General features: G+C 45.3%; 1 protein-coding gene across 1 annotated transcript; it reads left to right on the top strand.

The window, feature by feature from the left end:
* The first annotated feature begins 68,360 nt into the window (after positions 1 to 68,360).
* Positions 68,361 to 135,941, top strand: LOC144766748 (chemerin-like receptor 1). Its single transcript, XM_078650497.1, has 2 exons — positions 68,361 to 68,496; positions 132,835 to 135,941. Exon 2 carries the CDS (start codon positions 132,855 to 132,857, stop codon positions 134,094 to 134,096), a length of 1,242 nt encoding a protein of 413 aa, XP_078506623.1. The 5' UTR covers positions 68,361 to 68,496; positions 132,835 to 132,854; the 3' UTR covers positions 134,097 to 135,941.
* The last annotated feature ends 8,238 nt before the right edge of the window (positions 135,942 to 144,179 follow it).

The raw sequence follows: 144,179 nt of genomic DNA, 5'->3' as shown, positions 1-144,179 counted from the left end.
TGTTTTAGTTGTTTCAACTAATATTTATTTTACACTTCCTTTATTTTTCGGGTTTCCTGGAGTGTTTTTTATTATTTTTTAACGTTTTTGGGTTTTTGATGGATTCTGGATTATCGATTTATTTGGATGTTCGATAGATTTGGCACAGTTGTATTTTTTTTTTTTTTTATCCTGTGAATTTATTACTACCTGGGTTTTTTGGACCATATGGATTTGCTCTTTACGTTGCTGTGAAAGGTAAGTGATTTTATATTAATTTTTTTGTGGGTTGGGAAATGTCCAATTGTTATATAGTTTTTGTTTAGTTAGATATTTATTTTGTCTACATATTTTTAGAAATTTAAATATATTAGAGAAAATAAATATATAATAATTTGTAAAGGAAATGTGTATGTTTATATTTTTGGGATTTTTAGGATTATTTTTAGTTTATATGGTTTGTGTTGTTAGATCAGTGTTTTGGCAATCATTTTTAGGTATTCTAGTCCTCTTGTTGTAGGATAATTTTGTACTTGTTGTTGTAAATATTGGTACATTTGGGCAGTTTGTCGTGATGGTTTAGGTTTTAATTGTAAGACTGATTGCTCCATTCTTAATTCTTGAAAACTTTGTTCTTTTTGTATTGCTATTAGGAGTTTGTGTAGTGTAGGAGTTGTTCAGCCAGTTGAAGACAGGAAGGCATTATGCCAACCCTCCACTGCGTTGTTTGTTTTGGCTTCTTGGTTTAGGGTTGGTAGATATACATTCCAACAAGGTATTTGGAATTTCGGTTGGCGTCTGTGGCCTGACATGTGTAGTCTCCCCACCCAGGTGTCCTCGAAATAATCGAGAAGTGGAGCTAGTTTTTGTTCATTTTTTGTATAGAAAGGACTTTCTATTAAAATGTTATAGTGCTCAGCCACGTCGGTGATTGGCACATATGCTAGGGCTATCAAGTGTTTTATTTGGTATGCAAATGTGATGTTGGTTGCATATTCAACACTAAGGGGTCCATTAGGATAGCGGGCGGTGGTACCACCGCGGTGGTGGCGGGGCAGAAAAACAGCTTTTTCCGCCCGCGAACAGCGGTACTCATGTCTGCCACATTAGGATGACAAAACATAGGTCAATTCCCGTCCGCCGCGAAGCGCGCGCACCGCCTTCAAAGTGCGCCCACCACCGTGGCGGCGGGAGCCAATCGAGCCTCTCCGCCGTGTCGAATGATGTCCGCCCCGCTCGACAAATTAGGATGGCCCAAACAAGCAGATGCACCGCAACGGAGAAACCGCCCAGCCTGAGCAGGCAGAAAGTCGACAGCGGAGCGCGAACACCGAGACCCGGTCATGAACGCCATGGACCCAGCCCTCCATATGCATCCGGTGATGTACCTGCTACAACACTACCGCCAGATGGGCCGCGGCAGACGACGCCGCAGGTACGCAACTACACATATGCAACACACAACACACATGCCGACACAGGGCCCAAGCACCACACAGACACCCTACCTGACAACAATGCACCCCTCTGCATCCGGAACACACATCGTCCGCCAACCAGCTGCAACGTCCCGGTCCCGGTCACGTCACCGCCGCATTCAACACATGCGCACTATGCAGAAGGCAGGGCCACTCCAAGGCATGGGCAGGGCACAAACACCATAGGGACACACCACCCCCAACCACACATCAACACACCACAACAAGTCACAGGCCTGGTGCCCATCCCGGGCACCATCCAGGCACACCAACAAGCACTGCAACAACAAGCACAATGCACACCCTCTGCACCACATAACACACAACCAGGGACACAGTCACTGCAGGAGTGGCCGACAAGGAACACACAACACCAGTGCCACACACACTGAAGGCTCACAATCCCATCCATCACATACACACACATACAAACACACACCCTGGGAGTAGCCACAAACACAACACACACACAGGGATGCCCCAACAGATGCCTGCACAAGAACAACATACAAACACTACAGTAACACATACCGAACTCCAACAGAAACAGACATACCTTGTCAGCCAAACTGGGAAAAAGCAATAGGAGCACAGACACAACAGGAGTACACAACAACATCACTCAGGAACAAAAAACACACACCATAACACTAATCACACAAGAAGTGCATCTAGACAAACACACACTGCCACACCAAACCGACCACACATGCACATGAAACCCCAATCAACAAACACCACAAGACATCAGGGGATGCACATCAGGCAATGCCAAGGCCACATACTCACAGCACTGCATGCACAACAAGCAGTGTGTGCATAACAAGCACAACAGCCACACACACACATGATTGACACAACCGCATCACACACACCACAAAACTGCACTGCACAAATACAACAGCACACTAAGGAACTCAAGCAATACCACAGCCAACATCCACACATCCAACACAACTACACATGGACCATTCTGGGATGCAAGAGCCCAGCCACCTCCACCAGAGCACTGACCAGCACACACAGCTGAAGTGCACATGACCACTACAGAATGACCAATAGCACAAGGACGGCACACATAAACCATTGGGGCAATGTCCAGAGTAGAATAACACTCATGGCCCAAGAACTGCACCACAAAGCACAAGCCCACAAATGAAGTGATGTGGAGGCCACACACATGGAAACCAAGGGGACAGCTCACATCAAAGTGACACAGCCTGCATGTCAGTAGCATACATGTAAGGGGTGTACCACACACAAATAGAGGGAGGGAAAAGCCACAATGGCCAGGCACAAGTGGCACACATAGTGGATGGTCCAAAACCACACACACCATGCCATACAGGAGTGGCAAAACCACCATGTGCCTGCAATGCATGACAATCACAATGCCAGTGTGGAGCAGCAGACCCACACAGTTTACACAAAAACACACAAAACACATTGAGGATCAACCAAACCCAACACTGATGTGCAATGCACACACTTTGCACACTTCAAACTTACAAACACAACAAGGAGTAGTCACACACAACATCATGGATACACCAACACACAGCACAGTGCACTACAAACAGCTCACACAAGTGCATACAATCCTCTACACAGGTCAAGACAAAACAAACAACAGGAATACAACTCCTGGGTGCCACATGTGTGTCCCCAAAACACAGGGGCACACATACATCCACTACAAACTGACACCCTTCACACTGCACACCTCTGCTACACCCAAGACCACACATCTCATGTAGGCCATGGTACCAGGACCAAGGGCCAACACAAGATGACCATACACATACAAGGCTAGGCACACAGAAAGGAAACCACACACATACTTCATGACATATCCCAGCCAGCTCCTAAACATTTGCACAGCATCACACCCCGTGCTGGCAGTGTCCCCCAACCAGACATGTGAACAATGTAGGCAACAGTAGCAAATCACTATCACGATGGCTGCATGGCAGCTAAAATAGCCATCACACATGACAACATTTGCAGGGTCAGAATGGACTGAAGACCTTGTCACCCGTGTCCAAACATATGATGCCTGCAAAGAGCCTGGCAATGTTGAAGTTATACATGTAGCATGGTGCACAGGCAATCAAATGCGAACAGAAACAGAACTTTAATCAGCAAGGACACTGACAAAACACACAACAAAAGTAACTGTATTTATTCACAGATTGCACAGATGTAGCGGTACAACAATTGTAGACAACAGCAAGGCTCAAAATGATGTACACATGCTAGATACCATGCACAGGTGAAACACAAACCGGCAGGCCAGTGTCCATAGCACAGGGGAGAGGCCAACACAGCAGAGCAACAGGGCCAGTGTCCATGGCAGGGGGGAGGCCAACACAGCAGAGCAACAAGGCCAGTGTCCATGACGGGTGAGAGTACAGCACAGCAGAGCAACAGGGCCAGTGTCCATGGCAGGTGAGAGGCCAACACAGCAGAGCAACAGGGCCAGTGTCCATGGCAGGTGAGAGTACAGCACAGCAGAGCAACAGGGCCAGTGTCCATGGCAGGGGAGAGGCCAACACAGCAGAGCAACAGGGCCAGTGTCCATGGCAGGTGAGAGTACAGCACAGCAGAGCAACAGGGCCAGTGTCCATGGCAGGTGAGAGTACAGTACAGCAGAGCAACAGGGTCAGTGTCCATGGCAGGTGAGAGGCCAACACAGCAGAGCAACAGGGCCAGTGTCCATGGCAGGTGAGAGTACAGCACAGCAGAGCAACAGGGCCAGTGTCCATGGCAGGGGAGAGGCCAACACTGCAGAGAAACAGGGCCAGTGTCCATGGCAGGTGAGAGTACAGCACAGCAGAGCAACAGGGCCAGTGTCCATGGCAGGTGAGAGTACAGCACAGCAGAGCAACAGGGCCAGTGTCCATGGCAGGTGAGAGTACAGCACAGCAGAGCAACAGGGCCAGTGTCCATGGCAGGTGAGAGGCCAACAAAGCAGAGCAACAGGGCCAGTGTCCAAGGCAAGTGAGAGTACAGCACATCAGAGCAACAGGGCCAGTGTCCATGGCAATGGAGAGGCCAACACAGCAGAGCAACAGGGCCAGTTGGTTGTGGGTTTGAAAGCGCCGGGACACTCTTCGGAGTAGCCGAGCGCTATATAAGACACCCATAACATAACATAACATAACATTGTCCATGGCAGGTGAGAGTACAGCACAGCAGAGCAACAGGGCCGGTGTCCATGGCAGGTGAGAGTACAGCACAGCAGAGCCACAGGGCCAGTGTCCATGGCAGGGGAGAGGCCAACACAGCAGAGCAACAGGGCCAGCAACACACCCATGTTCCAAACAATGTACAGGACTAGCACACCTGTATGATGCACAGACGTATGAGGGTGATGTCAACTCACTCCTGGCTGTCATGCGGACTTGTACCTGGCTGTGTGTCGGGGACAGCAGGCCCACTTGACTGTGGTGACAGAGCCCCAGGTGCTGTGGGGCTAACAGTGTCTTGGAAAGCTGGAGGGCTGTGTGGACCAGGTGGCATAGTGGCACATGGAGGTGGAGTCATGCAGACCTCTGACAGTGTGGGTGGGTGAGGTTGGCGGGGTTCCCTTCCACTTTTTGGGAATATGAAATGGCTTCCCTGTCTTGGGGTTGATGGGAAGTGATGATGACACAACAGGCACACCCCCCAACTGTCCCACATCAGGTGCAGACACTGGCACTACCTCTGGAGATGTGCTGAAACCCGCAGAATGCTTGGTCTGGCTACATCTCTGACCACCTTCCCCTCTTTGCCAGGTGTACCCCCTACAGTGCCCTCCTTTGCCTTCTTGCCAGGGGTGGTCTCTACACTGCCCTCCTCCACCTGCATCAATGGACGTGGAATTGGGGTAGATGTTTTTGGTGGATGTTCCCCTGTTCTCTTCCTAGGTGTACCCCTGATATGCAAGACCTCCTCAGTGGCCACAAACACTGCATGTGTAGGTTTGTGTGATGTACTACGGACAGGAGAGGCTTGTGCTGGTGATGCCTCTGCAGCATGTGAGGCTGGTGTCTGCCTCATTGCTCTTCTGGCCTTACCCTTCCCTGACTGGCTCTTGTCTGTGCATTCTAGGGTGGCCATGCTCTTCAGTGGGGATGGTTTCTGTGGGCGGGAGTGTTTGGGTGGTGTCTGTTGTGTGCTCCTGGTGCTGTACCTTTTTGTTGAGGCAGGCGAAGCGCGCACACTGTCATCTGATGTGGCCACTGACTGGGGGGTGGACAAAGGCACCTGAGCTGCAATGGGAGCATGTGCCTGTTGAAGGGCTGATGTGACTGTGGATGACAACGCCTGGCCTGTCCGGTATAGCCGACCCATGTCTGAGTGTATGCCCTCCATGTATGCAACCACCTGGTCTAATTTCTTTTCATGCTCACTGAAGGCATTGATCAGGGCGGTCTGGCCCACACAAAGCTGTCGCAGGAGCTCAACATACTCTGCACTGAGGGCAGCAGGGGTGACAGGTGCAGGGGCAGCGGTGCCAGGTGTGAATGTGACTCGTCCCCTCTTAGTGACACGGATACGGGCAGCACCAGAGGAAGTGGATGGGAGGCTGAGCACTGCGTCGCTGGGTGGTAGATGATGATGCAGACTCCACATCCCCTGTGCCTGCCATCATGGATGCATCCCCGCTGTCATCTGATGATGTGGTACTCTGTGACTCTGGCACAGATTCCTCCTACATACTTCTGTCCCCCTCAGATGCGCTGGTGGGCTCTGTGTCACTGGCCTCCGCTGCAGCTATTGTGCTACTCTCTCCACCACTGGTTTCTGGCTAATGCTCCTCCGTGGTCTCTTGCGAATCTGCATAAGAGAGAGATACAGGGTTGTGTAAGTGTCATCATCTGGTCACACGTATTACAAGCAATGCAGTGTAGGAGATGCCCAAATCGACATGGTAACCGCCACACCCTGCAATCACTGTGCAGCAACACACTTCATAGACCACAACAGTGCCTGTAACGCACAAATTATGCCATGAATTAGCCATGTTCATGCAACACAGCACTAGGCATGGGTGGATTTCACGGATCCACGATCCGTTGATTTTGCGGATTTGCGTATTGTTGATCCGCAAATTCCGCGGATCTGCGGATTTGCGGATTTTTTTTTCCCGATTGCGCTCGTGAAAGTCAAGGATGCAAAGGCCTCTATCCAGCATCACAGCTGATTTTCGACGGTAGATTTGGGAAGAAAGCACACCTGCCCAGCCTCGACAATGCTCACGATTGTTTTTGGGCATCGTGCCAGAATGAACCCTGCCCTTCATATCCTGTAACTATTTTAGGATGGCGCCGGCAAGCTGCCAGCGCCATCCTGAAATAGTTACTAAGTTAGCTTCAACAGAAAGCACTAATAGATCAAATAAAGCAGGTGCTCGAGCACCTGCTTTATTTTGTCTATTAGAGCTTCCTGTTGAAGCTAACTTAGTAACTATTTCAGGATGGCGCTGGCAGCTTGCCGGCGCCATCGTAAAATAGTTACAACAGGCCAGGCTTCAACTTATTTCCCATAAAGAATCACAGTCTGAAAAATAGTATCCATGCGCGCTGGGACCACTTTCAATATGTGTTCATTTTTAACTTTCAAGTCCACGCCAAGCGCGGATCAACCCCAGAGCCTGAAAGTATGCCGCGTGCCTCGGACCAGCGGCATTTCCTGATTGTCCAAAGGATAATGCCCTAGGAAGCTCCAATATTTTCTTTAATATGGAAAGGAATTCAGTGGTTCCGAGGTCCTGCCTCTTTAGTTAACATCCCCTTGTCTAATTAGGCCGTGATTAATGGTTTTTGTAAGATGTCATTCTTATTTCTGAATGCTCCGAACCCTCTGCCGCCATTTGTTTTGCCCCCGGATCCGCCGCTCGCAGATTTGCGAATTCTCGGTAAATTCGCGGGAGTTCGCGGATCGCGAATTTACCGAAAATTCGCAAAATCCGCGAGCGGAACGGATTTTGCGCTCACCCTTACACAGCACTATTCCCTGCCCGTAGATGGAGTGCCCCACCCCCCAACTCTCCCTGCCCTAGGGACATGATGTGGATACAACACATATTACCAATGTCAGACCTTCAGGGAACAGGAGGGGACAACACACACATCTATTAGGTCATTACAGTCCCCAATGCCAAGTAGGCCATAGCAAGCATCATGTGGTAACCTGGGGCACATTGTTGTCTGATGTGTGGGCCTCAATGATCATGGTGCCTGCAAAGTAGGCATACATGAAGTCACACTCAGAAAGTTTACACTGCAGTTCACCCCATTATGTTTTCCCCACACTATCCCAATGAAGAATGACCATGTGGAGCCTAACCCATCTGGCAATGCAAAAGTACATCAGGGATTATCAGCTCAGTAAGGCCAGGGTGGGCCAATGCCTGATAGAACGACACATCACAGCAGCCACTCACATTACACAGCACATCACAGCACCGCACACACATAACATGGGTCTCCGGTGACACAGGCCCTGTACACATGCATCCACTCCCAGCAAATGTTCACCCTCCCCAGATACTCACCACCCCTGCCTTGCTGCCGATGCTCCCTCAGACGTGCATCCAGGTCTGGATGAGCTACTGCCAAGATGCGGCCCATCAGTGGAGTCATGCTGCGGCTTGCCAAACGCCCTGTGCATGGTAGCAACCCCAAGGTCATCTCTGCCACTTGCTTTGCCAGCCAGCTGATGTCGTCCCACCTCTTGTGACAGTGGGTGTGTCGTCTGTTTGAAACCCCCAGGGGTTTTCTGCAATGGCCCTCCACAAGGCCTTACGCTGGTGTACCTTGAGCTGCAGGTATGAGAGAAAAGAAGGGTAAATGTCCAGTTACACAATGTCAGATGCCAACATCTATCAGAACAGTAGCAAGACACAGACTCATGACTAATTGTAACCTCCCTCCCTCCAAAACTGGGGTACCCCTCACAAGGGCACTATGCATGGCCCAGACATTTGTGATTGCATGCACACATTGGGGCGTATATCCTCCATGACATTCCCACAAATGCATGATGCCACAACACAATATGCATCGACAGAAGTGTGTAGGTCTGCAGTAATTCAGGGCATAGATGGGGCATATTTACTATTCAGTGTGAATGAACTGGAGCAAGGAGCATGTAAGTTTGGTGATGTATAATCATTTTGGTGGGCAGGCACTGAATGTACTCTCTGGGTCACATTGACTCAGACTACAGGTGCACACAGAAATATTCACACATGCAAATACTGTCCTGGCACCTACATGACTATCAACCGTTGGCTCTGTATGTCTGACAACGTAACACACAACACACACACATACAAGTCCAGGCATATAAAAGAGTGACATTGTGACACACACACTCCCTTGCCCTGGAGACAGCTTGTCTGTCAGTGTTTCACACAACACCACACCACCAGGCATATACTGTAGCTGCGCAACTACACGTCTGACATTCCCCTGCCCTGCAGCTACTTTCATGGTGACTTACCACTACATTGGAACCACCCAACAGCCTTGGGTACTGTGCCAGCACCTCGTCCACAAGGACCTCCAGCTCCTCACTTGTGAATTGGCTGGCACGGATCTTCTCTGTCCTTGCCCTGTGGACATGTAACACCTGTGGTGGTAGTGAGTGGTGAGGGGTCCCAGGCAGCAGGCTCTTCAGGCAGCAGCAGGAGAGGGTCCCAGGCAGCAGCAGGAGAGGGTCCCAGGCAGCAGGCTCTTCAGGCAGCAGCAGGAGAGGGTTCCAGGCAGCAGGCTCTTCAGGCAGCAGCAGGAGAGGGTCCCAGGCAGCAGGCTCTTCAGGCAGCAGCAGGAGTGGGTCCCAGGCAGCAGGCTCTGTGAGCAGTGGAAATATGAGGCTCACTCCCAGAGATTTATAGCCCCCTGGGGTAATTTGGAGGCTGCAAAGCAACAACAATTGGTTGTCCAGGTCTGCCTCTTTCAAAAGTATCCAATGACCGCCTCCGCAGTGGCGGAGCACACCTTCCGCGACTTTCAAATCTGCATCATGCCACCGCGATCATCGCTCCTATTGGCTGTAGGCAATGCTCCATGGCGGTGATGCACCACGGGTGCCCGGGGTGCGCTACCGCGATGGTGCATCTTTCAAAAGTATCCCCTTTCCGCGACTTTCAAATCTTCATCATGCCACCGCGATCATCGCTCCCATTGGCTGTAGGCAATGCTCCATGGCGGTGATGCACCGTGGGTGCCCGGGGTGCGCTACCGCGATGGTGCATCTTTCAAAAGTATCCAATGACGGCCTCCGCGGTGGCGGAGCATGCCCACCGCCATGTACACATGCCAATCCAATCCAATCCAAAAGTTCTTTATTTCGGTCATATAGACCATAAAAGATACAATACAGGAATCAATAAAAACATTACTTAAAACAAATAAAAGCACATTTCATACAATCTTACAATTAATTTCCCTCCCTATACAAGGAAAAAGGAGGTGAAAACAAGCCATGTCATGTCCACACATTAAGGAGTTTTTTTTTTCCTAATCAGCCAAACTGCCATTAGATATTTGGCTACTGCAAACACAATATGGGCGTGAGTGCTGGTTTTCATTATTCTGAATGCATGGGAATAATCACTGAACCCCAAGTTTCTGCAGAGGGGTGCTAACCAGTACTTCTGGGTTTGCTGTAGGCGGGGCAGACAAACATAATGTGGAGCTCATCTTCCTTATAAGTATTACAGCTTGGACACATCATATCACCACCATTATGCCACTTGTGAGTAAATGTTCTAGTGGGCAGTGTACCTAGCCTCCATTGTACATATAATTTCCTCGCAAGGATGGGAAAAATAAGGTCCATGAAACTTTCAAAAACATAGGAATTTTTGGATTCCAGAAACCGATCTGTGAGGGTGCCGCTATTTTGTGCATTCAGCAGGAGTGAGAGTCTTTTTTCTTTGTACATTTGGACCAGATTTTTGCGTGAAACCCTTCGACAGCCCTGTTCGGGATCCTCCCAAAGTTCGAATAGATTCATGAGGTGCAGTTCTCTTTTTACAAAAGTGAGCCAAGGGATTTTGTCACTTCGGTTCAGGTTCATGACATGAATAAGGTCCTGCCTATAATGCTGGAGTTCATTAGTGGACCATAACCTGTGCCAGAACCTCACCGGCTTTGACTCTAACTCCTCAGTAATAGAGGGGAGGCCCAAATCTAATCTCAGCGGCAAGAGCGGTGTGCCTCGCGGGAGAGCCAAGAGGCGTCTGACAAAGTTGTTTTCCACTTTTGCCAATTCTTGGCCAGCTTTGTGCCCCCATAATTCACTCCCATATATTGCAGCTGCCTTAGCTTGGGTTTGGTACAATTCAAGTGCCGGGCTGATGGTCTTATAGGTTGAAGTGTTTGCTACCTTCAATATTGCACCCGACAGTTGGGACAGTTTGAGGCGCGATCTCATTATCTGGGGGTCCCAGGATAAGTTTTCCTGCAACGTTACTCCCAGATACAAAAAGGTAGTTACCCTCTCAAGGCTGGTAGTGCCCAAGGTGGGATTGGGTCTGGCTTTTTTTGGAGGATTAAATATCATGAATTTGGTCTTTTCTGTATTGATCTCTAGACCATGTTGGCTACAGAAAAGACCAAATCCATCCAGAATCCTCTGAATCCCCATTGGGGATTTGGAGAGGAGGAGGGTGTCATCGGCAAACATAATTGCCGGAACCCTCCTTCCTGCCAGGCATGGGGCATCATTGTCCTTAACCCTTTCTAAATGAGATATAACATTGTTAATAAAGAGGCAAAACAGGGTCGGTGCCAGGACACAACCCTGCCTCACCCCTCTGTGAACAGGGAACCTAGATGACAAACTACCGTCCCTCCCGCATCTAACCTGTGCATAGTTATTATCGTGGAGCCTAGTTATAATATTTAATATCTGAGCGGGAACCCCTAACTTTTCCAAGACCTCCCAGAGTTTCTTACGTGGGACTAGGTCAAAGGCTGACTTCAGGTCCACGAACACCATGTACAGCCTTCCCCCCTCTATCCTTACCGTCTTCCAGTAAAGCAGGACGAGGCGGAAAATCTGATCCATGGTGGACGTATTTTTCCTGAAGCCAGCCTGGAGGGGACTCAGAATATCATTGGCCTCCACCCAGTCCAACAGGTGGTTCAGGATGAGACGAGCGAATAGCTTTTGGGGGACATCTATAAGGCTGATCGGCCTGTAGTTGGCTGGGAGCAGAGGAGAGCCCTTTTTATATATGGGAACAATCTCTGCCCCCAGCCAAGTACAGGGGATCGCCATACCTCCTAAGATGGCATTAAAAAGGAAAAGGAGGTACGGGCCCCAGATCTCAGGATGGTGTCCGAAGAGATCCCCCGGTAGTCTATCTAAACCAGGGGCCTTCCCCAACGCTAGTCTCTCCATTGCAGTCATGACCTCACCAAGAGTAAGTTCCAGGCCCGCTTCTGAGGGAGCCAGGTCCTCGGACACCACATCATCAGACAGTAGAATAGTGTCTTGATAGAGTGTCCCGAAATGGGCCTCCCAAGCAGAGGAGGCAATATTGGGCTCCACTGCCGATTTGAGTTCCCCTGTCCCATTGTTCACCAGAGCCCAAAATTTCCTATAGTCTTTGGCATCTAGGGCATCAGACAGATCATGCCAGCGATTCCAATCCCACTCTGCCCTAGCTGTTTTCATTGCCACTTTATAATCCCTTCTAAGTTCTGCAACTTTGCCCTTATTGGAGCCATCTTTTATAGTGGCAATTAGCTCAGACTTAATCTTCCTACAGGAAGAGTTATACCAGGTCGGAATTTGAGTCTTTTTCCTACGTGATGGTACCTCAGGATAGAAAACCTCAGCAAGACCATTCACAAGTTCCACGTGAATTTGCGCTAGTTTCTTGTTATAATCTATGGGTCTCGGTTGATCTATAAGATCATCCACTTCTTTCAACCTGGGGAGTGCTATTTCATATAGCTTATTCATGCCGCCTTCCGCATTTAGCAACTTCCCCCATTTAACGCGACGCCTATTTGCAGTGAGAACCAAGTTCCCAGGGTCATCGCTAGAAGTGGAAGATGAGGGCCCATCTACGGGTGCAGGGTGTTGGACCTCCAGCAGGAGCGCATTGTGGTCGCTTTCTATTCTGGGTAGCACCTTAAAATCCTGGACTTTGGGCCACATGCTAATGTCTATGAAAATATAGTCTAACCTGGACTCGTGCTCTTTCCTATTGAAGGTGCACACTGAGGGGGTATCGGACGGAGTACGCCCATTACAAGCCCTTATTGCAAAATTCAAAGTGAGGGACATGATCTGTACAGCCAGAGGAGACCAGATTTTGGGGTGTGGAGATGAAGATGGTGGAATTCCCCAGAAATCGTCCTCAGTAGTGAGGGCGCCCTCCTTTAAACCTGCTAGGGGTTCGAAGTGGCAGTTAAAGTCCCCACCTATCACTATCTTGTAGTCACCTGGCAGTTGGCCCAAAAAGGATGATAGATCATCTAAGGTGGATGACTCCTTTGCCACAGCAACGGGCCGCGAGTATACATTGATAATTGCCCAGGTTAGTGGACCAGGCCATCTGAGCAGCACACACTGGATGTCCTGCGAAAGCGTAGCCATACTTACCGCCTGACACCCAATGTGAGATGCTACCCAGACCGCCAAGCCACCCGAGGGCCTTCCTATACCACTCCACTTAGCTGGAATTTCGAAAATTTCATACCCCGTTCTACTCAGGGGTTCCCTCGCCCATGTCTCCTGAAAGAGGCAGACATCACTGCCATTTATCAGGAGATCCCAGTCTGTTGTATTCACCTTATTTACAATCCCCGCCACATTCCAAGAGAGGACCCTCAAAGGTGGGGTACGAGATGTTCCTGCCCCATTAGATATAGTAGGTTCAGTGGCTATGAAAGGGTCAGGGATGTCCGGAACAGTTAGAGGTACTAGAGTCAAGGGCGGGACACACACGGCTGCCGGGGTCAAAATCGTACCCGTCAATCTCTTTGAAGAATTCACTGCTTGTCCCTTAGGGCTTCCAAGTGTTATCATTCTCTTATTGGGGGAGTCCTGCACCCAGGTGTTAGTGTTGCAAACTGATCTCATCCCCCCCCTGCCTACCTCCCCGGTGAGAGTTTTTCGGGGGGCCTGTTGGATAAGGCCCTTTTGTGGTCAATCAACTTGGTCAAGGCAAGAATATCTGTTTGGGTGGGTGAAATTACCATAAGTAGGGAATGCATTGTGCCTAGGCCTATATCGTGAGCCGTCCACTGCAAAGCCAACTCTAGTCCAGCCCTCATCCCTCCTCGTGGTAGAATTGTATGCATTTGGGTAAAAATATGAAAGGGACATCACTTCAATAGAGGTATTACCAGCACTGCCAAGCCAGTTACAAATATATGGGGCAACCTGTGGACTTTTAAAACTAACAATTATACAATCCCCCTCACATTTTTTAGAAGTAGACCCAATCCATGGGACCCTTCTGACCATAAGGACATCTCCTTTTAGATTGGGTGGGAGTGGCCTATGGATATTTAGCCAATTGATTACCTTATTGCGTAGGGAATCCTGCGATTCCGTTACGCCGCCGGTAAGCTCCGCACTTGTGAAGGGGGTGGTGCTGGAGTCACACCGCCGGGGACAGGCGGTAGGTACCACGATGCATGCGGCGGAGAATGCCCACCGCCATGTTCACATACCCATATGCCAATGGCTACTGCACTTGTGAAGAGGGTGGTGCTGGCGTCACACCGCCGGGGACAGGCGGTAGGTACCGCTATTTTCATGACCATTAATGGCTATGTCAATCCTGAAGAGTGTATCAGTACACAGCAGCAACATGGTGAAGGGCACATCATTGTACACACAATGCCATACTTCCATGTCATCCACAGGTGGACGCACGTTCAGTGTGACACACTTTGGTCTGTGGTCCCTGCGATGTTAGTTATGCATTTGATGGCTGATAATGCTTGACACTCGAGCTGGTGTTAATGATGTAGTACAAATCAATTTGTTGTGGGTCAGTGATGACCTTGACAAAGCTTGGGTCACTGCATTGTGTCGTATCAGACTGGTGCATTCACAACAGCTCATGCACACAACTGAAAGTTTTCCTGATACTGTGATCATTGTGTTGATGGATGTGTGCAGAGTTCACATGATGCATTGAGGTGTGACAGGTACAGCAGATGGGTATGATACAGACATGGTAATTTCCAAAACATTTTCAGATGTTGCAGCACCTTGCCTGCACATGTGAATTGTGTTCTCCAGTATGTGCGCATTCACATTCCCCGATGTGTTTGTGGCACTTGTGTATTGTCAGTGGAGAGGTGTGCCCTTTGTGTGTATCAAAAGGCCACCCATGTAACCTGGTGTGCCATGCATCTCACAGGCAGTCTTTGTTTTCCCATGACCTCATTGATGGTATGTGCTGTGGCCATCTCATGATAGTTGTCACTGACATTTTCAATTTTACATCTCAACTAGGAGGAGGCCAAATCTCCTACGTCACCTGACAGTGCTGGAGGACATGGAGAATGAGGCAATATTAGGGAAATTCCCCCTGGATAGACCAATACTGAAGATCCTGTGTGATCTATTGGAGCCCCACCAGCAGCCTCGCCGTTACTATCCAACGGCATTCACACCCACATACAAGGTGATGGCAGCATTCCACTTTTTTGCGACAGGTTCCTTCCAGGAGACCGTGGCTAGCGCTGGAGGGATGTCGCAGCCCATGTTCAGCATGGTGCTGAGGGATGTTCTTGCAGCCATGATGCTGTATCGGAATTGCTACATCCATTTCCCTAGGGGAGGAGAATTGGCTGCCGTGAAGGGGGACTTCTATCCCCTTGGGCGCATCCCACATGTTGTTGATGCCATCGATTGCACCCATGTAGGTCTGGTGGCACCATAGGCGACGGAGCATATTTATAGGAACCGGAAGCATTATCATTCCATCAATGTACAGGTGGTGTGCCTTGCGGACATGACCATGTCTCATGTGTGTGCGAAGTATCCTGGCTCGGCGCATGATTTGTACATCATGAGGACAGCATGGTGCCACGGATGATGGAGAATCTGCATCCCGAGCGTGCTTGGATTGTGGGTGAGTATGCCTACTGATATGGCGTGCTGTGTGTTACCTGATGCACTCTGGCTGTGCAACATTGCAATGGGTGTTTGTCATTCACAGGTGACTCAGAATATCCCAGTAGGCCATGGCTGTTGAGCCCCCTCGGGAATCCCAGGACCCCGGCTGACATCCGCTACAATGAGGCCCATGGCAGGACCCGACGGGTAATCGAACTGACTTTTGGCCTGCTGAAGTCAAGATTCTGCTGCCTTGACAGGACCGGAGGTGCACTGTCATACTCGCCTGGGAAGGTGTGCAAGATCGTTGTGGCATGCTGTATGCTGCACAACCTGGCCATCCACAAGGGGGTCCCCCTGCTCTTGGACGATGGTGAGGAACCAAGGCCACCACCTGCTCAAGGACCTGAGTCCAGTGATGAGGACAGTGGAGAGGAGGAAGGAGTAGACCTGCGCCAGCAGCTCATCAACCGCTACTTCACTTGAAGGTGGCTGACGAGGTACAACGTGTACATTGTCTGGTGTGGTTGCTGTTGTTGTGAAGGGCTATGCGTGGATGTAACCGACAGGCACACGTTCAGTCACCTGTGTGTGGTAAATGTGACATTGACGTTCCATATGGGGACGTATGCTGGACCCTATTTGTTCACACCTGCAGCCCATTGTCTAGTATGCCTGTTGTGTCTTGTGTATGTTTTGTGTAGTGTTCTGCCTGTGATGCCACAATGAGACCAGTGACTGTTGTTCTGTTGTGTCTCCCTAGGTGCTTCAGAAGAATACTGCCCTACATACTGTACATCATTTGGACACATCATGGACATTGTCAACACTGTAAAAATTACACTAAAAACGATAATGCACAAAATCAGGTGCGTCAGGTATTTTATTTTGAAAGTGGACATGTGAATTGTGCGGGAATATTTACATGAAGGTGGGGAATGAGCAGTGAGTTGACAGTCCTGTTCGATGAGATGCAAGAGTAGACACCACATGGATGTGGTGACCCAGTCCAACAGACAGGTGCCATTGCCAAGGAAATGTGGGGAAAGACAGTCCAAACAGTGAATGCAGTGGGGAAGAGGGTTGTCATCATGACTGGCTCCGTGACTGGTGTGTGGCAGGTGCTTTGCCTACGGAGACTCCCAGGCTCTTCTGTGGACGCCCCCTAGATCTTTTTGGCGGTGGGGGGCCTGCTGAATGGCCAGCGTCGTCAGAGGACTCGCCCCTCTCTGTTGGCGCAGGGGAGGATGGTGCACTGTCATCCTGCGGTTCAACAGGAGGGGAGCGAGGTGGTGGTTGGGACACAGGCCTGTCCCTCTGCAACGCCACTTGCTGGCCCATGAGGTCCACCATCTGTCCAAGGCGGTTGTCGATGGACCTCACCAACAGGATGAGCTCCCTTAATAGTTCATTGGACCGGCCACTTTGTCCCTGGACTTCTTGGTATGCCTCCCCAACTCTGGTGAAGTGGTCCAGGGATGGTGTCCACTCCTCCCGAGGTCTGGTGGTGACCTGGCCCTCCCACCTGCTCTGCTGCCACGGACCTCTCGCCACTGTGGGTCCTCGCACTCTCTCCCTGCCCTCCACAGTTGTTGCTGTGGGCTGGTCATCCCCTGGGACAGGGAGGGTGCTGCTGGTGGTACTGGTGGTACTAGTGGTAGTGGTGGTGGCGGTGGTGGTGGTGGTAGCTGCTGTGGAGGCAGAGGCCATGGCAGCAGGGGTCTGCTGCACTGTTGTTGCAGCAGACGTGGTGGTGGGGAGGATGGGGGCCTGGGACCTCTGGGTCTGTGGCACACCAGATGGGCCGGGCCGGAGCTCATCGTCCAAACTGTCCTGGGAGTCCACATCTGAGAGTCCACGTGCCGGAGATGGAGACTGGCTCTGCAGGTCATTGGGGTGGTCCTCAGCAGTGAGTTCTTCATCACCTGTGGAGTAGATGGGGAATGGTCAGAGTTGGGCACTGTGCAAGTATTGTGTCATCTGCGTATCATCGACTGTCTGTACACTACACAATTATGAAGTCACCAGTAGTACAATTCATGGCAACACTGTGTGTAATATCATGGTGCAGAGGAACATCATTTACTCATCCATGTTGAATGTCAATGCAAAGCATGCAATTGTTGTTGCGTTTAGGGATGCAGGTCTACCACACACACACATCAGGAAGAGTTAAGATAGCTACCTACCTGTTAGGTGAGGGTGGAGAGTGCAATGGCTGACGCATGCTCCTGGGTGGGGGAGGCCTCCATGCTGCTGGAGTGTGGGCCAGGGGGCATGCTGGGAGTAGTGATACAGGCCTCCCACCCCCAAACAGTACTCCAATACAAGATGGCTACCTACCTGTAAGTCTGTTTGTTGAACTGTGCAATGGCTACACTTGCTGCTCCTGGGTGGGGGAGGCCTCCATGCTGCTGGAGTGTGGGCCAGGGGGCTTGCTGGGAGTAGTGATACTGTAGTGTAGCTCCTATTTTCCCAATAGGCTCTGCGCATTGGAATAGTACCTACAGCAGTAAAGGCCTAGGCCAGACGTTAACTAGGTCTACTACTGTCGATACTAGACTTAATTTTTGGGTTTGCCAGCTAAGCTCAGAGTTCGCTAGAAACTTTCTCGAATGTTCAAGGAGGAATGAACTTCCCTGATTAGACAAGAAGGGATTTAGTTTCTGACAACCATAGAACATGACAACTTTGCTCTCCCCTAATCAAGAGTCAATCTCGAGAGTCGTGTGAGCACAAGGCAATTATTTTACTCAGTCAGTACGTGCATTCTTAGTCTCATCAGAATGTAGAGAAAAGGAAGAGACGGGCGTGTTCAATAAAAAGGTGTTATTTATTGATCAGTCTCTTTTCTCATACATGAGAAATGGATCGATATTATTGCAATACTTATAGTTAAGTAAAGTGCATACATTAAAAGCAATAGTATAAAATAATACTGTAAAAACATTGATATGGTTTCTGAGCCATATGATGTTTAAAATGATTAAAATATATTTACATACACATATACATTTGACTAAACGTGCTCAACTGGTGTTTCTAAATACGCCTACCCCGTGTACCTGACCTAAGTCTAATGCGTGGGCGGGAATAGAAAGTTACAGTTTAAGTTAAGTTTGTTTTTGCCAAGTGAATAACTAAAGAATTCTCTGTGAGGGGTTATTCAGTTCTGTACCTGGAATTTAGGATGGATGAGGAATGGTATCTCTTTCTCTGCTCTCGATATTCCAGGCTGCCTGCGAGGGCTGCCCAGAAGCGCCGGTGCTGGGTCTCTCGGCTTGAGATAGCAGCGCGTCTCTCAGCGCGTCAGGAAGGCGGGGCTGCTGCCAGCGGGGTCTGCTTCTGCTCTCGGCTTCGGCAAGTATGGCTGCTCCGTCTTGTCACCACGCGTGTGTTTGCATAGGGCAAGATCGGCAATATTTATACCTTAAAGGTGCCGAGATTGACGTAAGGATGGACATAGATACGTCAATAAAGATGTCATACGACTTGCTCGTTAGCACATTCTTTACTAAAGTTCTCTGTGAAATCAAAACAATGGCCGCACGGATTATCCAGGTTGTCATAGGTTTGATTTGTTATGAGAACGTCGTATGCCTTATCAGGGGCTGGAGGAATGTCGCTTGTCTAATTAGATCTCAAGCGTTATGACCTAATCAGATAACACGTTCCTGTGCCGTAGTGTGACTGCGTTAGATAACGGTATCTGCATCATGGGGGCTGTGATTGCCTCATGGGCTGACTGTTAGTTAACTTGATAGTTAGTTTAACCAGAATAGGGTCAGGAATAGGGGGACTGATTCAGAACCTATAGAAATACACGACAATACAAGCCTCCCACCCCCAAACAGTGCTCCAATACAAGATGGCTACCTACCTGTAAGTCTGTTTGTTGAACTGTGCAATGGCTGACACTTGCTCCTGGGTGGGGGAGGCCTGTATCCTGCTCAGCTGTGGGCCAGGGGGCATGGTGGGAGTGGTAGTGCAGGGCTCCCTCCAACAGACAGACATCACAAGCAAGATAGCTACCTACCTGTTAGGTGAGGGTGAAGAGTGCAATGGCTGACACATGCTCCTGGGTGGGAGAGGTCTCCATGCTGCTGGAGTGTGGGCCAGGGGACATGCTGGGAGTAGTGATACAGGCCTCCCACCCCCAAACAGGGCTCCGATACAAGATGGATTCCTACCTGTAAGTCTGTTTGTTGAACTGTGCATTGGCTGACACTTGCTCCTGGGTGGGGGAGGCCTGTATCCTGCTCAGCTGTGGGCCAGGGGGCATGGTGGGAGTGGTAGTACAGGCCTCCCTCCCCCATACAGGCCTCCTAAGCAAGATGGCTAGCTACCTGTTGGTTGAGGGTGGAAAGTGTAATGGTGTTTAGGTATAGCAAGGAAGTACTTCTCAGTGTGTTGTTTGGCATTTGTTTGTACTTACCAGCCTCCGCTCCCCCGGCTACTCCTATGAGAAGCAGTATGGCAAGCACCTTCTCCTCCCATGGTGTGAATGTTTTCGGTGGGATGGGAGGGCCACTGCCAGTCACGTTCGCCAGTGTCCAGTTCTTTCTTATCCTCTCCTTGACAACCCTCTTGAGATCATGCCACCGCTTCATGATCTCCTTCTTGGATCTTGGGGTGGTCCCTACTGCATTCACCCTTTGGACTATCCTTTCCCACATTTGTGTCCTTGTGGCTAATGGTGTCTGTTGGACCAGGCTACCAAACAGTTGTGGCTCTACTCTCACTATCTCATTGACCAGGACTGTCAACTCATTCTCTGTGAATTTGGGCATTTTTTGTGCTGTCATGGTGTGTGGTGGTTGAGGTGTTTGTGGGTGCAGGGGTGTGGTGTTGAGGTGTGAGGTGTGTTGTGTGCTGGGGGATTGTTTGTGCTGGTGTAATGGTGGTGGTGCTGGTAGTGGTGGATGTGTGTGTGTGCTGTGCTCTTTTGCTTCTCCTGTCAGATGTGGTGTATGGCCTTCTCTTCTGGAGAGTTGCAAAGGATTGTGGTTAGTGAAGGGGGTAGCTTTATACTCAGCTGTGTGGGTGTGTCCAAGTGGAATTTGGGTGTCAGGTGTGTTGTGGGAGTTGTCCTGTGCTGTTTTATTTGTATTTGCATTTATTTTTTTAATTGGTATGTGTGTTATGTATTTGGGGGGCATGGCTACTTTTATTTGTGCAAATTTGGCATCACTGCGGTGTTTTGGCATCGTCCGCCATGTTTTTCATGTCCCGTCCGCTGCAGTGGCTATGCTGCAATTCTTCCGCTATTTCTCCCATTCACTCCTATGTATGTATGCGGCGGTCGGTAACAGCGGTTCTGACCGCGACACCCTCGGGGATATCCTAATTTTTCGTGCGGTGTGTACTCTGTCCTTGCAGCAGGTTGTTGCTTTTCCGCAGCTTTTACGACCACTGCGGTCGGTTTTTGACCATCACCGCCCGCGTCGGACGGCTTTGCTTGGCCCGCTACCGCCGCGGTCGGTCTTTAGTGGCGGTTGATCCTAATGTGGCCGACGGTGTATCCGCGGTGCAGGCGGGCGGTTGGTTTCCGCCTCCATGGCGGTCGGGGTGGTTTTCCGCCCGCTATCCTAATGACCCCCTTAGTGTGGATTTTTATAAATGTCTCCATAGACATTGGTTAAAGTGGAAGTAACATCCTTGTATGGATGTGTGAGGATATATTTTAAGGATGGAATTTATCATGGCTTGTTCAAAGTCTATTATTATTTTTAGGGGAAAGAAGTCTGTTGTTTCTTCTTTTATTTTGTTTAATATTTCTGTGTATGTTGAAGTTTGTTTGTTTGGTAACAAACAATAGATAAATGGTATGCAAGTGTTATGGTATTGCCCATGTATGGTATATAATTGATAGAATGGTTTAGGGCATATGGTAAATGTGCCATCCATCATCCATGTTTGGCTTTCTTTTAATTTTTTAATGTTGTTTATTGTAGCAAACATTATTATCCTTTTATCTTTATTGTTGTTATCGTAGAAGATAAAAGGTTCATTGTTATGAGTTATGGTAAGGTCAGGTGGAATTATTACCTCTTCAAAAGTTTTAGGTGTTGGTATTGTTGGTCTTGTGGATTTTTTTGTTCTAGCTATGGTTCTTTTTATAGAAGCTATTGTTGGTAATTGACCTCTTGCTTCTCTAGGTACTGTAGGTAGTATTTCTTTAAGTATTACACTTGTTGGTAGTTCTGAGGTGCTGCTTATTTCTTTATTATTTTCTATAGCAGATCTAACCTCTATTTCTGAGATATTAGGTGGATGGTTGTGTTCAGTTATATTATTTACACTTGTTTCTCTGGTTTTTGCACTCCCATAATATTTGTTTGAGTAATACTTAGTACATTTCCAGTTTACTTTAAGGTCTTTTCATTTTTCCTGAGTATAAATATACCCCATATAGCATAACAAAAATGTCCTTTTCTGAGATGTAATACATTTTGCATCTTCAGTCATTGTTGGTTTCTTAAATCTAGAAAGGATGGATTGAATAATATTAGAAAATGTATTTAAAATATAGGAATAATCAACAATATATGTACTATTGTTAGGTACTTACCAATTATAATTTAGTTGGTTTAATGTAGATATTGTATATTTTGGTTGATGCTGTTCTGTATTTTAGTGGTCTGTGGAAAGGAAGTTAAGTATATTTTAGTGAATGTTTACATGTGTATTTTGGTTAAACATTTTGTATTGTACTATTTTTTTTATTAAAAAGTTATATTTATTTTATAAAAATTTCATACAGCTTTTTAAAAAAATATATACTTATTTACTCAAGTTAAATATTAACATTCTTATGTTTTTTAGATAAATAATAGAACATGTGCATGTCTTATATACTTACCAAGTGTTCTTTATTTGTTGTTCAATGTTGATCTTTTCTTGATATATTGCTGCTTTTCCTTTTTAAGATGTCTGTGGACAGAAATAAAAGTATATTTAATATTACGATTTGTATTTATATGTGAAGTTGGCTTTTTTTAAAGAATCTTTTTAGATTTTCTTTATTTTAAACATGTGTTTACATTTTTTAACATTGTTGAAAGTAAAATAGGAGTTTCTTTGATGGTTATAACATTTGAGCATTTTATTTAGCTTTTCCTTAGTGTTTAAAAAATTAATTTAGTATACTTACTTTTTCAGTTGGTTGTTTTAGTTTGTAGAAAATGTTCTTATTTTTCTTAAAGTTGAATCTTTAAGTGGAGAAGTGTGGCTCTATGGTTAGAGCGGCAGACCCTGATGCAGAGGTCTAGTCCGGGACCAGGGTTCAATTCCCTGCCTCGGCGGGTCTTGGGCTAAAAAAAAATTCCACTGACCTGATAATTCTCGCCTCGGTGCCTATTCCAATCATGGAGTCCCACTCTACAACTCTGGGCAATAGCTTGCTTAATCTCCACAACGGCCCCCACAACGCTAAGGATGCCTGGCCTCCACTTTGTGGGTGCCCAGGAGTGGACGCCTCACAGGGAAAGACAGGATGGGTTCCACAACGGTATTCGTACAAGCGCCTTGAGACCCTTGTGGGTGAGTAGTGCGCTATACAAGTATCAATTTACATTACATTACATTTACAATCTGTTGTGGAAATATAAAAAGAAAGAAATATAATTTAGTTTTTAAGTTTTTACTATGAATTGTAGGTTACATTTAATTTGACATTTTATTTAGAAAGATTTGACTACTTACTTTTTGTTATCTGTAGTTCGTTTGTTATCAGATGATTCTTTAAGGTTGTCGAGAATATTGCAGAGTTTCTTCAAGCTGAATATTTTCTGATGGTGTTAGAGTATTGAGTTTAATTCTTTATATAGTGTGTCTTTAATTAGTGTTTGTATATCATTGGTCAGATACATTTAAATGTGTTTCTATTGGTTAGTTTGATTTTTTTAAGTAACTAAGTAACTTAATTATGTTAGTTGTCTGTGAAATTGTTATTTTGAGATTTTCTGTCTTTTCTTTATTTTATGAAGTGTTTTTAGAAGATGTATTGCATTTAAAAATGTATTATATTTATTTAAAAATGTGTATATTTTAAATGTGTTTGTTTAAAATGTTTTCCTTTCTGTAGTATTTTAAAATAATTATTTTGGGGAGATATATTTTTTTAGTTGTGTTTGATATGTATATTCGTTTCAAAACTTTTATTCGGTTATCACATAGCAGAACCATAAAAAGTACAAACACACAAGAAAATATTGCAATACATATTAAAATCTCAGTATTTTGATACAATGTAAAAACTATTAATCGTTTAAAAACCTTTCTAAAAATATTTCGTAAAAATGCTGTACAGGAGAACAAGAGATCAAGTTTAACGAAAGCTCAAACTTTACAGCGAATTTTTTAACATGATTTTAAAAAGCAGGCTACACACTTAGCAACATATTGTGAATCTAGAAACTGCAGGCACAAGTGAGCGGGCCGGCAGGTTCTCAGGCCCATTTTACGAAGAAGGGGAATGATCCATGCTTGCGGGGGAGCTCGTAATATCTGCAGAACAAAGTTACATGCATTGAAGACTGGGATGATATTCCATCACATGGGCATTTCATTACGTCATTCGACCAGTCATGTTGGTTAGGAAAGGTTATACAAGGAAATTGGACCAGCAAGGGACTTTATTCAAATATTATTTATCAGCGTGATAGGACTCTGTTGTAATAAATCTGAGTACCTAATTGTGATCAATCAATCGCTGTACTAAGTTAATAACTTCAGATCATAATCAATATATACAATGTTACCACACTAACAAAGTAAATAATGCAAAAACCAGGGTTTTATATTGTCTGAATATTATTATTTTCTTTTTCAAGACAAAAGGTATGATTTTTTTACAAAAGAAGAAAACAAATTCTTACAAAATAGGGTACATACACAAAATGTTCTCATCAAATATACACAGTACAAATTATATAGTCCTTTAGTATATCTGAGAAAGTCCAGACTGCTAAACACAAGATAACATTGTAACTAACACTGCTGCCTGGTCCGTTGATACGAGCAGAAGAAGAAAATTGCTGCCCTTAAATCGTTTGTTACTAATTGGCAAGTCGTATCTATTTTGTAAGAATTTGTTTTCTTCTTTTGTAAAAAAATCATACCTTTTGTCTTGAAAAAGAAAATAATAATATTCAGACAATATAAAACCCTGGTTTTTGCATTATTTACTTTGTTAGTGTGGTAACATTGTATATATTGATTATGATCTGAAGTTATTAACTTAGTACAGCGATTGATTGATCACAATTAGGTACTCAGATTTATTACAACAGAGTCCTATCACGCTGATAAATAATATTTGAATAAAGTCCCTTGCTGGTCCAATTTCCTTGTATAACAAATATTGCCCGAACCCGCAAGGGTAGATTGGGTTGCTCACCTCAATATTGTATCTGGTTAGGAAAGGTGACAAGGCGGAAAAAAGAGTTAAATCGAAACCTAGTCAAAACATATTTTTCGTAGTTGGTTAGAAAAAATGTTAGGTAAGGCTGAATACCAGGAGCTGTCTGAACCGATAGAATCTGTACATTAGATGATTTAAATACTTCTAGGGAAAGACGCAGATCTCTGAGGTGGATTAAACAAAGATTCTTCAGGTCTTTCCTAGAGATATCTGACATTGTCATGGGCTCAGAGAAGTAAATAGTACAGTTCAGATCCTTGAGGAAATTGGAGACATATAGTAGCCAGGGGATTTTGTTCCAATTTGTTAGTGCTAAGCAATCGGTAATCAGTGTACGGGTTAGATGGCATTGCGTTTTAGTCCAAATACGGTGCCACAACAGGATCGGCTGGCGTCTGATGTTATCTGTCAGGTAGTCGATACCTAGCTCGATGTGGCAGCCGTATGTTGGGGCACTCTGGGGAAGTGCCAAATATATTTTAAGAACCCGTTTTGCACCTTCTGTAGGTTGTCTACAGGGGCATAACCCCAGACCCCTGCGCCATAAGTTGCTACGCTATGGCATTCAGCGTGATAGATTTTAAGCAACTCGGCTGGGGCAGGTTTACCCAATTTTCTCGAAAAGGAAACAAGAGCAGATGTTGCTCTCTGGAAAAGTAGCTTTTTGCTTATCATGGCTTGTTTCCAGGATAAACGGTCATCCATTAAAATTCCTAAGTAGGGATATTCCCTGGTGCGTTCCAACCTAGCTTGGTCAATAAAGACTGGTTTGGGGTTCTTCGCCTTGGGGCCGGTGTGCATAACAAAGCTTTTGCTTTTATTCACTTTCAGCCCCAAAGAAAGCATGAACTGGCAGTATTTGTCTAACTATCATTGTAACTGAATTAATGTTCTTGCTAAAATAACAGAATCGTCCGCATAAAGTAGCGCGGGGATAGGGCGGTGATTGATGGATGGAAGATCCTGACTCCCTTCTAACATGGCCGCTTCCAGCCCGTTAGTATAAAGGTTAAATAAGAAGGGAGCCAGGACACAACCCTGTCTAACTCCCTTCTTTATTGGAAAGGATGGGGATAGTTCGCCGCCAATCCCATATCTCACGCAAGCAGTAGCATCCGAGTAGAGTTCGTGGAGAAATTGGATTAGAGGAGGATCTACCCCCAAGTCACTAAGAATAGACCACAGCCTTGAATGCATCACGCAATCAAATGCTGCCCTGAGATCAACATAAACTAGATATAGGTTTCCTCTTGTGGCCCCTGCGTATTTACCGATCAGAAGGGTTAGGTTCAGTGCTTGTTCAACAGTGCCAAGTCCCTCCTGGAAGCCATATTGGAGATCTGTCAGAATGTTATTCATAGACGCCCAATCCTGGAGACGTTCCAAGATCAGCCGGCCAGCGACTTTCCCCAGGGAATCCAGGAGGGAGATGGGCCTGTAGCAAGCTGGGTTATTGCGTTCGCCCTTCTTAAAGATTGGGAGCGGGATAGAGGAAGACCAAGAATCTATTAGGCCGATTTTTGTAACTGCAGCCATTACCTGGGTGACGAGTGGTGAACAGAGTTTCATGTTGTTTACAATGATCTCTAGTGGAACCCCGTCCGGGCCAGGGGCCTTTCCAGTTTTAGACGATGACAGTGCATTTATGACCTCATTGTGATCAAAGTGAGGGTCGATAGGAAAAATTTTGGTCCCCGGTACTTTCGCTAGCCACCTGAGCATTAGTTGTAGTAACTACGGAGGGGTCACCAAATATCTTTGAAAAATGAGTCACCCACTCGTCGGCTGTCACTGCCACATTTAGATGTTGGGAAGATGTGGCATCTACCAAAAAGGGTGATTTGACCGTACGCCAAACCAGAGAACTGTCTTTACGTAGGCAGCTCTCATGTAGTTGGGCCCATAGATTATTCTTTATTTCCTTTGTATTTATTTTTGTATTTATTTTGATATGTATATTAAAAGTTATATGAGTGTATTTTTAATAGTTTAAAGGTCTAGTGTGTTTAATAATATTTATTTATTATTTTAGAGATGATGATATTTTGGTTATGTCGATAATATTGATGTCTATATTTTTGTTTTCGATATTTTTGTTATGTGCTATATTTATTTATAACTGTCGATATTTTAAAATTCGATATGTGTGTGTACGATATTTGTGGGGTCGATGTTTTTGTATAACAATATTATTTAATCGATGTTTATGTTGTTTTATAGTTAAATATAGGGTGTCGATTTAATTGTCATCGATATTTATGACTCGATATTTTTGTATTTCGATTTTTGTAATTTCGATAATTTGTCAGTGATTCCTTTTGAATATATCTCTGCAGGCATAAACTCCTCACTGACAATCATTCCACTTGCAATAATTGGAAATACAGTGTTCACTGAAGCATTAACAATGGTTTTGTGAGTTAACTTCCACAATTTCATCTTATTTGATGCTGGTGACCGGAATTTATCAAGTTGCACAGGTATAGGTGTCGAATTTTTGATGCAGGCAAGTTCAGTTGTTGCATTTGTTGGCATTCGTCTGATTCTCTCACATTCTTTGACAGATAGTTCAAAATAACTGTCAAAGACAATGAGCAGTTCTTGCAAGGTGCACATTGACTATGATATATATAGAACACTCTAAATGACCTCTCTGAAGTTTTGCATGGACGCAATCATGGCCATTCGCCATTGTGACATGCAGTCCACAGCATCAGCAGCTTTCAATAAGGACACATTTCCAAATTGAAATTCTTCAGGTCAAAGCTTTTTTTTGAGCTCTTGTATGAGTTTGCGCTTCACTGGTTTGGTTGCAGCATCTCGATCAAATAATGTGTTTGTTGTAAGAAGATCATGCGACAGAATGTCCTTGATAAATTCACCACTTTCTTTTGCCATATCCATCTCTCTATGTCCTTGTGAAAGTTGTTTTTATAGCCTGTTTTGTAGTGTCTGGTTGGATGAAACTTACAATGCCAATTAAAGCGTGGAAGTTTATCTTTATTGATTATATCAAACAGATTTTTCTCTTTCAATAGAAATCTCTACTGATTCTGTTCTGTGTGTAGTTTTGATCCATGTTCCAGGACGTTTAGTACACATATCTTTATATCAATATCCACATATTGTTTGGTCATGAAGTTGTGTAGTTGCACATGCTCAATCATTTCAAAGGGGTTTCCTTGCCGCTGCATGAAATGAAGAAGGCTGTCAACATGTTTACTAAAGTTTCCCCTCTCTTTCTCACAAGTTTGTGGTGAGGAACAGTTTCATAATGGCCCATACATTTTGAATTTGTCATCTCTCTGATAACATTGCAAATAGAAAGGACTTCATGGTAAACTAACTGCCATTGAGCAACATATCAACTTTTATGTGTCTGATCAACAATTCCCTTGAAGCTTTTCTGTGATTTCTAGATTGTCTGTTTAAGTTTCGTATCAGGAGCAATAGCATTTAACCTTCCCTCTCTGTCTTTCACCACAAAATGTTTTTGGTGAATTTTCTGTAGAGGTATGTTTTTACCACCTCTTGCTTCTTTACTCTTTGCAAATACCAGGACCCATATCTCAGGTAGTTTATGCAATCAAATTCAGGAAACACAGTAATCAGTGACTCCACAGGCTTGACGTGCAGCTCACAATAACCTTCAAAATCAGCATCAAACACGTTTGTCACTAGAGCTATCATGTGTAAACTATTTCCCCAGTAGTTGCAAAGTTCTGATTTTTCTTCACGCTCTGTTAAACTCTACAAACTTGATTTTCAAGGTTTGGGATTTTGAACTGAGTTAATTAACTATTGCCTGGCTTTTCATTATATTTTTTGAATGAAGTGCACCTCGTGCTTTTTTTCACTTCTGAGATAAGCAGCAGTGGCCGGTGAAGGTAAGTGCTGTACAGTGGTGAGGTGGGGTGCTGCTGTTGGTAAGTCAATGGAATAGGAGTTATTTATTTATTTTGTCCTATTTTATCATCTCTGGATATTCACCCCACCACGCTTACCTGCTGCTGGAGTTAAGATATGCAAAACCTAATTTGTCATTCTTGTTCCAGAAAGCATTGCAAAACATAATATTTCTATCGCCTCAGTTATGATGAGCATAACTTGTAACGAAAGAAACATAATGAGTTCCACTCAATACTGACTGGACAGTTTTGCTTCCAAAGATTTCTGCCTCAGTAAGTGCATCGTCACTGCCACATGCACTGAAATAACTTCCTGCACACTGCAATGCAACTTTTGTCATGTGAAAGATGACCATCATTGGATAAAGATCATAAAATTCTATTGGATTGCTCATAAAAATATCAGCTACAATACAAAATATATCTCCATTGCAGAAAGCTGGCAGGATAGGTTGGTCTTCAAGCTGAGCACGCATATTTTGGACATTTTTGAATAGCTATGTACACTGTTGCATAGTTTGTGACTAGAGATGCAACTACTGGTAAAAACTCAACCTTATTCAGTGGGACAGTATTCTGGCAGATCAAAGCATGGATTCCTGTCCACGGAGGAACTGGCTTTTCATGATCCTTCAGGCTGCACCGAATTAGCGATATGATACATTCAGTTAAATCAGCTTTGCAGACCACAGCATCAGGTAGAAGAAGATCCATATGTATGATTCATAACAAGATGGGTCTAATAGTTTCCCCATGTTTTTAGTAGCGTCTTCCCTTGAAACATTTTTTGGCCCTTCTCCAGAGATATACATTTGGTCCCATCATGATTAATCCCGGCCACCTGATACACTTCTGTAAAAGTATATTTGTCCAGAGATTTTCATTTTTGATTTGTGTTTTTGGATCATTAGAGAAGTAATTTAGCTTGAGTAGACATTGCTAATCTGGACCAAATTTTTCTGGTCAACATTTTTTAAAATGTGTGCTGGGTGTTCCAAACAAAGAGGAGCTGTCTTCAAAATCAAAATTATCAAGAGCGGCAATTGTAAATCCTTTCCTAGAAAAGTGAAGTGGTCTGCTGTGGGATTCACAAGATTTTACTCCGTACCATGTCATTATAACTTTTTGAGACACCAATCCTATTCATTGAAGCGATTAACTCTACTTTTGCACTTGCCATAGATGGCATGGTCAGTCATCAGGTGTAGCAGAGTTCTATTTTTTGCAGTGATGTAATTCATAAAAAATGATTTTGAAACAACAGTACATTTGCACAGCATAAGCCTGTTGGTTCATGGGATTGCCTTCTACTTCTTCATTTATATCTGCAAAGCCATCATAAGTGTTGTCGGCTTCTGTTCCAAATTCATGAACTTTAGTATGTAACAGTCTTCTCTGCTTTTATTAAACAATGATGTAAAAGAATGTTAAGATAACATCAGGTATTCCTGTTGACTCCTATGATTTACGGAGCTCTGAGGCATCACAAAATGCATAATTAAGTCCGAATCTAAATCTTTTTGGACATTTCTTAAAAGGGTTCCTGCTGATTTTACTGCATCCTGTAATCTTATTTTGGCAGCAGGAACTTCAGCAGTCAAATCAGCTGAGAACACCATAAGTGGCTCATTATTTTTTTTAGACTGACATCAAAAAAATTTCATTGTACATTATCACCAGAAAATCTTAATTTTATTATTTTAGAACAATACAGTTTCCTCAATGTTGACCATTATTTATCTGATCTCACTGAGTGTTGACCCATAACCAGCACTCAAGAGTGGATTTAAAACTTAATTTGCTTTCCTCAAGAGTGCAAACCGAACTGAAGGTTGGCAGATACGTTGCTGCTGGGAGCTCATTGTACATTCATATTTTCGAATGTATGCATGCATCACTTTGGGTGGGCGTTCAAATCTGCTGCAAATACAGTCACCTTACTGTTTAGATCAGCTACTCAGCTAAAACATAATCTTTTTTCTACCTGTTTCCTAATTTAATTTTTTCCCAAATCCTCTATGATCTGTTTAAAAAACTCCTGTTATCCCTACATTATCCTATTTACTACGTTATTTTATATTTCTGTTGACTGTATTTTACCTCAACCTGTCTCTGTCTGTACTAGTCTTTCTGTAGCTTCATTTCTTTTGGTTTTTCATTCAGCTTTCCCTCTCCGCTAATATGTTATGTTATGTTATACTAATTTTATACAGCGCACAGCTACTCAAAGTATCCCGGCGCTGCTATCAAAAAAGCCCAACACAGAGCCAGCTGAAGAAACAGAGCGTCAGGAGGAGAGGAATAAAAAAGGCCTCAGAACAGCAGCGTTTTCAATTTCTTCTTAAAAACTGCCGGGTCTGAGACCATCCTGAGGGCAAGAAGGAGCTCATTCCAGGCTAAGCCAGCTTTGTGAGCGAAGGAACAGCCACCCAGCCGGTGGCGTTTGAACCGTGGGGTCTGTATAAGGAATTGGTCAGACGACCGCAATTGTCTGGAGGGCGTGTAGAAGGCAAAGCGTTTCTGAAGATAGAATGGGCCCAGCCCATACAGAGCCCGTTGGACAATGGACAACATTTTAAATTTAAAACGAGACTCCACTGGGAGCCAATGTAGGAGGCGGAGATGGGCCCGCACACTCTGCCTGGGAGAAAGTCCCAGCAGAAGTCTCGCTGCCGCATTTTGGACTACCTGCAACTTCCTGGTTAGATACCCCGGACATCCCACCAGGAGAGCATTAGAATAGTCGAGACGGGAGAGAATAAGTGACCGGACAACCGTTTTTTTTGCCCTAGCTGGCAGGAGAGGAAGAAATTTGCGCAGCGTTTTTAAGATGCCAAAGAAAGTCCCTGTGAGTTTCTTAACGTGAGTCGCAAAATTAAGGCTCTCCTCAAACCCCTACATTTTTTGCTAGACCCTTGTCGGATTGGGGGGGCAGAAAGTCAGATGGCCAGAGGGTGACTCTAAAGTACGCAGGGAACCAGCCAAACAAGAGCACCTCGGATTTCTCTTCATTGCACTTAAGCTGTGCATTAGACAGCCAACGAAACACTGAAGAGAGACAACGCTGCACAGTGCTGACTGAGTCCTCACCCCTTTTCCAGGTAAACAGTAACTGCGTGTCATCCGCGTAAGCCATCACCTTAGCCCACAATGGCTCCGCGAGGTAAACCAGGGGAGTCACGTAGATGTTAAACAAAAGGGGGCTAAGGGAGGAACCCTGCGGGACGCCGGTGGAAAGAGGAGTGGGCTCCGAGGCACACGGAGGCAGCCAGACCTGTTGTGACCTGTCCTCCAGAAAGGATCTAAGCCAACTCCAAGCAGTGCCAGCAATGCCGATGGCAGTGAGCCTCCCGAGAAGGAGAGAGTGGGGAACCGTGTCGAATGCCGCTGAGAGATCCAGCATCACCAGAGCTGCTCTCCCGCCGGCATCCAAGCAGTCACCGATAGCTTCCACCACTTTCAACAGTGCTGCCTCCGTGCTATGGGAGGCACGGAACCCGGATTGCGCCGGGTGGAGCAGACCCGCCTTCTCCACAAAGTTGGTAAGCTGCAAGGTGACTGCCTTTTCGCAGACCTTGGCCAAACTAGGCAGGAGGGAAATGGGTCGATAATTGGCCGGAAGTGACGGGTCTAGGGTAGGCTTCTTGAGCAAGGGGAGTAAAAGTGCCTGCTTCCAAGAAAGCGGGACACAAGCCTCCCGAAGCGACTGGTTAATCAAGATATTGACTTCCGGGTTGATCGTGTTGGCCAATTCGGCCAACAACCTGGCCACGCAGGGGTCCTTCGGGGAGCCAGATTTCAGTGCTCCAAGGATTCTGCGAGAGGCCAAGAGGTCTATAGGACAAAACACCAAGAAAGAATAACCCGGATCCCTCTCCGGAACATACAGTCGGGTAGTCAGGGTGGGATTCTAATTTTTCGGGAAAGAGTCTTGGATCTCACTAATTTTTGGCCTAAAATGATTGGATAAGGTGTTATACCAATTCTCCGAGGGGGGAACAACCACCTCCTGGGCACGGGGCGTGACGAAACTCTGCACAATTGCAAAGATTTCTTTAGCATTGTATGCGCCCGATCGATGCGAGTGGCAAAATGCTTGCTTTTTGCCGTAACAATGGCTAAGTAGTACATTTTCTGTTTGGCTCTGAGCGTCTGTTTGGTGGTAGGACTGTAGCTGCTAGCCCGCCAAGCTCTCTCCAGAACCCTGCAGTCATGCTTGAGAGCCTTCAGCTCCGCGGTAAACCAAGGCTTGGAGGGGGACTCTCTCCCCAGTTTACCGGAGCCCAGTGGCGAAAGGGTCGTAATTGCCTCGCTAATCCAGCTTGAGAATATAGTAACGTTGTCCTGAAGGGCGCCCAGGAGGGAAGGGCGTGAGACCGCCAGGTGATCGCCTAGGAGAGCCGCATCCAACTTCCTGGGTGTGGGGGTGCGATGGCCCTGAGCTAATATGCGCTGGTGCGGGGCTCGCCATGAAAAAAATATCGGGGTGATCAGACCATGTGATCGGGCATGGCTTGCTGACTTGCAATGGGAAGTTGGAGCAAATAGGATCCAATATATGTCCCCCCCTTATGGGTCGGGTCCGTCACCCATTGGGAGAGCATTGCAAGCTGGAGATCACCCATGAAGACAGCGGAATCAGTTGAATCCCCAGAGTCAAGATGTAAATTGAGATCCCCCAAGAGGAGATAGTTGGAGAACCTTAAGACTTTGTCCGCGATGGCATCACCACAAGCTTCCAGAAATGCGCCCGCTGAGCCCGGGGGACGGTATATTAAGGAGCCACCCAATGTAAAGTGGAAGGAGAGTTGGAGATTAAAATCCAAGGCCTTACAGCCATCCCAATATATTTTGCAGACTGCTTAATGGTAGTAGTGAAAGACTCAGAGATCCCATTGATCATGGCCACTTACTACTACTAGCACTACTACTCTGTAGTGCAGATTGCATGCGCAAGTAAGGTATTCTACGCATGTTCCCAAGTAAGGTATTCTACGCATGTGTGTTAAGATGAGAAGGCTTACTTTTACTTTCTCATGCTCCATCAGTAAAACGAGACAGTGGCCATGGTCACGTTGGACACCCCAAAGTTGTGTCTTCTTCTTATATTGGCCTAGTATTAATAGCAGCATTTGATGGTGAACTGATTACCATGCACCATGGCTGGAAGGAAGTAAGAGGAGCAGGAGGAAGACCCAATTTACATTTGCCAACCAAGAAGACCTAATGTCCGAATGTCCTCCCAAGTGTACATGGCATCTAAAATATATGTAATGTTTTTTCCAGCTGCACTGAAAACCAGTACGGGGCCAGTGGGGACAGAGGCGCCATCTAGGGGGAAAACGCAGTGGCTGTAGGAGTTGAGCCAGCGGCAGTGATGAGCACTGGTAAGTCATATTGCTTGCTTATTGACAACTTATATACTTGCTGCAAGGGTGTACACTGCACTGTTGTGACTAAGGGCCTGATTACGATGTTGGTCTGTAAGGCTCCGAACGGTATTTGGATTTTCCTAAACCGTGTTGGAACCCATGTTTCCGACGTTTCTGAAACATTTCCAACCGACCGATTATGATAGAAGATAACCGTTAGGGCTTTTCGATTAGGTTCCGACCGGCAATCAGAGACTCTGAGTTGGTCAGAGCTGAATAGTACAGCTCTATGGACCGCGTACCTGACCGACGTATTACGATGTCTGATTTGGACAGCCTTTCCGAATTGGTCTGTCTGACATAAAAAGACTGTGAGAAACTGACTTTTGGTGCCTGTAGCAGGCCCTCTTCAATAGGAGGCCTCCAGTTGGGACCGTGGAGGGTACCCATGGTACCCCATGGGACCCTCTTTACACCCATGCACAGTGTGGCAGGCACCATGGGGTGCCTGCAAAAAGGTGCAAGGTTTTCTGCAACCACCCTTTTTTAGAATGGGAACCTGTGCTGTTGGTCGAAACCCAGGATCTCATTGAACTCAATGGGAGTCCAACTGAATGCGGTTCGGAAACATGAAAATCGGTCGGTCGGACTCGCCAAACTAGAGTCAGTCGGAACTGATTCTGGCAAGGAGTCGGTGGGAATCCTTTCTGACCGACATCGTAATGAATCCCTAAGTTGTGAACAGTTGAAGACACCCCTCTTTACTTAGCATATACAGCGGCAAATGAGTAATTATCGGCCTCCTCTATATTCAACTCAGCAGAGAAAGTTTCATAAAGAGTCTGACCTTGATGGGTTGATGGAAAAGGGAAAGTAGGATGGAAGAAGGAGGACAGGTGAAATGTAATGTGATTGGTGGAGAAGGATGCATGGGTGAAAGGATGCATATAGGTGGCTGATAGTATGCATGGGTGGGTGAAGGATAGATGAAAGGTGAATGAATGGATGCCTGCCTGGGTGATTAAAAGTGTATGGGTAAAAGGAACGCTCAAGGGGTTTTCATGGGTCAAAGGAGGTTGCATGGGTGGTTAAATGACAAATGTATATTGGTGAAAGGTTTGTTGAGAATGATAGCCATGTTTGGAGGGGTGGATGGTATTCATTGGTGAAGACTGGATGAAGAGAATGTGAAACTTAATGGTGACTGAGTAGCAAAGCCAAGGGTGAAAAATAAGAATATTAGAAGAACAATGTCATGATAAATGGGAAAATCCCTAGGAAGAAGAGTAAACAAGGAAATGTTTTTCAAGGGTTTTGATTCAAAGGTTTGAGGTTGTATTTCAGACTACTCACTTGACTCACAGAAGTTTTCAAGCACAACATATATTATGTACCCACCCATCATCATCAATCCCCTCGCTCCGAGTCCCTACCCATGGCATTTCACCAGTGTCAGCCATGGGTGGCCTATTGGCTGCATGGTTAAAATAGTAGTACCTCACTTTGTGCCATATATCATTCATATTTTAGTAACCATTCATCTGCCTTGATGTAGTAAGGGTGAAATTGAGCATTTAACAAAGCATGGCCTTGATAGGAAAATAGATAAGTGTGTTGTACAGCCCGCAGACAGTAGCAAAGTAACACTATACAGGTATGTCTGTCTAGGGAGCAAGCTGAGCTGGCATGCTTACATTCCCCCATTTCCCCAGGACTGTAGTTACGCAATGGAGTTTATGAACTCCTTTCATTCCAACCCTGACAATGAAGATGTGATTTATAGACAATTACGTTTTTGGACTTTCTTTACTTTGTACATTGGTTGAGGTTAGGGAGTGAGGTGGGCCAGATGTTGTAGGTTTATTAGTTTATATTTGTTAGGGAAATGCATTGTTTCTAGTTGTACATATGATTTGAATCTTTTGGGGGGGTAACTCTTTTACTTCACACTGTTTCCTTTGCCGCAGGCCCGCAGCCAGTTTTTAAAATGTGCCAATAGTGTAACACACCAACAGATAGTCATGCGGTGCCCTCAATTGTCCTAATACCCTCTCCTTCTTGTCTCTGCAGTCTGCAACAATATTATCCCCTACAAACTCAGAGGGTGTGTGGGGGGTGTGAATTTCCATTGTATATAGATTATTGCAGCTCACTAATGAATGACCCCAGTTCTTCTCTTACCTGTGATTAGGCAAAACAATGCCTGCATGGTTTCCTAAGGTGCCGTGGTAGTAGACAGTAGCAGCATGCTAACAGACTAGTCAAATGCTAGTGAAAGCACCAGATCCAGAATCAAGGTCCCACTCCCTCCTAGCCAAACAAAAAATTTAGGATGAGGAATTTTCAGTGAAGGGAACAAATTAAATTGAAATAAAAACTGAGTTAATGCCATTTTATATGCAAGCTTTGCAAAAAGAAGGAGACAGTCAACAGAGGGAGACTAGAGTATGACTAGTAATACACAAGAAAAAAGAGAGCTAAATGAGAAAACATGATAACCAATGCTAAAGTGAAATAATACGAATGGTGAGTTAGTATAAGTTCCAGAATGAAGTTGACTTGAGCTATGTAGTGGACAAGAATAACCTTTACTGCTGGAAGGATGATGATGCCGGCAAGTGTGAATTATGTTCCTCTGAATAAAATGTAAATATTGAATACTGTGCATGGGTGGGCCATTTAATCTATATAATATTGCCAGTGTGGTCTATACTTAAAGCAGAAGAAGACCCTCACCCTGCCTTGAGTTGGTGTTCCTTTTATCACATCCGCCCTGCCAAGTGTGTGATCAATTAATGGTGTAAATTGAATTTAGTCACACCTCAATAAATCACACAGCCCGTGGTTAGAGGGTTGGGGTTTGATGAATTCATGGGAAGGGGGATTTAAGGGAAAGGTTTGACAAAGACAAGCACTTTACAAGGACAACATTCAATTTGATAGCCGACCATCATAAATCTGTTATGGGAGGAAAAGGAAATGCATGCATGATGATGAGTACAAGGAACAGGTAACCAAATCAAATTGTCCGTCTTCCCCCACAGAGACCCAAGTTACATTGGGGCCGATTCTGATTCGGGAAAAAATGCTCCGAATAGCCGTTTGGAGCGTTTTTCCCGTATGAATCGTACCCTGCAACATCCTCAGTACGTACGACGAAGTACGATTCGTACCAGGAGCCGTACTCTGTACGAGTTATACAGAGACCGTACGACTCTCCCTCGGAACCCGCTGTACGCGACATCTGTATGGTTCGCGGCTGATTTTTATGACCAAACAAGTACGATACGTGTCGGGTACGCACCGTACGACCCTTTTTCTATGGGAGCTGAAAACAGCCGTAAAAGCAGAGTTCGCGCCGAAACAGGTACGGAACAGCCCCCCCGGGGTATGGTGCGTACCCCCCATGATCGCAGGGGTACGGTGCGTACCCCTGCGATCCTGGGGTGTACGCACTGTACCCCATGTACGCTGGGTGTACGCATCGTACCCCGTGTATGATGGGTGTACGCACCGTACCCCATATACGATGGGTGTACGCACCATACCCCATGTACCATGGGTACACCCATCGTAAATGGGGTACGGTGCATACACCCATCGTACATGGGGTACGGTGCGTACACCTATCGTACATGGGGTACGGTGCGTATACCCAGCGTACATGGGTACAGTGCATACACCCAGCATACATGGGGTACGGTGCGTACACCCCATGATCGCAGGGCTACGCACCGTACCCCTGCGATCATGGGGTGTACGGACCGTACGGTGTGTATGTGTTTGTGTGCTTTTCCGTACGACTCGCCCTTACCTGACGTGGACCGTACGAATGGCGTCCTCATACCCCGGTCCGGATCGTACTCGTCGGGTCGTACTGCATTTGTACGAGTCGTACGGAATGTGTACGAGTCGTACGGTTCACGGTTTCAGCCTTGCAATACGTACGGATCGCGACTATTCGGACGGATTCACGGAATATGGATCGTACTACGCGACTCGGACGGACGGGTACGATTCGTACGGAGAGGGCTCCGGATACAAATCGTAAAGACATTTTTTTTCCAGAATCGGAATCAACCCCATTATGTTCGGTTGTGCCGAGCTGTGAAACATACTTAGCAAATAACATTAAAATATCTGTAGGAGGCAAGAAAACAAACATAAACAACACACACAGTTCTGATGAGTAAAGAGAAAAAATTAGAGTCTATTGCCAAATTGGGAGTTGCATCTGAATTCCTCTTGGAATGTCTGTCAATCTTGGGTAGCTGGTGGATGTGGTTCTGTAAGGTAAGTGTGAGTATGTTATATTGCTTTTCTAGTATGGCGCAGGGTAAAGCACCTGTAAATTGAAAAACAAAAATGATATTGAAGAATCAAGGAGAAAAGTTAAACTGAATAAGGAGTGCAATGAGAAGACTCAGAGGTAGCATGGCTAAATGTCTGTTTCCGGCAGTTACCTTCAACAACAGCCCCCCCAACCAACCACCACTTAGCTACGAATTTAAACCAGACAGCACTGCGCACACACACCCAGCAACACAGTGTTTTCCCAGTCAAGTAAAAAATCAACGCACTGCTGTTAGTCACACCATGCACCACCACCACTTGTGCAGGTCTGTTGTTTACTTTTAGGCCACCTCAAAGTCATCATTATACAAATCAGTTGGTTTCAGTGAATTTGAAAACTTAAATCTTCTTCTGGTGGCAGTTCTCGAAGTAGTTATGCTCACGCCAACGCCATGATTCATTCTATCATCTTTGATCCTCTTGAGTTTGACTCCGAGTATGGTGTCCAACTCGATACCAACTGTGCCTCAAGTCCCAACTCAAAATGTAATAGATCAGTGTTGGACTTGGCCCTTTTCCCAGGGTCATCCTTAAACTTTTTGCCTTTCTCCTAGCCTTTTTCTGACATGGTGTTGGTAGTTTTAGGACTCTGGGCACTTTAGCACTGCTGTCCAGTGTAAAGTGTGTGCGCTCTCTGTGTTACATTTGGTAAGATTGGTCTACACCTGTTTGGCATATTTAATTTACCTGCCAGTTCCTTGTAAAGTGGTATCGCATATACCCAGGGCTGGTAAATTAAATTCTACTGGTTGGGTTGCAGTACTGATTGCGCCACCCACCAAAGTAGCCTTGCCAACATATCTTAGGCCTCTGCCATCGCAGGGCCTGTGTGTGCGCAGTGTCACAGCCGCTGTGACGTGGTGCCTAAAGTGTGTGCCATGCCTGTGACCCCCCCCCCCTTTTCCTGCATGTCAATCACCCCTAAGGTAGGCTCTAGCTAGCCCTATGGGCAGGGTACATTGTGGGTAAAAGATAGGACATGTACCTTAAGTGTGTGACATATCCTGGTAGTGACAAATTGCCATTTTGGTTTCTCACTACTGTGGGGCTGCCCTCCTGTAGGAATGCATTGGGGATTCCCTGATAAGTGTTTCAGTGGGAATTCCTGATTTGAGAGGAGCAGCGTGGTCAAGGTTAGTATATTTGGGATTGTCATAATAAATGCTGTGCAATGGTGTGTGCAGATTTATTGTAATTATTTTAGAAATGGCACTTTTAGAAGTTGGCATTTCTGTGTGCTATATGTCTGTCTGCCTGATGTGAATTGCATGTCTGGCTTTTGAGTGACAGGGGCTGGGAGGTGTGTGTGGCTCCAGGAGGGGCAGGGTGAGTCAGCACTAGGCTGAATCGGACATCTGCATTGGGAGTAGTGTGAGTAGTAATTCCCTGACCCTGAATAGGTCTGTGCCTAGCCTGTGCAATGCTGTCTCCGCCCCCTGTGGTGTGTCTGATCACTGAGCCCCCACCTGACAAAGGGGAAGAGGAGCCTTGTAAACAAAGTGCTCCAATTCCCCCCTGAACCAGTTGCATCTGGTTCCCCAATGCCCTGCACAGCAGACAAAGGAGAAACTGAGTATAAGTATAGGGGCTGTGACCCCATGTGTTTTGTTCCTAGACCTTTGGGGGCTTGCTGCTGCTGGGGTCCAGGAGGAACCGCCATGGGGGCTTTCCTCCCTGCTGGGGGACCCTGTGTGCTGGTCCAGCTATGCCCCCATGGACCCTGGAAGACTCTTAACACCCTGTGAGTGCTTTTCTTTAAAATCCTCCAGGACCTTAAAGACTTTTTGCTGCATCTAGTGCCTTGTGAGTGCTATATTTTAATTAGGAGGAGAAGAGCTTGTGGGCCTAGCGGCGACGAACCTACAACTTATTTGGAGGGAATCCCAACATGGGATCCCCCCTCCCAGTAATGCCGTGGAGCAGGTGCCCACCCTGCATGCTTTGCGCACCAAGAGGAGCCTACCCCGCTTATTGAATAATTAAATTGCGGGTGCCCACCCTGCTTATGCTTTTATTTTGCTAGTGGGAGCCCACCCTACTTTTATGGTGCCCTTTGCAGGTGCCCACCCCACATTGTTTGGTTTAGCGGGAGCCCACCCTGCGTGCCACCACATGAATCATCTCTTCTCAACACACATGATGATGACATATCACAACAAGTTCACATCACAACAAACAACAATCGCTCAGCGTGCAATGCATGCCAGCATTTACCTATTCTTACAGTGTGCTCACCTGATCAATTGGTGGTACATTGCAAAATGCAGATCCTCATTTATTAATGAAACACAGAATTGCCAATGTATATTCAATTATAACAATGTCATATGCGGGGCAGTCCCTCTAGGGTGGGAAAGGATAGATAGTCACGGCCCAGGGTTGGAGGCAGGCACACATTTATTTGTAATTTCCGTCCAATGTCTTGAATTAAGTAAAAGGCTTTGGAGGGTGAGTCAGGACTTCATGACTGCGAACATGTGCAACTCTAATCTGGCAATAAATTGTGTCTAAGAGTAAGACAGTGGGAATTAATTGGTCAACCAGACCCACACAAAAAATAAAATAAATAATGTTCCCTATCTATATCTTTTTTTTAGGTGGAGGGGTTTGGCGTCAGAGAAAGAAAGAAAGCCTAGTAGTCTGGAAAGTAGAGCTCATCCTCAAACTCAGGTGGTTCGCCCAGAAGTAGGTAATTCTACACACTACTTCCATGACCTGACTCTCCCTCTTCTTCCTCCTGTGTTACCTCATGTATGTAATCCGGTGGTATAAAGTGCTAAATCATTTTGATCGTGCTTAATTTCTCCACATTTTGCGGCAAGAGACTGGTCCTTCTCACCTTAAAAACGGCACCAGCAGCACTGAATACACGCTCCCCTAAGACACTGGCTACAGGGCAAGCCAGATAGTTTATTGCCAGACTGCTGAGCACTGGCCATTGGTGCCACTTTCCATACCAATACACAAATGGGTTTTGATCAAGGTAGATCTCTGTTGCATCATCCAGATAGGCCTCGACCATTCGCTCAAATGTTCATTGATAGTGCTCCGCTTTGCTCAACCTCTTTATCCTTCACTACTGCACTGGACTTAAGCTCTGCCAGGAGAAAACACTCAGTTGCAGATTTGGGGGCTGAGACGCCCGGTCTTGTTGATTGTGTTCTTGTTGGTTTTGGCTGCAGTGAGCCAACAGCATTACCCTCAGGCTCTGAACTTGACGGCTGCTCCACACAGGACCTGTGCCGTAGAGCAGTTGATCTCTAATTCCCTGTTGTTCTTTTTCTAGCTCACTGTCATGCCCAGCTTCCATGTTCTGCATTTTCTAACATCCCTGTCTGAAAAAGGAATTAAAGTGAACAGAAATAGTTTTACTGTGGATCAAGAATTGTGGAACTGATGTAATGTATGGAGGACACAATGTCTTTGTGCACTCTTGTATCAGCAGACAAGTGAAGGATTAAGCTTTCCACCAAGTCATATGCGTCTTTGTTTCTTCTACACCTGTGTACAGTGCAGACACCTCCTTTAGCTGTTCCTGTAGCATGTGCAACAATGGGATAGCTTGGCCCATTGCACTGTCTTACTTGGTGACTTCCCACGTGAACACCTCAAAAGGAAGCAGCATCTCTGTCAGGCATTTGCCTAGGGCCCTATTTGTCCATTTCAATGATCATGCCTTTCACAGTTGCATCCCCTCTGTGCAGGACGTATTCATTGATAGGTGTGTATTGCTCAAACAGGCATTCAAGAATGTAATAAGTGGAGTTCCATCGTGTTGGCACCTCCTGTACGAGTGCTTTAACTGGCATTCTTTTATCACACTGAATGACCCTCAGTAGATTCCGGGCTTTAAATGAATGGCTGAAATGAGTGCTGAATCTTCTGCAGGTGGACAGTAAGTTGCTTACTTTGTCTTCTTTTTTTTTTTAAAGTCATGTACAATGATCTTGATGCAGTGCGCCAAACACAGAACTCTGAAATAACTACCATCTGTTATGACCTTAACTATATTACTTCCATTGTCAGTGGCAACAAATCCAATCTTAAACCCTCTTGGTCGCACCATTCAAAACCTTGCTGTTAAAGTCTTCCAAAACTCTTTGCAGCCGTATGGGATTTCTTCTTTACGAACATCGCTACTGTTGCATGCTTCTGAGCAGCATTAAAAATCTCAGCAGTGTCAACACATGCAGATATTTTTTCTCTTGCCCCCGCAAAAGAGATCTAGTATTCAGTGATGCTCATGTAATCAGTCGCTTGACAACTGGTCCACATGTCTGTTGTCAGGTTGATACTGTGAACAGCACTCTGCTGCAAACCTTGTCCAAGCAATTCAAGCACATCGTGATGTAGCACTCGAACAGCAACTCTGATAAAATAGGGCCAGCTTGGAACCTACCATTTCCGGCAGATGGCTGCCACAAATTCAAGACAACCCACCCCTTCGACAAACGAAAAAGGGAGGAGGTCCAGAGCTAACATTTCAACCAGTTTTGCGCTGTACAAACGTGCTGTCTGGCGGTTGCGTTCATACTGCCCCTCTGGCCTAAACATGCGGGAATAGTGACTTGACTTTCTTTCTTGCCTGATGCCACTGATGTAGGTAACTTCTTGAGAGCAGGTGGCGGTAGGCTCAATATGCTTTTCAGCACTGTCCTCTGTTGCCTTGGTGTCTCGACCTGAGTCTTGTGCCATTGAGATGTTGCTGATGTGGGCGATACTACTGAACGGTTGGGGAGAGGGATGCTTTGCGTAATGACGATTTCTTCCTCTTCTTCACCTTCCAGCGGGATCAGATCGAATTTGGATTCCCATATCAGCCGGCTTTCACCCACTTCACCAACAACACTTGCAGTTTTTTTGGCCACTAAGGTGCACCTCCCAACTGATTGTATGGTGCGTTCTCAAATGGGTTGTTTGGCCCCGGTAACATAGTTTGTACCAAGCTTACCCCGAGTAATGCTTGCTCAACAAAGGGAGCATATGGTAATGGTTGCCTCCTCCTGGGTAACTGAAAAGAAGCACCAAACTGGGGAGCTCAACTTTCTGATGTGGTGCCAATGCCAATGTCGGATGAACCGGCGATAGGTGGGCGTTTTGAATTTTGACTCTCTGCAGTACCTACTTCTACTGAGGTGGTTGTGGATGTAGGTCGCTGACGGGACTTTGCAAATATGGAAGCTGGTGGTGGTTGGATCTGAAGTGCCACTGCCACATTCCCCCTGGGAAATTGGGATAGGGTAACGTTGGTCTCTACTGAGGGTGGGCTAACATCCATGATGACTGGCTCGTCATAATCCTCTTCTTCTATATCTGCCTCCATAACTCTAAAACATTCTGGAATCTTCCATTTCCCTAGCCTTATCTGGGCCATCTAGTGGTGTTTCCCACACTCAGACTGAGGCGGGATCCAAGCGGTGTCTAGATCATCAGAAGGTGGGCTTGAAGACGAAGATGGTGCACCACTTAGCCACTTTTTCTAGCTGGAGATCCGGAAGAAGATGGACCTTCTGGAGCAGGTTGCTCTACTTCCTTAGGATGAAGCTCAATCTCTTGAACTGCTTCTACTTCAGGAGAAACGACTTTTAGTGGTTTTGGCTGTTGTTCTTGTCCACTTCTCTGAGTTTCCTGCAATGATTGGGTACTACTTTGCGATAGAGATAAGCATATGTCAAGATCACTGCTCGTGGGCGTTGCCGTGATTAGACTGGCTCCCTCTGTGACAGACATGGGTTTGGGCCTAGATTGGGGTGGGTCCACTGATTTGGGGGTACGGCTCCCAGCTTTCTCCCCAGTGGCTGCTGTGGCAGGCCCAGTTTTTGTTAACAAAAAACATCTGGGGCGACATACCAGTAGTGGTGGTGGTGGTAGGCTCCTTCTTCTTCTCACTGGCCACTCTCTTGTTAGCAGTTTTAGCACCTTTCTTTTTGGCCATCTAGAAGCTGTCAGTTAGCAGTGGCACTTAGCTTCACCAGTTGAATAGATGTCTGCTGTGCGGATCACTCAGGTGGCATGCTGTGCACAGGCCTTCTTTCTGGCAGTACTGTGGGTGATGCTGACTCTTGTTGTCTTGTTGTGCACCTAATGAAGCAAGAAGGACATCAGTGAAACATGGCATTGATGCTGTTCAATTAGTATTACAAACACAATATAATTTAGTGTGGTCACTGGTTGCTCCCTTTTAATTTAGCATACAGTGTATATCTATTTGTAAAACAGAAAACCACACCAATAAAAACTTTCATGGTGGCTGACTGTACACTCAGGAAGAATAAAAGAGAGCAGAAGCAACAACTTACAGATTAAACTGTTTGCTTTATGTGCATCATGGGACGTCACTCACATGTGATGTGGCACTCAGGGAGGTGCCGCTGACAAATGACAATGGAAGAAATAATCCGTAGACATTGTATGCTGTTGTGCACCTATGTAGTAGAAAATGGAATGACCCAAAAAAATAAAAAATAAATAATTTTTAAATGAATAATTATAAAATATATTTTGCCAATTAATTTAAAAAATGGAAAAATTAAAAATTAAAAATTTAAACATATGAGAAGATAGCCTCAAAGATATAATAAAAGAACTGCCGACGGGAATGGTCGCTTGCTAGCGCGACTACCGACCCATGCCCGACATTCCGCCCCACTGATCCGCCTGCAGACCGGGAACTCCTCTGTCACGGGAGAGATTCCCGTCAAGAACTGACTGTGCCCACATATCGGCGGGGCTGGCCCCGTCGGCGCTCCTTGGAGCCAGATGCAGCCCGGCGCGACGAGATCCCCCGGACCCCTCAAGATGGCGGCCATATTATAGCTTCGGCTGGCCTGCGCCTCGGGCTCGGCTGTGGGGAGCTGGACCCAGCCTGGTGTCGGACCCAGATTTGTCCCACCGTTGCCTCCCGGACCTGCTCCTCACCCTGTTGGGGCTAGGCGAGCCCCTCTGGAAGTATTGGAGGCGATCTTTGGCCTGGGCGGAGGAGAGCTGAGGGGGCCGTCTATGTGCCGGGGCGCCAATCATGCGACGCCCCGGCTTTGAGGCCTGTTACCGGCGGAGCTCCGGCTCGTCCTCCTCTTGCTGGCTTGACCCGGATCCGGGTCGTGATCTGTCCTGCCTCAACGCCGCCCGCAGGAGCTGCTTTTCCTCCTGCTGGGGGAGGGGGGGGCCCGTGTGTGACTTTCCTGGCTGTCCTGGGCCTGAGTGAGGGCGAGCTGCCGTGATCCTCTGCTCGCCGGGGCACCACTCACGCAGCGCCCCGGCTTTGGGGTCTACCAACCTCCGAGCTCCAGTGTGCTGCCCTTCTGCCCCCGGGGGACCTGCGGCCCCCCCCACTTGACGCCTACGGGTCGGACCCGACGTGAAGTCGAGGGGGGTGTGCCACGGAGGGCCCAGGTGACTACTGGTTCTCACTGGCCTCCCACTGGACCGGGTCTGAAGCACTGCCTTTGGAGTTGTGGATTCCGTCTGGGGCCGGAACCGCATGCAAGCCTATCTGGAACGGACCAGACACTTACTCCTTGTGCACCCTGTAATAGTCGTCAGCGGACTCTACGTCACCACGGTGGGTGCGCTCGGGGTGCTGTGCCCTCCGGGGCCTCGGCAGTTGGCACTTTTGTTTTGCGTCTGGGTGGCGGCCCTCCCCTTCCTGAACCTACCATCGCCTTCTGGCTCCTTGGCGGCCGGACATACACGGTGGCTCTTCAACGGAGGTGGGCCTGCCAGCTTTAGCGTTGCCTTGTGTGCCCTGTAGATCTTCCTGGGTTGTCTCACGCTCTCTGTTCGGGCTCCAGACGCTGTGGCGGCTAGTGTTTGTGGACGTCAGAGCGGTTGGCCCTGTCTGTGCCGCGGCGGGTGGTGCCGGTGTACTGTGGAGTGTGCTCCTGTCGTGGTCATCCACCGTGGAGGAGTGCTTGTCCTCACCCTTCGTCTTGGCTCCACCTCGTCCTGATCGTTTTGGGAGCCCGCTGAGTGCATAGGGATGGCGTCTGGCAAGGGGCCAAGGCCCCCTAATCAGAGACAGATAACCAAGAACTCATGGGGCACTAAGAATGATAACAGGGAAGCTGCCCCCCCAGGGGACCCGAAGCTTGCATCCCCTTCGCAGGGAGCAAAGACACTCACCCTAGAGGATGTAATGGAGGCTATCGCAGGAGTCCGCTCCTCCCTTGAGACCCGAATTGACTCCTTGAATATTGAGGTGACTCTCTTACGGGCCGACTTGCGCAAAATGGACACCAAAGTCAAGGACGTGGAGGTTAAGACTGCTGCTTTGATTGATTACACATCTACGCTTCAACAGCAGGTCGCCCAGCTTCAGAAACAACAGAGGCAGATGAGTGAACAACTGGACGACTATGAATGGAGGACGAGATGGAACAACATCCGTATCCTAGGGGTATCCTAGGGGTTCCGGAGAGAATGGAGGAGCCCTCAGCTGACCTATTTGTGGAATCCCTCATTACGACGCACCTTAAACCGAAGCTGCTCTCGAACTACTTCTCCATTGAAAGGGCACACAGGGTCCCAGGCGGTAGGCCTAAGCCGGGGGTCCCCCCGTCCCATCATCGCTAGGGTCTTCAACTTTAGAGACCGAGACGCTATATTTCAGGCTGCTAGATCAGGCCCACCTCTTCTCTTAGAGAACACTCGCATCTCCATGTTCCTGGATTTTACGGTAAAGGTGCAGGCGAGACGTCGCAGCTTTCTGGAGGTCAAAAAGGTGCTGCGGGATAAAGGCGTCAAATACTCCATGCTCTTCCCTGCGAAACTCCCTGTTGAGAGGGATGGGAAAACGTGGTTCTTTCTTTCGCCGGAGGAGGTGTGGGACTGGATGGAGGGCTGGCGCGGGGTCTGAGGATCCCCGTGAAATCGATCTGCGCCGGAGCAACTCTCAAGAGACGAATTTCTGCCAGAAAGTCAGGAACTGTTCACCGGACCTCTTGATGGAGTGGAGTGACATTCCCTAATACAGCGGAACATTTTCAAGTAGACTGGTCTTTCCTACGTGGCTCCCTTGTGGTTGCCGCGGATGTCCGGGACCGTTGGCTTTCACCTTTTGTATTGACCTTTGATCCTGGATCCTGTTTCCATCGGCCGAGGTCGGGCTGCACCAGCTGACTTACAAGTAACTTTTCTATCATGTGAATATTGCATAAGTCATATCATATGTTCTCACAAGTGTACTATATATACATTGATTCTTTAAGTCGGGCATGTGGCACTGGTGGCTCACCAGTACCCCAGTTACGAGTGGGAGGGCGACAGGCACTCTGCCTAGTTGGGGTGTGGATAGTTCTGAGTCCGCGGGCAGGGAAGCAGGGTGGGGGGGGTTGGCGATGTTTTGTTGCTATGTTGCTGTTCAATTTTGTCTTCAGCAGAGTTTCCTATGATCACATGGTCTTACTTACCTGTCCTTGCGCCTCCAGCAGAGTCGTCTTTAGCCGTACTCTTTTGTCTGTCCGGGGCCCTGTCTTACAGAGCCCGTTGCCCTGGCTGTTGCGTGGTTCCCGGGAAACACACACTTTATTCAATCCCATGCTTCGAGGGGATCCGGGGTTTGGCCGCCACCGGTGGTTCCTCCCCGGACTTCCCATTCAACTGACCCTCCACTCTCTAAGTCATGACACAGTTATTTTCTAGATCCCTTACTATCCTCTCCTGGAACGTCAATGGTTTAGGTCACAAAATTAAAAGAGGTGTGGTTCTCCAGTTCCTCAGGCGCCATTCCCCAGACATTGTTTTGTTGCAAGAAACTCACCTAGTCGGTAACACTTGCCGGGCACTCCAGAGAGGGGGATACAAGTTTTAGGTCCACGCGGGGTTTACCTCTGGGTCCTGAGGTACAGGGATCTTGGTTAGGAAAACTCTTGCACTCACTCACTCACGAAGCTGGGCCGACCCCCTGGGCAGCTTTGCATTAGTGGAGGCCACCTGGGGGGGGGGGGCGTCCCTTGAACGTCATTTCTGCGTACCTCCCGCCAACGCTAGTACGAGACTCCCTTAAGGAACTGGGTACTCAACTGTTAAACCTCTCCCCTGGTACACTCATAATTGGGGGGGATTTCAACACTACCATGTGTGATGACATGGACCGCAGACCCAAGAAAAGATCACACCGTCAGAGCTCGGAGTTGGCTGACTTTGCCCATGCCTTGGGACTGAAAGACATCTGGCGCCTTCACTTTCCGGACACACCATACTTCACACACTATTCCAACGCACACAATAGCATGTCCAGGATAGACTACTTATTTTGCCCTATTTCGGATGTTGGTTGCTTTGTCCGTCCGAGAGGTCTCCCTCGCGGTATATCAGACCACTCCCCTCTTATGGTGGACCTGACCTATAATCGTCAGGTAGTGCGGGGACCCATTGTTATTAACCCATGGCTATTACGGATCCCAGACATTAGAGAGGCGCTACAGGAGAGTACTGAACTTTATTTTGATAAAAACGTTGGCTCAGTGGACTCGGCAGTTACGCTCTGGGAGGCCTATGTGGCAGTTGTAAAGGGTGAAGCACTAGCCCTTAAGACGGGTTATCTTCTTAAAGAAGCCGAGCGGATCACGCAGGCGGAGACTGACCTCATCAGTCTTGAGGCGTCCCATAATGCAGCACCCTCTGACTCCACGTCATCGGCTCTATGAGTTTGGTGACTGTGCAGGTAAGATGCTCGCATGGTTGGAGCGTCGAGACCAAGGTTCTAGATGGGTATCCTCTATAACTAGACCGGATGGCTCTGTGGTGGTGGACCCGCAAGATATTGCAGAAGCATTTGCCGACCACCTGGAAAAGGTTTATACAGCTGGCAGTGGCTATTCGTCCGCTGAATCTAGACAACTATTGGAGGAGATGCGCCTCCCGACTATTTCAGAATCGGATCGTCTGGCCTTAGACGCTGACATTTCCGTAGATGAGCTCACTACGGCGCTTTTCGCTGTCAACTCCGCTAAGGCCATGGGCCCCGACGGAGTTCCAGTTGAATTCCTGAAAGGGATGGTCCCCGACATTATTCCCCATCTTTTAAATATGTTCACGGAGAGTCTAGAACATGGGGTTCTTCCCCTCGACCAAAGACTGGCCTCGATCGCGGTTATCCTAAAACCTGCTAAGCCTCCCACTGACTGCGGCTCCTATCGGCCGATTTCATTACTCAGCGCCGGAGCCAAGGTCCTGGCTAAATTACTAGCGACTCGCCTTCTCCTAGTCCTTCCCTCCCTAATACATGACGACCAGTCTGGTTTTCTTCCGGGCCGTAACACAGAGCTGAATCTCTGTAGAGTGAATAACGTGTTGAGCCGCCAGTCTCTTCTGCAGCAAGACGCCGCCATCTTATCTCTTGATGCAGCGATGGCATTTGACTTGATCGAATGGCCATATCTGTTCGAGGTCTTCCACCGCTTTGGCTTTGGACCCCACTTCATTAGATGGGTGCGTCTTTTGTATACGGACCTCCTGGGCCAAGTCCGGGTTAATAATTACATATCCCGGAGATTTCCTCTTCGTCGCGGCACCAGGCAGGGTTGCCCCCTCTCCCCCCTGTTGTTCGCCCTCACCCTGGAGCCTCTGGCTCATTGGGTACGTACAGATGTCTCTATCAGGGGACTACGCTGGAATGACAAGAGTGTTGATAAGATCTCCCTTTATGCTGACGACATTTTGATATATGTGTCGTCCCCACAGTCCTCCATTAACAGTCTATTTCACGTCCTTACTAATTTTGGGAAGTATTCGGGATACGCTATAAACTGGACTAAATTGGTGCTGTACATGCTACATGGTTCGCTCGCCTGCCTAGAGGGTTCTCTATCACCATAGCCACTGAAGGTTTTACATATCTTGGTATTTTTATTACACCTGACTCTAAAAAGTTCTAGGACCATAATCTGCTAGGCCCACTGCGTCGGCTTCGTAGTGATGTTGTTCATTGGCGGTCAATCCCGCGTTCCCTCCCGGGCCGGGTGGCACTATTTAAAATGCTGGCGCTTCCACGCTTCCTTTATGTCTTACAGAATTGCCCATTCCCCATCCGGATTCTTATTTTAAGACAGTGGAAAGCGAGCTCCGACTGCTACTCTGGGATGGCAGATCCGCTCGCAATGCCTTATGCAAGCTGTTCCAGGACTGGTATGATGGGGGAATCGCCCTACCTAACCTTCGTCTGTATTACTGGGCCTCTCAGCTTGCGGTGATCAATCACTGGATACACTGTTCGCCTCTGAATCCGGCCTTCCTATTAGATAGAAATCAAACCGGGCATGAGGGTTATCTGGGGGCTCTTGACAGTACACCAACCAAAACTAGATATGTTGGACCCATGGCGCATACAGTGGAAATCTGGCACAAAGCCAACAGACGATTGGGCTGGGCTGGCAGACTTACCAAAGACTCGCCTCTCTGGTCTGCACAAGACTTGGGCTTCCTGTGCTTCTTCCAGGGGTTTGATAGGTGGGACACGATTGGAATTTCTGAGGTTGGAGACCTTGTCCACAAGGGTAAACTGTTGACCTTTAGCGAACTCCAAGCTAAATACGCTCTTGCGTCCACTGAGTTCTTTAGGTACTTGCAAATTACACACGCTATCCAGGCTGCTTTTCCCGACCTCACCTCCATATCTCCTACCTCCCCTTTGGAAGACAGATTGTTATCAGAACCTCTTCCTGCGAAGGCCATCTCTCTTACCTATCGTAAGCTCTGCAATAATCTCCCAGACTCCTTCCTGTCACTACGGGCCAAATGGGAGGTGGACCTGGGTCCCTTGGATGAGGAGGACTGGCGGTTGGCACTAATGTCCTCGAGGGAAACAGCTATTTGTCACAGATTTAGATTGATCCAACTAAAAGTGCTACATAGAATGTACATGTCCGCCCTTACCCTAGCTAGGATTGGACGGCGCCCTAACACACTGTGCCTTCGTGGTTGTGGACTCCCTGGTACCTTTTATCACATCTTATGGGAATGTCCGGTGATACAGCAGTTCTGGAAGGCTACATTGAGTAAAATGAGTAGATCCTTGGGTAAACCACTTTCCGCGTCACCTGGGGAATGTGTCCTCAACATCTGGGGGCCTAATGACCTGACTGTTCCAGAGTTACAATGGGCGGCGCTAGGTTTTCTGCTAGCCAAACGCTCCATAGCAATTTGGTGGGGCTCCCCGGACAAGCCGCTGGTGGTGGGCTGGGTGGCTGCAATGGATCAGTGCATGATAGCTGAGAAGACGGTGTATAAAATAAGAGGTTGCCCCAAAGTATGGGACAAGAAATGGGGACATTGGAACGCATACCGTGGCGAATTGTGTGATTCCCCTACGATAGAACTCGCACTGCCCCGTGGAGGATCCAGGGGCGGGTGGGTACGATGAGGATGCTGGTCTTGATTCTATTGCGATTTGTGTGTGTTTTTATGAATCTTGTGATAGCCCCCTGATTTTGATCTGCATCAATAGGGGCCTGAGACGACGCGACACCAGGGGTATGTGCTGGACTCTTGAGACGTAATATATGCTATTTTGCTTTCTCTGCTGGATTTATTCATTTGAGTTTTGTTTCTGTTTCAAAACTGGTGTAATTATCCTTCCTGTGTCCAATCCGGGATTTGATTTGTTTCTATCTTTGCTCTATTCTACTGATATGCCGTCCGACCTCAGGGTTGTGGACTGAAGGGCTGTGTAATGCAATCTAACCTACTTATCGTTTTTCGTTTTTATACCTGCATATGCACAGACGTGATTGCAATATATGTTTTTTTGACAAATCACCACAATAAATAAAAAAAATAAAAAAAGATATAATAAAAAGTTATTATTAAACTGCTATTTAATTGCTCAACCATCCATGCAGCCTGTGGCAAAGGGCTGAATTTGGTTGGATGCACAAAATGGCTGCCAGCCAGTGCCACATTGCCATCAACAACAACACTTTACAGGAAGGCATTCATTGGGAACAAAAATAATAAATGTAGGCCTGTAGGGAAAGCACACTGGCTGGATGCACAAAATGGCTGCCACCCACATGGTCAAAACAAGAAGCAGGAGGCTTAGAACAAAGAGCGCATGCAGGTCTACGGCAAAGCACACTGGCTGCCTACACAAAATGGCCGTCAGCCACAGGATCACAACAACCAGCAAGACGGCATGGTCATAACAAAGAAGACATGCAGGCTTATGGCAAAAGGACACTGGCTGGCAACACAAAATGGCCAACAGCTACATACTCACAACAAGAAGCTGGAGGCCTAGAACAATTAACGCATGCAGGCCTATGGCAAAAGCACACTGGCTAGATACACAAAATGGCTGCCTCCCACATGGTCACACAGCAAGAAGCTGGAGGCCTAGAACAAGGAACACATGCAGGCCTATTGAAAAAGCACACCGGATGCCTACCCAAAATGGCCACCAGCTAAATGGTCACAGCAAAAAGCTGGAGGCCTAGAACGAAGAGCACATGCATACCTATAGCAAAAGCACATTGGCTGAATACATAAAATGGCCGATAGCCACATTTTTGTCAAACATATTTTATTCATTTTTGTACGAAGTACATCAAACAGAACTATCAAGTCACCCCTCACAGGGGGTCTCCAGATTCAATGAGAATGTAATTGGCCAATAACACTTAACATTCCACATCAATCCAACCCCGCTATCATTGGATTGCTAAAAAGAGTTACAGTTCCTTGTATTGACGGGGTGAGGGTGAGGCCTTTAACAGCTTTTTAATGATAGCCAGCGTGTCAGTATGCATCCCATCTTTCTTTTGCGATGTAAAGAACATTGAATCCCTCATCAGAGGGAGGCACTTGAACAGTTCATATTTGTGCAGGAACAATCCCCAACCAGGGGGAAAACGGGAACAAACATAAAAATAATGCCTCTCTCCCTCCCTCCCCCCTCCCCGACATTGGTGGCAGCGGCGTTCAAACAGCTAGTTTGACTATGGCAGTGTAAGGCAGATTATAGTTGAAAAAGATGAAGAGCTCTAATGGATGAAGGGCATACAGCAGACGGTTGACCTCGTAAAAGGAAGGCTACCAGGGGACCCCACTTGAATTTAAAGTTCTTAAAGTCGTCTCGAAAGACATCTGACATTTGTTCCAGACTGAGAAGTTTCCATAACCTAGAATGACACAAGGAGATCGCCGGAGCCTCCCTCCTTTTCCAGGCAGCTGCCAGGGTGATTTTCTCTGCGCCTATACATAGCCACATAATTGTTTTCTCTGCTCGAGTCTGGTGGTCTAGTGCAGGATCACAAAGACCCAGAAGGACCCCCGCCATGGTGGTTGGAATAGGGTACCTTAGCATATCCTTAATGTGCACGAGTATTTCCTCCCAGAAGTGCCAAATAGTCAGGCAATCCCACTAGATATGCTGAAAGTCTCCCAGCAACCCGCACCCTCTCCAGCATCTATCAGAAGCGGTGTAGAAGAACTGCTTGAGCCTAGAGGGGTGGAAGTACTCGTCCATCATGGTCTTTAGGTGAGCTTCCCGTAGATCAGAGGAATGATTGAAACGTGTAATGTTGGTCTACAGGTGTCCCCATTCAGTATACGAGATGGGACGTTGTAAAATGTCTTCCCACATGGGCATGTATTGTGGCCTCGGGGAAGCGGTAGTGGTGAGAAGGAATTTGTATAAGAATGAGATTGCCCCCTTCATGGTTGTGGTCTTAGTGAGGAAGGATTCGAATTGTGTGAGGGGCCGGGTAGCTGCTTTGCGAATTTTCTGTGTTAGGGCCAGTTCATCAATTGGGTATAGTGGTATCGCTCTGTGGTTCCCAGGCTATAGTCCCGCTGGCAACTGTCGAAGGTGAGAGGGTCATAATTGTGAAAAAGGTGCGTCAGAGCAAGACAGCCCCCATCCCTCCAGGCATCGAAAGGTCCCTCTAAAATACCGATTTGGAATTCTGGATTAAAGTGGAGTGGCGTAAACGGTGAAGGGAAAGAGGTCCACCTTTCGCCTCCCGCTACCGTGTCCCATACTTTCAGCGTGGTGCGCGTGGGCATAGCGATGTATGCGTTTTGGAGTTTATCTTGTTTAGGGTGCCAGATCAAGTCCCAAATGGTTCTCCCAGTTATACTACGGTCCATGTGCAGCCAATTGTTGGCGGATTCCTTTTTTGACCACTCTACCAAGACTCTCAGCTGCTCAGCCTTGTAATACAATTGGATGTCTGGGAGGCCTACTCCCCCTTCCGAGCGGGGTCGACACACCAGGGAGAAGGAGAAACAGGCACGTCCCCCTTGCCATATAAAATGTAGGATCATAGTCTTAACTTGGCAGAAGAAGTCTCTTTCTAGCTCTATGGGCAGGGCCTGGAATTAATAAAGAAGCTTAGCGAGGAGTGTCATCTTCACTGCATGTATCGGGCCCAGCCAAGACAGGAAGAGGGGCTTCCATTTTGTAAGTTCCACTGGGTTGCGGTTGAGAATGGCGGAAAATTAGCTGCATAGAGCTTTTCAATCTTCGGCGTCAGTTGAACCCCTAGGTATAGTAAGGAGGAGGAAGCCCATGTGAGGGAAGTAAGAGGTTGGAGTCTGTGGACCTCTGTTGGTGGCAGTGTGTGGTTAAGGATGTAGGATTTGCTAACATTTATTTTAAAGACCGCAACTAGTTCGTATCGTTCAAGTTCTGTCTGCAGGGCTGGGAGAGATGTGACCGGGGTTGGAAAGAGACAGGAGGACATCTTCTGCGAATAAGGAGATTTTATGTGGTTCCCCGGTGAATGGTAGACCCTGAATACTGGTATTATCTCTAATTGCCATAGCCAGGGGCTCTATGCTAAGGGCGAAGAGTAGGGGTGAAAGGGGACACACCTGTCTAGTGCCTCTACAGTGGAAGAAGGAGGCTGAACTTACCCCACTGACAACCACCCTTGAACGAACGTGCTGATAATTAGCTCGGATCATGGTGAGAAATTTAGCTGAAAATCCGAATGCCTTGAGGGTTTTCTCAGTGTCTAGACCCACTAGGACAGCAGGGATCTGAGGTCTGTTGGCTTTTTCAATGAGATGGATAATTCTACGGGTGTTGTCGTGTGTTTGGCGTAAGATCATTCAGTCGGTTGGCTATGATGGAGGAATATAATTTAGCATGTAGGTTGAGGAGCGCAATAGGGCGATATGAGGCACAGTGTCGGGGATCTTTTCCAGGTTTCGGTATCACTGAGATCATGGCTTCAGTCATAGATGTAGCAGGTTCCCCATCTTCGGCCATCTTATTGAAATGTTGCGTAAGGTAGAGGCAGATGTTTGGGGCAAAGGTCTTATAAAAAAGGCGGTATACCCATCCAGGCCTGGGGCTTTGTGGGGTTTAAGAGCTTTAATCGCTAGATTGACTTCTTCATAGGTGATGGGAGCGGAGAGTAGCTTGTTCCATTCATTGGAAACCTGAGGTAGGGTGTCAGTATCTAAGTCCTCACCGGAGTATAGAGCGTCATAAAATGAGCCAGATTTCTGCATTGTCTTCATCCCTGAGCGCAACCCCCCGTGAGGGACCCACAATGCCACCTATGTATTCTTTCTCCTGTTTATACGTGCCCAATTATGGTCAGACGCTGTTCCTACATACAATGCTGGGGAAGCTACTGGATTTTGAGGAGGGACAGATAGTCCTCATGGGAGACTTTAATTTGACCTGGCATAAGGCAATGGACAGCACACACTCACAGCGCTCTGAACTGGGCTCTTTTTCCGCTGACATTCAACAACAAATCCAAGACCTAGGTATGCTAGACTCATGGCGTACTCTCTACCCAGACACACAGGACTATACCTTTTACTCATATGTGCACCGCACATACTCCAGGCTTGATTATATTTGTATTAGTCAGTCCTTATTGGGTTGCCTCCAGGATGCCAAAATCTCCAGACCCTCCTTCAGATCGGTGATGTGGCGACGTTTGTTCTTAAAATGAAAACTTAAACCTCTATACCAAACGTGGTCCTCACGTAGTTTGGTAGTAATGCCTTTAAACAGTTGTCTCTGCGCCAGAGTTGCCGGCGCTAGGTCTTGGTAAATGGAACACGGATGATTTTGGAATGAAATGGAGCTCTTTGTCCTGGATGCCTGGTGGACCGCCTCTTTCACTTTGAAAGAATAGAACTTTGTTAGGACGTCACACATTTTTTTCTTCTCACGAAGTTGCGCAGGGCCCGCATGGTGTACCCTGTCCAGTTTGATATTAAGTGTTTGGGGGGACAGTATTTCCGCAAATAGTCCATCCGCGAAGGCCGCCAGGTCGGGCCCCTCTGCGCCCTCTTCTAGGTCTCTAATATGTATTTTCACTCTCTGTGACTGATTTTCAAGGTCCTCCGCCTTGAGTAGAGATTGGTGGAGCTCTTCCTGAAGTTGGCGGAAATCTTCCCGCAGCTCTGTAGTTAGACGCTCTTGCTCCTGGGAATGCGTCTCTAAGTCAAGGACTCTAGTGCCCACGGAGTCCACATCTTGCTGGAGGGAGGTCAAGCGGTCTGTTAGGTCTGTCCGTAGTTGATCTATTGAGGTCCTAATGTCCTGGCTTAGGTCATTACGAAGTTCTGTTCTAAAGTCTTTAAACATAGCCGCCAGGTCCGGTTTCGTGATCACCATTGCAGTGGCTCCTGTGTCACCCTGCAGTATAGGGCGTTTGTCTGAAGGGATGAAAAAATCAGAGACTTTACACGTCTGTTTGCTCGTCGTCTTCTTTGGCAGCATAGGCTGCAGACCAGGCTGGCCCCTGAGTAGCTGTCTGAGAAGATGAGGCTGCTGTGCTCCCAGTTGCAGGCATCCAAATGGGGCGATTAAGGCAGAGAGAGGGCTGTCAGGCTGAAAACTATTGACTGTTATTCTAAAATGACCCAACTAACAAAGTGGTATTCATAGGGCTGGAAGGGTTAGTTGAGTAAGCAATACATCACTAGGAGAGGTCAAAAACATGTGGGTACAGCTTTCTGGCTGTTTTTTTAATGTTATTATTAAAGGTGGCTTTTATCCAATAAATATATGTGTAGAAAATATGATACCAAATGTGTTTCAAATTTCGTTGGTGGGATAACCCACGCTTTCCTGGAGAGGGATGGAATGTTTTGCTGTGGTTGCTCAGTACAATAAAGGACTATGATGGATGCATTTTTCAAAGCTGATTTTTAGCTCACAGTCTATCAGTGAAATAGTAAGCATGAAAAAATGGGAGATCTTGTTGTTCTTTTGTTCTATTTCCCCATTTCAAACTCCACCTCCACCCTAAAACAAAAGTTTAAAGGGACTCTTTTTATTTATATTGTGCTTCTAAGTCCAAAAATATATTGATTTCGTGGGCCCAAAAAAGACAAAGGAAATTGTATGACCAAAAATGTATGCCTGTCTAGTATCCATCAAAGGATACTTAGTATTTACTACTGCATAACAACGTTGTACAATGTTGCAGTAGTAAACCCCATGCAAGGAGTGGGAGTATTAGTGGCTCAACAATGATCTGTCTTAGGAGTTCGGAAATGCCTACCAATGTGTGCATTTGTAGGCATTCTCAGACTCTTCTCTGCCCTTTCCCATCTCGAACATTTTTGAAGATCTCCTCCAGGAAAGTGCTGGAGTAAATTCACTTCCAGCGTGGTAAGGGGGAAATAACACCCACAATGTCGTGGGGTGCAGTGAAAGGAATTGCTCCACAGAGAAAAATATTATTTCCTGTGGGGAAAATACATTGCAACTCAGGGTTCCTCTAAAACAGGGACATATTTTATTAGCAGGACTATTGTTGACATGTATTTTGCAAATGCCCTGCTCTCCCACAGTCACTTTAGGAAAGGGGGGGGCGCTCGGCCCCCACGCACACATGGCTGGGCCCGCCCCCCCCTCACCCGCCCTGATTGGTCCGCGGGTCCCGCCATTGACCCTAAAGCAGTTTTTCACTTCCGGGTCAAGGATGCGGGACCTCTAGCAAGGGGGGGTTTAAGAGCCTGGGGAGCCCGGGAAGCGTCCTCTTTGTGCCCACGTTTCCCAGGCTCGATCCTCGCCCCGCTGTGGGGCTTGTAATTTTCTTTACTTTTTTGTTTCAGGTTTTGAGGTCGGAACTGCAGTTTTCGCGACTCGGAGCGGCGGTCGTTCGTGACGAGCAGGATTCGAGTTCGGCAGCCGGAGTTTCAATCAAGCGGTGCGGTGGGAGCATACGGCACAGAGAGCAGGCTTTATTGAGAGGAGGAACAGGTTAATCCTTCACAAGGTACGTTGCGGGCGCTGCGCACTGGCCTGACAGAGCGGCTGGGATCTGCCAGGCATACTCCCGAGTGATTCGGTAATACGGGCGTTGCGAAGCGGGGTCGGCCCGGGCAGCAATTGAATAGGAGCCCAGTATTGGGTTCTGGTGTTAGCAAAGATCGTATCGCTCTGTAGTTTGGCGGGTACAGACCTGGGCATTGCATAAAAACGTGTAAAGGAATTCGAAACAAGGATAGGTGTGGGAAATTGTGAGTCTGGGCAAAATCATTTAAACTCACTGGGGCAGATTTATGTTAACTGGCGCATCCCCAGGGATGCGCCAGTTAATGTGCGCCACAGTGCGCCACAGCTCCGCCACCCATGGTGCGCCGCATTTACAATGCGGCGCACCATGGGGCAAAAACGGCACAGATGCGTGACGCATCTGTGCCGTAAAGGCGGCGCATTGCTGGAGTTGCGTCGCAAGCGCGATGCAGCTCCAGCAAGGCTCGGGGGGTGCCCTGTCTGACCAATGCTGCATCAAGACCTACGCCTGCTTCAAGCAGGCGCAGGCTTTTGACGCAGCATTGGCCTGAAAGTGACTGAGTGAAATCTTATAGATTTCACTCAGACACTTTTGCGAGGCGCACCTGCCCCGGAACGCCCACCCTGCGCCGGAACGCCCACAAGCGGCGCAGGGCTTTACAACGTGACGCATCTGCCTAGATGCGTCACGTTGTAAATCGTTCGTAGGGATGCGCCATGTTTACGCCGCCTTGCGTGACGCAACAGCGGCGTAAACGTGGCGCAAGGGCCTCATAAATCTACCCCACTGTGTCTAATAAGGTTGAGGATTCTCTATCTATTGAATAAGGTCTGATTGTGGTCAAATCACTTAATCTCATTGTGCCTAACAAAATAAGGTGTCCTCAAGTAATGAATTGGTGCTAAGTGAAGCGCTTTTAGTAGCTGATTCAGGTCAAGTTGCGCTATATAGAACTTTTTGCTGGATAGCTGGTTCTTGCCACCTGCATACTGTTTAGCCCAGCTACAGCTATTCATCAAGTTTCAGTAAAAGGGTGTGTGTTGAATTCAGGCTGTGTTAATGTATTAACAATGGACGCTAATTATTTGTGAATTTTTGCACAGTTTGGAGCGTATTATAGCAGTAAGGGGACTGGGTCAAATAGGGGCAAGGTAGTAGTGGCGAGCTGTTAAGGAACACCCCCTAACCACCCCGTTTTTCATTTGCATAGCCAAGATTTCGGTTTTTAACATTTCTTTCATTTCAGGCATTACAAGTCAAGGGCCGCTGCAGACGGGGTAGCTGGGGAGCTCACGGTGGACGGCGGGATCCGAGGACACGGGCAGGCCTGCATTTCACTGCTTCTGGCGGGCCCCTGGCCTAGAGTTCGCTCGCCCAAATACTCCAGGCTAGCTGGGGTGTGCGGTCACAGTTGCGTGGTGCTTACGGCCAGCCTGTGAGCCTCCAACTTGGACAGGTACAAGGCACATTGTGCCAATAAATAACGCACTGTGCAGTGTAGGTCTAGGAGCAGTATGTCTGCCAGACGGGGTGCAGGGAGTTCGAACGTGGAATTAATGTTTCAAACAATGATGCGCAGAATGTCAGCAATGGACACGAAATTGGGGAAAGTTGACAAATTGGGTAAGACTGTCGCTGAATTGGGGGCGAGGATTGATGCCCAGGCAGGCCCGACGGGAAGGCCTAAGCGGACCAAAGTGCCGCCCAAAGCATGGGGGATTTTGAAACACCACCGAAACGTGCCAGAACTAGGAAGGTTGGTGGTCGCCCCCCCAGGTCTAGTGGGGGAGGGGGGTCCCCAAGGCCTGCACCGGACGTAGCGCCTGTTGCACCTGGGTCACCAACTCCTGCCTCCCAACCTCCAGTAAGCGTCCCAGCTCCCGCCCGCAACCTCCAGTAAGCGTGCCAATAGCGCCGGTTATGCCACCCATTAACCCGGTCCCCGTTGTTACCCCGCCGCCAGTCGCGCCAGCGAATAACCCAGTGCCGGTCATTGTCCCGCCGGTCATTCCAACAAGTCCGGGCCAAGTGCCACCAGAACTGGCGGCACAGATAGCAGCAGTGCTTCCAGGGTTGGGGATCGGGGGAATGTTACCTCCCGCAGCAGATCCCTAGCGCCTTGAGACCCTCCGGGTGAGTAGTGCGCTATATAAATGCTTTGATTGATTGATTGATTGATCCCTCAGCAGAGGCCCAGAAAATGGTTGCTCAAATCTTGGCGGCTAGGGGCGACAGTAGCACGCCGGGTGCACCGATTTCTCCCCAAACAGGTCCAGCAGGTAATGGTGCAGTCAAGACCGTGGAACCAACGCAACCAGCCGAAAGTGGTAAGGAGGTTGCCCTACCGGTACTGGGCGAAGGCGCGATTCCCTCCAGGGGGAAGAGTTTGGTGCAGCATGTGTCTCAGAGTGTGAAGGAGTTAATTTGGGAAGACAAATATATTAATATTTTCTCATTGCTGATTGACAACAGGGAGTAGGAATATGCGAAATCACAGAAGGAAATGATGTTGCCTAGTGAATGGCGATCTCAGTTGTACAAGGTTAGGGTGGAGGAGACGCTCATCAACTGGATCAGGGCTTTTTCTGTGTATAGTGCAGTCATTGGTGAACGTTTCCCCGGTATGCAAGCTGAGATGGCTTGCTATCAGAGTAGGATTACGATGTAAAATGAGAATCACGGGGGGGACTCATGGAAGAAATATGACATAGCTTTCAGGAAATCGAGGGAGTTTAACAGATCCTTAGCCTGGGACAAAGTTGACTCTATTTCCTGGCATTCCCAGTTTGAGAGGGGGCAATCTGCAGGTACTAGCACTACCTGGAACAAAGGATATTCCCCCAAGCCCCAGCAGCCCTTTCAGCAGCCCTTGCGGCCAGCGCAAGGCGGGGAAATGGCCATTAAGGCCAGAGGTAGTATGGGTGGGAAAGGAGTCTGCTGGGATTTCAATAGGCGAACTTGCAACAGGGCACCGGGCACTTGCAAATTCAGGCACGCGTGTAACATATGCGGCCACCCTTCCCACCCAGGGGCGACATGTCGGTCAAAGGGCAATGCGTCAGGTAACAGAGGGAGGAGGAAACCAGAATAGCAGAGTACACCCTCTTATTGCGCATTCACCTATTTTAGTGGCAGCTATGATCCCTTGGCTCAATAGATACCCTAACCATACTTCCGCAAGGATGCTTCAAGAGGGTTTCACCCATGGTTTCCGGATTCCAGCTGGGGGCTATACTTGGACACCACAGTGTAGGAACCAGTTGTCAGTTAAGAACAATCCCGGGGTAGTAGCGAACAAAATAGAGAAGGAACTGCGCCTAGGTAGGGTAGCGGGGCCTTTCCCTACCATTCCTGTACAGAATTTTGTCTGCTCGCCTTTAGGAGTGGTCCCAAAGAAGGAAAAGGGCGATTATAGGCTCATACACAATTTGTCTGCACCGAAGGGCTTATCCTTGAATGATGCAATTGATGAGTCAATTTGTAGTGTGAAATATGCGTCTTTTGACCAGGCAGTCGAAATGTTGAGAGTTTTGGGTCCTGGGGCACTGATGGCGAAATCAGATATTGAGTCAGCTTTTGGACTACTCCCAGTGCATCCAGCAGACCAACACTTGCTGGGTTTTTCCTTCGAAGGCAAATACTACATGGACATGTGCATGCCCATGGGTTGCTCTATTTCATGTGCTGACTTTGAAACATTCAGCTCTTTCCTTGAATGGGTTCTGAGACAATCTACGGGCCACCAGTACGTCATGCATTACTTAGACGATTTTCTTTTCCTGGGTCCGGCGGGTTCACAGGAGTGTGCGTGGGCATTGCAGGAATTTTGCGTGCTCATGCGTGCTTTTGGGGTCCCGCTTGTGCAAGGAAAAACGGTAGAGCCATTGACATGTCTGGAATTCTTGGGAATTGAATTGGATTCCGTGGAAGGCTGTTTCAGGTTACCCAAAGAAAAAATCGAGAAATTCAGGGCAACCCTTGAACTATGTTTGCAGAAGAAGAAAGTCACTTTACAGCTGTTGCAGCAGACAGTTGGCCAGCTAAACTTTGCCCTGAGAGTCATCCCCATGGCACGCCCATTTTCCCGCTCAATTGCGCAAGCCATGAAGGGCTTGCGGGAAAAGCACCATCGCACGCGACTGTCAATCGAGGTTCGCAAGGACATGCGGACATGGATTGCATTTCTGGAGGATTTCAATGGCAGAGTACTGTGGGGTGCCCCCACGCTGACCTCAGCAGAGTTAGGATTATGGACTGACGCTGCAGGCAGTGTGGGGTTTGGTGCCATACTTGGCAAGAAGTGGGTGGCACAAAGATGGCCCGGCTGGTGGGAAGAGAGCGGGTTGACTGCAAACATTGGGTTCCTGGAACTGTTCCCAATCTGGGTTGCGTTAACTGTCTGGCCCGAACAATTGGCCAATCGCTCGGTTATTTTCTGGTCAGATAACATGACCGTGGTGGAATGCATCAATCAACAGGCGGCACGTTGTCAGTTCATACTGCGCCTGTTAAAGGAGATTGTGCTGAGTTGCATGAAATTGAATGTACATTTCAGGGCCAAACATGTTCCAGGGGTCTTGAATAATGCAGCTGATGCCCTTTCTTGCTTTAAGATGCAGGTATTCAGGGAACACCTACCAGCTGCAGAGGCCTCCCCAGCTCACTTCCCATCGACTCTTTGGCAGATTGGTGCCCCCAACTACACAACCTCGTGGCAGCCAGCCTAGCTTCCAGGACCAGGACAGCTTACGAAGGGGCGTTCAGGTCTTACTGTAACTTTCTGGGACAGGATTGGGAGAGCAAGTGGGATCAGGAGGCTAGTTTTAATGGGTACATGCACCCATTACACAAGGAAGGGCGCACAGCGGCGACAGCTAGCAGACATAAGGCAGCTGTTTCCTTTTTTGCATGCGCGAGGGGAACCAGGGACCCTACGAACAGTTTCTTAATACAAAAAGCTTTGAAAGGATGGCGGCGCTTACAGGCAACCACCGCCGATGGCAGAAAGCCGATAGGTTTACAACGGTTGGCAGTAGTTTTCCTCGCCCTGCCAGACACGAGCAGTTCTTCGGGAGAGGTGGGATTATTCAAAGCTGCTTTTTCCCTGGCCTTTTACGGGGCGTTCCGGGCAGGTGAATTAGTAGCAGGCAACAAACTAGATGGCTGAGGTGGCCTTCAGCTGTGTGATATCAGTATACGGGACGACACAATGCGGGTTATCATCCGGAAATCCAAGACTGATCAGGAGGCTAAGGGACAAAGTTTGGTGCTACATCGGGCACCGAATAACCCGTGCTGCCCGGTGTCACATGTAGAAGCGTTAATCAGACAACGGACGAATGAGTCAAGTGGAGCATTGCTAATGCATACTGATGGCACCCCTTTGACTAGGTTTCAGTTCCAAAGAGTCTTAGCCATGAGTATTGCCAAAGCAGGTCTAAACCCCAAAGAATTTGGGACACATTCTTTCCGGATAGGGGCAGCCACTGAGGCCACTGCAAGGGGATTGAATGTCAATAGTGTGAAGAGGATTGGGAGATGGTCTTCCAATGCCTATAAGCGTTATGTACGGTTGCACATGTTGAAAGGGTCAGTCGCCGCCCCTCTGACGCCTGGTTTTGTCTTGTTTATTTCTAGTTTCTCGGGCCTGTGACGCAGGACGGAAACTACTACAGGATCATCAAAGCCAACCATCAACATTTTCAGCAACGGCAGGAAGACAAACGGAGGACACATGTAGTATGGGTAGTCGGTCATTCTTATGTGAAACGTGCTAAACCAATTTTCCTTGCAGGAGCGGGTAGACGGTGGGCGGTGTGCGGGGGTTTCAATGTTTCTTTCCATGGCAGAGGGGGCTTCGCCTCAGTCAGCTTAGGGGTTACATGTTAGATCTACTCGAAAGATACTCCTCACCGCCCTCAGTGGTCATCTTGCACCTGGGGGGGAATGGTTTAGTCGACTTGGGCAGAAGGGTTCCTGTTGGAGGAAATCATCTCAGTGGCAGGTTGGCTGGCGAAACTGTTACCGGATTGCACTATAGTGTGGTCACAGTTGATACCGAGGCTGCAGTGGAGGGGGGGTGAATAAGTCAGGGCGTTGAATCACTCGGTAAAGAGGGTCAACAATGAAATAGACAAGCTATTTCGAACTCCTTACCTACAGAGTATACCTCATGGTTGCATCTGGGGGGGAGCAGTTCTACGTGCGGGTTGGGGTCCATTTGACAGAATCAGGGAATGCCCTATTCATAAGGAACATCTTAGCATGGATAGAAGGTTTTGCGAGGAGGATATGACCTTTCAGTGTAGACTTTTTGGGGAGGGCCAGATAGTCGGTCAACTATGCTGGCCTGTGGCGGTAAGGTCATAATCGGTGAGCAGCAATTTAAGGTCCTTAGGGGGCGGCACCATTCATCGAATGGGGTCGCTCAGGGGGAGGGGCCATTGATCTCTCCCAGAACTTCAGGGGCAGGATATCCGTCGCTTGGAAGGGTGCGGAGGAGGGAGTCACGCTTTCCTCAGGCTGGTAGCCACCCCTCACATACACTATGACGTCATCAAATGGCGCGAGTGTAAGGGCCCTCCTGTTATGGTTAAATGGAGTTCACAGAGCGTACGAGGGCAACCGGGAGAGGGACGTACTCTCCCGGTAACCGGGCCCTTGTTGCGCATGCGCATCTCGGACGTGAGAGCGTAGCTGGGTAAAAGGATCTGACACCGGTTAGCGACCTTGCCGTAGGACCAGAAATTATTAGAATGCAAAATTGATATGAGGATGTTAGATTCGGTTAGGAAACACGCTGTATTAGACATTTGTTAAGGTTAGCCCATCATACCTGTCTAAACTTGATGTAAATCTAATGTCTGAATTTTGCATTTAATAATTATGTAAATAATGTAATTTTATTCAATTTTTAATTTTGTTTTCATATTTTAATAAATACGGCCGGGGGGTCACGAGACCCCCTGTCTTCCAAAGAATTCTGTTGTTGGTCTGATACGTTTTGATAACTGTGGTTTGCATGATAAGGGGGGGTGGCCAGCAGTCCCAGACCATGAGGAAAGGGGGGGGCGCTCGGCCCCCACGCACACATGGCTGGGCCCGGCCCCCCCCCTCACCCACCCTGATTGATCCACGGGTCCCGCCATTGACCCGGAAGGAGTTTTTCACTTCTGGGTCAAGGAGGCGGGACCTCTAGCAAGGGGGGGTTTAAGAGCCTGGGGAGCGCGGGAAGCGTCCTCATTGTGCCCGCGCTTCCCAGGCTCGCTCCTCGCCCCGCTGTGGGGCTTGTAATTTTCCCCACCCTCCATCCCCTTGTAGCAGAATTCAGGTGAGGTCATTGGTAGGTATCCTCTGTAACGCTTTGCAACGCTGTAAGAATAGATGTGTTTTCTTCCTTAGGCCTTTTTCCCTGTTTCCAGACAATGTTAATATTAATATGCTTAATTGGTTTTGTGGTTGCTGCTGCATTAACTGTTTTCTCCTTAGGCCTTTTTCCATCTTAGATTAAAAGTGTCGTATTTATTATATGGGTCAGGCGGTAAGGTCTTAATCGGTGAGCAGCAATTTAAGGTCCTTAGGGGGCGGCACCATTCATCGAATTGGGTCGCCCAGGGGGAGGGGCCATTGGTCTCTCCCAGAAATTCAGGGGCAGGATATCCGTCGCTTGGAAGGGTGCGGGGGAGGGAGTCACGCTTTCCTCAGGCTGGTAGCCACCCCTCACATACACTATGACGTCATCAAATGGCGCGAGTGTAAGGGCCCTCCTGTTATGGTTAAATGGAGTTCCAGTGGCGTGTGTGCTGATGAACATTCTGTGAGACTCGAATTTGGCCAACTGCCAATGCTTAATTTGAACTGGTTGTTTTGGGTGCTGGCCCTTTATTATCAACACCAACTCCTATGACGGTCCCAGGATGCTTGTTTCCGGTCCAGGGAAGACATGGCTTGGCAGTTCGGGCTGGACTGTTCCCATAGGGCACAGGGTCAGTCTGATTTGCATATAGCCATGGCTGAGTGAACTAAAGAATGGTGATGGATTAAACCCAGATCAGTTGACTGGGGGTGAGTGTTTGATTTGTTGAAACGCTCCGTCCATCATCCCCTTTTGTATTGCTTTGTTTGCCCAAAGTGTGGCAGGGTATGCTCAGACGCGAGTCCCTTGTTCACTTGGCCACTGGATTCAAGATAGCCTGGCTGATGAGGATTATGAATCCGAAACCGGTCCCAGGATTCTTGTTTCCGGTCCAGGGAAGACATGGCTTGGCAGTTCGGGCTGGACTGTTCCCATAAGGCACAGGGTCAGACTGATTTGCATATAGCCATGTCTGAACTGGGGTGGCTGAGTGAACTAAAGAATGGTGATGGATTAAACCCAGATCAGTTGACTGGGGGTGAGTGTTTGATTTGTTGAAACGCTCCGTCCATCATCCCCTTTTGTATCGCTTTGGCCCTTTATTATCAACACCAACTCCTATGATAGTCTGAACTATGGTGCGCTGTTTGTCTAATTAAGAGAAGAGCACAACAACAGTTATTTATTCATTCATTAAAGATTACAAATGACTAATACCTAATAATAAGCCATCATTATAGCTCAGGGCGCCTTGGATTGCATTGTTGCCTCTCTTGTAGGAGTGAGATGGTTAGTTGTTACCAGGGCTTTAAGTGGAGTGAAAAATCTGGGGGGTCTTTTGAAGGGGCGTGGTCAGTGTAATTAAGGGCGTGGTTTAAAAACACATAAGTTACAAATCTGTGCTTAGCATAGTGTGCCGCCAGACTTGTATTTTGTTTTTTCTGTCATTGCATCCGGATATATGATACAAAAAATAACATCATACCCACAACAAGCCAGGACTATTGGCTTTGTAAATGGTTTTTAGTTGCAGAAGATAAATAAGCAGCACCTATGGCGTGCATATAATATTGAAAAAGCTTCCACTTAAAGCCCTGCTGACACCACGACAATGTTGCTGCTCCTGCGTTCCAAAAAGAGAAGGGAAATCCAGAGAGAAAATGACTCTCTTTAAAGGATTTCCCTTCCCCATCAACGCTCACCTGGCATACCATCATGCTGTAACTTCTCCACTAGTGAGAAGTGAGCAGTGTGAGCACACGCACATCCATGTGCCTGCTTTCACTGCGGGCTGGAAAAAACGGACCACCTGTGCCAGGGGCACAAAACAGAGCCCGATAGAGACCTGTTGCGGGGCCCTCTTTAGAAAACTGACGGTGCTCAGCCCCGGTGAGACCGGGCCCACTTAAAACTTGTTACATTGGTTCTGTCAGAGCTGGCTCCGGCAATGGGTGGTGCAAGCTGCAGCGGGCTCCTGACGAGTGTCCTCCCATTTTTTTTTACGAACTAATTTCTGCTTACAGCTGCCTGCATCCTACCGGGAATGCTGCCCGACCGAGAGGACATCCCAAACGCATGCGCCAAGTTATCAGAGTTCCTGGATTTCATGTCCACCCTTCCTCTCTTCAGCAATCTTTTTTCACAGGATGCTCTCTGTATCCCCCCGAGATGTACAGTTGAAAACATACATTAGAGGAGGAGGAGGGGCACTCCGCAAGCCCCTGGACAACAAAGCCAGCTGCGCCAGCACAGGACTTCTTCAGCAGCGCGCGGTCGGTGTGGATGCTCGAAGCTGAGGCGCGAGCGCAAACTGCCGTCAGGTAAGAGCCGTCACGAGGCCAGTTCTGAAATGAATTCTTTGCCACGCGACTTCCTCAAGCTCGTTATCTGCCACGGCGATCCGAGTGTGCGGATAGCAGTCGTGATGTCGCGTTGGAAACTTTATTTTAGCCTTTATTTCCGAGCACGAGCCAGCAGGACTCGACACTAAGCTATTGAATCACTTTGCACGAGCAACAGTTATTTTAGACTAGGATGGTCACATTCGTTTTTTGGGCACGGGGAGATTAGATTTTTAGGTACAACCTTTGACTATTGCCTTTCCTTTTTGGAATATCTCTTTATTATTGATAGATTTTTTGTGTTCTTTATTCCATTATTTTATGCATTTAGTGTGCTATTTTTTGCCTATTCTCCTATTAATATTGTCGTGTATTGTACATTTTCCTAATTTACTTCAATAAAGCTCTTTAAACTCCAATATATGTGCTTATAGGCACACTGTTACCTTGGCGCCCAGAGCCCTCAAGGTTCTCTTCCAAAAACACGCAGTGTCAGAAAATCCTGTATTTCTATTTGAAGTCGTCTGGGCATGTCAACCTTTTAAAATGAAAGGGGTCCCATCTCTCTCCCTGTAGAGGTGACCAGTTTGGACCCTCGGACATGCAAACAACACTCAGTTTCTGCTTTTTTTTCCTCACAACCCTGGAGCTTAGCTCAGATTTAGCTGGCAGTTAAGGATTTACGATATACTTTGCTCTCCCTTCTTATTTTGATGCTGTGTTGTATTATGGCGTCGATGTTTGAAGAGTTCATGTCTCCTATTTGAATATAGTCCTACATTTAGGTATGGGGGTCCAAAATATTGTTTCAAAAGGAGCCCCTCTTCGTATGAATACTATTGTGGCTAAAAATGAGCACTTGGAAGCCAATTCACAGAGAGCATTTTTGAGTATTGGCTATAATACAACAGGAATACTCTTTTACATAATCCCACATTGCTGAATATCAATACTTCCATTTTATTTTGTAGGTGTTTTGAGGCTAAGTCACAAAATCATGTAATAGTACATAAAATAATTCCACGTTGCATACTCTGAAATGCCTTTGTGACTAAACCTCCTCCCATTCAGTGGCAAGATACTCCTCAGGGTGAACATGAGCACTTCCTTTTCTGTTATGTTTATTTTCAACCGGCTTGCAGGCAATGCATGTTTCAGTGCTCCTGATAGGATCTGCTTTGAATGGGCAAGCTCTACTTTGTGGCAGCTATGCAAAGAAGCCAAGCTGAGCTGGGTGGCGAGTGTCTCCTAGTGATCCCAGGGTTCACTGCTGTACTTACACCGCCACATCTTATTTCCAGGCTCTGGTGATTTGTCCTTCACCCCCAAGGAGCTTTATATAACCACAATGTGCCCAAATTAACGTGGAAATCTGACAACTATTATTTGCGGTGTGTTAATGTATCCGGAATGTCTGGAAGTCTTGGCACACGTTTTACAATGCAGACAAGTTACAGCAGCTTTGCTTTCTTAAAAACAAAACACATTCCTTTTCACAATATCTCCTTTCTTTCTTAACGGTGCCTGGATGGGTAAAAAGATTGCACAACGCCCTGTCACTTTGAGGTGGAAATGTCCAATTTTAAAAACTCAATACTTACAGCAGCCCCTATTCACAAAACGTAGTAGATCAGCTGCCCTTAGATTTATGCCTCCATGAAGAGGCAGATTTACTATTTTATGGGACTATCACATTCTCCCAGATGTATGCGTAGTATGTGGCACCAGACATAGGTTTTAATGTTCACTTTTGGGAATGGCATGTGATTATTCCAAGGACGCCTATTTACCTTGAGTGGAAGTGTCCATAGTGGAGATGTTTGCACAGGAGAAATGGAGCTCCATCTGCAAAAGAGCATTTTGTCTTTATTTCACCACAAGGAAAACGTTTTTCCCCTGAAGAGATAGCCACACCAGCATCCTAACCAACTATAGAGGAGACCCGTTCCATTTTCAACGCTTTACGGGGAATAACTTCATCCGTATCTCTCCAACAATTGCCAGGGTAGAAAGTGGGCAAGGAATGTTTGGAAATGGTCACACATGTAAATGTTGATGGGAGTGCCCAAACTTTTAAGGCAAACCATGCCTTGGAAAACACACTTCTCACTGCCTGAGTGGGATTTACAAGTGAAGATGTCTGTGCACTAATAGCTGAGCAATCTGCGCTCCTAAATGCATAAACGGATGCCAATAATTGATTTGCGGATTGCTGGCAGATGTAGAAAAGTTAAATTCGGTCAAAAACGTATGTTTATGGCTGTATTTGCTTCTGTGAATTGGCATCGCTGTGTTTATATTCATGGAAAACCAAGATTTAGCCTTGTTTTTGTTCGTCTAACTCCAGTATTTAATTTTAGCAATTGGTTGCTGTTTATGCAAAACAACTTAGGCAGGCACCACTCTCTCAGTATTTCCTTAATATGGCCAAAGAATTTTCCTGCTTAACAGTGGAGAAAAAAGAAGGAAGATGGTTTTATTTTGTCTCTTTCTAACCCATGCAACGCATCCCTTGATCTTTCACTGGAGCAAATACTTCTGCTTGGCACTCCTTAGCCCTGAATACTAGAAATGAGCTCACCCTGCTTGCCTACACGAAATATAAAACAAGCATTGGCATAGCCAATAGGTCTCACCTTCGGAGCGTTATAAGTATTCAGACAGAGCTATTCGCTTTGTTAACGTGCAATGTGAAATAAGGTGAAAGGAAGCATGCACCACAGCTGTGCACTGGGGTGAAAGGAGGAGCACACTACATATCTGCACTGTGCAGGTTTGTGAAAGGAAGCACGCGCCACTACTGTGCAGTGGGGTGAAAGGAAGCACTTGCCACAACTGTGTACTGTGCAATGGGGGAAAGGAAGCACACACCACAGCTGTGCATTGTGCAGAGATGTCAAAGGTACACTTACCACAACTGTGTACTGTACAATGGGGGAAAGGAAGCACACACCACAGCTGTGCATTGTGCAGAGTTGTCAAAGGTAGCACACACCAAGGGCTGCGCAGAGATGTGAAAGGAAGCAGTGATGAAGAAATGCAAATGTTAAAAGGTGCGGTCCTTTTTGAAGCTGTGTGCCGTGCAATGGGGGGAAAGGAAGCATGCACCACAGCTGTGTACTGTGCAGAGATGTCAAAGGTAGCACGCACCACAGCTGCGCAGAGGTGTGAAAATAAGCGCACACCACAGCGCTGAAAAAACGCCAATGTTAAAAGGTGCGGTACATTTTTAAGGTGTGTAATGTGCAATGGGGGGAAATGAAGCACGCACCACAGCTGTGCACTGTGCAGAGATGTGAAAGGTAGCATGCACCACAGCTGCGCAGAGGCATTATTTAGCAGCCGGTGCCAGCAAGCATGCACAAAAAGCAAGTGCTAATAATTAAGTGCCCATGTACACACCAGCAGACACCGGCTCAAATTAACCCCCAGCAAGGGCCTGCATTAGGCCCCTGGATCGATCGAGCACCAAAAGCAATGTGGGGAAAGGAAACATGCACCACAGCTGTGCACTATGCAGAGATGTCAAAGGTAGCACACACCATAGCTGCGCAGAGGTGTAAAAGGAAGCACGCACCACAGTGATGAAAAAACGCTAATGTTAAAAGGTGCGGTCAGTTTTTAAGATGGTACCGAAAAAGAGGCGACTACAGAGGCCAACTACAGAGTATAGCAACTGTCTTGACAATAACATACTAATACAAAGATAACGGTGCAGGAAGAGAGTGCTGACATAGATGAAATGTGAGTGCTGGAAAAAAAAGCACGCAGTCCTGTGGCGGTGGGGTCTGTCCCTTGGCCGGGGTGGAGGGAGCGCTCCTTGTAAGGAAAGCTGCAAGGTCTTGAAATGAAACATGATCCACAACAGATAGCACGCTGGGCGCCGCTGCTCGCTTCCACTGCTCACTCCTGACAGCTAAACGCTGTGGGACAAAACATTTTCAAAAAAGGTGGAACATGCACCCGCCTTTGGCCAATTGCGTGCTTTCATTTTTAAAACAAGGGGTGGTGATGGACAGAGTCTCTGAATTAAGCAGAGTACTCTCACCCAGTCAAGAGATCAGGGCTAGATCCAACACCGTTTTTTTAGCTCATTGCACCATCCCAGTTTCAGGACCTGGCTGTATGCAAATTAGTCTGTCCCTGGCCCAGTGCATCATGGGAACAGGGCAGACCAGACTACAAAAGCCAATTCTTACACTGGGAAGGAAACAAGCTTCCGGGGACCGGTTTCTGCCATTTCAGGCGTCTTCGGCCCGGCTTGCTTGAATCCTGATGGTGCAATGAGCAAGGGACTCACATCTGAGTATACCCTTCCACGCTTAGGGTGGACAAAATTATTTACAACAAGGGGTGGTGATGGACAGAGTCTCTGAATTAAGCAGAGTACTCTCACCCAGTCAAGAGATCAGGGCTAGATCCAACACCGTTTTTTAGCTCATTGCACCATCCCAGTTTCAGAACCTGGCTGTATGCAAATTAGTCTGTCCCTGGCCCAGTGCATCATGGGAACAGGGCAGACCAGACTACAAAAGCCAATTCTTACACTGGGAAGGAAACAAGCTTCCGGGGACCGGTTTCTGCCATTTCAGGCGTCTTCGGCCCGGCTTGCTTGAATCCTGATGGTGCAATGAGCACGGTACTCACATCTGAGTATACCCTTCCACGCTTGGGGTGGACAAAATTATTTACAACAAGGGGTGGTGATCACCACCCCCTTTTCTGAATCGTTTTTGGCCACTATAGGTGTGGCAGGGTATACTCAGACATGAGTCCCTTGCTCACTGCTCCATCAGGATTCAAGCAAGCCGGGCCGACGAGGCTGAAATGCCAGAAACCGGTCCCCGGTAGCTTGTATCCTTTCTGGTGAAGAATTGGCTTGGCAGTTTGGTCTGCCCTGTCCCCATGATGCACTGGGCCAGGGACAGACTAATTTGCATATAGCCAGGTTCTGAGCTGGGATGGGGCAGTGAGCTAAATAACGGTGATGGATCAAGCCCTGATCTTTGGACTGGGTAAGAGTGGTCTGCTTAATTCAGACACTCTGTTCATCACCACCCCCTTTTCTGATTCATTTTTAAAAGCCACACGCAAAGGGCAATAGCATGTGTGGAAAATCGAACATCACATGCACAAGTTTGCAGAAAGTCTGACGTGATTCCAAGAAGCCTTCTCCTAGAGCAGTGCATGCGCACTGAGCCAGGCTCGATCTAAAATCAGTCTGTTTCATCTCTTTCTGAACAAATTGCAATGCCTTACTGGCAAATCTGCTAATGGTTTATGATCATTTTTTGTTATACTTCACTGGTCTTTTCTGCTACTTTGCATATTTCCCAAAACATTCAGGAAAATTCTCCACTGTTTCATCTGTCTTCTTCAACTTCTCTCCACTGTTCCCATGCAACCATTTCTTAATATACATTTATTTATCCTGTGTTCTTATTTTCAATGTAAATTGTTAAGTTGTACCTAAAGGGCCCTAACAATCTTTGGTGAGCTTTGCAAACCTTAGGTAAATAAACAAATACAAATATTTAAAGTGAAGCAGGGTTCGTGAGATGGCAAATTCCAGATGAGGAAGATTTCAGCAAGGAGGAATAATGTAAGGCAAGGTAATGACGATGAAGAGTTTCACCAAACGTTTGCTGCCTCTCATACAACTGGGGGCTGTAAAAGGTATGTGATAGCACTTTCTGTGCCCTGGGGCAGTTTGGTATTACAGAAGGCACTGCAGATTCTTACTTCTTAAATACAGAGAATGATGGTGCACATGTAGTGCAAGGAAAACGAAGATGAAGGTTCCCCCTAAGTTTCATGGGGACTTAAAATAAACCACCCCCTCATGGGCTCAGCCAGCAATCAACTTCCCCTCCGGGCTGGAACTGTTGTTCTGCAGCTGGGAGTTACCTTAAGTATTACCTCAATGTGTGGAAGGCTGTGCTAGGGATGTCTGGAGAAGAGCATCCCCTTGATTTGAAGAGGTGTAATTGCACCAGAAATGTAGTTACCCATGTTATTTCTTTTTAGAGGGATTGTAAGTCACACGTGTAATGTGAAGTACCTATCTAAGGTAGAGTCATTAGAGAAGTGGGGTTATGTTACCAGATATTCCTGCTATGGTGTCTGGCTGTAAAGGATCAATCCTGTGATTTTACCGGTGATGCCTTTTGGAGGCTGTGATTGCAATGCATTACAACTGTTATCAGCTATGAAGAACACCCCATTCATAGTGATGCCCAAACATGTATTCTTGCTACTGCGTTAGGGGAGGAACAACCCAGACTCTTAGCTACTAAGATGTAGAGGTGCATACAGTATGGTCAGTATAAAATGCTCAGTCAGGGTTATGTGTCCCCAGGGCAGGATTACCTATTTGTAATGCCTGTTGAGATGTTGGCTGGGTCGCCACTGGGCCCTCGCTCCAGGTTGAGTCAACCCACTGCATTAGGGGACAAGCCGATGTGCATACATGGGAGTGGTGGTACAGCTTATGTATATTTGTAAATTAGTGCATAGTATTGACTAGTGTGTGTGTCTAATAAATGTACTCTTACTTTAATAAAGCAAATTACATATTGGACAATTATTGAGTGTTATTTCTGCATACTTGTAATGGCGATTGCTAGCCTACACCACCTCCCTTGAGTAAGCCTTAGACTGCTCTGCAACGCGGCGGCACTCAACGGACTCCGGGCAGGCTGCCTGCAATACGGGGCAACACGAGGGGTAGGCACCCTCGGAAATTGTAATATGGAGCGGGGTAGGCACCCGCTAGGCACACTATGCAGGGTGGGCACCTGCCAAAGCTTTAAACAGTACGGCAAATCTGCGGGGTGGGCACCCGTGCCGAAAATCGGCAAAGGGGGATCCCCACGCTGGGGAATCCCTCGAGAAAGGGGATTGCAGCTCCGGGCTGCAGTTGCAAACAACAGCGCTCCCCTGGAGGAGAAATCAAGCGCTGCCCGGGCGCTTTAGGAAACAAGGTCGCAAGTCCAGGCAAAGTCCAGAAAAAGTCCTTAGGAAGGCAGGGGGCAAAGGCTGGGCCCAGGGGCCAGCTCACAGGGCCCTCCAGGCAGGGAGAATGTCCTCAGTGGCGGTCCTCCGGGCGCCCAGCAGCAGCAACAGGCCCCCTTCAAATTAGGACACAGAAGAACATTTTCATGGGGTCACAGCCCCTTCTTATACACCAAATCCCTTTGTCTCAGGCTGCAGGGTGGGGGAAAACCAGACGCAGCTGGTTCTGGAGCACTCTGTTGTGCTCAGCCCCTCTCCCAATTCAGAGGACAGGCTAGGAACATCAGTCGCACCACAGGGGGGCGGAGCCAGCATTGTGTAGGGAAGGCCAAGCCCTATTCAGGTCCCAGGTGCACTCCTCCCACCCATCTGGCTGTCAATCTCTCTATTCACCACTGGGGCAGACCCATCCTGACTCCTGGAGCCAGGCACACCAGCCACCTCCAGCCAATTACAAGCCAGACAGTCAATTCACATTTATTACACAGACATGCCAACTTCTAGAAGTGGCACTTCCACACCAGACACATTAAATCCACGCACATCATCGCGCAGCATTTAATCTCACGAGTTCGCACATACCAAACTCGAGCCTGCACTCCCCACACATCAGGAACTACCATGGACACATACATTCCCCATGCATTCCTATGGGAGGGCAGGCCAATCTCACAACATGCACTCAGAGTGCGCACGCACTTTACACTGGGACACAGAGTTAATGTGCGCAGAATCCAAAAACAACCAACACCAAGTCACATATCAAAGCAAAAAAGTTTAGGGGTGAACCTACCAGAAGGGCCAAGTTCAACACATAGCACCTATGCACTACAGATGCAGACACTTTCTTTACCATAGCTCCAGCACCTGTGCACTACAGAAGCACGAAAGAGGCAGCATAGCAGATGTGAACTTTAGGCATACTCTCGGCCTGCATCCCACAATGCAACATCTGTGTACTGCATTGTTCTCAGTTGCAACATAGCACCTATGCACTAAAGATACAGGCACTTCCAATATCATAGCTCAAGCACCTGCGCACTAAAGAAGCATGAACATCTACAGAGGCACCATAGCAGTTGAGAACTGCAGGCAAATTCTCTGTTTGCACACCAAGATGCAGCATCTGTGTACTGCATTACTGTCTGTTGCAGCATAGCACCTATGCACTAAAGATGCAGGCACTTCCTATATCATAGCTCCAGCTCCAGCACCAGCGCACTACAAAAGCATGAACTTCCTTAGCAGGTTCATAGCAGATGTGAACTGCAGGCTTATTCTAGGTCTACCTCCCAGGATGCAGTATCTGTGTACATCATTGCTTTCAGTTGCAGCATAGCACCTATGCACTGCAGCTGCAGGCACTTCCTATACCATAGCTCTAGTGTCTGCACACTACAGAAGCATAAATGTCTCCAGAGGCAGCATAGCAGATGTGAACAGCAGGCATATTCTAGGTCTGCCTCCCATGATGCAGCATCTGTGTACTGCATTGTTTTCAGCTGCAGCATAGCACCTATGCACTACAGATGCAGGAACTTCCTCTACTATAGCTATAGCACCTGCTCACTACAGAAGCATGAACGTCTTCAGAGGCAGCATAGCAGATGTGAACTGCAGGTATATTCCCTCTCTGCAACCCTCTCTGCAACCCAAGATGCAGCATCTGTGTACTGCATTGCTTTCAGTTGCAGAACAGAACCTATGCACCTCAGATGCAGGCACATCCTTTACCATAGCTGCACCTCCTGTGCACCACAAGAGCATGAACTTGTTTAGGGGCAGCACAGCAGATGTGAGCTGCAAGTATATCTTCTGTCTGCCTCCCAGGATGCGGCATCTGTGCACTGCATTGTTTTCAGTTGCTGCATAGCACCTATTCACTTCTGATGCAGGTACTTCCTATACCATCGCTCTAGCGCCTGCGCACAACAGAAGTATGAACTTCTTTAGATGCAGCACAGGAGATGTGAAGTGTAGGCATATTCTCTGTCTGCATCTCAAGATGCAGCATCTATGTACTGCAATGCTTTCAGTTGCAGCATACTACCTATGCACCACAGATGCAAACACTTCCTTTATCATATCTCCATCGCCTGTGTACTACAGAAGCATGAAAGAGGCAATACAGCAGATGTGAACTGCAGGCATATTCTGTGTCTGCACCTCAAGATATAGCATATGTGTACTACACTGCTTACAGTTGCAGCACAGCACCTATGCACTACAGATGCAGGCATGTCCTTTATCAGAGCTGCAGCACCTGTACACTGCAGGCTCATGCTCTGTTTCACTCTGCTACATTATCTGTGAGCTGCAGTGACTTTCTCGACAGTGTCTTCGCTCTCAACAATAGGAGCATGTCCTAACACCGCTACAAGCCTATACCATTTCCCGCTCCACTGCAGGAAGTAGCCGTGCAGATGAAAACCCATGACTGAGCATATTTTGCACTGTTAGTGGGTTGCTCCTGAGTGGGAAGTTTAAGGAATTGCAGTAGAGCCCTGCGGGTGTGCGATGACATTGACTGCAGCTCCTATTGGTGGCCTTAAGCCTGCAAACTAAATTAGGTCCAGGACCAAGTAAAGGTTAACTGACATCCAATGGTTATTGTCAGGCACAGACCCATGTTTTCATGGGGAGTACATAGCCAGTCAAACATTATCCCACTGCATTCTGGGGATTTGAACCTCTGTTCATTGCAACATAATCTAATTCACTTTAGGGTATGCTGATTAACAGGACTTTGCGACCACCGATGTGTTTTAAATAGTGGTGAAAAGCCACACTAAAGTTACGTTTTGGCCGACCAAAGATCTGCAAACATTTTTACTTTTAGTTTGAAAATGCAATCAATATATTTTGCAGGAACCTATGGCCGTCTGTGAAGTTGTGCAATGTTCACAAATTTAGCAAGTTCGCTAAGCGCAAAGCGGAACGACTTTCAACCGACAAACCAAGGCATGAAAATGTTAATTTGCAACTGCCAGCCCCGTCAGATAATGGCATATTTAGGACGGAGTGCGATCGCGTGCCACTGCCAAACCGCTAATGATACATTATGAAATGACCTCATCTGTCAAGTGACTACCCCAGACAAGCACTCAAGCACTCTCATTATTTACTTACAGATTAATTTCAAAAAGTGTATCTAACATTTGAGCATCAGGGTCCTGCTACATTTTTGTATTGGGCAAATGAACACATCATCGGTCAAATGAGGTGTGAGTGTGATGATGTAGTAATCAGACCCCGCTTTAACTAAGGCATCAGTGGCATAAGTGTGATTTTGTGCCATTGTCAAGCTGTGCACCACTTGAATAGACTATGGTGTGAGTGTAATAAGACTACACTTAACCTACATATTCTCTGTTAGACACACCCTTGGGGTATGCCTTCATTATAATTCTGGACAGTGAACTCTTGTGTTTGGATCCTACATGGACATTTGTGTTTCCCCTTTGTATGTAGACTGGTTCCATTGATGCTCCCTGATGTGTTTTTATTACTTGACGAAACCCCTCCAATTTAGCATTTCTCCTCTGAGTGAAGACTACATTTTCTTTCATTTGGGGCTATTCCAGAAGACAAATGATCATTTCCCCAAATGACGTTTCTTTCTGATAAAATATTTTTCACACATATAAGAACTTACTTCCAAATGAAACTAACATTTTCTTGCATTTATAAATCTTACTTTATGATGCATTGTGTGTAAGCCAAAATAAATGTTTGTTTTAACTACAAGATGCTTTTTACACACTTACACTTTGAAATTTTGCAATGAAGATAACATATATTAAACTATTCCATGTAGTAGATCCAACATTAAACTTTCAACACAAATGAAAGGTTGAAACAGGTTTGTATTGTAAATCTTTTACATTAGATTTTTAATAAGGAAACATGGTGACAGTAAATGTGTTAGAGATATAGAGATATAGATAGATCATAATTATTATGGTTATTTTCTCCTAATACTTTGCCTGTGCAATGCTGGTGGAGAGAATGTTTAAGACTGTGAAATGTTTTGTGTGGCTGGGTTGGTGGTGAAGGCGGTAGTGCAGGTAGTGCAGGTAGTTTAGATGGTGCAAGTGGAGGTGGTAGAGGTGTGAGGCTGGCAGCTGCTGTATACCTCCTATGTTGCATTGTATGCATAATCCCCTGAATGCTTTAACCGTGAAGATTGACATTGGCAGTTTTTGATATTGCCACTATCCTCTTTGTGTTCATGCCAAGCTACTGTGCACTCTCTTCCCTAAAAGTACTTTGATGTTATTGGTGCATCTTTGCCATGTCTTGATAACATTTCAAAACATTATACAAAACTCAGGTTTACCTGTCAATCATGTAAGAGAGTCCTTTCAGGGAGTTGGCAATCTCACGGAGAGTAACCCCCATAGCATGAATATCCTGTCACATATTAATCTGTGGTTGGCAAAACTGAACCTCCCAGTGAGCGGCATTAGCCATGCCAACCACCCCACATGTATGACCATCTGTCATGGCCAGCAGGAAGACCCACAGGGAGAGGGAGAAGATTCACGAATAAGGGATATGTGCTCCTCGCCAGAGGTGTGCTCTCTCTCAGATGTTGTAAGAAGATCAGGTACCTTCATGGTTGAAGTGTGTTGGAGATTATACAGAGAGACTTGTAATTTGGGGACACATGGAGGTGATTTTTGCTTAGGCGGAACCAACATTCATGGCTCCTTAGCTAATAGCTGGGGACTTGAAACCATCAGAAGGTATTTAGGAGAACTGCTAATGCTCGGACATAAAATGGCCTTCTTGAATATGTTCTGAGTGGGGGCAATGGGGCCCTCTGCTTCGTCAAGGTCCTCCTTCCCCCCAACTCCTGGTCCTTTTCCTTCACTTTTTCCTCTTCTTGGCGAGCAGTGCTGGCTGTATATGTTGTAGCTTGGATGTGTATCAGATTCTCTCATCGGATTGCACACCATCTTTTGCTTGTAGATGGTTCAGTATCAATGTCAAGCTCAATGTCACCAGCACCTGGAAGAAGATTTCAACAGATACAATAAAAGTCCAGTAAGGTGTCAATTTGTCAACACAGTACTTTAATATACATTGTACTGCAAGCAAAGTATCAAGAATAAACTTAATATCATGTTCACAAAAGTCTGATTATGCTATCAAGGGTTGGTTCATTGATGAAATTATGTTTCAACAACGTGAACTCACCAGCTCCAGAGATGACATTTTGGGTGATGCCAGGTGAGATCAGCTGATGAACCTCAGTCTAGCGGGTGTTTCTATATAAGTTCATATCCAGCAGCTACAGTGAGAATATGTAGGTTAAGTGTAGATTGTCAATTTTTATAAGTTGTCATCATGATCACAATGCAGATATATTAGAGAGAAATACTGGAGATTATACACTAACACATAATACATTTTCTTACATTTGGTATACTTCCAAAAAAGAGAAAAGAGAAAATTGAGTTAGAGAAAGGAATAATGATGAGATGTAGAAGTTAACATCTTAGCTCCCAGAATTACCTGACAAATTAATTTTAGAGAGCCTAATTACTGTTGCCAGGATGCCCCTTGTTGTTTGTGGATGTTTCAGGAAGAGGTGTGGCGCCGCGGCCAGGGCGACTGACGCTGGAATCTTGGGATCACGGTTCGATCCCCGGCTCCGGCGGCAGGTTAGCCCAGCACCATGTGACTCTGGGCAATAGCTCGCTTAATCTTCCCGACGGCCCCCAGCGCCTAGAGACCCTAACGGGTGATTGTGCGCTTTACAAATGTGGATTATTTTCAAGGTTGACACCAGGGCTTGTTGTGTAACAGAAGCTGACAAAATAGAGAGAAACATACATATTCCCATTTGTATGTCTCTCTCCTGTAAGTCATTGTAAATCAAACAAGAAGGTGCCAGGTACATTGTTTCACTTCTCATTTTAGGAGGCACATACAGTTATATTTTCCAAGTTGGAACAAAGCCTAACATATCTTATAGTGCTACCTTTACATTGCCACATTCCAGGGACTTTATTATTATTACAATAATAATATGTAAACAAATAGAATGGCATATTGAGCATGGTGCCAGTAGAGATGTGTGACAAAAACATATTTAATAAGAGATGACGCATTCCAGCTCTCATTATGAGCTGGCACACTGAGCGCTGCCTAGTGCCAACGCAAGCACCCTTGAGCCATGGTCCAATGGTGCCTGCATTACAGGCAGGATTGCTTTTGCATAGGAACACTTTTCTGCTCAAAAACAATTCCAGTCATTGTCTGCTTTCTAATTGTGCTGAAGAAAGTAGCACATGTAGAAAGAGTCGAAATCAAGGAGAAATAAACACATTTCTCCACATTACGCCTCTGCTGGGATGACATTCCATTTTGATGCATACCTAGCGTTATTACTCTTAGGAAATCTGGGAATGCACCAAAACCCATGGGTGGATGCATGGGAGCGCCCACACTCCACCCATGGAACGCCTTCCCAATGCAAAGTAGCGCAAGACAGCGACTGCCTTGCCCTATTCTAGATTTACTAAGCCATCATTGCTGGCTGGTAGGGAACAGGGGTGCGGGTTGTGGAGGGTTGAAAATATTTTTAAAAACCACATACCTTTTCCGACAGCCACTTGTCTCCTCCTCTTCTCTGGAAGCGAAAGAGAGAAATGGCTGCCGGAAAAGGTAAGGGTATTTTTCTTCAATATTTTTGTCCCCCCTGTACCGCCATTCGCCGCCCCTGTTCCCTACCAGCCACCACTGCTGGCTTAGTAAATCTAGAGTAAGGCAAGCATCCGGCACAAAGGGTCCTCAGAGCCAATCACAACACTGAAATGCAAGATTGTGATTGGTCTGAGCACTGAGGATCGACGCTCTGAGCAGGACAGGAAGCCTGTGCATATTCCCCAGCAGTCTGTCCATTACAGCCTAGTGGGGACTATGCAAAGTGCGGATGACTGCTGGGCGGCTCAGAACGGCTGAGCAAGCAGAGATGTGCATTTCGTTTGCACAGTCCACTCTTCCTCCCACCCTGAGCCACCAGCCCGCCTCGCCCTAACCCAGCCCACAGCAACCAAAAATAAAACGATAATATCCTTGAATATTGTAATTTCATTTTTCCCATTTTCACTGCTCTAGGTGCAGTAGGGCAACACTCCTCCGCCTTACAGAAGGAGCTGCCACTGAAATCCTTGCAGAGCCACTTAAGGTGGCTTTGTGTTGCATAGTAAATCTGACTTAAGGGCTTGCAAAACCTTGTGTGACACAAGGGCAATGCAAGCCCTTAATAAGTCTCAGCACAAATCCTTAGGCTAAAGAATAGAGGGGAATATTACCAAGGGTGGGGATAGGCAATTATCGCCGGTTTAGCAGCTGTTTTCGGCCGCTAAGCGGCGATAATTCTATCGCTCTATTAGCAAGCTGTCGCTAACTGATGTTAGCGACAGCTTTTAGGCGATAGCGAGCGGTTTGGGGCCCGCTTTTCATGTCAGCGATATTTATCGCTAATGACATGCAAAGTGGGCGTACCCAACCTGTTAGCGACTGAAAGCAGTCGCTAACATCGCCTTCGCCTATTAGCAAGGCAGGTGTAGCGATGGAAATATTCCCGCTATCACCAAAAACTAACGCCTGCTCAGACCAGTTCTTAGCCATGTTATCCAATGGGAGGTGGATAACATGGCTAAGAGCATTTTGTTGCTAATGCGTGAATATCGCTGTATTCTCAGCGATATTCACGCATTTGGCCGCTATCGCTGGATATTTTAGCACAATGGAGAAAAACGTTGCTAATAGCATGTTTTCTCCGCTAACATATCCAGCGATAGGCAGCGATGAAAAAATCGTCGCTAAGCCTATTTAGCGATAATTATCGCTACTTGTTGGTAATATGCCCCAGAGATTTAACTTACTAGTGTGTATCATCCGTCTGGTCTGTGGTACCAGTTCAGATGTTGTTGCATTTCGAGATTCCTAGTACCAAAAGCAGATGTTGTGGCTGGTTGTGGATGGGAAAACAACGCAAAAGCCTTAAAAGGAAACAAAAAAGTGATAGTATATAATGGTGTACCAGTATAAATGACAAAGTTTGAGAACAAATAAAAACATGACAAAACAATTTATGTTTTGGATTTGAAAAAAAACAAACGCAACCAATCCACTTTAGTGTGCTATTCAGCTTGTTTCAGTAGCAACGTACCTTTCTGTGAAGATGGTTTGGGTTGCACTGCTGCAGTTGCAGTGACCTCTACCCATGCTGATTCAGCTGTTCTGCTTGAATGAGTGCCTATATAAAAAAAAGTAGCAAAATCAACATTACCACAATATGTATGATTTCTTAGAGCTTGTGTTACTGGGTTTTTATGATGGACATGTATGTGCTGTGTGACTAACAATGCAGGTATGAGTGATGGACAGATATGAATGCTAGGTTATAGGTTTGGTTTTGAAGAAATAGAGAGAGTTGCAAGGGAGTCTATGATCTTACCTGGCACCTCTTTAGTGTTGTCCTGAAGTGGCCACCATATAGCCAGTGGGGGGTGCATTGTGGAGAGGACCTCCTAGTTGAGGGGGGGCAGAAGAAGACAGGCTCCAGTTAACCCTTGAGGAAAAACTTCAGCCAGCTAAAACCTGAAGAACTTCTTCTTCACCCACCTCCTCTCATCGTGTTATTTTTTATGCCCCCCCACAGTGTGGAAAAACAGAACAGGGTGGCTGGACAGGATTATTCGTGAAACAATTCACCAGACACACAGTCAATCTGTACCGTGTGACCACTGGATTTAATTTTCCAAACAAGTTTATTTTTCTTTTTTACATTTATCAGCAATTTTTTGAAACACAAGCACAAACAAAACCACTGTCAATTCAAAAGGTTCATATATACAGTATCTACAAATGCACACATTTACAAATTTACAACAAAGAATCAAACAAAAGATTGGTTAGACACACCAAAAGACAATCACAAATGTATAATAATTCAAATAAATTGCAATTATATACAGTGCAGAGATTAATCCATAAGCGAACAAACGGGAACCAGTCCTAGAGATTGAAAAAACCAAGTGACAGGCGGGGTTGAGATCAAAAACAAGCCTGCCTGTCAACGAAAGCCTGTGGTGTAATGTTAAATAGGGTTGCAAGGCTAGGATACAGAGTGGTGGTATGATTTACATCCTAGCGGCACCCTTTGTTGTAGCCACAGGGTGGTATTGTCGACGCGTTTCGAACCTAAGTATTCAAGGTTCTCTTCAGGACAGGGACTGGGAAACAGATTCTGCACGCGGGCACAAAGGTTGCCGTGGCGTAGGTATGTCGTGTTCACACCTGCAATAGGCGCAGAGCAGGACTTAAGGCGTGGTGTCAGGCTTCAGAAGCTTGCAGGTATCAGGGCGGCTCACATTATTTTGCGCGTGTAGGTCTGGCTATGCAGACCACAGGGAGGGAAGCGGCCGGTCACTGGCCTCAGTTCAGGCCGGCAGTTAAAGTTGGCCCATTTTCTGAATGAAGTAATCAAGCCACAGAAGGTCCGTGTTGCTCACTCTCTCCCAGGAACAAGCTGTCTGTCCACTTTAGTGTGCTATTCAGCTTGTTTCAGTAGCAACGTACCTTTCTGTGAAGATGGTTTGGGTTGCACTGCTGCAGTTGCAGTGACCTCTACCCATGCTGATTCAGCTGTTCTGCTTGAATGAGTGCCTATATAAAAAAAAGTAGCAAAATCAACATTACCACAATATGTATGATTTCTTAGAGCTTGTGTTACTGGGTTTTTATGATGGACATGTATGTGCTGTGTGACTAACAATGCAGGTATGAGTGATGGACAGATATGAATGCTAGGTTATAGCTTTGGTTTTGAAGAAATAGAGAGAGTTGCAAGGGAGTCTATGATCTTACCTGGCACCTCTTTAGTGTTGTCCTGAAGTGGCCACCATATAGCCAGTGGGGGGTGCATTGTGGAGAGGACCTCCTAGTTGAGGGGTGGCAGAAGAAGACAGGCTCCAGTTAACCCTTGAGGAAAAACTTCAGCCAGCTAAAACCTGAAGAACTTCTTCTTCACCCACCTCCTTTCATCGTGTTATTTTTTATGCTCCCCCACAGTGTGAACATTCACCCCCAATGCATTCATTGAGTTTATGACTTTAGACCATACCACAGTCCTTGGAGTATTTAACAACAGATTGTACAAAAATGGCTGGCCGCTCCTTCAGTGAAATTTCTCTTCCTCTTCATAACAGGCAGCATCCTTCAGGCATAGTGGTGGCCGACGGACCAAAAGCTAAAGAGGTAAAAACAGATCCTATAGTGTGGTCATTATGTATGTGATTGTAAGAGAATATGTCTCAGGTGTGTTGAATTTCTTTCAGGTGTATATCATTTTCCTATTGGCTGCCATGCGAAAGTCCACTATTCACTGCCATGCAATGATCTCTTATTCACTGTCATGTGGAAGTCTCTGTCCCATGCGTGGGGATTCCGTCCTGTGTGCGGTAGTCTCCTATTGACCACCATGCAGAGTCTTCGCCCCGAGGTGGAGACTCAACCCCAAGTGCAGAGGTGGTATAATACAGCCACAAGTTAGATGTAGTAACTAGACGGTTGCAAATTATGATTACTCTGACTCCATCCCCTGAAACTGAGGGCATGGGACATATAAGTCTCCACTTTTGTGTAACTTCACTCTCAGATTTTGCAAATAGCCAAAATACTAAGAATATCCAAAGGTGTAAGAGGAGTGTACACATGTAAATTACACACAAATGTTAGTTACCTTTGTTATTAGCCCCAGAACCACCCTCTTACTGTACACCCAACTTAATTACAACTTAGAGTTGGAATGAGAGCTGGTACTTTCAATAGATGTTGTGGTTAATAGCAGACCTCTTAAGAGCTTGGTAGCTGTCTTTAAAAAAAAGAACTGAAAATTGCAAAACAAAAAAACGGTGATTTGGAATAGAATATGTAGAAAATTAGTTGAGGATCCGGTGGAGTAGTTCACTGATACAAGTGCTGAGTCAAAGCCTTTTAACAGAGACATGTAGCAGAGAGTAGGGGCTGGTGCGTTCTCGCCATCAGCTCTATGTTGCCCTTCCTGAACAGCAGTAGCACCAAGAAGGTGGTATAGCAAATTGTGCCTTATTGTCCATTATTAAAATAAGTACCCATCCTTGGACTTCTTCTCGGCCACCTCCTTATTCAAATACCTTAGGTATCCTCAAATGCTCATGCCTCCATTACACATGACTCTTGGAATACGCTTCACATACATATTCAAAGTATGTCTCTCATCACTTACACGTAATATGTATGTATGTATAGGCATTTATATAGCGCACTACTTACCCGTAGGGTCCCAAGGCGCTTCAACCGCTGCGAAACCCTTCCTGGCTTCCCTGAGAGATGGTCCCTTAATGGGTATCTCCAGGGTGAGACCAGGCATCCCCGGCGGTCTGGTGGGGCTGTTAGTGAAGATGAGGCAAGCTAATGCCCAGAGTTGCCGAGTGTGAACGCTGATCAGAGTGGGCACCGAGGCGAGAGAATTATCGAGTCCGCTGACCCTGGTCCAGAAACCTGCCGCGCCGGGAATCGAACCCTGGTCCCGGGCCGTCCTCTGCTCTCGGGTCTGCCGCCTCTAACCAGTGAGCCACACTACTTCACTACTACACTACCACACTACTGTCGTTCCTATAGCTTAATGTACAAGGAGGTACGCATTATATAGTTAGCAGAATGATAAACTTAAGGAAACTTGTTCCAGACCCAAGGATGAGGGCTGAGGCTATAATGATGTCCTTGCCTGTTATAAAACAGCAGAGTGTAATCAGACTCAAGCTCTGACTTTACTTTTGCAAAATATTCAGTTCCTTTTCAATTCCGTGAAATGTTTTCCCCTGTGATGTTAACTATCTACATGCAATTAAGAACATGCAACACAGGCAAGCAGCAGAATTAGTGTTTTAAGCTCACCCCCAATTGATGTTAGATTGCAGTCCCAGCCAATGCTGGGATCACCTAATAGGCTTTTTGCACCATCATGTCACTCTTTGTTCACAGGAAATTAACAATGAGATGTCTCTCCATGTGAATTTTTTGAGATTGTGTCTCATTGAGGAAAGAGGTAGGGGCAGGACTAAGCAATACATTTGATTACACATACTATACTTTGCTTGAACACAGCTGTTAGATCCATGTTCTTAAAAATACAAGCATTTATTCTGTCTTTTTGAAAGGAAAGGGGAGAAGCAATGCTCACACAATTATTATGCATGGACCCACGCCTGTGCCTTGCCTGAGAGAGCCTTAAACTCCCAAAAGGTGTTCCACCAGCCATGGACCCTTGGTTGCGCTAAAAGTACCCAGGTGGCAAAATCCTAAAACTGAGGACTTAGAAAATTTCTGGCCAAAAATTGCTTTAAGAACCAGGAGGAGACTGGGACCAACCTGTTCACCTATCCACCCGGGGTGTATCGCCGATCGGATTGACTTCGAGGATTCTCCTTGTAGGTTCGTCTCCACAGCAGCAAATCCTTTTCAGAGATCCTTTGGCAAAAGGAGTATTCAGCCTTGTGGATCTGTCTTCAGCTCCAGCCCTCTACCTCGTCACGCTGGAGATTTTCAACTTCCATTTCAGAGACTAAGTCCGAACGTAGAAATCTCCATTGCAGCTTCCACCAAAGGCTGTGCAATGATGAATCTCCCTCCTTGGACATCTCCGACAGCCTTGTCCGCTGAACCTTTCCTTTTCAGAATTTTTTTTCAGAAATTATTCTAAGTCCGAATGTAATCACTGACATGGCCCAGTTCACTTCTTGGATCTGTACTGCTCACATCACAGTTGACTATATTCTTCAACTGTGACCCATCCACGTGGAACTAGATGTCAGCGGTTGGCGCTTCGATCTTTTAGGTGATAGTTTTTGCTACAATCTTTAAAAAATCAGAACTCTGGTTCTACTGATTGAATTATTCTTGCTTTGGTGTCAAATAATTTAATAACATTTACTTAATTTTTTTAAACTGTTGTCAGATTTTTCTTGTGTTGTGTTTTCACTTTATCACTGTTTATGTGCCGCATTAAAGACTTTACACATTGTCTTTAAGTTAAGGATGACTGCTATTGGTCCCTAGCTACCCAGGGCTAAGCACGTTAATTTAGTGACTTTTGGTGGTTTACCCTGCAAGGGATTGTGGCTGTAGCTTGACCAGGGCTCACACCTTAGTCAACCAACAACCACATTTCTCACAGTTGTCAGCAGTAGAGCTGAAAGAAGAAGGTGGATTATCAAACTAAGAAGCCTGACGATTACACACTCCTAGAAAAAGAAATGTTGCAATGGTATAACGTTTTTAGAAAAGTTTGTCAAGGATAGTCTGAACTGTAGTGATTTATTTAGGAATTATAAAATTCAAGTCCAGATTCTCACTGGCAGTGGATGAACTGCCCTTTCCACCTTCTACTGGTGGGATTTTCCAGGAACTGGTAACTTATTTTGTGCAGTAACAATAGGAATTTCGTCAATATGGCTGGGTACCCCAGCAGGCATTTTAAATGGGTGGTCAAGGGCTCATGCATGGAGACAGTAGCTTCTGGATTACAAACCAAATGGGAAGTACTAAGCACAGCCCTCACCCCATGACTATCCAAATGAATTTCATTAATAATTAGGAAATCAGTGCCATTCCCTTTGCGTAATAAGGCACCAGGGCCCAATGAGATCCCTACATATTCCCCACCACAGTGGTCCACTGCTATAATTGTATCAATTTTTAACCCCATCGCAGCTGCCGACGTTCAACGGACGTTGCGTGCACTACCTCGGTAGTGCTGCGCACATCCGTTGAACGTCACGGCCCTGCCCACACAATAGAACGTTCCGCACTAGCGCGGAACGTTCAACGCAGGCAAGGGGCTAAAAAGGGGGACAAAGGAAACCCTCAATGTCATCAGCATATCGCCCTGATTGTTACAGTGGTGAAGGTTATGGGCAGGGTGGTGCTTGATAGGCTGATGGGGTGAGCAGAAAAGCACAAAATAATCTCTTATGTTCAATACGGTTTTAGGCAAGGCAGATCTAAAACTGATCAATGCCTTGACTTTCATCTGGTAATCAACAAATACATTTTTGCCATGCCCAAATCAGTCCACCTTGCCTTCATGGATTTGACATCCATGTTTGACAACTGAGGGAAATTGTGGAGTTTCCTTCTTGCTTTGGGGGTGGACCCTAATATTGTTAATTTGTTGAGTTATCTACACGCCCACAAAACAGAATCAGTTCAATACTCACAGGTATCGGTTTGCACTTGGCCCTTTGGCACTAGCAGAGGGATGTGTCCCGGTTGCATTCTTGCCCCATTTCTGTTCACGCTGTATGGTAACAGGCTGGAGCAAGCCCTATTGTCTGTGGGGGCTGATTGCCCAAAGGCTGGGTCGATATCGCCACCGGTTTTGCTGTAAGCTGAGGTCTCGGCCATCATGGCGAGGACCGCCATGGGCCTACAGTTGTGCTGGACAAGTTTATTGATTTTATGGCTAGCTCAGATCTCAAAGTTAATGTCACCAAATGTTACATAATAGTCTTGGGCCCAAGAAGCACTAGATCAAAAACATTTAAAGTGGCCGTTCACACATTGCCAACGTCCCTTTTTTCATACCTCGGGGTTTAGTTTGTATGTGGTAGAAAGTGGAAGACCTTTGTTGAAAACAAGAAAATTGAGCTTGGCAAGGCAAACAATGCTGTTTTTAGATTTGCTCAAAGATTTGGGTCCCACCAACCCAGAACCTTAATCAAGATGTATCAGGCCAAGTTTTCCTCCAAAGGTCCTATATGGCAGTGAGGTGCAGGGGTATAAGAGTGTTAAAAGCATTCCATCCGGCGAAAATCTGTTTTTAAGGTGGCTGTTGTAGGTTCCCCTAAAGTACACCAGTAATATCTGTGCATGGCAAACTAGGTGTCCAGTTCATAATTGATATGATTGCTCTTAGGCCACTAATATGTTGGATCAAGGTGTGGACGAGAAAAGAATCCCAGCTAAATAGGCTGATTCGCAAGGGCTGTTTATCCGTGAATCATGCCACTAAAATTCAATGGATTGCATATATCAGGAGTGCTTTTAGTGGCCTGGGCAGCAGTATCTATTCTGTAGTCCTCAATCCTTGTGCACCGCAGAGGTAAAATGGGTAAGGGATACATTTTTAGGTTGCAAGTCACTGCAGAGGGAGCCAACATAACTTTCAAGACCTTTGGTAAGCTGGCATATGCTGGTGAAATCCGTTTGGGCTATTGAACCATACCTGTTTAATGTGAAGACTGGTAGGGACAGATTTTTACTGACCAGATTTAGATTCAACATGATACATCATCTTCTGGCTTCCTTGAGGGGCTGGAGTTCTCTGGGTTGTTTGGGTCCATGTGAATGCTACAGTTAAGTCTCCACAGGACACCCTTCACTTCAAGATCTTCTGTACTTACTTCACCGGTCCAGGGCAAATATTTATTAAACCTTCATTGAGGTCCCTAATCTTTAGGCAAGTTCGACCTCTTCTGATGTTTCTTTAGTTTTTAACGGATGATCACATTATTTTTAAAGTGTCTTGCTTTTTAAGTGCTAAAATGAGAGTACCAGATTTGATGCTTGATTAACCATCTGCTGTCTCTCACTTTATTTACCCTTGTAATTTAACAGTGTATTGTATAGAATTTTATCTGAGACTTTTACTTATTTTTGAATTGTGAATTTTAATTGCTTTGTATGTTGTATTTATGAAATGTTTTACAGTGGATTGTATGTGCTTTTATAGTTATAGTATACAAATTAAAGATTATTTGATAATGAATAACATTGTGAAGGATCTGTGTACTCAACAGATCAAAAGCTAAAATCTGATTTGCTGCTACCACATCAACAAAGATAAGGCGGCAGCCATTTAGGACACTGCGACTTTTAGGGGGGTAACATGCAGCCCTCCTCCCAGAGATTATAAAAGGCCCCAATGAACCCCATCCCATGAGGACTATACCTATTTAAGAGAGAGTTTAGCACCTCCTCCCCTATCAATTATCACTTCCCAGAGACCCCTGGGGCCACAACACTTTAAAATTTTGTGGGTGCCCCAGGTGCCCACCATGACACCCACAGCAATAGGAGAAGAAGTAACGGCTGGGGAGCCCCGGGCCCCCCTCTGTACCTACTGGCTCCCTAGCCTTAACCCAGCAAGGTGCAGCAGGAGCTGGTTTCACTGATTTGCTAACCCATGTCCCCTGCCTGCAATAGTGTAGAAAGTGCATTTAAGTTCTCCATGTCCATGATTTTGCAGACAGGGAACTGCAGTGTCTTGAGTGATGGAGTCCCCAGGCCGCAAGATATCTCAGGGAGGGGGGCCCCACCCCACTCCTCCAAAAAGTAAAATCGGTCTAGGTGATCATGTCACCGGGGAATTGTGTGGCCCCTGGAGGGCTGAACCATGCCCTCTTCCTCAGTAACAGAAATTGGCCCTGGGGTGCCCAAAAGTGGTCAGGAGGGGGCCTCACACTTTGTGTGCAAAATTAATTACACATAAAAATAAGGTTTAGAGCCATAGACAGAAACACATTTAATGTTTAAATAATGTTAACATGCAAATACACCTTTATGTGTACATAAATTAGATTATTACCACACCAAGGCAAATCATACATTATGGTTTCTTTAGACTTTGGAGGTGGGGGTACTTGGTCAGGACTTGTGTGGCATGTCAGAGAGGGAGTGGAGTGAACATCAAGTCATAGTTCCCTGTATTGGGATTTTAAAAGCTCTGTTGCATCACATTTGAATGGAGGACTCTTAGGGAGTTAGCAGGCAGCATCAGAGTCAGGTATGGTTAAGCGTAGGTTGAAAAGGAAGAAGAGAGGGCAGAGGGAAGAGCTTAATGGTAGTGGAACAACTTCATGACTTTCCTTTAGCTACACAAGTCCTGTTCTATGAGGTGCAGAATAATATTCTCTGCTTAAATTGTGGGTCGTGCATTGCTTTAGTGTGACATTAGCAAAAACTCATGAACATAATGGAGGAGCAGTATCTTTTGATGCAATCATTTATTTGTAGGAAAAGTGATTGTTTTTATGATGGAGTTTAAAGTAGAAGATTTTGTTTACAAAAAAATATATATAGTTGGCTATTATTATTATGGCTAATATTAGTTGTATCGTTAGTTGTACATTTACTGTAACTTCCCTAAACCCGGATGATCCACCTATCTACCATCTGAATTGATGCTGAGCACCAAAACCTGGCTCGTAACAAAGAAATGGTGTAATTTTCCACCCTTATTATCATATGTCTAGTCTACTCTCTACTTAACTTGAGGTCCTTACCACCAGGCTAATCATAATGCAGGCCTCCAGTCCACTCAACTTTAATCAGTGTTGGAAAAGACCGCCTGGGAACGCAAATACCTGGACAGCCAGCCTAGCAAACCTCATCGCCCCACTCTTGTTAGATTTTAAAAACTTTACACTTCTAGGGGACCTAAATCTGCATCTTGAGGACCAAACAAATGTGGCTTGTTGTAACCTAATAGACGATCTTACTGCCCTAAACCTATCACTCCTCAATGTCGGTCCTACGCACAAGGCAGGACATTTATTAGACCCTATTATCACAAATATCCCTGACTTAAAATGGACCCAACCCAGCCCCATATGCTGGTCAGATCACCACCTCGTTAGTTTTAGCCTGGACCCAATGGACCCAAACCAGCCCTATATGCTGGTCAGATCACCACCTCGTTAGTTTTAGCCTAACAAGACCATTTTCCCCCAGAAATACCACCTGGCCTGCACAATCCATGAGAAATTGGAAATTACTAGACGTGAACATACTGAACCACGCACTTACAATTAGCACCCCCTCCCACGACAAAAATGTGGAAAATATAGCTAAAAATACCAACCAGTGGTTAGAAACAGCAGTAAACCAATGCCTTCCTTTAACGGAGGCAAAAAGAAATTTCCACCGCCCCCCTGCCCTCTGGTTTAATGAACTTCTCAAAACTGAAAAATCTAAATGTAAAGCTTTAGAAAGGAAATGGCACAAAGACTATAACCACGAAAATAAGATAATATACAACAAGGCAAGAAACGCATATCACTCCTCCTGCATGAAAGCCCGGGCCCTTCACGTGGACAACACCATCAACAATGCCACAAACAAAACAAAGACCTTATTCAATACAGTAAAGGATCTAGCAGGTGCTCAAACAACTGCTATCACTCGCCCGTTAACAAAAAAACGATGTCAAGACCTGGCGACATTCTTTAATGATAAAATAGAAAACATTATCACTAACATCACTGCTAGACCCCATGATAACTGCTCACAGCAGAATATCCTGAAACCACCGGAGAAAATGAACCCTCTTGAGAAATGGCCCCCTGTAACCTTGGACTCCCTAAAAACGTCCCTGAAGTCCATTTCATCAGGTTCCCCCTGCGATCCTCTCCCTGTTCGTTTTCTAAAACAACTTGACACCATCCCCTTGATCACGATAGCAGACACGCTAAATGCTTCCCTCCTATCCTCCACTGTCCCGTCAAGTTGGAAGCACGCCATGGTAACCCCACTACTGAAAAAACCATCAGCCGACCCCACGGTCTTATCTTACCGACCCATATCTTTACTCCCTGCATTTTCCAAACTCATGGAAAGGCACATCCATTCCACCCTCACTACCGTCACAGAGGAAAACAACCTCCTCCACCCATCGCAATCAGGCTTCCGAGCAGGATACTCAACGGAGACCGTGCTACTGGGTGTGACGGAAAAAATTTGAAAGCTTCTGGATGAGGGTCAAACAGTCGCACTCATTCTTTTAGATTTGAGTGCGGCATTTGATACCATATCACACAAAACTCTTCTGGCCACTCTAGAGAGAAACGGCATCCGCAAGGATGCCCTACAGTGGATAAAGTCCTTTCTCACCGATAGATCTTTCCAGATCAAATCCAGTACTGCATGTTCAGACACGTTTCCCGCCCCTCATGGAGTCCCACAGGGCTCCATCCTGAGCCCGCTGTTTTTTAATCTATACCTTAGACCACTGGCCGATCTAGCTGACTGCGCAGGCCTGACTTTAATGTCTTACGCTGACGATTCTCAAATCATCTTTTCCCTATCAGAGTCAAACCCCTCAGCCCCATCTCTACTCAAAACTGGTCTTCAGGAAATTTTCAACTGCATGACCACCAACCAGTTGAAATTAAATGGGGATAAAACTGAGGTCCTCCTATTAGGAAGGAATAAAGAGCTCTGGAACCCCTTACATTGGCCACCAGAGCTGGGAAATATTCCCTCCCCAGCTACACAGGTAAGAAACCTAGGAGTCATTATTGACAATACTTTGTCGATGAAACAGCAGGCAAATAAAGTCGCTGGCCTCTGCTTCACCATAATAAAATGGTTGAAGAAAATCATTTGGATGTTGCCCCAAAACACCCAAAAAACCGTAGTCAACGCATTAATAACATCGCGTATTGACTACGGAAACATTCTCTACCTGAGCTCAAACCTAGCAGTGATCAAACGACTCCAAATGGTCCAAAACGCTGCTGCACGACTCCTGTGCAGGATACCAAAGTCTGAAAGAGTATCAAAACATCTGAATGATTTACACTGGCTCAGGATAGAACATCGGATCAGCTTCAAAACCCTGAGCTACATGTTTAAAATCAAAACCAAAACTGCGCCCAGCTACCTACAAGCCTTGGCCTCCCCCTACCTGTCAACAAGAAACCTTCGCTCTCAAACTGCAGCGAATTTCGCTGTTCCGAGATTCAAATTGCAAAGAACTGGAGGGCGATCGTTTGCTGTCAGAGGGCCTATTCTATGGAATTCACTCCCCCCGCATATCCGAAAAGAGGAAAGCTACACGAAATTCCGGAAACATGTAAAAACCTGGTTGTTCCAGAAACAACTGCATTAAAATTACTACTCAGCATATCTCCTTCAATCCAACCGAATGTCACAGGCGCCGAGAAACCCTTTTTGGGTAGCTGAGCGCCATACAAATGGAAAAAATAAAATATAAAAAAAATAAAACTGATGGTGCATTATCTTTGCTGCTCCCTTTCATGACTTCCTTGATGTCACCTGAGAACACCCACTCTACCATCAGTGAGTGGTAGTAATATCAGTGTTCTACCCTGTCTTCCTTACCTAGACACCATCAAGAATGGATATACTACTTATAACACCCAATGGAATACAGAAAACGTGTTTACATTATGAATACTGCAAAGTCCTGTCCGTCCTAAAACCCAACCACTCCCACCTTCCAGTTCTTACCTGAGCAGAAATACTGTCTACCACCTACCCGAAGACTTGCTGTTGGTGCAGGGTGTTTATTTTCCAATGGGCTTACTACTAGGGGCCCTAAGAACTCCAAACAGGGAAATCATCACGGAAATAACAAGGTTCTTCTTATTCCAGCAAGGAACTAGAAGAATTCTAATTCTGCAACATGACACAAAAAGAAAGATGGGGTGGAAAATCCGGGACAAAGACCAGCATGAATCAACAGAGTTGAAAGGGGGAGATATTTACTGGAGTGTAATAAATATTTTTTCCCAAAAGGTTAGTATCTGTAGAATCATCAGGCAGAACAATTATCTGAGGGGTGTAGAGTATGGAAAAAGTGCACACTAGCTATCCTTGGCCTACCATTTTAAAAACTATTCTTTAAAATACCTCTACCTTTCTTCCTAGAAGGTAGCATTCATCCTCAAATTTAGAGAGGCTGTCTGTAAGAGGATCACCTGCCACACTGTTGATGTCCAAGAAATTCTCTAATCAAACACTGTGTTTTCTGTGGCCTTATAATTTGTGGGTATGAAATGTTCATTAATTTTAATCCTCGTAAGTCTCTCCAAGTTTTGAGAACAGAGACTGGTCCTTCCGACTGTGGTAATTTACCAAGCTGCATTGAACACACACTCCAAAGATACACTGGCTACAGGACATGCTAGAAACCTTATTTCAAAGCATCCTGAGTTGTGGTTACTGTTCCTTCTTCCCATGACAATAGGCCAATGGGACGTGAGCTAGGTAGAGCTTGCCCGGGTCATCCAAATAGGCTTGAACCAGCTTCTAAATTCTCATTGTTGTTGACATTTACTTCTGTATTGTTTTTGCCTGTGCCCTTGATTTAAGTCCTGCTATATCAATAAATCAACCTATTGCAAATGTTGGAAGTGATGCTGTTGGGGTTGTCTGTTTCATAGCAGACAATGGTGTTAAAACTTGTGAGTGGTGCTGCTGCAGTTGTGACATGCTTCTGGATTCTGCGCTCTGAGGACATTGAAGGCTGCACTTCAACTCTGCTATGGTTTCATGTTTGCAACTGTTCATCTTCTAAGTAACTAACTTTACTGACAAACCAATTCTTGTCAATTGAGACATCCACTGTTAAAAAAGAAATTAAAGTTAGCAGCTCTTTTTGTGATGTAGATCCAGTGTTGTGGCACAGATGTCATATTCGAGGACACCATCTCTCTTTTGCAGCCTTTGATTTTTGTGTTCAAATGAAGGATTAAACTGTTGACCATAACAACTGCTTCTTCATTGACACTGGTAAATGTTTGTTCCACCTTTCATAAATGTTCCCACAGCATATGCAAGAATGGGATCGCTTGGCTCATGGTACTGTTCTTCCTGTTGACTGCCTGTGTCAAAATCTCAAAATGCACTAACAAATGTAATGGGTTCTCCACTAGTTTCTTTTTGTCAACCTCCATCGTCCTGAATTGGCAGTTGCATCCCCTATCCTTCGTAATACGTAATAATAGTACTCCACTAGTTCCCTTTTGTCAATCTCCATTGTCCTGAATTAGCAGTTGCATCCCCTCTCCTCTGTAGTACGTCAGCACTGAAGGACCCGTCCTCTTAAAACATGCTCTGAAGCATGTAAAAGGCAGAGTTTCAACTGATTGGCCCCACATGTATGAAGACTTTTACAAGGACACTTTTAGCTAACTGAATGACCCTCAACTGCTTTTGGGATTTGAAAGAATGACTGAAATGAGGGAAAATCTGTCTCCTGGCGACTAGTATGTTGGTGAAAACCACTTTTTGTTTTTGAGGAAGCCTTGCACAATGAGCTAAACATGGGATAATGAAGTATCCTTCATCAACCATGATCTTGACAATATTACCCCTGTTGTCTGTGGTAACAAACCCAAAGCTGAGACCTTTGGGGTGAAAATGTCGTTTGCCTTTATAATTACATTCTTCAAAAGTGTTGGCAACTGTATGTGATTTCTCCATGGACAACCTTGCAACTGCTGCATGCCACTGAATGCCTCGAAAAACATCCTCAGTGGGGAGACCAGTGGCTGCCTTCACTTAACCCACGTACCCACATGTCTGTCATGAGGTGAATGAACTGAACAATGTTCTCCTTCATTGTTTTACCAGCCAAATTCAGCACCTAATAGTGCAGAGCTGGCTCAGAGATAGTGGAAAAATAGGTCTAGTTTGGAAAATACAGATTCCAACTTCCAAGGGTGGACAATGCAGAAGTGATTACAGAAAAAGAGACATGCTTTCCATCCACATCCAAAATGATCAGTGCCTGAACAAATCACACAGAGGAGTTTTCATCATGAGGAAGTTTACACTATATGTATAGTAGCCTCACTCTATATGGTACTTTCTCTGTATGAAACAAAAAAAAGAGATGCTTTTTGAACTCATATTTTAACCAAATCGTCCACATTGTAAAGAAAAAAAAGTCAAAACAAAATGACTTTGCAGGTTATTTTATGAATGTCTGCATTACAGAAGTGATTGGCACTTTTGGGTCCATAGCGTTGTTGCTGCACTTTGATTGTCTTGCTCCCATACTCCCACAATAGGATTTTTCCCTAAACTGTCATCCCATTTATGAGGCAGTGTAGTGGAATGATCTTTGGCCTGATTCCTAATTCTCATAATTAAAAAATTCACACATTACCACAGATTACACCGGCAAAATGAAAATTACATCCCCACCTAGGTTGTACAATAGATATAATAACTGGATGGCCATAGTTTTGTGAATTTTGTATGCAAAGTATTCATTCATTGCCACACCATTTGGCCAATTTAGCAGGTGTAGTTTTATCAACTGCCCACTATTCGTAGTGACAAATATATTCCGTACAAGAATGCGGTAGGATACACATGGAATTTAAATCAAATGTGAGAATAGCTTATTACCAGAGCCAACTGTCAGTCATTTGCTCTGGATTCAGACCCAACCAGCTGATGTTCATTCTGCTTGTGATAGTAAGGAAAGCTAACATAATTCGTACTCACACAGAAAAGTAAAATAATTAAAAGTAAGGATACAAAAATAAATACAAATAAAATACAATAATTAAAAACAAAACTAAAATATAATATTTAAAAAAGTAACATTATTACACTGGGCCAGAGGAAAGTTTTACCTCAAGATCAACAGCAAAATGAACAAAACCATAGGACACTACAGAAGACCTTACAGCAAAGCAACACGACAGACACAAGATGGTCAAAACTTAAGCACAGTGGAACAGTAGACAAGACAAGCACTCTTAGATGAGAGAATATACTCACAAACATGCTCTCGCCAGTCCCTCAGTAGGAAAGGCAGGGCATGTAACAAGAAGCACACAATCAAACAACCTTGTTACGGTTTAGAATCTCCGACAGGAATTTTAAAAATGTATTTAACCCCACCCGAAACAATCATTACTGTACTTACCTTGAACAAGGGGCACTGTTGGAAAGCTACTTTCTAGTTGCATCTACACCATCAGGTTTTCTGCTGCAGCAACTACAGGGCCCACAGAGGTTGTTTAAGAGATACTTGTTGAAGTAATCTGCGAGGGGTTCAAGTATGTCTTCTTGTCTGCGGGAACTGGGACGTCTATGCAAGGCGTCTTGTGTGCAAGAAAATTTTCAGAAATTATCATTACTAAAATGTGGAAATTATTGAAAATGTTAGAAGCCCACTGTTAGACCTAGCATTATTGTGTGGGTTTCCCCAGTAATTTTGTCTTTGCAGCCTGTATTTTTGCTGTGTGTTTGACTTCCTTTTGCTGGTCTAGATGCTTTGGGAAATTTCCCACTGCTGTTCAGTGCCGAAGTGCAAATGATCCCTTTGTAAATTGTTTTATGGATTGGTGTTTCCATGATTGATTGGCTTATTTGATTTACTAGTAAGTCCCTAGTTTAGTGCACTGTGTGTGCCCAGGGCCTGTAAGTCAAATGCTGCTAGTGGGCCTGCAGCACTGGTTGTGCCACCCATATAAGCAGCCTGTAAATGTAACTCAGATCTGCCACTGCAGGATCTATGTGCAGTTTAGTACTGCCATGTCGACTTGGCAAGTGCACCCACTTGCCAGCACTTGCCAGGCCCTAATCATCCCTTTTCTTACAAGTGAGTCACCCCTAAGGTAGGCCCAATGTACCCCTGTGGGCAGGGTGCAGTGTATGTGAAAGGTAGAACATGCCCTGATGTGTGTGGCATGTCATGATAGTGAAATACTGCCAATTTCGTTTTTTACTTTTGTAAGGCTAACTTACCCCGAAGGCGCGCCAAAGGCAAGCCCGTCTGCGCCCGTCTGCGCCAGGGCGTCGCCAGGAGCCAGGGCCCCTGGTCAATTACCCGCTAACAGGGGCCCCGCTAAGCATATTCAATACACAAGACAACAACTAATGAATTTACAGACTAATCACCTCTTTTGATGTCGGCGGTAGACCTGGCCCTATCCAGAAGGCCCGTTTGCCTGCCGGGCCGGTCGATTTCAGGCAAACCACCCCTCATTCGACGAGGACATAGTCACCCCTGTTAAACCCACACAGCAGGGATGGAAAAATCTCTTATGTAACATTAGATCTATGCCTAAACATGCCATAGAGGTATGGGACCTACTGTCTTCGTCCAACCTGATTTGGGTTTTCTAACCAAGTCCTGGCTTAAATCCCACAGCGTACCCACCATAACACTAGGAATACCGGAAGGATATAAGATGGTTAGACTAGATAGAACCACGAAAACGGGGGGAGGAATTGCTATCGTGCATAGAGATGGAATTCAGATCTCCATCTTAGATCAACGTGAGGATGTTAACATGGAGATTCCGGTCTTCAGAATTGGATCCTCCCAACAAGCTAGTTAGAAAGGGGCGCTGATCTATCGTCCCCCAGGACCCCATGCCGACTTTTCCCTGCAACTGGTCGAACTACTACCTCCATATGTGAACATGTGTAAAAACAATTTACTCTTTGGAGACTTTAACATTTGCAGTGAATGTTTTTCTAACTCAGATGCACAGACACTTCTGACTGATCTATCTTTGCTAGGCCTGTCCAAGCTCAACGAAGGTCCTACTCATAAAGCTGGACACACCTTAAACATTATCTTTTCTAACTCATCTAGGATTCGCTGTGAAGCGCCTCAATAACTTACTTGGCCTGATCATTCTGCTATTGAATTTGCTATTTCTGACTCCATCGACTTGGAAATACCCAAAACGAGCACTCGCTCCCTCCGTAGACAGAGGAAGAAAGTTACGGAGCAGAACTTCCAAACCGTCTTTCTGAGGCCAAAAATGTTGACATCAGATAACATTGAAGAAGCCCTGTCCAAATTTAACTCGGCAGTCTCCACAGCCATTGATTATATTGCCCCTATGAAAAATGTCCCTAGCCCTCCCAACCGACCACAGGCAAAAACAACTCTGCAGGAAGTTGGAGAGACTTTGGCGCTCTTCCCATAGTGATACAGACAAAGAGCAATTTCAGTCTGCTCTGTCTAGCTCTCATAAAAACATAAAAGCATCAGGGAAATCATACATAACATCTCAGTTAGCCATGGCCGGCAACTCCTCCAAAACTCTGTACCAAATTCTTCAATCTTTTGTTAATCTCAAAGCTTGTGAAAGTATAGAGGCCCCCACTCAATCACTATGCAATGATACCGCTCTCTGTCTCGCTCAAAAGACAGAGTTCATTTATGAAAAAATTATTGGAGCAGGATATTTGTCACAGACCCAAATGGCTACAGATCAGCTCAATCTCACCGATACTCAGATATTAGAGAACTTTCTTGCTATTTTATTAATGGAGGTCGAATCATTGATTAATAAAGTTAAGTCTGGTTCTCCTGCTGATTACATTCCTGCTAAAATTCTTCCTTCCCTGGCTAAAAATCTGTCTCCTTCCATGCAAACTCTCATCAATCTTTCCCTAAAAGAAAAACATGTACAGTTAGAGTGGAAAGTCGCCCAGGTTAGGCCGATTCGTCAGAATGCCAAACTCCCATGGACGGAACTTTCCAACCTCCGCCCTATCTCGCTCCTTCCGTTTACAAGCAAACTGTTGGAAAAACATGTGAATACCTACCGCTCCAATTTTGTCGAAAAAACTGGATGCTTAGATGCTTCCCAGTCCAGTTTCAGGCCCAAATACAGCACAGAATCAGCATTACTAGCGGTCACAGATAACATTAGGATGACCCTAGTTAATGGCCACTCTATGAGTCTGGTGCTGTTGGACCTAACCGCAGCGTTCAACACAGTCTCCCATAACACCCTGACCAAAAGTTTGGAAGAGATTGGACTAAGAAAAACGGCCTTACAATGGATAAGGAGCTTTTTATCTGATCGCTCTCAGATTGTCAACTTTGGTCCTCACCAATCGGCCCCCACAAAACTGTCCAAGGGAGTACCACAGGGCTCATGTTTGAGCCCTACACTATTTAACATCTATGTTGCTCCCTTGGCCAATCTCCTGAGGTCCCATGGGTTCATCCCCATATCATATGCAGATGATACCCAATTACTTTTTCCATTTAACAAGCTCACCCCAGAAGTACGGGCGGCCTTCTCCAATGGGATGAGAGCAATATCACACTGGATGAGGAACAATTTCCTCCAGTATAACGTGGGGAAAACAGAAATCATGCTCTTTGGTGAGGCACCCCTCTTATGGAGACCCGACTGGTGGCCGACAGATCTAGGTCCCCATCCTGTACCCAAGACGTCAGTCAAATATTTGGGGATCCGGCTAGGTCAGGCACTCACAATGAAGGAGCATGTTGCTCAAACTGCGGGGTCTTGCTTCCATGTAATGGGCCTACCCCGCCGAATTTTCCCTCTGCTTCCTGATCCCCCCAGAAAACCCTTGCCCAGGCACTTATATTAAGTCGCCTTGACTATTGTAACGGCCTGCTAGTCCCTGCCAATGATGCCTCATTGGCCAGATTACAGGTAGTTCAGAAGTCGGCAGCATGAATGGTCCTTAATGCCTCCCGAGAACTCCTTCCCGCCCTCTTTTGATGAAACTACATTGGCTCCCCATCCATCAAAGGGTCAAGTTTAAAATCTGCTGCACCATCCATAAGGCATTGCTTAACTCAGGCCCCTCTTACCTATCTGAGAAATTCATGCCTTATGTTCCCTCGAGATCTCTTCGCTCACGTACCAAACATATCTTGATGGTGCCACGAGTAAGAAGAGCAAGACTAGGAGGAAGGGCTCTCTTCCATCTTGGCCCTTGCTACTGGAATGAGCTGCCTCTACCTCTGAGACAGTGTTTAGACCATCCACAATTTAGGAAGCTGCTTAAAACCCCTCTTTTTTGTACCTGTTAGCTTGGTGGAGCCACTCATCAACCTCATGTTCCGCTTAAGCGCAGAGATACCCATTTGGGGGTCGATTCTAGCTCTATATAAGCAAATAAATCAATAAATAAATAGAATGGGGAGTTTGCTTATAACATCTAATAAGCATAACTACCCCCAGGAACCAGATAGGAAAATAAGTTTGATATGCCTGAACTCAGAATGTTAAGATGCATCTTTTAGCGAGGGTGACTTTTACATTCTGGGTTTGAAAATACCACTTTTAGAAAGTTGATATTTTCTTGCTTAACCATCCAGAGTGCCTCTGCTATGTTGTGTATTGACTGTCTGGCTTTGGAGTGACAGGGGCTGGGGATGTGCATTTTGGCCAGACAGTCACTGGGGGGGCGGGGGGGGGTAGGTGTTTCCTGCCTATCGAGGCTGAGCCAGGGCTTGGCTGAATAGACCTGGGCTGCATTTAGAGTAGGGGAGGAGATTTATTTCATGCCTGGGTTTGCCTTTGACAATGCAGTCCCCGTCTCCTGACAGGAAGCTGCACCAGAGAGGACAGAATTGATTTTGGCTGGGCAAAGAGCTTCTCTCCACCAGAGAACAAAGAGGTTTAGTGTATAAAATACGGGGTCCATACCCCAGACTTTTAGATCACTTTTGGACTTCAAGAGAAACCTCTGCCAAGGAGAAGAGCTGGAGAACCTGGAGGAGGAGTACTGCCCCTTTGCTGTGTGCTGTCAGGGAGTTGGCCTACAGTGGCTGTTTCTGCCAAGGAGAGGAACTGTGTGTGCATCTTTATTAAGAAAGTATCTCCAAGGGCTTGAAGTGGAGCTTTCCCCTGTTGAATAGGTCTCAGGGACGTCCTTCTTTGCATCGTCTCTGGTTCCATTGGTTCCAGTCATGGCAAAAGAAAAGAGCAGGCGGCTCCGTCACTGAGTCCATTGCAGACGCCATGTCCGGAAGGCACTGCATAGAGCATCGCCTCGCTTTGCAATGCAACACTGGTCTCACCGACTCCGACAACGAGCCGCTGCTTGAACCGCGTCCTGTGGGCACAGCTTCACTACACACTCCACAGAAGTCACCAACTCCGTCGCTGACTCACTCAACCATCAACTGGCTTCGTCATGGCCCTGAGACCTGCCAGCACTGCAACGAGGACTGTCTCACTCTACAACGCAAGCCTTGGTCTCACCAACTTCATCAACGAGCCGCTGCCTGCATTGAGCTGTGAGGACACACACGTTACAACGCTTCCTTCTAACATCGCAACCACGATGTTTGGCCCAACCGACTCACATTGGCACATTGGCCACAGCGCCTAAGGTACTCTCTCCGAGTCTGTCAACTCTTTAGCTGACCTGTACCGACGCGGTTGGCTGGAATTCTTAGACTCTGTCATGTTCAGTATCGCGGTAGCCCCAAACTGAGCTACCGAGTCAGAGGAACTGTGTTTTCACATTATTCCTGCAATTTAAATGTTATTTTAAACAGTAACAATTTTTACAGTATTGCATGTTGGGTTTTTGATGTTTTTGGTCTTGTTGGTTTAGATAAAGTTTTGTTTATTTTTCTAAACTGGCATGGTGTCCATTTGTAGTGTTTTCAGTATGCATGCACAAATGCTCCACATACTGCCTTTGAGATAAGCCTGTCTGCTCGTGCCAAACTACCAAGAGGGTGAGCAGGGGTTATTTTAGAAGTGTATGCCTCTTACCCTGACTAGGCAGAAAGGTCTCTACTTGGACAAAAGTACCTAAATCTGCCAACTACAGACCACGATTTCTAACATCCACCAACAACAGTTTAATAAAAAAAAGAGGCAAAACGTCAGAATGAACACTGGTACAGACGCCATATTTGCATTAACTTGTGATTAAATTGCAAATGCACCGTCATACACAAACAACTATGGAAATCATAGACAACAATGCCCCCTCACACGCAAACAACTATGGACATCATGACAATGATGCACTCTCATACACAAACAACTATGGACATCGTGACAGCACTCAACCCAAACAAACCAAAAATAAACTACCCAAAACAACGCAATCCAGACATGTACAATAACAGAGTTCCATAACAATTCAAGCTGATGCCTTTTGAGCACATTACAAAATCACGCACCCCAACCCAACCTTCTCCTCTGGTGCACGTGCAGCAAGACCATGCACAAATACTGTCAGTGGAATACTTAACAATAGGCCTCTGAGGTAAGCATCTCACTTCAAATCAGGACAACAGTCACTACACTTTGTAAGTACACAGCTGCACTCACAACACTTCATACCATGGGCAAAGAACTGGAGCACTTATCAAACTGAACTCAATATATCCTGGTTATTACAGTCATGCAATGAATGGAACTGGACAAGAGAAACACCCTACGAGGAGGCCATATTCACAATGCAACTGAAAAGTGACCATAAGAAATACATGATAAAAGCCAAGCATGCAAAGATACTGCATGGCAAGCATGCCCCATCTCACCTCATACACCAGGAAAACTCTAAAGAAAAAGCTGCACCAGAAATCTGTTGGACATAAAAATCACTATTGCATTGTGACAACATAGTAATCCATATCCTGGTTTGTCTGGCTTAGCCTAATAGCCAAAAAAATGTAACAGAGTAGAAATAACACATTTTTGGCCCTTGAAAAGAAGCTCCACTGTAGAAGTACTCAAAAAATGGCAAATGTACCAGCAGAAATAAAATTAAGGCGAATTCAAGTACCACCAGTATTACTAGCAGCAACAACTAATTATGATGCAGGAATCTCTCAAAATATAGTACTAAGGGACAAACATGCCAAACCTTATTATAACTGAGAAGCACATTTTCTTAGGCAATACATTCAGGTCCTATATTTCTCTAACTTTTTTGGGACAAAGCTTAGATAACTAAAAGAAAAACTTCCTAAGGACTGTTTACTGAGGAATTTGGTGGTTGACCACAAGTACTTTGAAATTTCAACCTTTCTGTATGACGCTAGCTTCATTTTCTCACCGGCTTAGCTCTATTAAAAATCTTAGACTTCGAAGCAGAGGCTGCAATCTTGGGAATCCAGGGCGGCTACAATAACATCCTCCTGCTCAGTGCTTTAAGTGGTAGAAAAAGGTGGTGGGGTCCTAAGACCAGTGTGGAGAGAGATGTGTCTCTATGAAACCATTACAACATGTGCATCCTTCGTAACTTAGAGCACTGCCTAATAAATGTGAAATAGGCTTCTGTGCGTGACAAATTAATGTATGGAGGCTTACTGGAAACGCCCAACAAAAACAGAATTTTTTTATTAACAGTCTTTTCACCAATTTTATCGTTGGCCATAAGCAATAAAAATGTTGACTACGCAAATTTTAAAATAAGTCAAAACATTCAATTTGAATGAAATAGTGCTTTGGGCACTGGGACACCAGATATAAACAGCTTTGTCCACTTTGTTGCTTGGCCCTGGTTCACAAAGGTGGCTTTATTTAACATTGTATTGCAAAACTAGCGTATGACAGGGAGTCAGGTACAGGTGCATTTTTCCTTCAGCAGGGAAATTGGGTCCCAATGGGCCCCACAGGGCACTAGCTAAAGGTAAAAGTTTTTTTGCCCAGGCCTAGCCCTGCAGCCCTGACACACTGAGGGCATTGATCTTGCACATTTCAACAAATGTTTCTCTTCAGAGTCTAGTTTTGTCTATCTCATCTTACAGATATTCACTTTTGGCTGCTTTCATTGGGTTAGAAATACAACTGCTTCTTGTTGCTTGAACATTTGACCAAGTCAATAGGCTTTTAAATGATATTAGCACACTATCTAAAGAATATCCTTAAGGTCGAGTGTGTGGTTCATGGGTCCAGATATAGCAATAGTCCTCTGTATTAAGGTATTAGCTCTTCCTTTACATCCATAGAAGGTCTTAAGGGTTTGGCTTTATGTTGCCCTAACAGTTCCTTACTTCCATAAACATCAAGGAGGAGGCTGTGCTTTTTCTGCCCTTGCTCTGGCATTGTGGAACTTCTTGACTCGAGACCATTTTCAAATTTAATCTAACATTGTCTATCTCATTGTCTATCTCAGCTTGGAATACATGTTTCTACCTCATAGGTGTACTGCCAATTTGTGGTTATAATAACGACCTGCCAAAATATTGTGGCAGATCTTTTGACTGGGGAAAAATGTTTGCATTGTCAGCATTCCGTCCATCATTTGTTTGCTGTAACACTTTTCGCCCTAAGTGGGATGGGTATGTCAAGACGTGGGTCCCTTGCTCACTGTGCCACTGGATTCAAGCTAGCCTGGGTGAAGAAGGTGACATACCCTGAAACAGGTTCCAGGATTCTTGTTTCCGGTCCAGGGAGGACCTGGTCTAGCAGCTCGGTCTGGACTGTTCCCATGGGGCACAGTGTCAAGACTGATTTGCATATGGCTGGGTCCAAACTGGGGTGGCGTAGTGGGCAAAAGAACGATGGATTTAACCCAGATCTTTTGACTGGGGGAGAATTTTTGCAGTGTCAGCATTACGTCCATCATTTGTTTGCTGTAACATGATATCGACTTCCAACATATCATCAAGGTAATTATATGTGGAGTTAAGAACAGTAAATGAAACTTTTGTTGGTGATATGTTGGTAGTTATTGTCAATGGATAGAATATTTTGGCAGTTCGATATTAAAACCACAATATTGTGAAGTACATTCATCTCATTCAGCACCAATTTGGTATGTAAGTGCTTAAACTCTAACAGTCCACAATCACTCGAAAAGAAACCTCTAGGACTAGGTTAAATAACAAAATCGTTTTTTTGTTGTTTTTTTTAAACGTAAAGCAGTCTTCTCTATGCACACGTTCAGAATTTAGCTAATAGTACAAATAGGTCTCTGCTTTTACCAATTTCGAAGTATGTAAAAAGATTTCTATTCAGGCTTTTGTCAATCATATTACAATGCTGGTCATTTCTCTCCCTATACCGAGCTGCGGTAACAGACTCTGCAGGAGGTGCAGGCGAGGAGATGACTGAAAAAATGAAATTACTCACAGGGGGGCACAGGTGGAGGTCACCAGCGGCGGCCCCTCCGCTATGGTGGAGGAGCGTCATCACCCCCCCCTGAAGCCCAAAAAAGAAAACCATTATAAACGTTTTTTTATTTTCATTTTATTTTGGCTGTCGAAGATGAGAGGCTGGGGGAGGAGTGTTTTGCACTGTAATCAGTCTGCATGCAGTTTGGCTGGCTGTCTCAGGGCGACCAAACTGTCATGCGCACTTAAGCTCCCTCCACCCCAAGCTGTGTTGTAGAGAGCAGGCACAGGCTCCCATTCTACCTGGGAGCACAAATACACGGCGCTCAGGCCAATGCTGATGCTGCTTTCTTGCAATGTCAGGATAGGCCACAGGGGATTCTGTCAGCCTGTGCCTGCAGTTCACGGAGCCAGATCGTTGCATTGGAGCGTGGATGCAGGTAAGTTATTTATTTATTTATTTTTAATTTTGTTATCCTGCTGAAGGAAAAAAGTACCTTTACCTGACTCCCTGTCACACGCTGGTTCTGCAATACAGTGTTATTGGAAGCCACCTTTGTGACACGTGGCCAAGCAACTTGGTGGATTATGCTGTTAATAGCAAGTATTGCCTTTCTGCTCCCCTGTTTAGGTCTCGTCTAATCCATCCCGTAGGGATGGTGGGCAAGATTATAGTAAGGCTTCCGAAAAGTCTCCCCAAACTGCAGATTCGATACAGTTCATGTGAGCCAGGCGCGTGCACATCGCCAGCCAAATCCCACACCATGCCTCGGCATCAGACTTCAAAGGAAGCCGCTCCCCCGCCCCCCCATCAGACTTCAAAGGAAGCCGCTCCCCCGCCCCCCTCCGCGCAATGCCAGAGCTTGTTTTTCTCGCGTTTTTTTTTTGTTCTTTGCGGCCCGGCCGCGCAGCCAATACTTCATTGCACCTCCCACTTTACACTGACTTGTTCACTTTCCTTCCATTTCTATCTCCTTCTCTCAGTCAGTTGTTTTTACTGTTTTTGTTTTCACTTTTTCTATTGACCGTTCTGGGTATACTTATTTACTTGTCTCTCTACTTCTTTCTTGGTCTGTGCTCGCAGTGTTTTCCTTTCATCTCAACGTTATGTTTCTTCTCTGCTTCCATCCTCCGCTCCTCCCTATTTCTATTTGTTTTTTCGTCCTTGAACTCTTTGTCCTCGCCCTGCCCTTTCTCTTTCCTCCGCTTTCCTTTATTGCTGCTGCTCTCACCACCCTTCTCCTCCTTCGTGTATTCCTCTTTATCAATCTCCCTGTCTCCCATTCTTCATCTTCTATGCATCTTTTATTTTCTTACATGCTTTTGTGTACTTTCTCCTTTCTTCCCCTTCCTCCATATTTTCTACCACTTTATCGCCTGTATTCTCATGTCTTCTTTATTACTGCCTTCCTTATTTGATTTCCTCTTCTTTATTCCACCTTCCTTGTTCTCGCTCCTGTTTTCTCTTTCTTACCTCATTCCTCGTTCTTTGCAACATTGCCCCATTCTCTTCAGTCGTTCTTTCTCTCTGTGCTTCTGCCTTTCTCCGTCTCTCCTTCTGCTCATTATATCTTGTGTCCCCCATGTGCAGCTTTCCGTCTTTATTCCTTTCATTCTCTTCTTTCTACCCTGTCGATCTTTCCCCTCTATTCCTTCCACCCTGCATGCCTGCCTCTACTGCTTCCTTCGTTTTCTCTTGCTTTTGCGCTTTATTTCCTTAGTCTTTATTCTGTCAATCCGCTTCTGTTCTCCTCCCTCATAACCCCCTCCTCCTTTTATCCCTCTCTTCTCTCGTCGCCCCTCCTCCTTTCTTCTCATCTTATTTTCTTCCTCCTCTCCTTTCCTCCCTCGTCTTTCTCTCTCTTTCTTGCTTCCTCGGTACCTCCGTTCCTGTCCGTGTTTAGCCCCCTCTCCCTGGCACCTCCGACCTTTCCCGCTGCCTCCCGACCGCCCTGACAGTTGGGAGCCGGTGCCTGCGGGCGCAGAGTCGGGCTCGCCGTGATTTATGCAGTAAGTATAACAACAGACACACTGCAGTCCATCACTGCGGTCCCCCGCTGATTAAAATTCAGCTCCGGCCCCGACTGCAACACTCCATAAATGGAATATTCTACATAATTTCCGAAAATGCTTGTTTTTCTTGTTTAAAAAAGTGACCTTGTGTGATGTAACTAGTGTTCATTTGAAGCGCTGCAACACCTTCTGATAGAGTTCGCGCTAAACAAAAGTGCAGAAAAAACACACAAGAAAAATCGAACGCTTTCAAGCAAGTAAGGAACACCTCGGTGGGTGAGTCACCCAGCTAGTGTCAAGAGGCCCCTATAGGCAGAGCGGATGTTTCTTCCCATCCCCAGACCCCAGCTTTGCTGATTATACAGTAGGTAACAGGCCTTACAGTGACACCTCGTCCCCCAGAAAACTCTCGGCCCCTCTCCAATCTCACACCTCACCAAAGAGCCTTTGATCGGCATTGAACAGGCCAGTGCCCCCCCTGGCCATAAAAGACCCAAAGCTTTGAAGTATAGCACTGCAAACCGCAGCCTGGAACAGGCAAGGTCTCCGCACAGACAGCGCCTCCGGGACCATAGAGTGCTACAGCTAGCACGTCACTAGCTTATCTCACCCGACGCTGCACAGGCAGAGTGAGCTGGACTGGAGGCAGCTTTATGGAGCGCGAGCTGGACCGGAAGAGCACCGGTTACATTCACATTCATTTTATGTTATTATTATTTTTATAGGCAAGGGGAGATAAAGTGATTTGCCCAGAATCACAGGATGTTGAGCTGACGCCGAGATTGGAACCTGATTCCCAGTTCCAAAGTGAACAGCTCTGGCCGTAGCACCACATCCTCTCCCATGTTAGACTAAGCCCCCACCCCCCTTCAGTATTGGCCTACACATTGTAGGCAGTTTCTGAGAATGTCCCATTCCCAGTTACGCCCCAAGGTGGGCTGTAGGTAACTGAGCACACAAGACAGCCAGCAGTTCCCAGAGTGAGAAGAGCACGCCAGGGAGGCAGCCCCCTGCCCCTACATTATTCCAGCAATATGGAAGGGAACCAGGTGCCCCCTCACCCCTCACCCCCAGCCCCCTCCCCAACATCCCACATACACTCTAAACAATACCACTCAGTGCCGCATAATTACACGCCACACAATTACACTGCACTCAATGCAACATACACTCCAAATACCTTTCATTGCCACATAATTACACTGCACTCAATGCAACATACACTCCAAATACCACTCAGTGCCACATAATTACACGCCATATAATTACAATGCACTCCATGCAACATACACTCCAAATACCACTCAGTGCCACATAGTTACACGCCACATAATTACACTGCACTCAATGCAACATACACTCCAAATACAACTCAGTGCCACATAACTACACACCACATAATTACACGCCACACAATTACACTGCACTCAATGCAACATACACTCCAAATACCACTCAGTGCCACATAATTACCCGCCACATAATTACACTCAACTGAATGCAACACACACTCCAAATACCACTCAGTGCCACATAATTACACGCCACATAATTACACTGCGCTCAATGCAACATACACTCCAAATACCACTCAGTGCCACATAATTACACACCACATAATTACACTGCACTCAACGCAACATACACTCCAAATACCACTCAGTGCCACATAATTACACGCCACATAATTACACTGCACTCAATGCAACATACCCTCCAAATACCACTCAGTGCCTTATAATTACACGCCACATAATTGCACTCTACTGAATGCAACACACACTCCACACAATACCACTCAGTGCCACATAATTCTATGCTACATAATTACACTGCACTCAATGCAACATACACTCCAAACAATACCACTCAGTGCCACATAATTACACGCCACACAATTACACTCTACTGAATACAACATGCACTCCACACAATACCACTCAGTGCCACATAATTATATGCTACATTATTACACTGCGCTCAACGCAACATACACTCCAAATACCACTCAGTGCTACATAATTACACACCATATAATTACACTCTACTGACTGCAACACACATTCCACACAATACCACTCAGTGCCACATAATTATATGCTACATAATTACAATGCAACATACACTCCAAACAATACCACTCAGTGCCACATAATCACACGCCACACAATTACACTCTACTAAATACAACATACACTCCTCATAATACCATTCAGTGCCACATAATTGCACGCCACTTAATTACACTGCACTCAATGCAACATACACTCCAAATATCACTCAGTGCCACATAATTACACGCCACATAATTACACTACTTATCTATCTATCTATATATATATCTATGTATCGCCCTCACGCTATCTATCTATCTATCTATCTATCTATCTATCTATCTATCTATCTATCTATCTATCTATCTATCTATCTTTCTATCTGTCTATCTATCTATAGCCCTCACTCTATCTATCTATCTATCTATCTATCTATCTATCTATCTATCTATCTATCTATCTATCTATCTATCTATCTATCTATCTATCTATCTATCTATCTATCTATCTATCTATCTATCTATCTATCTATCTATCTATCTATCGCCCTCACTCTATCTATCTATTGCCCCTCACTCTATCTATCTATCTATCGCCCTCACTCTATCTATCGCCCTCACTCTATCTATCTATCGCCCTCACTCTATCGCCCTCACTCTATCTATCGCCCCTCACTCTAGCTATCTATCTATGTATCTATGTATCTATGTATCTATGTATCTATCTATCTATCTATCTATCTATCTATCTATCTATCTATCTATCTATCTATCTATATATCTATCTATCTATCATCCTCACTCTATCTATCTATCGCCCTCACTCTATCTATCTATCGCCCTCACTCTATCTATCTATCACCCTCACTCTATCTATCTATCACCCTCACTCTATCTATCTATCGCCCTCACTCTATCTGTCTATCTATCTATTGCCCTCACTCTATCTGTCTATCTACCGCACTCACTCTATCTATCGCCATCACTCTATCTATCGATCACCCTCACTCTATCTGTCTATCTCTCTATCGCCGTCACTCTATCTATCCATCTATATCTATCTATCTATCTATCTATCTATCTATCTATCTATCTATCTATCTATCTATCTATCTATCTATGGCCCTCACCCTATCTATCTATCGCCCTCCCTCTATCTATCTATCACCCTCCCTCTATCTATCTATCACTCTCCCTCTATCTATCTATCGCCCTCATTCTATCTATCGCACTCACTCTATCTATCTATCGCATCACCACAGCATCACTCAGCACCACCACAGCATCACTCAGGGGCACCACAACATCACTATGCGCTACCACAGCATCACTGAATGCCACAGCATCACCCGTCGCCACCACAACATCACTCAGCGCCACCACAGGATCAATCTGTGCAACCATTCAACAACAACTGGTTCAAATATGTTCTCTCAATGTTTCAAGCTTTATTACAAATGTCACAAAAAGATGTTAATATTTCACTTCTGTTCTTGGATTTTCGTCACAATAAAATACACTGAACATACCCCCAGATTCATCATTGTCCCGTTTTGCGAGTCCTTAATAGCGATTATTAAGGAATCGCTATTAAGGACTTGCAAAACGGGATTCATGTAGAAATCACAATTTTATTTGCTATTCCTACAGCTTCCTTATTTGCGATTAGCAAATTGCTAATCGCAAATAAGGAATGACTCCCCATTCATTCCTATGGGCCTAATCGTAAATAAGGATGCGATTTCAAGGGTGCCAGGGGTGTCCAAAGGACACCCTGTAGCACCCCTGAAATGTAAATGTTGACTGATGTTGCGCACACACATGTCCAAAGGACATGTGTGTGTGTAACATACAACTTAGAAAAATGCACTAAAGTGCATTTTTCTACGTTTTCGCTATTTACCACGAAGTCAGACTTTGCGGTAAATAGCGGCCAAAAATAGCGATTTCGCAATTCAAAAATGGTTCATGCATTGCATATAAGGAATCGCAAATTGCGATTCCTTAAATGCAATCGCAATTTGAGAACTCCCAATTATTTGCGAATTCTTAAATTGCGAGAGCATGAACCATTGATGAATCCCAAATGCAATTTTTGTGGGCGCAAACGGCCGAATTTTGCGATTCGCACCGTTTGCGCTCGCAAAAATGATTGATGAATCTACCTGATAATCTTCACAGAAGTTATTTACAAAAGTTTAAACTATTGCCATTATACATTACAATAACTTTTATTTAAGTATTAATTATTAAATAAAAATTGTTATTTGTAATATCAATACATCTAAGTCACGTAAATACAACACATATTGCATTACAAATGCTATAGGTGTCACATTTGCAAAAGTTATAACTATTGGCATTGTAAATGACAAAGCTATTAATTTCGCTATTTTCAAAACCAACACATAAATAACAAATTTGTCATTTACAATACCAATAGCTCAAACTTTCCTAATGCGAGACCTATTGCATTGCAAATGCTTGTTTTGAATTGCAGTGAAGCTTGAAGTATAGAAGTAGCTACACCATGATTACAGTTTCTATTTAAAAGAGAACCCCTTTTAAATTGAAACTATAAGCATGGTATAGCTACTTCTATATTTCAAGCTTCTGTGTGATATAAAAGCAGGGAAGCAGAAAGGCAAAAGCTGTGAGAGACGTTCAAAAGCCGCTTGGAATTCTTACAGCATGTTATCTGGCAAATGAGGGATATCTTTATTTTGGATCAGTGGGTATCAACCAACCAGCATTGCGTATCCCATTCTAAACTGCCAGAGCACTGTTTTGGAACTGGAAACCACACTCATAGGGCCATACTTTCTGCAATGTTCCCTGATTTCTAGAAGTTTAGTATATGTAATGTTGGTAAGGTTAGGTTGAGAACACTCCAGCTCTAGCTAAAACTCTTGGGATGGTTGTAACTACACAAGTATACTCACTTGTAACAGAGTAATAGCGCCAGCAACTTCCAATTGAGATGCACCCCCAAAGGGGGCTCGAAAATACATTCCTTTTTATAGAGCTGAAAAAATCTGCTTGCTGCACTTGCCCAGGGCCAGTCTTGTGCATTGACCCTCCTTGATCTGTCCGCAGTAATCTGGCTTGCAATTAATTGTGCAATCATCTGTGGCATCAAAAGATTGCCACTCCATTTGTTCGGTTTCCTCCTGTCCGACAATGGCCGCAGGTAAAATGCTTGGTTACTTGTTTATTTTCATCTTCCTCTCCTGTGGAGTCCATCAATGCCCAGCACTGTCACCAACCATAGTCAATATCCAAATATTATACCTCACAAACATCATCAAAATCTTTAATGTGGGGCACGACGTATATGCTGAAAACACCCAAATATACACCAACGTTAAAAATGAATCACGTGTCTGTCATTCATCATCAATTGCTGAGCCCGGATCAAGAACCTGAGGCAAGACTTTTTTTGTTTTTATTGTTCATTCTGAATGAAAAACTTTTATTGTTTCAGTTCATTAAAACCACAACAATACATTTTAAAAGAGTCGACTAATATGTTTAAAATTTCTTGATATATAAGTGCGATCTCTGTTGGTATGTTCTAGAGCATTCTCAGTCTAATACCAAATTTGTTATTTAAATAGAATAAAGTGTAATTAAAATACAGTCTGTCTAACTTAGTGCAGAAGTTCTTGTTTTTTTTCTCTTTTAATGTTCCAGAGAGCTCTCTCCCCGAGCTACCACAGTTATGTTATCCTTTTATTGACTGGGTGCCAGGGTGTGCTTTAGCGCTTGGGTGTGGGCTGCAAGGAACTTTAGTAGTAGGCAGTTCAATCGCGTGTCTACTGGGTTCAAAGTTGCCATAATTGCAGATCTGCACGTTCTTATGCCCCGCTCGTTCATAGACTTTTTTAAAAGAGAGCTTCGAGCTTGAGCTAGATTCGGGCAGATACAGACAAGATGGATGAAGTCCTCATTACTCGTCCCGCATAATCTACAGATTTTGGGTCCGTCGTGCACCCAGATTGGTTGGTCCATAGTCGATGGAAATTTCCCCAAACGGAGTCCCATCAGTTTCTGTTTTCTGTGAGCTGGGAATGTGATTGTTAGATATGGGGCTGAGGCAAGACTTGCTATATCTCAATGCATTAACAAATGACGGGGCATATCATCAAGCGGCAGCGATAATTATCGCTGGCCACGTATAGCATGAACATTTCTATCGCCGTCTATCGCTGGATTCTATCCCCCGGTTAGCGCGCTATTAACAACGCGCATCGCCGAGGCGATAGAAACCCCGGCAATACCGGCGAAAAGGGAGAATATCACTTGATTACCAGCGATAAAGAACAGCGATAGGGAAATCATTGTTGATAGGGAGAAGTGGACTTAGCTTTACAATCCACCTCCCATGATACATATAGGTAAGTCAGAAAATGAGCCGGTGTTAGAAAGCGGCGATATATGTGGTTAGCACAACTTTTTATGTCGCTAGGAGGGTTAGCGATATCCTTGCTGATAGTGAGAAGCTGAGTTAGTGACTGTTTTCGCTGAATTTCATTCAGGAACGCCCACCTTGCATCTCATTAGTGAGGCGAGGCATAAAGGATATGGGCGCTAAGGCATGGATTCAAGCGCTTGCATGAGCTTGCTTATATTGCGATATAATTATTGCCGCTTTTCGCCCGAAAACGGAAGCTAAAGCAGTGATAATTCTATCGCGGCCCCTGATGATATGCCCGACTTCCTTTCAGTAGGTTCAGATGACCGATCATTCATTCAGCTCTCACCCTTCATGGACATGCCATCATCTTCCTTTCAAAAAGTTTGTATCCTTTCAATGAAACTACAGGTGAACTACACAAATAAAATATCATTGTACCACCTGATCATCCTACAGGGATATCTGCCTTAACAAATCCTACATCAAGGATCACAATTTTGACAGCCGTTGCAAATGCAAAATCATCTTCAACAGAATCTATAGAGACCTACCAGGAGATGACAGGCAAGATCCGTAGAGTGCAAAATGGTATTCCCACCTGCATCCTAGCCAAACATATCCTATTTCTTGCATCTTGATGTGACTACACTAATGGCCAGTTGTACGACTAGTGTAAATTGCGACTCGCAATTTGCGCTCTATTGTGCATCGCAATTTACAATGTACAACAGTGTCAGAGACACTAATTACAGTTCCCGATGGGGTTGCAAAATGCGAGCCTCATGAATATTAATGAGGCACTCACAATTTGCGACCCCATTGGTAATGATTGGCTCTCCCAGGGATCGTGGATTGCTGTGCTCAGCAGTCCTCAATGTCTGGGACTGCTTTTGAATAAAGAGCTTTTTTAAAAATGCAGTCTGTTTTCATGAAATGAAAACAGGATGCACTTAAAAAAAAATTAAACGTTTTTGTTTAATTTTTTAAGGGCAGGTAGGGGTCCCTTGGACCACTGCCTGCCCCTCACAAATATGTTCCCCTGCATTTGCAAAGGGGAAGGGGTCCGCTGGAGACCCCTTGCCTTTTGCAACTGCATTACCACCCTCTTGAAGAGGACAGTAAATTGCAAGTGTTTTGCGAAAGCAATTGCGGTCGCAAAACATTCGTACATGGCTTGTGAGTCGCTATTAGGTTGGTTGGCAACGCCCCTTCCTAATAGCGAGTCGCAAAACACTATTTTGCGAGTCGCAAATTATTTTTGACTGGCAAACTAGTGTTAGTACATGGCTCAGAGGAAAATTGCATGCACAAACAGGTCGCAAACCCGTTTGTGCATGCAATTTTCCGTCGTATATCTGGCCCTAACTGTTTTCCATGGAATTCAACTTAAGACTGGAGGGGCTATGAATTCTGGTCTTTAAGGACAAGCACCCTCTTAACTATGTAAGCAGGTGGAACAGTATTTCCCAAAGAGAAATCGTGGGTTGACTCAAAAGACATTTACTCTACAACAGGATAGATTAAAAAAAATATATAAATATATGTATATTGCCATTACCGACTGCAGGTAACGTTTTGAGATTCTAGAAAACACATATCCTGACAGTCCATCACACTTCAAATAGCAATTGACCATCTTTGTAGTCTGATTCTTTACATCTTGAATATATGTGTACGCATAAACAAGATGATGACTTTACATGATTTCTGCAAACTTATTTTGGAGTTAGTTTTCCATTATGAGTACAATTGCCCCCATGAGTCTATTTATGCACCAATGTTTGAGCTTTTTCTAATGAAATAGCACACAGTTCACCCACAAAGACATGGTTTAATGCACTCTTAATTCCCCCCGTGGTGTTAATGGAAACTCAATGTGTGAATGGTGGAAGATTTCTGTTTGAGGTATTTGAAAGCTGTTGTGGTCTGTTTCTCATATTATATTAATGTGAGGTGATTTGACTTTTTGAGTAGAGTTGTGGTTAAATTGGTTGGTGTTCATATGGTATTAATATTTCATTGTTTATTTCTTTGCCAGTGAAGTAGCTCTGCTAAGAGCATTGAACATTGTGTAATGCATCTGTTATCTGATAAAGAATGATTTGATGCAGGTGTATGGCATACTTTCCTATTTCAATGTAATCTACAGGATAGTCTCAAGGATATTTGGCTCTTTAGACTCCCTCCCTTTGTTTGCCACCCATGCAGCTACATACATATTCAATGGATTCACAAGTGCCACTCACAGCAGAGGGTAACAGTCGTCGACTGCCCACCTCTATTATGTTTTTGCTCAGCATCTTCTGTTGACCAACCTCTCGATTTCCTCTTTGCATGCACTCTTATCTGAGCTCTCCTTATCATTACTCCTGTCCTTTCCACATGAGTTAAAAAACAAAGTTCAACAGAGTTTGTGCTATGACCCCCTATAGCGTTGGTGACTTATTTCTGCCCCTTTGCATCCCAAGGTCATAGGCATTCCTCCTCAGAACAGGTCCCTAGAAGATCTTTCCTTAGCAGAATACTATTTGGGCACTAGGAGTGATGTGTAGAGTGACACATAAGCAATCAGGGTGCACCTTATCTTCCCTGGTGCAGCTCTGAGGGGATAATTCCATTTGGCGCCACCCGTTAGTCCGCACATGATCAGGTCAGAGCGTCTCTACATGCTCAGTTCTCCTCAGTCGAGGAGCCAACTTTGGCACATAGACAAAAATTGGTTTTGCTAAAAATGTAAAATAGACATGATTAGCTAATTGAGGAACCTGTTTGTGATAATCCTGCATGGTGTAATTTTACAATTCAGAGCTATGCTTGGGGCTATTAGCAAGATGGCATCCTCAGAAGGACTGAAGAAACATCATAGAGGTCTCTACCATTCTGAAGTTGTAAACTGGACCCTCACTTCCTGACATCTCACTCTCAAATTACATGCACTCTTCCAGTCAACACCCCATTCAAGCCCCGTGCGATGCCACCAGAGACTGACTCAGTTCTGGAGGTATTAGAACATTATGGCAAGAAAGGCTTACATATCAGCCATGCTTTCACTCAGAACAACCACAGAAACAAACCCTTGTTAATCTCGCTTTCAATAGTTAAATGGCAACATACATTCAGACTTAGTAAAAAAACTCTGCGTCCTGTATATTTTAGGTAGTTATTAAATACCAACACTTTTACCATAATCTTTATGATGGTTACATCTGGAACCAGGAAGTCAGCAAATAAAACACCTACCAGATCCATGAGAAATTTCCTGCTGAACACGCACAAATCAAGCCTCATCACTGACAAAATGAAATCTCCTTCAACAGTCAGTTTCCCTTCCATGGCAGAAAGCCATGAAAATGGACAGTTTTGGCAGAACAAATTAGCCGTTTAAGCAAGGCAGGTTCGCTACAATGTTTTGAGTCTTTTTACAAGGAGATATACAACAACATCAATATCAGAGATGTCAAAAAGGGAACTGGGTGAATTTAATAACAAAAGTTGGCTTAGAAAAAAGTTTCGCTTTTTAAAGCAAGCATTGCTAAAGGCAATAATTCTGTCTTGTAAGTGAAAATGCAAACCTGACCAATAGGCTGTGGCAGATTGCGATCTCAGTCCCACTAATTACTGTTTTCCTACTCTGCACCTGCAAAATACACACAATTTAAATAAACAGAAAACACACACATGAACATCCTCAGCCAAATGTGGTATTTGCATGTCCCCAGAGTTTTACAAAGCTGCAGTCGACACAATCCTGAGTCTTGCAGCAGTTTCATGGGCTGTTAGCAGAGGTCCCTTGAGGGACAAAATAATCTCTTGCTCTAGCAGAGTGCATTACTATATGTCCCTACTAAAGATGCCTGTAGTCAGAAAAAAGTAAACATGGGGTCCCTCTATTCAGGCACAACTCCATGCTGTGCGCAGGCTGCTGTCCTTAGGCAGTTAGTAGATTTGTCATTGGAGTACCCCACTGCCCTCAATCTCAAAGCCTCATTTACAAGGCCCTTGCGCTGCAGCTGCATCACTTTTTTTGCACTACACTGTGTCATATCTACAAACCGACGCATTGGGTCCAATGCTTCAGTTTGTAGAGCCCTGCATCACATTAGACCAGGTATAACATATGCAGGGTGGTGTTACCACACAAAGAAAGCCATGTAGACCTGGTGCAGTGAAATTTACAACATTTCACTGCATCACTCTATGACTTCACTGTGTCAAAATCCTTGTGCCTGCTCAGATCATGAGTAAGAATGAAGCAGGGATTTTACAATGGGACTCGCCTATGTGTTCTGATGCATTGATGGAGTTGTGTCAGTTTTACTGCCAACTCAAGCAATTCGTCATTTTTGCACCAACAGATGTGTCAGAGTTTCTGATGCATATGTTAATCATTGAGCCATGGATCCTTGTATTGTAAATACAGAGCATCCATGGTGTTGCAAGGACATTTGGCTCAGGCGCAAGGAAACTGGCGCATCAATGCCGATGTATCAGTTTGTTGTAAGTGAGACCCTCAATAGACAAAACATTTTGAGCAACATTACAAAATAAATTGATGAACGGAGTGTTAAAACTTTTCAAACACTCAGCCCCTCTCACAAATCTGGGTTTGATCCATCATTACTTTGCTCACCACTTCACCCGAGTTTGGACCCAACCATGTGCAAATCAGTCTTAACCCTGCTCCCCATGGGAACAGGCCAGCCGAAACTGCCAAGCCATGTCCTCTATGAACAGGAAACAGGCATCCTCGGACCAGTTTCAGGGTATCACCCCTCATCAGCCAGACTAGCTTGAATCCAGTGGCACAGCAAGCAAGGAAACCATGTCTAGGCATACCCTTAGGCACTTGGGGCGCACACAGCAACATCACAAAATCGAGAGCTGTTTGAATAAAGCAGGATCCTACCAAAGCCCTCTTTTGTTCACAGTGAAAGAAACAATGGCAGGAACTTGACTGTGCTTTTGTTTTCGTACACCAGAGCATGAAGAGGTGGTGGCCTCAACATCTATATTTGCATATTCACTTCTAGAAGATTAATAATTTATAAATAAATATGCTAGTCTGGGTTATGATGGTCATAGTCGTTACCAAGGATGTGGGTATAACTCAGGTATGTTCTGTTACCAGTCTTTTTTAATATTGATAGATATTACAAGTTTTTGTATTTGTAGTTTTGGATTTGCAAAGCACCTAGCCTGTCACTGTAGAAGCGGTGTCCTGTTGCTGTCAAAAATCAAAGATGAGGAACAGAGACATAAAAAAAATCCTAAAATTACCATTACAACATTGGAATGTTAAAAGCTCCATTGAAAACTATGAAGTGGCTCCGGGCTTATAATGGTTGCTATAAGTCTTTTGGTCCAACATTCCATTATTTTTTTTTCTGTTTCTCCCTTTATAATTTAGAACATTCTACCCTTAGTGACTGTAATGTTCTAACAGACTTATAGCCCTTCTGCTTCGGGCTATGTCTGTTGTTAAAGGCCCTCACCCTCGTTATAGGCTCTCACCTGCAACTCAGGCATATAACTCAAGTTCAGGACCTTTAACTGCCAGTATAACCCTTGGCAGCCTATAAAGCAATAGACCAGTGGTGGCTTCTCTGCTATGGTGGAGGAGCATCGCCTCCCCCCCGCCAGCTGCCTCAAAACGGCAGGAAAGGAAAAATAAAACACTAATAAACATGTTTTATTATCTTTCTATTGTTCCTTTATTGCTGAGTCTTTGGGAGCGGGGCCATGGGGATGACAGGCTGCAGGATTGGGGGTAAGTGCCATCTGATCAGTGCGCATGACGGTTTGGGAGGCTGTCTCAAGCCGGCTTAACCATCATGCACACTGAAGCTATCTCGAACCCAAGCTGCGTTGCCAGGTTGGAGACAGCAGGCACAGGCTCGCAGTCTCAATGGATGCGTACATTCAGAGCGCTCAGGCCAATCCTGACGCTGCTGCCAGCAGCATGAGAGCAGCATCAGGACTGGCCGCAGTGGGGTCTGGGAAGCTGTGCCTGCAGAGGAGAGGAGCAGAAGTGCGCAACGCGTCCGGCTGCAGGTAAGTTATTTTAATTTATTTTTTTGTTTTGTCATTTGTCGTCTGTCGTCCCATGACCTCTCTCCCGCCACTCTTCATAAATATTAGTTGCTACTGCAATAGACTAACACAATTCATAGTGATTTCAGGAAGAGCATTGTTTTAAAGGCCTTTTTAAGCCTGGCATGAGTCGGCTTTTTCTAGATTTATACTGACAGTTCATTCTATTGCTTAGCCATAGGAATTGAGAATGCACATCCGCCCATTCAAGGCCAATTGAAATGTGAGACCACCAAGAGGGAGAGGTCACTCTATTTTAACAGACATCGATTTTCATAGAAGGCAAAATGGTGCGCAAGAGAGAGTTCTTGAAGGGGTGTGCAGCTTTGTGCACCAGATAAAGTGATTTAAAAAAGAACACGCTACTTCACAGTAAGCCAATGGATTGAGATTAGTGTGTGAGAATTGAAGTCCATGGGTTTAAGCCCAGTGACCCGTCTCAAAGTATAATTCTGAACCATTTGAAATTTGTGGAATGGATGTAGTGGAAGATCTGTGTACACCATGTTGCAATAGTCCAACAATGAGGCAATAATCACACTCTCAATCATCACTTCGTGAGGGAAAAAAATGTAGAGGATTCTTCGAGCGTTCTCACTAGAATGAAAAATGAGCTTACCCCTAACTTCACCTTTTCCACCACAGATTGGAGCCGAATTTTACTCCTATACTCAATTTACAATGAAAGCTGGGGGAAACTTTGGTCCAACTGAGATGGCCAATGAGGAAGGTTCCAAGATGGTGATGATCAAGGAGAAGAGAACCTCAGTTTTCCTTATTCCCATTTAGTTCAAAGTGGTTTTTGGTCATCCATTGTTGAACCTGAAGCACGTAAGAATAAACATTTGTGACCACCTTCTCATGAGCATTGGTGATTTTTGGAAGACAATATAAGTGTCATTGACATACATGTACAGCTCAAACCCGCATGGCAAGATCAGCTTGACGTGGGTCCTATGTACAGGTTATAGACCAAAGGAGATAAAACTGACCCCAGTTGGACCCTGCAAGATATTGACTGGATAATGGAGCAATAAGCTCTATTAGTTATTGAAATGCCCTGTTTGACAGAAAACTGTGAAAGTAGGACCTCTCCATTGATACCCATGTCTCTTAAGCAGTTGTATGACATCTAATAGTTGACAGTATTGAAGGTTACTGAGATGTCTAATAGAATCAGTGCCAGAGGAAGGGTGCAATAAGTCATGGCACTCAATAAAAACAGATGTCTGCACTAAACCTACCCTCTCCAGGAGCTTCACCAGATAGGGTAACTGGGATATGGGGCAGCAACTAGTCAGAACTTCAGGGTACATAGGTGCTTTATTAAACAACAAGCAGACCCTTGCACATTTTAACTCAGAAGGCACCTCACCTGTCGACAGAGACTCATTAATTATGACTTTGGGGGGCAAGTACCAGTTTGGAGATGTCTCTAAGATTTCTCACAGGGAGCAGATCCTTATGATAACCAGACAGTTTAGTTTAACCCACTAATTGAAGGAATATCTTATCTCTAACGAGTCAATATTGCATTAATGATTATGGCATTGGAGATATCCTAGGGAATGCACACAAGGTGGCATATCATTTGTATTAATTTTCTCTTCAAAATATTCTACCATCAATTTACACCTATCAATGGATACGCAATTACTTTGTATTGAGTGTAGATCTCGAAGCCTCTCTAACAGTTGGCAAAATGTCAGCCTCCATGTAAGGAGCTGATAAAATATGTGTAGTAAACAAACGCCTTTTAGTATTAAGAATGGTTCATTTGTACATGTAGTTTAGATGCTTTCATTCTGTTCCATTCTAAGTTTAATTGTGTTGCTTGTATGCAGGAAAAAGAATCCTTTATTTAATCTCCAGAACAGTTCTTTAGTTGTTTTCTGGGAGGTATTCTGTATGAGGGAGTCTGCAAGTAGAGCTTTTGTGTAGAGTCAGGAAGGAAAAAGGTGGAGTGACTGGAATTATTTGAAGGTTTTATATAGCGCCGATAAGACTCTTGAGAGTATCAGAGCACTTTATAAGTCGAAGATATAGAATACAACGATCTAAGTGAGTAAGTTATATGTAGTTCTTAATCGAGAGAAAACAGTAATAAGCTAGAAATAAATAATAAAATGCAGTGAAAAGACATAGAGTTCACGTATATTTAGCCATGAGGATAGCTTTCACTTCTCTTTTGAAGGAGGCCGTGGAAGGGTTCGTTCTTGTGTCACTGGGCAAAGCGTTCCAAATCCTCGGGGCCATGCCGGAAAAGGACCAGTTATACGTTTTTTTCTTGGCAAATCGTTGAGGTTGTAAGAGAAGAGTCTTGGCACTCCTGGAGGCTCTGCTGCCCGCAGAGAGTACCAGTTTCTGAGCTAGGTAGTGTGGGGCGTTTTTGGTGGAGGGCCTTGTGAGTCATACAAGCGATTTTTAGATTAATTCTGGCTTCAAACGGTAGCAAGTTGAGGGCTCTCAGGTCTGGTGATATGTGAGTGTTTCTCTTAGAGCCTGTGATGATTCTCGCAGCTGAGTTGATCGTGGCTCTTACCTTGGGAGGCCACATAAGGTTACTGCTCCATATTCCACCCAGGGGATTACTAGGGCTTGCACTGCTTGTTTGAAATCGTAGGCGGGCAAAAAGGGTTTCAGTTTTCGCAAGGTCTTAAGGTGGAAGTTGGCACCTTTTGTTGAGGCACTAATGTATTTCTGCATCTTTAGGTTACTGTCTAGCGTTACCCCCAGGGATTTTGCTAAGTTGACAATGAGCGGTTGACCATTGAGAGCTGTTAGGTGTTTCATCCAATCCAGGATAGTGTGAGTTTTGTTAGGGGAGCGATTAAAGGGAATTCCGTTTTGAGGGAGTTAAGTTTCAAATGGTTTTCTGCCAGCCAAATTTGGGTTTTTTGTAAAGTGGTGTTGAGCGATTTGATGTTCCCAGTGGTTATTGTAGGAAGGTGGGATCCTTCTGCATGGTTACCCCAACTTTTTGCCTGGTGGTATGCTGGTTTCTGACTAGTGTGACTGGGATTCTGCTAGTCGGCACCCCAGTCTCTCTGCTTTTTGCCTTAAATTGTTGTGGTCAGTACTTGGGTACATGCCAGATTGGATACTGGGGTAACCTTATCAGTCCCTAGTATATGGTACTAAGGAACCAAGGGCAGAGGTCCCTCATGGGCTGCAGCATGTATTATGACACCCATGGGAGACCATTCAAAATACAACTACAGGCCTGCCATTGCACCCTGTGTAAATTGGTGCTAGCACCACTTACTAAAGATATAGGTATCCTATATCTAAGGTCACTGTACTTAAAACCTATAAGTCACCTCTATAGCAGGCCTTTACAATCCTGAGTGCAGGGTGCTTGGTTCTAAGTGTGAGGGTGCCCCTGCATGAGCAGGACACCCCTAAAGCCTTCGGAGTCCATACTCCGGGGTTGTAAGCGAGACAGCCATATATTATATAGAGTTGCACCCCGTAATTACGCTGTGACCATCTCAAAATTGGCTGAAACAAATCCTATCTTGTTTGGTATCAAACATCCAAGCACTGGAACGGCCCTCCATTAGGCTCTCAGTGCTCCTGGTGCCAGTCTTCTAGACCCGGACAGCACAACATGGCTGCTGTCGACCAGAGACACGCTTCTGCCCTCTTGATGCTAAGCCTAGCTCAAGCAGGGGAAGGCAGAACAATAATCATCCTGTCACAGGGAGGTGTGACCACCTCCCAGACAGGATTTAGGGTATTGGGGCTGGGTGGGTGCGCTTGCCAGCGCCACTCAGTCTGTATGGGGCACATTTGGTGCCCTCCATTCATAGTTCAGTTCAAACCAGTCCTGGGAGCCGTTGGCTCTTGCTCTGGTGTGAAACTGGACAAAAGGACATAGGAGTAACCTCCCCCCTGTCCAAACCCTTCCCTGTGAAGGTCCCCTGAATGTTCCCAATCCTTTCTTTAGGGTGCTTAAGGGCTTACCTGAGTGTAGGTCCCTAGATTCGTCATGGGACAAGATTCAAGTCAGACACCACTTCAACTTCTACCATCTAGGCACTTTGGCCTTCGCTGGATTTTGTTTTGTGGCCCGAATTTGTCTCCCTTCCAGTCTGCTGCATCGTCTGTACCTGTGCACCATACCGGAACCTTCCAAGGCCTGTGGGCATCCAAGACACCGGAAGGAATCTCCCTTAAAGTGAAGGAGTCACTTCCCTGCATTTGCAGGCACTGCAACAAAGCTGACCGGTCTGCTGATCCTGGGCTCCTATGGACTTCGGAAGGTTCAACAACACAGGTGGTGGTTCTCCACATTATTATTATTATTATATTTAATTTTGTAGAGCGCTCAGCTACCCGTAGGTTTCCCGGCGCTAAAATCAACATAGACAGAGAGGAGGACAGAGGGAAGGAAACTTACATATTGAATAGCCAATGTTTCACTTGTTTGCGGAATCTGAGATAATTGGGTTCTTTTCGTGACTGAATGGGGAGAGAGTTCCAAAGTGAAGGGGCCAGCCAGGCAAATGAACGGCCTCCAATTCTGGCTTTTCTAATTCTAGGCACTGAAAAAAGGTGTTGATTAGATGAACGTAAAGTGCGGGTGGGACAGTGATGATGGACCAAGGAAGTAAGATATGGTGGGGCCAGGCCATTGTTTATTTTGTGCATAATGCAGAGAGCTTTAAATTTCGTGCGATTTTCAATGCGGAGCCAGTGTAGTGTGCGGAGAGAGTTAGAAGTGGGGGAAGTATTGGGTAGTTTGCAGAGCAGCCGTCCTGCCATGTTCTGGACAGTTTGAAGTTTTCGGGTTACCTCTTTGCTGGTGCCCAGGAGAAGGATGTTACTGTAATCCAGTCTCGAAGTAATTAGAGCCTGGACAACAGTTTTCTGGGTATCCACCGGCAGCATCCAGATGATCTTATGTAGCCATTTGATAATTGTGATACAGGTGGAGGAAGTTTTGATCACATGGCTTTTCATGGATAGCTGATCATCAAAGATCACGCCTAAGTTGCGAGCTGATTTAGAAGGAGTGGGTGGAGTGCCCATTTGAGCGGGCCAGTGTTGGGGGCCCCATAAAGTGGTATTATGTCCAAACAGCAGAAGTTCTGTTTTTCCCCCATTCAGTTGGAGTTTGTTGTCCAACATCCAGGCTGCGATGCTGCTCAGTCCTGAACGGAGGGCGGAAGAGTGGGCATGAGGGTCAGAGGAGAGGGAATAGATGATTTGGGTGTCATCTGCGTAGGAGTAAATTGTGAGCCCAGCTTGCTCCGCAATGGACGCCAGAGGTCTGACGTATAAGTTGAAGAGCAAGGGGCTCAGGATGGAACCCTGTGGGACTCCATACACAGATGTAAAGGATTGGGAGGCTGATGAGGAGGAAAAAACTTGGAAGGTGCGGTTGGATAGGAAACTAACAAGCCAGTTGAGAGCTGATCCGGTAATGCCCGATGATCGGAGGGCATTAACAAGGATGGGGTGGGAAACCGTGTCAAATGCGGCCTCGAGGCCTGCGCTGTCCTCGAGGGATGTGGCCAGGATCCCACGCTTCAATAACCGAACTCCTGTGCACCACGTTGACTTGCCATTGCAAAGACTTGTTGGCTTCCTTCCACCAAGATCTTTGGGCTCCAAGTAGCCCTAACCTCTAGCATCTTCTGTGACCAAAATCTTTGTCCACACCACATTTCTTGTACCGTGGGCTGCCTCTTTTGATAAGCTGCTCAAGGTTCTCTTGCGACTCAAGTGCCTTTGGCCTGTGGGTCCTGTTGAGGGTCATATTTGAATTATTTGACCCCCCTGATTGCTCAGGCCTGCCCTGACTCACCTGTTTCTGGTGAGTCTCCTGGACCTTCCTGGTCCAGACACTGCACATTCTCTAACTTCTACATTGGTTACAGTCACCAAGGCTAGTGGGTGCTCCCAACAGACACCAACCCCTCAACTCTTGACATCCGGTGTGGGACAGCTCCTGCATGGCTCCTGGTCTTCTTCAGCATCACCTGGTCCTCATGGCTGCAGAGTCAAGGTCACCGTCCACTCTCCTTCAACTCCCGAGATCGGTGGACATTCGTCTTCCAGGTCTCCGGGTCACTCTTAAGTGACATAGACTTTGTTCCTTCTGCATGCAGGTGCCGGCACTTTCCTAAACTCCTCCATTGGGGTCGACGGCGGTTTCCGACATTACTTCATACCTATGCACCCGGCTTCCCTGGTGAAGGTAACATGGCCACTAGGGTATCCACGTGGGGTGGCTCTCCAACCTTCTGTCTTCCACAGGGTTTCTTCAGAGTCCACTGAGAAGAATCCTTAACCTTTAAAATTCCAACCGCGACTCACACGTTAATTTGTACGGAGAATGCGGTTGTGTTCTCACACTGCACTCGCTCTCCGTGGGGTCCCTATCTACTTATCTTGGGTGGTTTTGTGGGTCCCCAGCACTTCTGCATCCTCTGGCCATTGTCTTGACACGAGTCGTGGTTCTCATACCACTTTCTTAGTATATGGTTTAGTGTCCCCCAGGGTCCACTGTGTATTCTGTGCTATTTACGTGTTTTTCATGCAAAGTATTGTGTGCATAGTGCATATATCTGGGTAGGAGATATTTGTATGTGTTAGTGAGTGTTATATAATACATACATCTTTTTATAAATACATTATGTGGTTCTTTTTCACTTAATCTATACTATAAGATTGCATTCTGGTTAAAAAAAAAGAAATTACACTCCTGGGCTAAACCTGAAGGCTACTCACCACAGCTACCACTTGGAGAGATTTCTAAGGTTGTCTAAGATCTCTTAAATCATGATAAGGGTTGTCTAGACTGGTGTAGGGTGCCCACTTACATTAGTAGACATCATATACCAGGCCAGCCTCTCAAAGAGATGCCAACAGACAGAAAACAGCAGAGAAAAAATCTTGAGCGATGTAGTGAGGAGGCAAAATGAAAATCGATTGGAAAAGAGGGAGAAAGGCAAAGGCTACGAAGTGGGACTACTTCTTGAAGCCCATCACCAAATTCAAAATGGCAACAGCAATGGGATGATGGAACCTTCCATGAAAATACATGAGGTTGATGGACAGCCCATCCACACCTTGACAAACCATGAGGCACACGAGAGCCAACGACAGAAGGGGATTAGTCCACATGACACTCTCTGTGTATATTATTTTTGAAGTATTCACAGCATGAGGTCTATCAAACAACTAAAACTGTTCAGAGTGAGACTAAAAATGGGATCTAGAGATTCTATTCACACATTTCGCCAAAGAAACACTTCAGGATATAATGGCAATTATCAGGTGAGTCTCAGTCTCGATATTTTGTTATCAAAATGTAAGTTATTAGGAGAGTAAATACATTTATGCATTCCTGCATACAAGGGTCGTGGTGTAAAGCACTTCATATCTGCACTTTACAAAATGATGTGTGCTGAAGGAAACGTTAAGACTTTGAAATATCAAGCGCATGGTCTAAATAAATGCAGCACAATCTAGCTGATGAAAATGTGCCCAAATATTTTCCATTTCACACTTGAATACTTAAAGCGCACATGAAGTTAATACTCAGCTGAAAAAACTGTACCACTGCGCCTATTTGACTTAAGCAAACAACTGAAATTAAATCACACTCTTGTAGAAGGTATTGTGGGCGAAAGGGTGAGTTGACACGTAAGTAGGTGCTACCACTAAATTGATTTTTATTAGAGTTTGTTTTATCCTAAGTTGATGCAGTTGTGTTGGGTTCTTCCCATGAACACTGAGCTCTATTGATCCACTTTAGATGGGAAAGCATGTTCTCCAATTACATAGGACCGAACTCACATGATGAAAAGCTTTGCCATGCAGTCAACAGGGGCTAGAGTACTGTAATGTATGTCCTCAGAGTTTAAAGAAGTGAGATGTCCAAGGCAATTCAGTGCCTAATATATACTAGAGTCAAGGGGGCATCAGGACTCTTAGGCTATCACTTCCAGTTCAGAGGGAATCCTGATTCACCCAGCAACAGGGGTTAATGGATTAACCCGGTATTTGTAAAGCACAAACTAATCACCCGTAAGGGTCTCCAGGCTCTGGGGGTCGTCGGGAAGATTAAGGGCTAGATGTAGGTAATTGTAAATTACCGATTAGAAAATACAGAATTTTACCGATTCGGTATTTTCGAATCGGTAATTGCAATGTAGATAAAAATTCGGTAAAAAATACCAAATCGGTAAGATTCGGTATTTACCGATTCGGTAATTGCCATTCATTCCTATAGGAATGAATGTCAATTACCTAATCGGTAAATACCGATTCAGTAAAATAGGGAAATAGTCAAGGGTGGCAGGGTGTCACTTTGACACCCTGTTGCACCCCTGAATAGTGCTGGTGTGCACATGTGCCATACATACATGCCCTAAGGGCATGCAGGTCTGTCACATGGCACAGGTGTAAATGCACACATTTGCATTTACACAGGAATTCCTTATTTACCACCAACCAATAGTTGGTGGTAAATAACGAATCCTTAAAGCACAAAAGCACTCTTTAAAGTGCTTCCTACATATCATTTACCGATTCGGTAAATACCGAATCGGTAAATGATGATTCAGTAAATACCGAATCGGTAAATAATGATTCGGTAAATACCGAATCAGTAACCTAATCGGTAAATATACCACCTACATAGGGAAAGGCTATTACCGGTCGGTAATGGCCGATTTTGGCCGTTACCGACCGGTAAAAGCCTACCTACATCTGGCCTCCAGTGAGCTATTGCCCAGAGTCACATGATGCTGTGCTGATCTGCCTCCTGCTGGGGATTGAACCGTGAGCCTCATGCTCTGGAGTCAGCCGCCCTGGCCACTGTGCCACACCTGGATGAATTATTGTTATGAGTTTTGCTGATTTTTCCAAGGACAAATTTCTCCAACTAAAGTTAGGAAATATAATAGGGAAGTGATAAAATGTTGGAATAACATCTGCGTGGTAGTGCAGAAACTCTAATTTCTGAGTCTACCCCCTATTGTAGGCTTCATCCCTTTTAATGTTGCTCAAATACCGCACCCGGTTATTACTGCAGCCGCGGTATTGGGATTTCCGCGTGCTTGCTGCCAAATTAGCGCTCTTGGTAAACTTGTAATGAGTTCAGGAGGTCCTTAGTTTTAACACGTTGCTAACAGATTTCTCATAGTGAAGAAAAAGCTATTTCTCAAGTGGAGGAGACATTGAAATGAATGTAAGCATCATAGGAATACATTTAAGTGCCTAAAGCTCTGAAACAGTGTTGCATAACATCTCATACCGTACAGTGTATCCTTGATGAAATACCAATGGAAACTTCCAGAATCTAAAAAATAACAATAACTTTCAGGTGGCAACGGAGCTTTGTGCTGCAGCGATGAAATTGAGTCAGGCGTACCAGCACCCCGTACTAATTTGACCTTAACTAATACATTTTTTACAGGATTTGTATGATGTTCATTTAGGAAGTCCCACAGTGTCAGCATTCTTTCATATCACCAGTAAAAGCTTTGATCATCTGTTTTGACCAGAACTTTTCTATGAAATAGCTGATGACCGAGAATTAATTATTTACTACAATTGGCAAGGAATACTCTGCATTTCTTGGAAGTAGGTCTTTCATCTTATCGATAACCCAAAGTAGTATTGGCAGATCTCCTAACTTGTTGCCTTCAATTACTCTGCGGAATTAGAACAGCACAGCTAGTGTGATGTTCAGATCGAAGAGACATGGCTACATCACTCCAACTTTGGCCAAGGTGCATTGGATTCTGGTGAAAGCTAAGGTCCTCTGAGTGGCCTGTAAATACTTTCGGCATAGAACTCTTATTACCTTAACATAATTCAGGCCGATCAGTTTGTGTCAGTGAAGGAAAGGGACCAAATGTCTTGTGCCAGAAAAACGTAACGCGGTCCTACCCTGCGGAAATGTGGTCTGAGATAATTTAGAAATTAATGAGATAAGGTCAGTCAATTTAAATTTTTGTCTATGAGTGTATAGGGATGCATGCACTGATGTTGAGTGATCCAGTAGTGACTGACAAGATTGTTGACTAATTAACATGTGCTGTATGAAACTAATCTTTCGTTTTCTTTTAGGTGGGACCGTGAGAAGCAAAATGGATTCTGAACGTGCCTGCATTTTCCTGTTGGATCTAAGAGACATCTTAAAAAGTGTTAAAGAAAGGCAGTTCACAGATACCATGGAAGGACTGCGCATTTCCAGTTTGGTGATTTCTGTGATCACATGTATCCTGGGGCTAGTGGGAAACTCCGTTGTAATTTGGGTGGCTGGATTTAAAATGAAGAAGGGAAAAGCAATGGCATGGTTCTTGAATTTGGCAGTAGCTGACTTAGTGTTCCTGCTTTGTTTGTCAATGAAGGTCCTTTCTTTGTTTACGGGGCAGTGGTATTTTGGAGAATTTTTCTGCAAGTTCTACCAATATGTTTTTAATCTAAACATGTACGTCAGCATCTTCATCCTCACGGTCCTCAGCGTTGACCGTTGCCTCAGTGTGGCACTTCCCCTCTGGCATCTGACATTTGTGTCTAAGCACTTCTCCCGCCGGGTCTGCTTGGTTATTTGGATCCTCACAATGGTGATGAGCATTCCTGGTCTCTGTTTTGGTCATCTGGAGAAAATTGATAATACAACACGGTGCGCCTTCGGTTTCTACAGAAGCGACTCTTTCAATTTCAACAACATGTTAATAAATTCTAGCACCTGTCAGAATGCAGTGACTTTAAAGGATCGCACTCAAGTTGAGGAGGCATTTACTACATTTGCAAGAGCATTCCAAAATGGAGTTGCAGCAGGAGATTTACCAAAACTTAACCACTCCCGCCAAGATTGCCAGACTGAGAAATTTTGGGCCTATTTTGAGGAGTGTGTTAATAAAGATCTGATTAAGAAATGGAACGATATTCTTACCTTCTCAGAGCGCTTTATCATTCCACTACTAATCTTTGGCTTCCTGATCCCACTAGTCACCATCACATTAACCAACATCATCACAATTATTAAGGGACAACGTGCGCTACGTAAAACTTCCTCCAAGCTGTACCAGCTCATCATAGTAATGGTTGCTACATACTTTTTCGCCTGGACTCCTCTTGCTGTGGTGGAGACAGTTTTCATCATAGCAGCCCACAAGTTGGACCTGGAGTTAATGCTCACAATGAGCAGGGTGCTGCCACTAGTCTCCAGTATATCCTCATTCCACAGCTGTCTTAACCCAATTCTCTATGTGCTGCTGAGCGGGACTGTAAGGAACAATATGACCGAGTCCTTTAACAAGGTATGGACCAGCCTCAGTTCACGCCCTACCAGCACAACTCAGTGCAGCAGGTCAAAATTGTAGATTTTATACAAGTTTCAGAACTAGAATTAGCACCAAACTCTTGTAACAACAAACGTTTCCGACCCATTTGATTTGCTCTGCTGTGTAACGGTTTGTTCCAAGCCATTTAGGATTCTCTGCGTTGAAGTACATTTTACAAATGATACCCCAGGGACCAAACCATATTTGTTTACGTCTATTGCTCCACAATTAGGTTTCTTAAGTTTTCATTTAGGATTATTTAATGATATTTCAGTCAATTTCGGTGGACCCGAAAACAGTCCTTTAAGAAAGAATCCTACGTTGTCGTTGTTACATTTCTCTTTCTACAGTATTTTGTGGATCCTGCAACAGCTCACCACGCATCAAGCCCCATCTTTTTGGTTTACTAATATGCTTCTTTCAAGGATAAACTGGGGTGCCTTTAAACCAAAATCTACCTATTTAACATCAGACCCAGAAGTTGGTCCAAGACATGTCATATATGCTTGAAAAATATTGGAATCTATATGTAATTCATCATATTTGAGAAACAGTTAAATCCAAAATAAATACAGAATAAATGCATAATACAAATCAGAATAAAATGAAAACGGAATCAATCAAAATAAAACCATGCAATCCAACATTTGAGTTACTTTTGTTACATACATAAAATCTTTTGCAAGGAGAAAGCTATCACATGGGGAACTATTATAAAACTGAACCGTATTTGTTTCTGCTTGTTTCTGCCATGGTTACCTTTCCTAACTTTGGACTAAGGATTATGCCATGATCTATCTGTCAATTTAAGGGAACTCGAAAACAGTCCTTTAGGGAAAAATCATACATTGTAGTTATTATAATTCTCCATATACAGTATTTTGTGGATACCACAGCTGCCCATCACACATCACACCCAATTGTTTTGGTCTGCTAGCATGCTTCTTCCAATGATAAACTGGGTGCCTTTAACGCAAAATATATCTATTTAACATCAAACCTAAAATTTGGTCCAATATAGACGTCATATATATATTTGAAAAACATGGCATATATACGTAAATCCATTCCATTTTAGAAATGGAAATCGAAAATATGCAGATCAAATGCAGAATACAAATCAAAATGAAATGAAAATAGAATAATTCAAATTAAAACCATGCAATACAAAATTTGAATTGTTTTTGTTGCATACATAACATCTTTTCAAAGGGAAAGCTATATACTATAATCTACTATAAAACTTTAAAAAGAACCTTGAACCCACAGAAAATGAAATCACTTTCCACAGGGCCACCACCTAAGTGCATGCAATGTATTGTGTATTTTGGAGTCAAAGCATTTCAAGGCACATACAGGGATATGTCATCTTCAATATCCACTACATAAAATGTATTTCAAGATGAATGAGGTGGTTCTGTTCAGTTACTCAAATGCAGACATAGGTAGTAAAACTTGAGGACTCAATATTTTCTACCCAAGGATCAGTCCTCTGTTCAATGTTTACTTGACGTCCATGGGTGAACTAATTAGAGATATGGGAATAAGCATACAGCAATACGTGGATGTCGCCCAAAGGTTTTCACTATGTGTCAGTCAGTCGCATGGCAGGCACAATAACATTCTTCCTTGCCTGATCTCTTTATAGTCGTTGCCCCAAGTAGTGTAATATATTTTGAAATTCACTTCAACACTTCAAATGCAGGGCTGAAACACCTGCCATCCTCAAATGGCCCGAGCATGGAGCAGCAAAGATGGGCCCCGTCAAGAGCTTCCGAACTGCAATCCAAGAATTTGGAACTGGTTGCCACCAGAACATTACTGTGATGTGTCACATGATTTTTAAAGCAAGGCCACCAGTTCCTCCCCTAAACCACCTTCCAGAGAGTGCATGAAACAAATATAGCCTTTTACATCACATGCGGTTACAACGCCTATTATTACAATGACTGCGTTGTTACATCGCAGTCCCATTACAACGCATGTCATTACAATGACTTGCTCTAGGGGGCGCGCTGGACTTAGGAATAGTATAATTTACTATTCCTACTCTAGTGTGTGCACCAGTAGGGAAGGTGTTGGAATAGTAAATTATACTATTGCTTAGTTTAGAGCACCCCCTAGAGCAAGTCTTTGTAACGACTTGCGTTGTGATGGTACTGCGATGTTACTATGCGGTTGTTGTAACGACTGTTATAATTGCATGCGTTGTAACGCATGCTATGTGATGGCTGTTTCCCATCTGAAATGAACTAAGCTTTAATCTAGATATCAAAGCTATAATACACCCACCAGGTAGTACTCTCATTCACCTACTTCTATCTGCTTCCTAACTATAAACAATTGAGTCTACCGCCACACCCAGGTTTTTATTTTGAAACTGAAGAGTCTATACCGACATAGCTGCTGCCACCATCAGCCCATCTAGAACATCCTGTATAAATATACACGGCACACCATCAGAGCTATATTTTTGCAAATTTATAGTGGACACTCTGTATGCTGGCCTGAGGTTGCATGCCATGTCATTATAATTATCGCAACATTCCCCATCCTCATCCAGCCATGTCCTACACAGTTCAGCACTTCAACTGAATGCCCACTAATGCATGAAAATAGTATCCTTTGAGTTTCAACTTCGATTTTCTTCTCAAATAACAATCTGGCACCTGAAATTCATTCACTGTCCACCTGACCTCTCTTTATGGTTAACTAAACAATGTTAAGCACTAAAATAAAACACTGATTTGGTATTGACATTCCTCCAAGTTATGTGCATCTCATTTTGTAATTGCAATAGTGAAAGGATATGCATCATCATTTCTATCTATTTTACACCCATTAGCGACTACTTCATTGGATAGAAAGCCTTAAAAATAAAAGCAACACTTGATTGACATTTCAACATAAATAGTGGCTATCAGCTAAGTAATTCTATACAAAAGTGGGAACCACATGTGGACAATATTTAACGGGGTCCAGTGTACATGTCCAGCCAACCATATACCACAAAAGGTAAAAAGTTCCCTGGGGGAAAGATAAAATGTGTGTGTGTGGAGAAGGAGAGAATATGCAGGGAACAGGGTGCTCCCTTGTTGGAACAAGAAGACCTCACACACCCAGTAAGCTAGATGTCATGCTTCATCATTGGTCTCCTGCTCCTCGTCAGACTGGCGCTGCAATGTCCGACGGGCGCCCAATCGACGCTCTTTGTTGGAGTTCTTTTGTTCCAGCCAATGGTTGAGTGCGTGTGAGGGGTCTAGTGAAGGTGTAGTCGTGAGGGAGTGGTGGTTTAAAAAAAGGTGGGTCAGTCCACAAGGACCTTTATTCACGTGGCTGACTCCCTTGATTAAAAAGGTGGGAGGGGAGATAGTACTACACGGTGATAAAAACAACAAAGAAAAGGAAGGTAAAAGATACAACCTCTCTGGGTCAGTAAGGGGGCAGGCCAGAAGGTCCTGCTCTAGCGGGGTGACCCAAGGAGTGTCCCTAGTGGGCCCCGCAGTCTGTTCCCGTGGGGCTGCACAATAAGATACGATGCCTCTAGTGCGTGCAGCCAGGGCTCGAAAAACCTACCCACACGCGTAGCGCTTGTTGTTTTTATCACCGTGTAGTACTGAGCACCTTAGGTCCTGAAGAATTGCCAGTTGGGCAAGAAACATGTCGACCTAATTAGAGGGTTGAGGCAGTCCGCTATGCCCCTTACAGTCCCTATCTCCCCTCCCACCTTTTTAATCAAGGGAGTCAGCCACGTGAATAAAGGTCCTTGTGGACTGACCCACCTTTTTTAAACCACCACTCCCTCACGACTACACCTTCACTAGACCCCTCACACGCACTCAACCATTGGCTGGAACAAAAGAACTCCAACAAAGAGCGCCGATTTGGTGCCCGTCGGACATTGCAGCGCCAGTCTGATGAGGAGCAGGAGACCAATGATGAAGCATGACATCTAGCTTACTGGGTGTGTGAGGTCTTCTTGTTCCAACAAGGGAGCACCCTGTTCCCTGCATATGCTCTCCTTCTCCACACACACATATTTTATCTTTCCCCCGGGGAACTTTGTACCTTTTGTGGTATATCAGCTAAGTAATACCAACATCTCATGTGCTCTTTGGCCAGAGGAATATGCTGTGCTCATAATTTTGTTAGTCAACTTGTAAATACATTACTTACTCAACCAGTCGGTTAGAATTACAATTCCACAGTCTTAGCAGTGGATCTTCTTGGCTTGCAGCTCCTCTGCATAAAGTAGCTCAGAACCAATGCTGCTGCTTACATTAAATGAAGGAGGCTATTTCTGAGAAAATTTCAGAGCGTGGAGCTATGCCCAATTTGGCAGTGCCGAACTCCTACATTTTCAAAATGCAGGGATGCACGGTATTCACAAGAATATGGCACACCCCTGTGTGTTCCCAAGTGTTGGCGCATATGGTGCAAAAGTGCCTGCTTGGCACCAGGAAAACACAGAGGTGCTGCGTATTCTTGTGAATATGGTGCATCCCAGTGTTTTGAAACTGTTGGAGCATGGCGCTGGCAAATTTGGCGCAGCTCCACGCTCTGACATTTTCTCGTAAATATGCTCCTATGTGTGCTGCAGAATGCAACACACATAGAAAAAGCAGAAACAAGGAGAAATACAAGTAGTTCTCCTCGTTTTGCCATTCTAACCCCTGCTCTTGCATGGCGTTAGTTTATGGCGCAACCTCAGATTTACACCTCCTTATAAATCTGGGGCAGTGTCAAAAGCAATGGGTGTTGCGGTTGAATGCCCATAGAACCATCTATTGCACGCCCCTTTCATGCTAAGTGATGCGCTTAAAGGAGCGTTTATTTACAAAAAGTGGCTTAATGCCGCTTTGTAAATATAGAGAAGTGCATATCACCACCAGAACGTCGCTAAAAGTGACGTGCTGGTGGGGATATCTGTTTGTAAATATGCCCCACAATCTTCTGTTCTGTATGGTTATGCTTGATTATAATAGTAGCAGTATTAGCAGTGCTGGTAATGGCAACATTGCAATAACGCACACATGATGGTTATCTAACACACTTGCCCAGAGTGTGTTTCTAAAAAAGCCATCATACAAATTAGACAGTCAGTGATGTTGTGCCGTTGATACATCTGCATGGGTACAGGTTCCAGGAATGATAAACTGATGCTCTCTACAGACAGCTGAGGATTGTTCAATCTGTGCAGTGTACAAAATGTTCTCACTAACATGAGTAGCACCATGTAAATTTGAATGAGCATCAAATTCACACACTGTATAACCCACTTCCTAGATTGGATGATTTCATTTACAGTGTGGGCTGTACAGCAGTGTGTCTCCCTGGACCCTCTTTCCAAGAAGAACCAGGAGTCCAGTTCCGCCTGGACTGGAGGCTAAAATGAAGTTGGTGCCCATAGCTTGATTCATGGGAGCAGTCATAAATAGCAGACTCTAGTATAGATAGCTGGTTTCCTCAATTGAAGCACTGGTATGCACCGTCAAAAAGAGAGCATACACACGGTTTAAAAAAGAGATATGTAGGAGTGTAGCATATTGCAAATAAAACGATATGTTAAAAGCACCAACCTTTCAGTAAAATGTAAAAGTTCTTTTTGTGTGCATTTTCTGGTTTGTAAATTAAATGAAATATTTAACAATTTGTGTTTTTGATATAAATGTGATTCTCTATTTCTGTGTATTGTTTTGAAAATCAAATATAAAGTGCTGAGGCTGGCGGTGTCCCTGGCTCCTAATATTTCTACCTAAGGCACAGAAAGTACGACTGGCAGGTCGAGCCCTAATTTTAAAATGTGAGATCGCATGAATCTGACTTTGGAAGTCCATCAGTGGTTTCAAGTGGAGTCACACAATTCACATTAAAAGCATTTGCACAATATGCAAGACGTTGTTTACCAATCACTGATGGTGAAGATAAAAGCTGGCCCACCACTAAAAGCAAAACAAGGAGCTCAGATTAGCTAAGACACAAGATTTAATACAAAGGGTTAGACACTAGTACCCTGGGAGGTACCTTGCAGTTCAGCCCAAAGAATGCTCTAAATATTACTGTGAGATTACAATCCCGTTTTTGGCTTTACAGAAAATACCCAAAAACAAGTGTTTCAAGCAAGTTTTTGACCAAATAGGGTAGAAGAGTAAACATCATCTCTGAGCAATACAGAAATGGACCCCCCTTTTCTCCATATTATGGAACTTAACAATACCTCCTCTGTCTCCGATCTTCCTACTATCTAACACTACCTCACAAACCCTAAGATTATTGCAGTTGATGTAACATAAGCACTCACTTGCTGCAGGACTCAGGAGAACTAGTAAAGAGCATGGGGCAGATTTCCAAACTCCTTTCGACACTTTTACGTCACCCTTGTATCACTTTTGTGACGCAGCGGCGTTGTAAACAATGCGCCATGTTGCGACACGTTTACAACGTGAAGCATCTAGGGAGATGCGCCACGTTGTAAAGCTATGCATCACATTATACTTGTGTCAGGTATAATGTATGCAGGGTGGACGTTCCATTGCATGAAAGGCTCGTAAAAGTGACGCAGTAAAATCTACAAGATTTCACAGCTTCACTTCTATGACACCACTGGGTCAAAACCTTACACCTGCTTGAAGCAGGCGTAAGGAGTGACACAGCACAATAGAAATAGGCATTCCTGTGCATTGCTGGAGCTGCGACGCACTTGCGACACAACTCCATCAATGTGTTACCTTTATGCCAACAGATGCGTGACGCATTTGTCAATCCTTGCGCCACAGTGCGCCGCATTGTAACTGTGTCGCATCCATTGAGGGTGAAGGTTTTTTTTGTGTGACGCAATTGAACTGACGCATCTCTGCTAAAAGGCAAAACTGCGTCAGTTCTTGTAAATCTACCCCCATATCTCTAATATGGTACCACAATTTAGGTTCAGTCTTGGAATGCATTTATCTAAAAGATCAAGCATTTATTGCATCTATTTTAACAAAAAAATGGATAGTATTCCCCAAACTGAACCCTATAGTTTAGGAAACACAAAAATAATATAATGGAATGTTTTATTTTTCAAATGTGAGCATTTTCTAACATAATTCTCCCCCAAATAAATCAAGATGTTTCCCCCTTGAAAATACACTTTCGTGGACCTACTTCATGGATTTTGCTTGCTGCTGATATTAGGCTCACATACATTACAAGCAATGACTTTTGTGTAAAAAAACACCTATAAACACAGTAATCAGACACTAACATTCAAACATGTTTAGCACGTTTAAAGGTATTGTGTTAATATTTAGCAAAGAAGCCATTGTAAATTGATGTATAATATTAATTTCTGTGAAAAATATGTTTGGATCATTGATTTCAGAAGAGATTGTAAATCCGGAATGCTTTTATTTTTCCTTGGAAAAAGTCAAATTTTAGATATGAAATATCACTGTAGAGCTGGTATGTTTTTACCTTTGTAAAGAACACTGCTGTTTGCATTCATATTAAAAGAATCAAGCTATGTTTGAAAAGCACCTGCTCTTGCTTCTTAAAGTACTAGAATATTTCTTCGTGTTTATATTTTAGTTTATATAAAATTTCAAGCATGCTTGTGTTAAATATTTTAACTAATGCACTTTTACGAGACTATCCGCTATATGTATCAACAAACCATTTTGCATTTCCTAAATAGCGAATTTTAAGGAATCGCTATTTAGGAAATGCAAAACGGTATGTATGTACAAAATCGCTTTCCAATAGCGATTCCTTAGCATTCCTAATTTGAGATTAGCAAATTGTCATTCGCAAATTACCCCTTCATTTCCATGGGCCAGGAGGCCCATAGGAATGAAAGTGCAATTTGCAATTAGCAATTTGCTGATCGCAAATTAGGGATTTTTCCAAGGGTGCAGGGGTGTCTCAAGAACACCCTGCTGCACCCCTGAAAATGACATTTGGGGGCATATGGCGCACATACATGCCCTAAGGGCATGTATGGGCGTCATATGGCACCTTTGGTTTTTTTCAAAAAAGCTTTTTGATAAGAATTCGCAAATTACCACCAACTAGAAGTTGGTGGTAATTTGCTAATCCTTAATGGCATTTTTTCCATAATATTTGTTTGATACATTGCATTTAAGGAATCGCAAAATTTGCAATTCCTTAAGTGCAATCGCAAAATAAGGATTAGCAAATTTTGCTAATCCTTATTTTGCATCAAACTTGTTTGATACATTCCATTTGTCTATTTAGCATTCGCAAAGGCCGAAATTCGCAGAATTTCGGCCTTTGCGAATGCTAAATAGCTTGATACATATAGCGGTTAGTCCGACGGTATTATTAATCATAACAATCTTATTTCACAGTTCATTGCAACATTGATTCTTCACTTGAGTAAAACCTTTCAAAATGCAGATTCAATGCTATTTTGTGATTTGTACTGTTAATAAAAGAATAAACGTTTTGACCTTCTAAATTATATTTATCAGTTTAAAAGGAATGTGTTATGTATATTTTTGTATTTACTTTAGCAATTTATTGTATTATGCATTTATTAGACGAATCATTTCTGATGTGACTACAATGACGTTGAATTAATACTTTATATTAGCATGTAACAAACACTGCAGACATCCTACAGGACATCAATGTAGATACATTTAGTCTCAATTTGATGTTCCATCAATGCATGCCTTTACAACACTTCAGCCTAAGTTATGTAAATTCATGTATTGCCTGTAGAAGTGCTTTATTAAAAAATACTTGCTTTCAAACAAAATAAATGTTATGCAGAATCACTTTGAAATAAAGGGGGGGCATTTTGAAAAAAGTTTAATAAACCTAATCCTGGGAGCATGGCGTGGGGTGTCAAAATGGTGTCACACTCTGAGAGTGCTACGTTCCCCTCCGTCAATGCCACCATCCAAGGACCATCAGGTCTCCTACCAATTCAGCAAAGTGAACCCGAAGGTGGCTGTTGGAGCTCTCTCTGCCTGCAGAGCCATGCTGAACTCCTGTCCCTGACTTAAAACAGCAACCAGAGCGGGAGCACCGCTGCCGCACAACCCCATTACCAGAAACATTGCGGCCCCGGGCCCAGACCGGTATACCTCCTGTGAAGCCACCCTGGCCTCCTTCCCCTGGGGCCTCCCACCTCCCTCCTGTAGGACCTCCTTTGCTCCTGCCTGGGGTTTGGTGGCGGTACAAAAGGGGGTGGTGATGGACGGAGCATCCGAACCAATCAAACACTCCCACCCAGTCAAAAGATCTGGGTTGAATCCATCACCGTTCTTTAGCCCACTCTGCCACCCCAGTTCAGATATGGCTATATGCAAATCAGTCTGACCCTGTGCCTCATGGGAACAGTCCAGCCCGAACTGCCAAGCCATGCCTTCCCTGGACCAGAAACAAGCTTCTGAGGACCGGTTTCTGGCATTACAGCCGTCTTCAGCCCGGCTTGCTTGAATCCAGTGGCAAAGTGAGCAAGGGACTCACGTCTGAGCATACCCGCCAAATTATGGCGGCCAAAAGCAGTACAAAAGGGTGGTGATGGACGGAGCATCCAAACCAATCAAACACTCACACCCAGTCAAAAGATCTGGGTTGAATCCATCACCGTTCTTTAGCCCACTCTGGGGAGAGGGGTTGGCCTAACGGCTAAGGCGCTCGACCTCAGACCTGGGGATCTGGGTTCGAGTCTCGGTAACGACGCCAAAAACCTCCTGTGATTCTGGGCACATCACTTAATCTCCCCGTTCCTAAAAATGAAAGTGTCCTCATGTAACGTAACTGGTGCTATGTAAAGCGCTCTGATACCTGATTCGGTTCGGGTCTAGTTCGCGCTATATAAAACTCTAAAAAAAAAAAAAGATCTGGGTTGAATCCATCACCGTTCTTTAGCCCACTCTGCCACCCCAGTTCAGACATGGCTATATGCAAATCAGTCTGACCCTGTGCCTCATGGGAACAGTCCAGCCCGAACTGCCAAGCCATGCCTTCCCTGGACCGGAAACAAGCTTCCGAGGACCGGTTTCTGGCATTACAGCCGTCTTCAGCCCGGCTTGCTTGAATCCAGTGGCAAAGTGAGCAAGGGACTCATGTCTGAGCATACCCTGCCAAATTATGGCGGCCAGGGGTCTG

This window comes from Lissotriton helveticus, chromosome 7 (assembly GCF_964261635.1).
Source record: "Lissotriton helveticus chromosome 7, aLisHel1.1, whole genome shotgun sequence".
NCBI classification, from domain to species: Eukaryota; Metazoa; Chordata; class Amphibia; order Caudata; family Salamandridae; genus Lissotriton; species Lissotriton helveticus.
This window is presented reverse-complemented; position numbering and strand designations above follow the sequence as displayed.

Coding starts and splice junctions, on each gene's coding strand:
- LOC144766748 (XM_078650497.1), top strand. CDS start 132,855: ATGGATTCTGAACGTGCCTGCATTTTCCTGTTGGATCTAAGAGACATC.